Raw genomic sequence first — 141,260 nt, forward strand, 5'->3', positions numbered from 1 at the left:
CAAATGAATTCCAATTCAGCAGTTTCTCGCTGGAGTCTGGATTTGAAGTTTTTTTGTTTTAAGATAGCGACCTTCATGTCTGTGATTGCGTGACCAGAGAGATTGAAGTGTTCTCCGACTGGTTTATGAATGTTATAATTCTTGACATCTGATTTGTGTCCATTTATTCTTTTACGTAGAGACTGTCCAGTTTGACCAATGTACATGGCAGAGGGGCATTGCTGGCACATGATGGCATATATCACATTGGTGGATGTGCAGGTATACGAGCCTCTGATAGTGTGGCTGATGTTATTAGGCCCTGTGATGGTGTCCCCTGAATAGATATGTGGGCACAGTTGGCAACGGGCTTTGTTGCAAGGGTAAGTTCCTGGGTTAGTGGTTCTGTTGTGTGGTATGTGGTTGTTGGTGAGTATTTGCTTCAGGTTGCGGGGCTGTCTGTAGGCAAGGACTGGCCTGTCTCCCAAGATTTGTGAGAGTGTTGGGTCATCCTTTAGGATAGGTTGTAGATCCTTAATAATGCGTTGGAGGGGTTTTAGTTGGGGGCTGAAGGTGACGGCTAGTGGCGTTCTGTTATTTTCTTTGTTAGGCCTGTCCTGTAGTAGGTAACTTCTGGGAACTCTTCTGGCTCTATCAATCTGTTTCTTTACTTCAGCAAGTGGGTATTGTAGTTGTAAGAAAGCTTGACAGAGATCTTGTAGGTGTTTGTCTCTGTCTGAGGGGTTGGAGCAAATGCGGTTGTATCGCAGAGCTTGGCTGTAGACGATGGATCGTGTGGTGTGGTCAGGGTGAAAGCTGGAGGCATGTAGGTAGGAATAGCGGTCAGTAGGTTTCCGGTATAGGGTGGTGTTTATGTGACCACTGTTTATTAGCACTGTAGTGTCCAGGAAGTGGATCTCTTGTGTGGACTGGACTAGGCTGAGGTTGGTGGTGGGATGGAAATTGTTGAAATCCTGGTGGAATTCCTCAAGGGCTTCTTTTCCATGGGTCCAGATGATGAAGATGTCATCAATATAGCGCAAGTAGAGTAGGGGCTTTAGGGGACGAGAGCTGAGGAAGCGTTGTTCTAAATCAGCCATAAAAATGTTGGCATACTGTGGGGCCATGCGGGTACCCATAGCAGTGCCGCTGATCTGAAGGTATACATTGTCCCCAAATGTGAAATAGTTATGGGTAAGCACAAAGTCACAAAGTTCAGCCACCAGGTTAGCCGTGACATTATCGGGGATAGTGTTCCTGACGGCTTGTAGTCCATCTTTGTGTGGAATGTTGGTGTAGAGGGCTTCTACATCCATAGTGGCCAGGATGGTGTTATCAGGAAGATCACCGATGGAATGAAGTTTCCTTAGGAAGTCAGTGGTGTCTCGAAGGTAGCTGGGAGTGCTGGTAGCGTAGGGCCTGAGGAGGGAGTCTACATAGCCAGACAATCCTGCTGTCAGGGTGCCAATGCCTGAGATGATGGGGAGTCCAGGATTTCCAGGTTTATGGATCTTGGGTAGTAGATAGAATATCCCAGGTCGGGGTTCCAGGGGTGTGTCTGTGCGGATTTGATCTTGTGCTTTTTCAGGAAGTTTCTTGAGCAAATGCTGTAGTTGCTTTTGGTAACTCTCAGTGGGATCATAGGGTAATGGCTTGTAGAAACTCGTGTTGGAGAGCTGCCGAGCAGCCTCTTGTTCATATTCCGACCTATTCATGATGACAACAGCACCTCCTTTGTCAGCCTTTTTGATTATGATGTCAGAGTTGTTTCTGAGGCTGTGGATGGCATTGTGTTCTGCACGGCTGAGGTTATGGGGCAAGTGATGCTGCTTTTCCACAATTTCAGCCCGTGCACGTTGGCGGAAGCACTCTATGTAGAAGTCCAGTCTGCTGTTTCGACCTTCAGGAGGAGTCCACCTAGAATCCCTCTTTCTGTAGTGTTGGTAGGGAGGTCTCTGTGGATTAGTATGTTGTTCAGAGGTATTTTGGAAATATTCCTCGAGTCGGAGACGTCGAAAATAGGATTCTAGGTCACCACAGAACTGTATCATGTTCGTGGGGGTGGAGGGGCAGAAGGAAAGGCCCTGAGATAGAACAGCTGCTTCTGCTGGGCTGAGATTATAGTTGGATAGGTTAACAATATTGCTAGGTGGGTTGAGGGAACCATTGCTGTGGCCCCTTGTAGCATGTAGTAGTTTAGAAAGTTTAGTGTCCTTACAAGTACTCCTTTTCTTTTTATAACCACTGGCTCCCTTCCCAGCTGGCCCTGATAACTGAACAGGGCTAGCTGGCCCCTGGCCTTCTGGCCCATCAAGCTGCAGAGACCCCCCTGTTACCTGGCTCCCATGCTGGGGGCTCTGAGGCCCGGAGGGCGACCCCTTGGTGGCAGATATGGGGCCCCTCAGTGATGATTTATGTACATAGGGACCGGGGGGGGCTGCTGCCTGCCTAGGCTGGATTAAATCAACAAGGGTGTTGGGAACCAGTCACAGCTTCAGAGCGGTCCAGGGACGATGGCCAAAGCCATCAAGAGCGAAAAGCCGGGAGTCACAGAGGGCGAACTGGGTGCATTCTCCTGCCTGTGGGACACAGGAGGCCAGACTGGATGATCTAAAGCGCTCGTCTGGCCTCAAATGGGCTGCAAGCTACCGCACACCTGCCTCCCGGGCTGTCTTGTTTGCCGGTGCCGGGGCCCGGCGCAGCTAACAGGCTAGAACCAGTCCCAAGGCTTCCCTCTAGCCAGAGCTTTAGAGCTGGAGGGAAAAAATGTCATCTGAAACTTGGCTGTGGGGAAAAAATGCAGATCCCGAGATGCCAATTTCCTGTCAGTTTTGCCAGCTTGTTCTTGGCGGGCGGGCGGGGGGCGGGGAATCGAAACCATCGAAATGTTTTTGTTTTTTGGTTTGAAATTTCCTTCCGCTTTATTTGTTGGGTTTTTTTAATTGAAAATATAACCCCTTCCCCCCAAACTAGGGGAGCTGGAGCAGGGGGGCCCACATGGCCTCTCACACTTAACAGGCGGTAAGGGCGAGCGATGGAGGGAAGGGGTGGAGAGAAGCAAGTGAGGGGCGAGGTCTTGAGGGGAAGAGATGGGGCAGGGTCTCAGGGGAAAGGGGCGGTATGAGGTTCGGGGAGAAGGGGCAACACTCTGCTGCCCCCTCGACTAGACCAAGGTGCCCCCCTCTGATTGCTCTTTCTTGGGTGGCCAACAGTCCCTTACTACATCTCCGTACAACAAGATCGGGAGTTCCCAAGTGCTGCAAAAAGCAGCAAGAAATACCCCTGGCTAGTGTAGGTGAGTCCTGCTTATTAATTATTATTCTTATTAATAGGAATGATATCGGGAGGAGAGGGGGCGGGGGCGCTAAGAAAACAGTCCCTTCTTTCTGAAATGCAATGTTGGCACCTAGGGTGGCCTGGTGCCTGATTTTCAACCGGACAGGGGACCTGACAGTGTCCAGTCAGATCTACGGACTGGACACCCAGAGTCCGTTTACTGTGAGTGGGGGAGGAGGGGAGGCACTGGGTCATCACCCTGCCAGTCCCTACTCAGCCAGGGCCACCTCCTACCTTCATCGGCTGGCCCCTCGTGTCTGCAGAGGTGCTGCCCAGAGACCCCAGGAGGCTGCCCAGTGCAGGGCGCTGATCCCCTGCTGGCAGTGCCCGCAAACATCCAAGGCAGCACATCCAGAAGCAACAGGTGGATGCTGCAGGGAGGAAGACACTGCTTTGCTCCCCTGCCATGGTCAATCTCCACCCGGAAGGCTGTCATGGCCCCGGAAAAATGCCCCGGTTGCAGCATGTGGCCCCAGTGACCACATGTGAGATGCACTGCACTAGATCATGATTCAGGCTCCGATTTAGTCATGGATATTTTTAGGAAAAGCCATGGAGAGGTCACGGGCAATAAACAAAAATTCACAGCCTGTCCATGATTTTTACTATAAATACCCCTGAGTAAACCTCCGCAGGCCCCCAGGGCGCTGCTGCTCTGGAGGGCCCGGAGTCAGCCGCACCGGCACCTGCAGCTGCGGAAGTCACGGGGGCCACGGAAATGTCACAGACTCCGGGACTTCAGCAACCCTGCATAACAGACCCGCAGCCTTAACTGGGATGGTCCCCGTGGGACCTTAAAGTCCATGCGTCATGACCCCCAGGGCACGAACCCAGCCCCACGACGTTCATAGGAGCACCCACCCACCAGCCCCACGAAGCCCAGCCCTGCCCGATTGGTGGAATCCCGTCTGACTGATACCAGCAGATGTTCTGGACGCTGTGTGAACAACTGGGCTCCACCCTGCTCCTTGATTTCCTGGCATCCGGAGCTGGCTTGACACTTGGCTTCTGACTTGTAGCTCCCAATATCCAGTTTTCCTCCTGCTTCCAACGTGCCAGTGCCCTGATTCGCGACTGTGGTCTCTGGCTCTGACGGTGATGGCTGGCCGCCCAGAACCCAGCCTGCCACGTGGAGTCTATGAGTTGACAAATTCTGTTTTGCTGTTGAGCCTCAAATGAATTTTTCCCCTGGATTTTTCAGACTAGCAGCCATTGAACCAATCAGTCCGTCAGTCTCCTGGCTCTAGTTAGAGCGAGGGTGGGAACTCTGCCCTCGGGGGCACAGACAGGACACAGACACAGATGCCTGCTAGCGTGTCTCCCGAAATTAGGTCTTCCTAAATACAGATGTGTGTTTAAGCCTCGTGTTCTTTTAAGATCCTTTTCTCTTATGTTCCCCCTAGGTACTAAATTCACTGCTATAGACATAGCTTAAGTTTCATAGTGTATACAGCCAGAAGGCACCCATTAAATCATCTAATCAGACCTCATGTATGGCCCAGGCCGCTACGGCCCGGAAACAGTTTTGCCTGATGAAGGAGGAGCTGTTACGTGACCATGGGGGTGAGTTTTTAGTTTTTGTGTTGCTGGGTGCTTGTTTGCTTGCCAGGTGCCTGCTTGAGATGAAATTCAGTGCAAAATGCAAAGTAATGCACACGGGAAAACATAATCCCAGCTCTACATACAAAATGAAGGGATCTAAATTGGCTGCTACCACCCAAGAAAGAGATCTTGGAGTCATTGTGGATAGTTCTCCAAAAAAGCTAACAAATGGAAAGGAAAGGATAATAAGACAGTAAATATCATATTGCCACTAGATAAATCCATGGCACACCCGCACGTTGAATATTGCATGTAGTTCTGGTCACCTCATCTCGAAAAAGATATATTAGAATTGGAAACGGTGCAGAGATGGGCAACAAAGATGATTAAGGGGCTGGAACAGGTTCCACGAGCAGAGACATTAATAAGACTGGGACTTTTCAGCTCGGAAAAGAGATGACAAAGGGGGGATATGAGAGAGGTCTATAAAATCATGCCTGGGGTGGAGAAAATGAATAAGGACGTGTGATAAGAGAAGAAGCAGGGGTCACCCAATGCAATTACCAGGCAGCTGGTTTAAAACAAACAGAAGGAAATACTTCTTCACCCAACGAATTGTAAACCTGTGGAACTCATTGCCAAGGGAGACTGTGAAGGCCAAAAGTATCACTGGATTCAAAAAAGAACTAGATAAGTTCCTGGAGGACAGGTCCATCCATGTCTATTACCCAAGATGCTCAGAGACGCAACCCCATGCTCTGGGTGTCCCTAAACCTTGAACTTGCTGAATCTGGGACTGGACAACTGGGGATGGATCATGTGATAATCACCCTGTTCTGTTCATTTCCTTTGAAGCATTTGGCATCAACCACTGCCGGAAGACAGGATACTGGGCTAGATGGACCATTATTCTGAGCTAGGATAGTTATGTTCTAAATTACATCACATCCATTAAAGTAACCACTTGTCCAAAGACAGTCAATGAGTAAGTTGCAGAGCTGGGAAATGAATGCTGGCTCCCCAAGTCTGCAGCCAGTGCCTTAACCACAAGCCTTCCCTTCCATCCCTCGGGTCTGGGAAGAGCCTCCCAGGCTCTGCCCCCACTCCGGGAAGAGGTGAGTGGGATTAAATCCAGCTGCACTCGGGACTTTGCCAGAAGAGGGGAGCATGCTCTCAAGGACATCTGGGTCTCCTAGGACCGGTCCGAGCCACACTCAGATCAAAGGAGCTTGCTAGCAGAACGGAGATGAGTCTTGATATTAAGGCCCTGGCCTGGAATGCCGATGACTCATTTTCCCCTTGTGTCTCTGCCATTGGGCATGTCCCTTCAGCCCAGATCCCAGGGTCACCAGCCAGGGACCAGGACCCCAGTGTGCCAGGCACTGTACATTTCCATTGCTTTCACAGCTCACGAGGGGATATTGACCCCAGCTCGAGAAATCACAGCCCCTGCAGCTCAGCTCCCCTGCTGTGAAAGGGAGATTTCCACGCGCCCTTTCCCGCACCTGGCCTGGTTAGGCTGGAAGAGCTTGTCTGCAGGTGGAAGGCATGAGGGAGGGAGGGAATTTAAAGTGCTGGAGCTATTCTGAGATAAGTGTGTCCCGGGTGGGGAGGGGTGACTATTTCGGAATAGCTGGTCTAGGCAGGGCCTCAGCGCCCTCCTCTGGGGGTGGCCAAGGGTGCTAAATTGATCAGTATCCTTAAAATGCCTTGTGAGACCATAAGAACGGCTGTACTGGATCAGACCAAAGGTCCATCGAGCCCAGTGTCCTGTCTTCCCACGGTGGCCAGTGCCAGCTGCCCCAGAGGGAGTGAACAGAACAGGTCAACATCAAGTGATCCGTCCCCTGTCACCGGTGGTGTAAGTGGAAATCATTCCTTGCTGGTACTGCACTCGTGGGAGGGACACGGGGAGGGGACGGCACGTGACCTCCCCATGTGACCCTGCCTGTGACTCCTCCCCGTCCCCATCCCCCAGCCTGGGGCCCCCACGCTCTCCCCATCCCCTCCAACACCCCCCTTTGTATTTATAGACATCAACATGCTTAACTGCTCACTTTCCCCCCAAGTATGTAGTATTCAATCTGTTTATATGCATTTATGGGAGTTGGGTGAGGAGCCATTTCGGCATATGTCTGACTTATTAAAAGACAAATTTTAAGTAGAACTGTATCCTAAACTGCATTATGGTATTGTACCCAAACACTGCATTTCAATGGGAGATTCAATTTCCTTTATAAGAACCGAACAGACTCCTGAAACTCTTACCAGTCCACAGAAGTGGTCCATACTCATGCAAAGAATCCCATTGTTTTCAGTGGGATTGATCAAATGATTGAGGGTTTACAGGATTAGATTCCAAGTTTGTAAATTGTTCTCAATGCCTGAGCAGTCAGATCAGAAGGAGCGTCATTCGAATAAAGGTGGGCAGATGTGTGATAAGTCTTAGCACTGTTGCTAAGATGAGAAACATATTTTCAGCCAAGTTCTTGGCAGATTCCTGAGGCAGCTGGTTTAAGGCTGTCAGTGTTCAGCATTATAATCTTCACTTATAGTTCTCTCACCCACAAAGCTGGAAAAGGAGGCATCTGCTTTCTTTGTTTTGCTGCTCCAGTTCCAGTTAACAAAATGTAGGTTAGATTAGTGTGGCTGTAAAGAAGAATTCTGTCTACACTGGGGACCACACATGATTGTCGTTAGGTTGCAGAACTGGGCTCACATCAGAAACCAAACATCCCCTGGCCAGTGCAAGCAGAGGCATTCCTCTACTGATTTGCACTTGATGACCAATGGGGAGAAACAGAATCAAAAACACTCCTTAAACACCTTCCACACACACCCCCATCCCTCCCCTCTTGAGGGCTCCTGACCAAACAGCACAATACATGTGCTAACAAACTTAAACAAAGCCTTTGTTTAAGTTTGTTAGCATATGTATTGTGCTGTTAAAGCCATTTAAAGAATGAATGTCCTCCCTAGCCACGTTCTGCTCCTTTAAGGAGCAGAGCGCAGCCCCACCCCCACCCCCTGCAGAGGGCGGGTGGGCTAGCCCCAAGTCTTTCCGGTACTCCATACCTGCTAAAAAATTTCCTGATGGTACTGCACACTTGCACTCCTGCGTGTCACCCATTCCCAGCTTCTGGCAAAGAGAGGATAGGGCAGGGGTGGGCAAACTGTTTGGCCCGGGGGCCACATCTGGGTATGGAAATTGTATGGCGGGCCATGAATGCTCACAAAATTGGGGGCTGGGGTGCGGGAGCGGGTGAGGGCTCTGCCTGGGGGTGTGGGCTCTGGAGTGGGGCCAGATATGTGGAGTTCAGGACGCGGGAAGGGGCTCCGGGCTGGGGCAGGGGATTCAGATGCAGGAGGGGGTGAGGGCTCTGGCTGAGGGTGCGGGCTCTGCAGTGGGGACAGGGATGAGGGGTTCAGAGTATGGGAGGGGGATCAGGGCTGGGGCAGGGGATTGAGGCTTGGGGGGGAGTGAGGGCTCCGACTGGGGGTGTGGGCTCTGGGGTGGGGCTGGGGATGAGGGGTTTGGGTTGCAGGAGGGTGGTCCAGGTTGGCATCGAGGGGTTTGGAGGGCAGGGGGGGAGATCAGGACTGGGACAAGGGGTTGGGGTGCAGGAGGGGGTCAAGGGTGCAGGCTCCGGTGGTGCTTACCTCTAGCAGCTCTCAGAAGCAGCAGCATGTCTCTCCTACGCGGCGGTGTGGCCAGGCAGCTCTGCGCACTGCCCCGTCCACAGGCACCCTCCCTGCAGCTCCCATTGGCCGCGGTTCCTGGCCAATGGGAGCTGCAGAGGCGGTGCTTGGGGCAGGGGCAGCGTGTGGAGCCCCCTTGCTGCCCCTATGTGTATGAGCCACAGAGGTGACATGCCACTGCTTCCGGGAGCTGCACGGAGCCACGGCACACGCAGAGCGGGTCAAGCCCCTGAACCTGCTCCCTGGTGGGAGCTTGAGGGCTGGATTAAAAGGTTTGATGGGCCGGATGCGGTCCACAGGCCATAGTTTTCCCACCCCTGGGACTAGGGACACTTCAGAGCATGGTTTTGCATCCCTGCTCATTTTAGCTAATAGGTACTGATGGACCTATCCTCCATGAACTTATGTAGTTCTTTATGGAACCCTGTTATAGTCTTGGCCTTCACAACATCCTCTGGCAAGGAGTTCCACAGTTGACTGTGTGTTGAGTAAATAAACACATCCTTTTGTTTGATTTAATTAATTTCATCTGGCGATCCCTAGTTCCTGTGTTATGAGAAGGAGTAAACAACATTTCCTTGTTTATGTTCTCCATGCTGGTTATGGTTTTAAAGACCTCAGTCATATCCCCCTTAGTCATCTCTTTTCCAAGCTGAAAGGTCCTAGTCTTATTAATCATTCCTCATATTGAAGCTGTTCCATACCCTTCATCATTTTTGTTGCCCTCTTCTGTAACTTTCCAATTCCAATACAGATGCTCCCTGGGTTATGCAAGACCTGACTTACGCAAATTTGAACTTACAGAAAAAATTCCATAAGCCAGAAATAGGATTTTTGAGTTGCGGAAATTTTTGCATATTGTATGGAAATGTAACCCTTCCGCCCGTCAGAGTTGGCAGCAACAAGGGCCCGGTTCAATATCTAGGGGACCCATTCCAATAACACAATGCAAACCGGCTCGAGCCCCCACCCAGTGACCTGGGACAAATCTATACCACCCTCGCTGGGCGCCTCCAAGAGGCAATACTTCCCCTCTCGCAAGCACATAGTCTGAGTGTAGCAAAAAGCCTTTTAATAACAGAGAGAAACAATGTGGCATTATGTTGGGGAAACACCACCAACAGGATTCATAACACAACCCATGAGCAAAACCCCACCCCAAGCAAATTTGGGGCATGCCCTTTCCCTTTGGTTCTTGAGCCCAGCAACCCCAAATCACCCAAAGTCCCAAAAGTCCAATGACCCAAAAGTCTCTGTCCCTGGTCAGGGCAGCCCCAGAGTTCGAAAGTTTATCTGCAGAGCTTTACCTCCCAACCTGGGTGGAGATGGGGGGGCGGGGGGGGAGGGAAGAGCTAAGGGGCACCTTACAGGATCTGAAGCTGACCACCCCACAGCTCCATAGGCCTTCGCTCCGCTCCACTCCGCTCCACCAGCCGCCCCACGAACTGCTTTGCTCAACTCCGCTCTGCTCCCCACAAGCAGCTCCCGCCATCCTATGAACTGCTCCACCAGCCTGTCCACAAGGCACTCCAGCCGTCCCAGAAACTGCTCCACAATATATCTTCAGGCTCCCCCATTACTTAACATAACGCTCAGTGATTTCAGCTCTTAGGTGAATTCAGCTTGTAATCCCCCTTTTTCACTCAGGGGAGCCTCAGTGCTGGTCCACCATTAGCCCAACGTGAGCTCAGCAGCCTGTAACTAGGCGCCTAATGGAATCAAAATTAGCTCTGATATTCCACAGTGGAGAGAGGAAGAAGTGCAATCAGCATGTAAGGCCCTCACCAAGGGACCCATGCCACCAAGTATTAATACTTGTCCTCAGCCTCTCTCTATTCACAGTTTTGGAACCATGACCCTTGCCTAGCGAGTGCTACTTAGTTGATGGTGAGTCCCTCCATCATAACAAAAGGCCCAGTACAGTTCCAAGCACAGTTCCCATAATCAGGGTAATAACAATTTATTCTTCCTGCCCCAATAACAGAGACACTGGGGATCCCACAGCAGCCAAAGTGACCATTTGGGCAGCTATGGTCTCATTCTAGGCGTGGTGGGTGTGCCTATGCACATGAGATCGGCCCCTGAAGTTCTTTTTCACAACTTGCCACACCTCACCACCAGATGTCAGGGTGGAGCTCATTATGACACTGCTTACAGGTATATGTTTCTGACTTACACAAAATTTGAGTTACACAAGGCTTTACAGAACAGAACAATTGCATAAGTCGGGGGGGCATCTGTATATCTTTTTTAGAGATGGGGCGACCAGAACTGCATGCAGTATTCAAGATGGGGGCATACCATGGATTTATATAGAGGCATTATGATATTTACTGTCTTATTATCTATCCCTTTCCTAATGATTTCCAACATTCTGTTCACTATTTTGACGGCCGCTGCACACTGAGTGGAGGTTTTCAGAGAACTATCCACAATGACTCCAAGATCTGCATAGACACACCCCTAGAACCCCAAGCAGGGATATTCTATCTGCTACCCAAGATCCATAAACCTGGAAATCCTGGGCGCCCCATCATCTCAGGCATTGGAGCCCTGACAGCAGGATTGTCTGGCTACGTGGACTCTCTCCTCAGGCCCTACGCTACCAGCACTCCCAGCTACCTTCGAGACACCACTGGCTTTCTGAGGAAACTACAATCCATCAGTGATCTTCCAGAAAACACCATCCTGGCCACTATGGATGTAGAAGCCCTCTACACCAACATTCCACACAAAGATGGACTACAAGCCGTCAGGAACACTATCCCCGATAATGTCACGGCGAACCTGGTGGCTGAACTTTGTGACTCTATCCTCACCCATAACTATTTCACATTTGGGGACAATGTATACCTTCAAATCAGCGGCACTGCTATGGGTACCCGCATGGGCCCACTGTATGCCAACATTTTTATGGCTGACTTAGAACAACGCTTCCTCAGCTCTCGTCCCCTAACACCCCGACTCTACTTGCGCTATATTGATGACATCTTCATCATCAGGACCCATGGGAAGGAGGCCTTTGAGGAATTCCACCAGGATTTCAACAATTTCCACCCCACCGTCAACCTCAGCCTGGACCAGTCCACACAATACACTACAGTGCTAATAAGCAACGGTCACATAAACACCACCCTATACCGGAAACCTACTGACTGCTATACTTACCTACATGCCTCCAGCTTCTATCCTGACCACATCACATGATCCATTGTCTACAGCCAAGCTCTAAGATACAACCACATTTGCTCCAATCCCTCAGACAGAGACAAATGCCTACAAGATCTCTATCAAGCATTCTTAAAACTACAATACCCACCTCCTGAAGTGAAGAAACAGATTGACAGAGCAAGAAGAGTACCCAGAAGTCACCTACTCCAGGACAGGCCCAAGAAAGAAAGTAACAGAACGCCACTAGCCGTCACCTTCAGCCCCTAACTAAAACCTCTCCAGAACATCATCAAGGATCTACAACTTATTCTGAAGGATGATCCCTCACTCTCACAGATCTTGGGAGACAGGCCAGTCCTCGCTTACAGACAGCCCCCCAACCTGAAGCAAATACTCACCAGCAACCACACATCACACAACAGAACCAATAACCCAGGAACCTATCCTTGCAACAAAGCCTATTGCCAACTGTGTCCACATATCTATTCAAGGGACACCATCATAGGACCTAATCACATCAGCCACACCATAAGAGGCTCGTTCACCTGCACATCTACCAATGTGATATATGCCATCATGTGCCAACAATGCCCCTCTGCCATGTAATTGGCCAGACTGGACAATCTCTAGGCAAAAGAATAAATGGACACAAATCAGACCTCAAGAATTATAACATTCAAAAACCAGTCGGAGAACACTTCAGTCTCCCTGGTCACTCAATTTCAGACCTAAAAGTCGCAATTCTCCAACAAAAAAATTCAAAAACGGACTCCAACGAGAAACTGCAGAATTGGAATAAATTTGCAATCTGGACACCATTGAATTAGGCCTGAATAAAGACTTGGAGTGGATGGGTCATGACACAAAATAAAAACTATTTCCCCATGTTATTTTTTCCCCCTACTGTTACTCACCTTCTTGTCAACTGTTTGAAATGGGCCATCCGGATTATCACTACAAAAGTTTTTTTCTCCTACTGATAATAGCTCACCTTAATTGATTAATTGGGCCAAAAGGAATCTGATGAGGTTCAATAAGGATAAGTGCAGGGTCCTGCACTTAGGACGGAAGAACCCAATGCACAGCTACATACTAGGGACCGAATGGCTAGGCAGCAGTTCTGCGGAAAAGGACCTAGGGGTGACAGTGGACGAGAAGCTGGATATGAGTCAGCAGTGTGCCCTTGTTGCCAAGAAGGCCAATGGCATTTTGGGATGTATAAGTAGGGGCATAGCGAGCAGATCGAGGGACGTGATCGTTCCCCTCTATTCGACATTGGTGAGGCCTCATCTGGAGTACTGTGTCCAGTTTTGGGCCCCACACTTCAAGAAGGATGTGGATAAATTGGAGAGAGTCCAGCGAAGGGCAACAAAAATTATTAGGGGACTGGAACACATGAGTTATGAGGAGAGGCTGAGGGAGCTGGGATTGTTTAGCCTGCAGAAGAGAAGAATGAGGGGGGATTTGATAGCTGCTTTCAACTACCTGAAAGGGGGTTCCAAAGAGGATGGCTCTAGACTGTTCTCAATGGTAGCAGATGACAGAACGAGGAGTAATGGTCTCAAGTTGCAGTGGGGGAGGTTTAGATTGGATATTAGGAAAAACTTTTTCACTAAGAGGGTGGTGAAACACTGGAATGTGTTACCTAGGGAGGTGGTAGAATCTCCTTCCTTAGAGGTTTTTAAGGTCAGGCTTGACAAAGCCCTGGCTGGGATGATTTAACTGGGAATTGGTCCTGCTTTGAGCAGGGGGTTGGACTAGATGACCTTCTGGGGTCCCTTCCAACCCTGATATTCTATGATTCTATGATTGGTTTGGTCTCGTTACAGTTGGTGTGGCAACACCCATTTTTTCATGTTCTCTGTGTATATATATCTTCCTACTGTATTTTCCACTGCAGCATCTGATGAAGTGGGTTTTAGCCCACGAAAGCTTATGCTCAGATAAATTTGTTAGTCTCTAAGGTGCCACAAGGACTCCTCGTTGTTAGGGCTAAGACAGACTAACACAGCTACCCCTCTGAAACCTATTACCTCACTGGTTACTCAGAAGTCCAAACAACACAGTTCCCTTAAAGCGATCCAGACTCAGGCCTCCACCCAGACACACATGCCAGATATGATGATGATTGCTGAAAATCTTATCTCATCATATAAAAGAAAAGGTTCTTCCAACCCCAAAGGATCAGCCACACACCCAGGTCCAATTATAACTTAGATCTTACTCAAAATACACGCTTATGGTCAATTCTTGTTAAGTAAACTAAAATTTATTAAAAACAAAAAGAGAGAGATAAACAGATTCGCATTCAATTCTTGAAGTTCAGATACATAGCAGAGATGAGTTGTAGTTGCCAAAAACTCCAGTCAGTGACTGGGGATCTCAATCCTTATGGCTAAAGGAGATCTGAGATGAAGAAGGATCGTGTCCCAGGGTTTTTAATCCATTTCCAGCAGCCTTTTGGCCTGAGAAAACAATAGGCTTAACTTTCCTCCTCCTAAACATCATGGCAATTAGCATAGGGTAATTTATCCATTAACAGTTCAGACACCGGTTACCACAACCTTCAAAGAGACACATAGCCCAGAGGTGGGCAAACTATGGCCTGCGGACCACATCCGGCCTGCGGGACCCTCCTGCCCGGCCCCTGAGCTGCTGGCCGGGCGGCTAGCTCCCGGCCCCTCCCCTGCTGTTCCCCCTTCCCCCGCAGCCTCAGCTCACTGCACTGCTGTTGCAACGCTCTGGGTGGGGAGGCTGCGAGCTCCTGGGGCAGGGCAGCTGCAGTGCCCGGCCTGACCCGGTGCTCTGTGCTGCATGGTGGCGCAGCAGGGAGCGGGGGGGTTGGATAGAGGGCAGGGGAGTTCAGGGGGGTGGTCAGGGGGCGGGGATGTGGATAGGGGTTGGGGCGGTCAGAGGGCGGGGAACAGGGGGGTTGAATGGGGGCAGGGGTCCCGGGGTCCTGGGGAGCCAGTCAGGAATGGGGAGGGGGTTGGATGGGGCGGCGGGGAACAGTCAGGGGCAGGGGTTCTGGAGGCAGTCAGGGGACAGGGAGAAGGGGTGGTTGGATGGGCAGGGGTCCTGGGGGGGCCAGTCAGGAAGGAGAGGATGGGTTGGATAGGGCAGTCAGGGGCAGGGGTTCTGGGGGGAGTCAGGGGACAGGGAAAAGGGGTTGTTTGCTGGGGCAGGGATCCCGGGGGTGGGGGGGCAGTCAGAAATGAGAGGAGGGGTTGGATGGGGCAGCAGGGGGCAGTCAGGGGTGGGGATTCCGGGGGCGGTCAGGGGACAGGGAGTAGGTTGGGTGGATGGGGCAGGGTCCTGGGGGGCCATCTGGGAACAGAGGGGGTTGGATGGGGCAGGAGTCCCGGGGGGGGGGGTCACGGGGCGAGAAGCAGGGCCAGGGGGTGAATGAGGGGGGCATGCCTCACTGTTTGGGGAGGCACTGCCTCCCATAACTGGCCCTCCATACGATTTCCTAAACCTGATGCAGACCTCAAGCCAAAAAGTTTGCCCGCCCCTGATATAGTCAATAATACTCTTTCACTCAAGTATCTTCCTATATATTAATACCCCTTTTTTGATCTTTGAATCAAAGCTATAGCCATAGACGAGACTTGTTTGCTGACATCACAAGACCTGAGCAAACATCTCCCCTTCCATCTCTAACAATGCAGGCTGGCATTTCAAAGCTCTATTCATTTACAGATCTTCCTAACAAGTCTTTAAAGTTTGGCCATGGGTCATGCCAGTCTGTGAGTTAATTAACTCTTTCTGGCCCTATGTCACCTTTCAATGAGATATTATATTACACTTGTCAAGGTTCCTTCCCCACTTTGAACTCTAGGGTACAGATGTGGGGACCTGCATGAAAACCTCCTAAGCTTATTTTTACCAGCTTAGGTTAAAACCTCCCCAAGGTACAAACTATTTTCCTTTTTCCCTCGGACTTTATCGCTGCCACCACCAAGTGTCTAACAGATATATAACCGGGAAAGAGCCCACTTGGAAACATCTTTCCCCCCAAAATCCTCCCCAAACCCTACACCCCCTTTCCTGGGGAAGGCTTGATAAAAATCCTCACCAATTCGCATAGGTGAACACAGATCCAAACCCTTGGATCTTAAGAACAATGAAAAAACAATCAGGTTCTTAAAAGGAGAATTTTAATAGAAGAAAAAGTAAAAGAATCACCTCTGTAAAATCAGGATGGTAAATACCTTACAGGGTAATCAGATTCAAAACATAGAGAATCCCTCTAGGCAAAACCTTAAGTTACAAAAAGACACAAAAACAGGAATTTACATTCCATTCAGCACAGCTTATTTTCTCAGCCATTTAAAGAAAACAGAATCTAACACATCTCTAGCTAGATTACTTACTAAGTTCTAAGACTCCATTCCTGTTCTGTCCCCAGCAAAAGCATCACACAGACAAAGAGAGAGTTTGTTTCCCCCCCCCTCCAGTTTTGAAAGTATCTTGTCTCCTCATTGGTCATTTTTGGTCAGGTGCCAGCGAGGTTACCTTTAGCTTCTTAACCCTTTACAGGTGAAAGGGTTTTTCCTCTGGCCAGGAGGGATTTTAAAGGTGTTTACCCTTCCCTTTATATTTATGACAACACTATGATAATATCACAGCATACTTTGCTTAACAGCCTTTGGTAAGCAACCTTGTCAATGGCTTTCTGAAAATCTAAGTACACTATATCCACTGGTCCCCCTTGTCCACATGCTTGTTGACTCCCTCAGAGAATTCTAGTAGATTGGTGAGGCATGATTTCCCTTTATAAAAAGCCATGTTGACTCTTCCCTAACAAATTGTGTTCATCTATGTGTCTAATAATTCTTTTCTTTACTATAGTTTCAACCAGTCTGCCCAGGACTGAAGACAGGCTTGCCAGACTGCAATTGCTGGGATCACCTCTGGAGCCCTTTTTAAAAATTGCAGTCACATTAGCTATCTTCCAGTCATCTGGTACAGAAGCTGATTTAAATGATTGGTTACAGACGACAGTTAGTAGTCCTGCAATTTCACATTTGACTTCCTTCAGAACTCTTGGGCGAATCCCACATGGTCCTGGTGACTTATTACTGTTTCATTTACCAATTTGTTCCCAAACCTCCTCAATCTGGGACAGCTCCTCAGATTTGTCACCTGAAAAGAATGGCTCAGGTGTGGGAATCTCCCTCACATCCTCAGCCGTGAAGACCGATGCACAGGATTCTCTGCAATCTTGTCTTCCCTGAGTGCTTCTTTGCCATCTCGATCATCCCACTGGTTGTTTAGCAGCCTTCCTGCTTCTGATGTACTTAAAATTGTTTTGCTGTTACTTTTTGAGTCCTTGGCTAGCTGTTCTTCACATTCTTTTCTGGCCTTCCTAATTATATGTTTACACTTCACTTGCCAGAGTTTATGCTGCTTTGTGTTTTCCTCACTAGGATTTAGCTTCTACTTTTTAAAGGACGCCATTTTGCCTCTCGCTGCTTCTTTTACTTTGTTGTTTAGCCACGGTGGCTCTTTTTTGGTCTTCTTACTATGGTTTTTTTAATTTGGGGTATAAATACATTTGGGGTGTTCGCCTCTATTACGGTGTCTTTAAAAAGTTTCCACGCAGCTTGCAGGGATTTCACTTTTGGCGCTGTACTTTTTCATTTCTGTTTAAGTAATGTCCTCGTTTTTGTGCAGTTTCCCTTTCTGAAATTAAATGCTACTCTGCTGGGCTGCTGTGGTGTTTTCCCCACCACAGGGACGTTAAATTTTATTATGTTATGGTTACTATTACCAACTATATTCACCTCTTGGACAGGATCCTGTGCTCCACTTAGGACTAAATCAAGAATTTCCTCTCCTCTGGTGAGTTCCAGGACTCCAAGAAGCAGTCATTAATGGTGTCTAGAAATTTTATCTCAGCATCCTGTCCTGGGGTGACATGTGCCCGGTCAGTATGGTGATAATTGAAATCCACCATTAATAATGAGTTTTTTATTTTTATAGCCTCTCTAATCTCCCTGAGCATTTCAGTCACTATCACCGTCCCGGTCAGGTGGTCGGTAATATATCCCTACTGCTATTCTTATGATTAGAGCATGGAATTACTATCCATAGAGATTCTTTGGTACAGTTTGGTTCATTTAAGATTTTCACTTCATTTGATTCTCCGCTTTCTTTCACATACAATGCCACTCCCCCACCAGCACGACCTGTTCTGTCCTTCCGGTATATTTTGTACCCTGATATCACTGTGTCCCATTAATTTTCCTCATTCCATCAAGTTTCTGTGATACCTATTATACCAATATCTTCATTTAAGGCGGGGCACTCTAGTTTGCCCATCTTATTATTTAGACGTCTAGCATTTGTATATAAGCACTTGTCACTTTTAAGCAGAGTGGATACAAATCAATGATTTTTTTTTATCGGATTTTTTTTACTTAAATCAGATTTTTTTTATAAAATGTTTTTTGAGGAAAAAAACCCATCTAAAGATAGTTTTAATTTTGATGATGATGGGTGATCACTCATTACTGGGTATGATCAACTTCCATGGGAGTTATGGTTCCTCAGGTGGCTAATAAGGCCAATCCTTGAACCACAAGTTCTATTACAATGAGGGGAGATGTTTTCAGACTCAGCAGGAGGCTGTTGACAATGACTAGAGACCAGTCTCTCCTTCCTGCTGCGCCTCTTGTCCTCTTCGGCTTGTCGGCGAGCAAGTTCAAAATGCAGAGGACCCTCATGTAGGACTTCACTCCATTTTAAGCGATCTTAGGCAAGTGTCTCCCAAGTGTCAATGTTGATATTACATTTTTTTTAGGTTGTCCTTCAGCAAGCCCTTATAAAGCTTCCATTGTCCACCCACGTTACGGTACCCTTCTTTCAGCTGAGAGAACAGGACCAGTTTTGGGAGGTGATGGTCTGGCAGCCGGACAACATGACCAGTCCAGCGGAATTGCAAACGGAGGATCGTTGCCTCGTACTGGTGGTCTTTGCCTTTCCCAGTACACTGATATTGGTGCCCCTTCCTTCCCATTTGATCTTCCGAATCTTAAAAAGGCAGCGTTGATGGTGCCTCCAAGGACTTTCAAGTGGAGTCTACAGATTGTCCAAGTTTTGGACCCATACAGCAGTGTTGGGAGAATGACGGCTTGATAAACAAGAAGCTTGGTGTCTGTTCGAATGGCGTGATCTTCAAAGACACTGTGTCACAAACGGGAAAAAACGACCCTGGCACACCTCCGGCGATGTTGAATTTCTGCATCAACATCTGCCTTGGATGAAAGGTGTCTTCCAAGGTAGAGGAAACGATCGGCATTCTCCAGTGCCACGCCATTGATTCTGATAGATGGGGCATGCAATACCTCCTTTGGAGAGGGCTGATAGAGCACTTTAGTCTTCTTGATATGAAGTGTGAGACCAAGATATGCATAAGCATCGGCAAACACATTCAAGATAGTTTGAAGATCTGTCTCAGAGTGGGCAAAGACTGCGTTGTCATCAGCATACTGGAGTGCCACAAGAGATGGTGTGGAAGTCTTACTCTTGGCTTTCAGCCGGCTAAATCTGAACAGCTTTCCATCCATTCTGCAAGTGATTTCAACGCCAGCTGAAAACTTCCCAGCAATTAGGTGAAGAATGATAGCAATAAAATATGGTTGGAGTGACGATACAGCCCTCTTTGACTCCTGTTTGTACTTTGAAAGGTTCACTCTGGGAGCCAGTGCTGCTCAGAACAGTCGCTTTCATGTTATCATGAAGCAATTTTAGGACATTGACATATTTATCAGGACATCCAATCTTTGAAAGTACAGTCCGGAGGGCACGGTGACTCACTGAGTCAAAGGCTTTAGTTAGATCAATAAAAGCCATGTACCGTGGTTGGTTTTGCTCCCGACACATTTCTTGCAGCTGCCATGCTGTGAAGATCATATCCGCAGTTCCACGACATGGTCAGAAACTACTCTGTGACTCCGGTAAAATTTCTTCTGACAGGGGCAGAAGGCAGGTTGCAAGGATCCGCACCAGAACTTTGCCTGCAGTGGCTAGGAGGGAGATACCATGATAATTTCCACAATCCACTTTATCCCCTTTCTTGAAGAGGGTGACAATCAAGGCATCCTTCGTTTCACTGGGTATCTCCTCCTTTATCCAGATTTTAAGGATAAGCAGGTAAAGCTGCTGAATTAGCTCTGGTTCACCGTTTTTGAAGATTTCAGCAGGGATCCCATCTAGACCTGCTGCCTTGTTGTTCTTCATCTGCATGGTGGCATTGTGTACCTCATACAAATTGGGAGGGTCTCCGAGCTCTTCCCTAAATGGTCGTTGAGGGATTTGCTCAAGAACTTCATCTACAACCACAGAATTATGGTTAAGGAGATCTTCAAAATGTTCTTTCCAGAGATAATTGATAGCTTCGTTGTCCTTCAGAAATGTGGTTCCGTAATTAAGATACATTATAGCTCAAAGATGTCTCATCATGGAATAGGGATTATAAATTCTGATTCTATAGTATGAGACAATATATTCATGTAATGTTTAAGAAGAGTTTTGTAAAGGAGTTCCAATAATTCATGGATTAGGGACCCAATCTTATGGGGTTCCACAGGCTTCTGTATAGATTATTTAGGTTAATCTTTCTATCTACCCAATGGGACTCAGTGCTCCGTCTAGAAGATACCATCAGAGATGCTTAGTTTTGTAGTTCTCAAACTGTGGGGTTCTGTCTCCAGAGATAACATGCTTGTTAACAGCAAAAATGTTTTAAAATAAATAAATAATATATAGAGGTGAGAAATAACAGACCTCAACCCTATTGTCCCTCTGCAAATTTGTGTACACAGGGTCAACCCCTTACCTCTCTCTAAAAGTGCAAAGTTTCAAAAAGTTCAACGAATAGAAGATTGTTGGGGGCGGAATAGATCTGGACAAGGAGAAGAAGTCTGGAAATAAATGTGAGAAATGAGGGACATATGCTTGTTTTGTTAAAATATTATATGTTTTCTGTTGAGGAAAAAAATCCAGAATACTTAATGTTGTTGTTTTAGTTAAATAAGACAGTTTAAATGTCTGTCTGGTGAGATTCTCCTCCTAATACAGCCTGGCAAGAAAATCCTCCAAATATTAATGATTAACCTGTTGAATTGGAGATAGTTGCCCTCCCAGTGACTTCATAAATATCTGCTTCAATTACCTTTGGTAAATGAAATAACCAAACCATCGTTCATTTTCTGATATAACTGTAAAACTCATCTGAAAAGTTTTCAAAATAAATCACTTTAAAAATGCACCTTCTAAAAATGAAACCTACATCTGAGTTGTGAAGAATATGTATTAAGCTTATAACCAACAAGAATGCACTTTTATGTAGAAATCCATGATTAAATCGAGTTTCCTGACTCGTGATTTAAATCACATCCACCCTGCTTTTTAGCTGTCTCCCATTACACGATGTAATTAAATGGGCCTCTTTTTCATTTGACTGTTTCTCATCAGATCCTATCCCAGTATTTTATCGTCTTCCAGCCTCTCCTCCTTACTAGGACATAGAGAATCTCCATTAATAAATCCTCCCCTAGGGGATGTAGCTGTATCAACCACGTGCTTCTCTGCATCGTTGGCTTTCCCCAAGTCCTTACTTTTAAAACTGTTTCTGCAAACTTTTTAATTGTACGTGCCAGCAACCTGGTTCCATTTTGGTTGAGGTGGAGCCCATCTTTTCTGCATAGGCTCCCCCTTTCCCAAAAGGTTCCCCCAGTTCCTAATAAATCTAAACCCCTCCTCCCAACACCACTGTCTCCTCCAGGCATTGAGACCCTGCAGTTCTGCCTGTCTAATCGGCCCTGCGCGAGGACCTGGGAGCATTTCAGTGAATGCTCCCATGGAGGTCCTGGACTTCAATCTCTTACATGGGCAGTGGGGCGCTCGAGACAATCCTCTTCAAATCAAAAGAGCAGCAGATGCTCTCATGTGAGGGCTGGGTGCAAAGGGGCTGATGACAGGCTGAAGGGGAAGCATATCCTGCCATTGCAAGGGCTGCTGGTGGGTTAAATTTAGGGCAGCATCAAAAGCAGGAATGTTCCCAGGGTTTTGTTTCTTTCTCGCTTTGTTTTCCTTTTTTCCCACTCAGAACAGGTTAGTTGTTTTTTTTCCCTCCCTCCTTCCCTCCTTTATGGGAATTCACTTTCCTCCTTGCTGCAGCTGGAATGGCAAACATCTGGCCGGCTCGGGAAAGTGGTGAACGAACGGGATGTCAAGCAGCCGGTTTTCATCATCCCCCCAAGGGAGGAGTGGATCTTCCTCTCCAGCGCAGTGGATTTATGCACCACTTAACCTGAGAAGGAAATCCGTATTATCGTTCCGGGCTCTGCACAGACCCCAACCATGAGCAGGGCCAGGGGAGGTGCAGCCTTCCCAAAAGTGGGGGGCCAGGGGCCCTGCCCCCTCCATGGCCCGCTCCTGCCCCCTCCTCTTCCACCCAAAGCCCTGCCAAGCTGGAAGCTGGAGCAGGCCAGGAGCAGCAGACCCTCCACCTGCCCAGGGTGGAGGGGTCCGAGAGCAGCCCCCGGCCCTTGTCCCTGTCCTATGGGCCCCATGCCTTGGGCAGGCAGAGGGTTTTGCACTCCCCACAGCTGCCCACGCAGTTCTTACCTTGGAGCCGCAGCCTGGCCATGGTAAGAGCCACCCAAGCAGCTGCAGACCCTCCATTTTCCCGAGGGGGCCTGCAGGGCAGGAACATGAGCCTGGGGTTGCTCTCAGCCCCGCAACCTGGGCAGGTGGAAGGTCTGCGGCTCCCCACAGCTGCCCGGGCTCCCCGGCCAGGCTCCTGCTGCCGGCTGGGCCATGGGGGGGAGGGGGAAGAGGAGGAGTGGGGGCAGGGCCCATGGTGAAAAGTGGACAGGACAGGCCCATCCACTTTCAAAAAGTGGGAGGGCCATTGGCCCCCCCACCCTCTTCTGGGTCAGGGCCCCCATTGTGCCAGGGGACCCTGACCCAGATCAAGGCCCTGTGATGGGGTGTCCACCCCACACAGGGCTGGAAGGGGTTAAGATGGCCAGGCCAACCGATTAGCTCCAGGGGCTGCACCTGGAGGAGAAGCCAGGGAGCAGGGACCTAATTGGAAGCAGGCTCAGCTGGGCAGGAACAAGGGGGGGCCTGTATAAAGCCAGGTAGCTGGACCGCGGCTGCAGGGAAGTAGGCTGCAGTCACTCCCTGGGAGGAGGGAGTGGGGAGGCTGGCAAACCCAGAGAGGGGGGAAGCCAGGAAAGGAGGGGAAGGCTCAGGGGAATAGCAGTGCAGACCCTGAGCTGGAACCCGGAGGAGAGGGCGGCCCTGGGTGCCCCTACCAGCCACTGGGGACGTGGCACGAACCAGGCAGAGGACAGCAGACTGCCTAGGAGGCCCGGAAAGGGGGAGTACGTTGGGTGACCTGGCCGGAGGGCCGAGCCATGAAGAGGAGGCTGGGGTAAGAGGGGTCCACAGAGTGGGAGAGATCCTGCCGGAGGGGTGGGGGCGCAATGGCTGGCCAGGGCTAATCCCCAGGGTGGCCAGTAGCAGGGAGTGCACCCTGAGGCCAGGGCACCGTGCTCCCACCCGAGACCAAGGGGCCCCAGCTGTACTGGGCACGGGGCTCCCGCTGACCCAGGATGTGAGACAGTCCCGGCCCCAAAGAGCTTCCAGTCCAAGTAAGCAGGCAAGACAGAAATACTATCCCCATTTCACCGCTGGGTGAACTGACGCCCGGAGAAGGGGAGGGACGTGCCGGGGCCTCACAAGGCATTCGTGGTAGAGGTCAGCCTTGAACCTACGGCTCCTGAGCACCAGCCTTGGGGCTTCCAGGCCCCATGGGACGGCACTGCCTCTTGTCGCTCCTTCCACCTGGCGCAGCTGCTCCATAGATGGGGTCAGTGAGTGTGGGGCAGGTGATCACTCGGGGGCTGATTCTAATGCCCCTGTGGTTGGCCCCCGGGGGGAGAGGGGGGCTGGTGAGGCCAGGAGTAAAGAGGGCACGTGCAGTGATGGGCTGCCAAAATCTGAAGAACCGGTGCCTTCAGTCGCTCCAGGTCTTCGGCGGCACTGAGGGACCTGCTGCCGAAGACCCGAAGCGCCGCCGGGTGAGTGAAAAGGGATTTGGGGGGAGGGATAGCTCAGTGGTTTGAGCATTGGCCTGCTAAACCCAGGGTTGTGAGTTCAATCCTTGAGGGGGCAATTTAGGGATCTGGGGCAAAAATTGGGGATTAGTCCTGCTTTGAGCAGGGGGTTGGACTAGATGACCTCCTGAGGTCCCTTCCAACCCTGATATTCTATGATTCTGTAATTCTCAAGGGGAGCCTCCCCAGCCGGGAGCTCAGGCGGGCCAGACAGGACGGTCCTGCGGGCCAGATGTGGCCTGCGGGCCGGAGTTTGCCCAACCCTTTGACAACCAGTTCTAAACTGGCTTCCAAATTTAACAATTTCATGCAAACCGGCTCCAGCTCACCCCTGGGCATGTGTGAAAGGGACCCACTCAGGTCAGGAGCAGGCAAGTTCCTCTCCTCAGCTGCTGGCCATAGGGCTTCGGCTTTAACACGGGATTCTTTTTTAGCCCAGCTGCGTCCCGTTAAGGCCAGGGTCTGTGCCAGCAACGCCGCCCCAAGCCACCCGGCTCTCTGTCTCCTGCAGCCAGACGCTGCCTCTGGATTTACTCCCAGCACCTCCGACAGCAGAGCTGAGTCACTCCAGCGTCAGTGAAAGGTCTGGAGTTGGCGAGCCTGTCCTCGCCTGGGAGCAGACGAACCGAGCCAGGAGGTCTGGATCTCATCTGGCGCAGCTTGTGCATCTCTAGTAACTTCAAGGAAATCACTCCGATGCCTTCAGTGGGTTCCTACTAGTTTGTACGTGTGTATTTTATTAAATAACCGAGGATCAGAGCAGTAATGCTGTGGTGTCTAGCGGTTAGAGCAAAGAATTGCTTTTCCTGTTCCCAGTTTTGGGCCAGAAGGGGAGTGGGGTGGAGTGGTTTAGAGTGCGGGAGAAGGCTGGGAATCAGGACTCCTGGGTTCTATTCCTGGCTTGCTTTGTGGCCATGGCCGAGTCATTTCCCCACCTGTAAAGCCACGCTAACGGTCTTGCCCCTCTGTTTTCAAGCGTGTCACATCCTCGCCAGCCAGCAGCAGTCAGGGAACATGCTGCACGCGCTTTGCCACGTCTGCTACAAGCCTGGGGGAAGCCCTGCTCCTAATCCACCACTAAGCCCCATTCCTGGGAACCAAATTCCCAGCTCCCACATGCAGCCGGGGCTACAGCAGGGCTGCTCCTCAAGGCACTCAGATGCAATAGCCCATGTGCGGGAGCCACATATGAAGACCTCTTCGGTTCTCAGGAATTGGCTTCTGTCAGTTACGAATGTCCTTTCACTTTCATGTGCTGAGGGTGCCTCTGGCACTGATGCATTTAGGGTCATAATTTTCTAAAAGGGCTCCTGATTTCGGGGGCCCAACCGAAGACCCCCTTAAAGGGGCCTGATTTTTAGATATTCGGAATAACCCCTAGCTCTCGGAATCGGCTCATCTCGAGGAGGGAGAGATTTAGAAATGCCGTGGAGAGAAGGGCAAGTTAGCTCTCATGGGGGAGAACCTGGAGCACGAACGGGATGACTTCGCGGTCCCAGCTCCGGGCATAGGCGCCAACTTTGTGGGTGCTCCAGGGCATGGAAAAAAATTAATGAGTGCTGAGCACCCACCAGCAGGCCCTTCCTCCCCTACCTGAGAGAGCCCGGCGGGGGAGGTGACTCCCGCTTCCTGCCCAGGCTCGGGTGCTGGGGTCCACGGTGGCCCAGCCAGACGGGGAGCAGAAGCCACCTCCTCCCCAGCCAGGCTCGCCCAGGCAGCTCCTGGCGAACAGGGAGATCAGCAGAACATGCTGGGACGGCAGGCGCAGCGGGAGGACAAAGCGTCCGTCCCCGTCCCCTCTGTCATTCAGTCCCAGCTTCTGGCAGTCAGCGGTTTAGGGACACCCAGAGCATGGGGTTGAGTCCCTGAGCATCTTGGCCAATAGCCACTGATGAACCTGTCCTCCAGGAACTTACCCAGTTCTTTTTTGAACCCAGTGATACTTTTGGCCTTCACAGCATCCCTTGGCAAGGAGTTCCACAGGGGGACTGTGCGCTGGGTGAAGAAATAGTTCCGTTTGGTTTAAACCTGCTGCCTATTAATTTCATTGGCTGACCTCTGGTTCTGGTGTTATGCGAAGGGATAAATAACGCTTCCCCAGTTACTTTCTCCACTCCGGCCCCAATTCTGTAGGCCTCTGGCCTACCCCCTTTGTCATCTTTTTTCCAAGCTGAACAGTGCCAGGCTTTTAAATCTCTCTGCTTATGGAAGCTGTTCCCTACCCATCTGCAAAAATAACCCTTCATACTATAGTGCTACTATAACTTAGCTGGTCCGCTCTTTTGGGACATCTTTCTGCTCTGTCTTTGTACAGCACCTGGCACAATGTGGGCTAGGCCATGACTGAGGCTTCTCGGTGCTATCCCAAAATTAAGAATAAGCATCAGGAAAAGGAATATATCCCAGATGTCCTGAACACCTGTCCTCTCCTCTAACCTCTAGTCTCCATTCCCTTCCAGCCCCAGGATGGGAACCCAGGCGTCCTGCGTGCCAGCCGCCTCCTCTCATTGCTTGTTCTCGCCTGTTGAGTCCCTTCTTGCTGCCCAGCTCCAGGCTGGCCGGCCATCCAGCCGAGCGACCAGGCTGCAGCGTTTCCTGATGGCTTCACGCGCCCCAGGGACAGAGCGAGTGGGAAAGCGTGACCGGCTGAGCCTGGTTTGTAGCTTGCCTGTGATCTCAACCTGCTGACAGACCCATGGCGGTATCTCTGTGTGTGCGTCCCTCACAAAGGCGAGGTCGAAATGGTTCAGCCAACCTCATTCATAGACCTAAGGGGCTTTGATAAGCTCGGGGGACTTCCTAGCTTAATGACCTCCTAATCAAAGCCTGGGCAAATGGCTAAAAGCCAAGGAAACCTACAGAAAACTGACCCCGAAGAGTTCGTTAGACTGAGCCGTGGCTGCTAGGGGTTAAGAGGCAGCGGGACTGCACTGAGAATTCGAAGTGGGCTGAAAATACCCATCCACCCACCCACCCAGAAGGCGGTCAACAGAAACAAATATTTTTTGAACAAGCTTCTCAGACTCCCCAAATGTTCTTTTTGCGGCAGCCAAAAGCCGACATTTTTTCAGTGTAAAACAGATACCGAAAACTCAGCTCTGTTCAATAATACTATGAAGAAACTGAGGGGGGGGGGGGGGAGTGGCTTGCCCAAGGTCAGCCGATGGCAGACCCTGGACTAGAACCCTGGGTTCTTGAGTCTCAGGCCACTAGGCCACACTGCCTCTAAAACAGCATGTGATAAAGACGGCTCCCGATGATGCACACAAGGGGGGACAGCATTAAGGTTATGGGGACATCCTTAAACCTGGTGCTTGGTAACAGCTGCGTGCTTGTCTTTGCAAGCTCCATAAGGTTCTTTTAGTGTCACTTTTGGGGGATGTGATTAACTACAACAAAAGGAAAGGAGGGGAGGGACTAAGACTCCCCCACCTGCCAAGCAGGAGATACCCAAGAGGCAGGTTAGTGGGTAAGGTGGCCATATTTGTTCTGGGCATGGGGTTCTGAAGCCAGGAGCTAGGTGGGGAGAAGGTTCAAGGCTAAGACAGCCATGTTTTTTGTGGGCGAGGGGTTCTGAAGCCAGGAGCCAGCTGTTTTCCAAAGCAGATATGCTGAGGAACTAAAGGCAAAGGCCATTTTCATGGCAGCACCAGAGTATGGATCTGGGGGACCAGGCCACTGAGTCTAGAGCTGGGCAAGCAGATTTTTTTTCAGCCCACTGGCAATTTCAAAAAGTCAGGGGGCGGGGACAGAATCATTTGGAGTCAAATCAAAAATGAAAATTTGCGACCAATTGAAAAGTTGGGGAGAAAACGAGGGTTGGGTCAAATGCCCCGTTTCACGACATTTACATTTTTCACAAAACGTACTTTTCGCCAAAATTTTTGGCCAGCTCTGACCAGGTCCCCATTGCACGGAGCCCAGCTAGAGTCTCTTCAGAGGTGCCTTTGCATCCTGTTCTGTTGTCTCCAAGCCCCTTCGCCAACACGAATGCCAGCAGCAGTTGTGTGATCAGTAGCTGGCTGATGATATCCAGGGCAGGGACGGGGTGTCAGCTCTGGGCTGAACCGCAAGCCCGCCCCCAGCAAGGAAAAAGCTCCATCACCCATTCCCCTGATCCACCCAGTCTCTTTCATAGCAGCTGATTACGAGCCCTTAGCACCATCACCCCACGGCTCCTCCAGTGCAGGGCTTGAGGAGACAGAGGAGGTGAGCGTTGACTCGAGGGAGACACACAAGGTTCATGCACTTTGCTGTGAAGGAACTGATGCACCAGCTGACAGTATCACACCAACTCCTTCCCGGGGAAACCTCTTGCAGCAGGGTGGAAACTGAACGCCCAGCGTGAAGGGAGATGATCTCTGACCACCACACGGTTGACCAGTGACTCTTGATTCCAAAGCTGCAGCATCCTGTTCCAGCAGGTCACAGGGTCCCCGGGATCCTCTGGGACACTCAGCAGGTTGAAATATTTGGAGAAGGGGAAGCAGCAGGGGATGGAGCGCTCTGGGATGCACGCAGGAGGAATACAGAGCACGAGTGGCTTCTGCCCATGGTGAGTGACAGGGGTTGGGAGGGAACGCCGGGTCCCCGACCGCCAGCGGAGCAGGATTATTGTAACCAGGCGCCCGCAGCCAACCTGACACTTCTCCATGCGCTTTCTGCAGCCTGGGACAGGCCGGATGGGCCCACTGCGCTGGCGGGCATTGAGTCATGGGAAGGCAGGACACCTGGGTTCTATAGCCCTGGATAAGCGATCTAAGGGCTTGGGGAAGAGTCCTTCTGCTCGAGCTCCACAGATCAATTTCCCTGTGTAGACGGGGGGGCTTTGGCAGCCCAGGCCTGTCCCACTCGGCGGTGGAGGGGGGAGGACTTGGCAAGGTCTGAGAAGCACTCGAGAGGCCCTCGGGGATGGGACAAAGTGTTAGCTCAAGGAGCAGATGGAAGCAGCACCATGCAATGCTTGAACACAGCACTGGGACCCAGGCGACCTGCGTTCCTGTCCCAGCTCTGCCTCTGCGTGGGAGGCCATAGGCGCGCTCCTTTCCCGTCTCTGTGCCTCGGTTTCTCTTGCTGTAAAAGAGAGAGGAGGCTGCCCCGAGGTCTACGGCTGGCAAACACAAAGCACGGTTCATAAGGCTCGGTGACAGAGCAGGCTAAAGGCTGAGCTGATGCTTCAGATCCATCTGTGGTGGGGGACGACAGAGCTGGCAGGAACACAGGAGGGGGAGCTTTGGCCCCTCGGGGCAAGCGATCTGCTGGGGGGCAGGAGGAGGGGGGCAGGCCCGGGACACAGGAGTGGCCAGCGAGCCCGCAAGGCTTATAATAATTACTTTATTTTAACATCTTTAATTACAGACAGTAAAATAGCTCGAGAGGTGGTGGTGGAGGGCGGGCTCCTGGATGCGGTGGTGTGCACGGAGACACCCAGGGGCATTGGAGGCATCTGCTGTTGGCTTGCGCACATGGCACAAAAGGCTCTACCTCAAGGAGGTGCCCGACGCTCCCCAGGCTGAGAGAAGGGGGCAACGGTGGGGGGGAGGGGCAAGTGGGGTAAAGCACCCCAAGAAATCCAGTCTGCTGCCCCCCCCCACTGCCCCTGCCACACACACATCCTCCCCACCCCCACTCCTGGCATGAGTTGGAGGCTGGGCCTCTGCCAGCCCAACACCCACACACCTATTGCTTATTTGTAAGGCTAAGATTAGGCTGCGGATTCCAGCACTTCCCAAGACGTCCGTGACATTTTCCGCTTCAGCCCTTGGGCGGTGGGACTTCAGCTGTCAGCCAGCAGGGGGCCCCCCGGGAGCGCCAAGCCGCCATGGGGGGTCCCACATCTCCCAGCCGCCGTGGACCTCCCCGCTTACCTTCCCCGCAGCAGGGCTCGGGCTCTCATCATCCATCCCCCCCTGCCCCTCCCCCCCGGTCAGCCCCATTTTGTCACATTTTGTCAGGGACGGGGCACTGGCTTCTGTGAATTTCTGTTTATTGCCTGTGACCCGTCCCTGGCTTTTACTGAACAAACCATGACAAAATCTTAACCCTACTTCTTTGTTTGTGGACCGGCTGGAGGCAGACGCCCGGGGAGGCAGCATGTCTCATGGGGAGGGAGGGGCGTATGCTGCCCCTGTCCTCTGCAGCAGGGAGCTACAAGCTCACAGGGGATCTAGAAGAGGGGCACCCCAGGGTGAGAGAGCTCCTGTGAGACGGATAGCTGGGGATCCTGGGACCCAGATCCCAGCAGCCAGGGATCCCAGGCCCAGATTCCAGCAGCCAGGGGTCCTGGGAGACAGATCCCAATATTTGAGAGCTCCCAACAGACTGGCAGGCAGAGGTCCCAGGGCCCAGATCCCAGCAGCCAGGGGTCCCAGGGCCCAGATCCCAGTATTAGAGAGGTCCTGTGCGACTGGTAGCCAGGGGTCCCAGGGCCCAGATCCCAGTATTAGAGAGGTCCTGTGCGACTGGTAGCCAGGGGTCCCAGGGCCCAGATCCCAGTATTAGAGAGGTCCTGTGCAACTGGTAGCCAGGGGTCCCGGGTCCCAGATCCCAGCAGCCAGGGGTCCCGAGGCCCAGATCCCAGCAGCCAGGGGTCCCGAGGCCCAGGTCTCAGTATTAGAGACCTCGTCAGACTGGCAGCTGGGGATCCCAGGCTCAGATCCATTGACCATAGAATGCCTCCAGGGATGTGATCAGGGATCCCTACTGGGCCGAGCTCTCACCCCACCTCTCTGAGCTGTGCCAGCGAGTGCCTCCAAAGCTGGTGAAAGCAGAGCCCTGCCTGCCCACCCTGGGTTTCTGATGCAGAGGAAGAGGACAACTAGGGATGGGACCCACCCCCCGCCTGACACCTTGCTTCTGCTTGTGACCTGATCCTAACCTCTGACCCCACCTAGCCCCCTCGCCGCTCCTGAAACCCCCAAGCCCAGAGACCACTGTCGGAGACACGCCTCAAAGCCAGAGCACTTGGGGAAGGGAGGGGAGGCCTCCACGCTCCACCCTGCAAGCCAATACCGTCTGCTGGGAGAGATCGGGCCGGGGACAGAGCCGGCTTGGGCCCAGCGGCCTCTCTGCTCCAGGCCGGAGTCTGAGCGAGGCCTGGGAATAAATACAATCTTTCCAATATATTAAAAAAAAAAAATACTCCTTGCTAATGCTCTGCCTCTCAGCTGTGCAGCACCAGCTCACGGCAACACTACAAATGGGCTCAGTGTGGGGGGGCGGGGGGGAAGAGAACCACGGCAACACCCCCCCTCCCCCGGCCCTCGTGATGGACGCTCCGGCGCCTGGCCAGCCCGGGCTGATGGCGGAAGAAAGTAAAAAGGCCGAGGGGCCGTCTCTGCCTAGCATGGGGGGCCTCCAGGTGGGGGCGGCGGTGACAGGGGAGGTTACATCATCCCCAGCTGGAGGAGGGTGTTGGCGTAGGCCATCGGTTTGACGTTCGGGTGAGGCTGAAAGAGAAGAGGTGGCCAGGTTAGGGCCCGGCGGGGCTCTGGGGGCAGCACTGTACTCCCTCCCATGGTATCTGCAGAGCCCCCTGCCCACTCGGGGGGCAGAATCACACACCAAGAGGCTGTGGGGAGACTGCGACGGTAACCAAGGTGCTGGCTAGGGGGCGCTGTCCTCTCTCAAGCAATGTCCCAGGGCGGCAGTAAGGGGCACCACACTGCAGGGAGCAGGGTGGGGGACGCTCTCCCCCGGCAGTCAGTGCTGGCCCCAATCCCCCAGAGCAGCAGTAGGGGGCGCTGTGCTACAGGGAGTGTTTTTTGGGGGTAATAGGTAACATCAAGGTCTTGATTGCTTGTGGTTGTCAGAGGTGAAATGGGATCTCCCCTCCACCCACGAGCTAGGGCATTTGCCTCTTCCCAGATAAATTCCAGTTGGATAAATACGCTCTGCGTCCTTGTGTCAGGCCCACAGTTTCTGTTCACTTCCAGCCCTGAACGGGTGTGGTTTGGCTGACAGCTGTTGGCAAACTTCTGCGCTTTTACCTCAACACAGCTGTGCTTCTGCGCTGGGGGAAGTGACGGACGCATGCTGAGCGCCTAAGCACTTTGGGATCTCAGACGCTCCAGATGGCTGGTAAATTAACTATTACAGGGGCTCACATGCAGAGCAAGGGGGGCTGGGCAGATCCCAATGCCCAGGCCGGGTGTCAGGAGGTACTGGGGGGGGGGAAGGATTGCCCACACAGCTGGTAAAAATGTAACATGGGGCGCCACCATAGACACGTGGCTCACGACTCTCGACTGGGGATTAGAGCCAGGTGACAAATTGATTTTCCCGGTCAGCGGCTGAACCAAAAAAATCCCAAACCACTTCGGTTCAGGTTGACCAAAACCAAAAAAAAACGGGGGGGGGGGGGAATTCCACATTGGGTGGAATTAAAGGACCCGTTTTCGACTGGGTTAATGGGTGTTTTCACTCTGCGTTTCTAAACTATTCCATTGTGTTGTTATTTTTTCCGGACGAAGTTATTAGCCAAATTTGACCTCAATTCGCACACAGTTTCGCTCCACCTGAAATGGTCGTTTTCAGCAAATGAACTTCTCCCCCGCCCTAGAACTGCCCATCTCTATGGCTCCTGCCCCTTCTCGAAATCAGACCCTTTGGGAGTCTCAAATTGGGCCTTGAATCACTAGGCACCTTGGCAAACATAACCCCTAAGGGCCTGTTCCCCCCACAGTTACAGGGCACTTGTCTCTCCCCTTGCCCTTTGACGGGGCAGAGGCTGCCCAGCTGTTCTGAGAATCAGGCCCTGTCCCTTTAAGATTCCTCAGACTCCACTGCCCCACAGGAGGGGTTTAATAGCTTCCCAGCCTTTGTATCCCATGGTTCATTCCCCTCAGGAGCCTTGTTGCCAATGGCTGACTCCCCGTTCAACACGTGACTGTAGGCCTCCAGCCAGCAGGGCTGGAAAACCCCCTCAAGCCCAGAGGTCCTGTGGCTGAGATAAGGGGACCCCACCCCAATGCAGATGACTTCACTGCATCTAGGCAGTGAGGAGCAGAGACAGGCAAAGGGTAAACATCCCCTCACAGCCAAGGCCTGATGAAACTTCAGTGAAATTCCTTCTCCCAGGGAGGAGGATTAACACTGCAGCTCCCAAGCAGCTGGTGCCCGGCTGCTGATCAGCCTGTGGCCAAAGCATCCGAGGGAGGCTGACTCCGTCAGCTGGGAGATTTGGAGGGGCACACGGTGGACACGTTTTTCCAGGATCCCGCCTCGTTCCAGTGGCATTGGGCCCCATTCCCAGCTCCCCTGTCCCTGTCATTGGGGAGAGGGACAGGGGATGGCTTTAAGCCCCCTCTGCGCTCCCCATATTCTGGGACCCTGGTGTAAGAACAGCCTTGAAGCTGCTGTAATTAACTCACGTTCTCTGCCCCATGGTCCCTGGGGGGCAGAAAATAGTCACAGCATAGTGTGCTCTAAGCACAAGCCTGATCTTTCTCTTCCACACTCCACACCTGCTGGGGAGGCCCCTTGTGCGGGGGATGTGGTGGGCGTTTCTGCCCCCCTCAAAGGCCTCTTCATGTTGCCAGAGTGGCCTATAGGGCCCCTTTATCTGCACACAGGAGCACAGGGCAGGATGGTGCGGGACAGGACAAGCACCTCCCAGAGCCCAGGACAAGCTCAGAGATTTCACAACTGGCCCGCCCAGGTCTGGTTACCCGATGCTTGGAGCTGGGTTTGGACGGGCAGGGAACCCCAAGAGGCAGGCGGAAAGAGCAGGGGAAGGACTGGGATTGTCTGCCTAGCCATGGAAACAGGCCGTGCCAACGAAACCGCACCCCTAGGCAGTGCGAAAGCCAGAGGGGGTTGCCCCAGGCGGGCAGGCCCACAGGGGCAGGTGCAGTCAGCGCCCAGAGGCCCCAACGGGACAATCAAATCACTCACCACAGCTGTGAACTGATGGAATTCGGGGCGTAGGTCTGACCCCCGCAGGTGGATGTATGAACCTTTATTCCCCATCTGGTCGCTGGGGAGAGAATGCATGGGGGGTGGTTACGTCCAGCAAAGGAAGGGGATTCCCATCCCCCGTCCACAGAGACCTCCATGACTTTTACCCAGTGGGCCCGGACCGCCCCTGACTATACTGCTGCATGGGAGAAAACAACCAGACCTGTCTGCTGCACGTGCTTCAGGGAGGCAGCTCCAAGGAGGAGGGCGAGCAGCGCTCAGTACTTCCACTGAAACCTCAGACGCTTCACCAGCAGGGCTGGGACCCCATTTCACAGATGGGGAAACCGAGGCACAGAGCAGTAACGCGCCCAAGACTTGCTGAGTTGGGGATAGAACCCCTGAGTCTGACTCCCAGCCTCCTCCCCTGATCTAACCACTAGACCCCACAGCCCCCTCAGCTCTAACCACTAGTCAACGCTATCTTTTACAACATGTGCACACAGCCTGTTAGCTGCTTGCCAGCCACACTGCGTCCCTTTCCCAGGCAATCCGCCCTCCCCGGTGGTGGAGGCAGGAAATGTAGATGCTAACCAAGCTGGCTTTGCTCCTGCCCAGAAAAGACCAGCCTGGAGCCCTGTGCTGTCATCCCACTCAATCTCACCCGCGAAGATGGGCTAGGTCAGTACTGTACCATGACTTGAGACCTCCTGGAGAAACCCAGAAACTGTCGGGAGCGGGACAGAAGGCTCAGCAGGGGGCACTCTCCCCTGGCAGTCAGTGCTGGCCCCGATGCCTCTGTGCAGCACTAGGGGGCACTGTGATTCAGGGGGGCAGGGACTCAGCAGGGGTCTCCCCTCGCACTCAGTGCTGGCCACAATGCCCCAGCACGGTGCTAGAGGGCACCGTGCTGCAGGAAGCAGGGTAGGGGCTCAGCAGGGGGCGCTCTCCCGTGGCAATCAGCGCTGGCCCCAATGCCCCAGCGCAGTGCTAGGGGTGTAGGAAGCGTGGACAAGATTTAAGCCTGAGATCCTGACCTCCTGGGGGTTGTTAAGAATCGACAGCTCTTCTCACAGGAGGAGCACGAAGCTCGGCTTCCTGGGAACATCTAGCGAATTCCCCCTGGCCGCAGGATTCTTGATTTCCTGCCCTAACCTTGTAACCAACTAACCAACTGCCACGCCCCAGAAGTGGCTGCATCTCAGCAGCAGGTGAGCCATCCCAGTACAAGCAGTGGCCATGTTCCACCTCAGAGGTGGCTGCATCTCAGTGGAGTGGGGGAGGGAGGAAGGGTGCAGTGATCCCTGGGGTTGAGATTTCATGATCTGAATGCAGCAGGCTGGAAAAGCAGCAGGGGCCCCTACAGGCCAGGCCCTGGAAAAAACAGAGACACTCCCAGCTTGTTGCATGGCATGGCCACCCAGGGGGCCCCAGGGTACGGCCCGGAGCACTCACCAGTAGTTGGGTGCCGAGAAGACGGTGATGCACTTGCCCTCATGTGTCACCTCATAGCCTTCGGACTTGACTTCGTGGCTCCGGATGATGTAATCTAGCTGGTTCCGCTCCAGGAAGCTTTTGGTGACATCAGGCCCGAACTGACAGCTCACACCACGCTTGCTGACCGACCGGCCGTTCTGGAAAGGTGGGGCGAGGGGATCCCGATGGAGTTACTGAACATGTCCTGACAGGGCTGAGTGGGGTGAGGGGTCTGCACGTGGTGGGGGGAGCAGAGATCCCACAGACCAAGGCTCACAATGCAGTGTGGACGCCCCTGCCGACTCTTTTGTGATGTCCCAGATGCAGCTTTCCTCCCTCCTGCCTGCCAGACCTTTGGGCTGGCGCCAGGTGCTACAGACAGCCCTGGGCAATCTCCACCCCCGATAAACCTCTAGGAGGCGATGGGGATTCAGTCTCCATGGCCCAACAGTCCCTCAGCCTCACAGCAAACGAGCTTGTGCCAGCAGAGACGGGAAAGCCCCTGCCAAGCATCTGAGCTGAGCCCAAACTTACCCCACCCCAGCCACTGTCTGAGGGTGGGGCTGACTCTGGGCTAGCACCAAGCAGAGCAGCAGATGGTCCCTCCCTCCCCCCCCCCAGCAGTGAGCTGTCAGCTGGGGTGGAGAACCAGCATCAGCTGCCAGGCAGTGGGGGGATGCCCACAGCTCCCAGGATGCCCCACCCCGGTGAGAGCCAGCAGAGGCCGCTCTGAGTCAGCCCACCCACATCCTCTACCATGAGCAGTGACCCACTCGGCCTGTGATCGGCGCTTCTGTGCAGAAGTGGGGGTGGAGGACAACAGCCCGGCGCACAGCCCGCACCGGGAGCAGAACTAGTCGCGTGCGCACGATGTGGGGGATTTCACCGGCACACTCACCTGAGGCTGCGGGTCGGACCACAGCAAGTCGCACATGGGACCTGCCAAGGAGGAGAGAGCACATGTCACTCCACGCGGGGTGTGCTGGGGGAGCGCCACCCTCGCGGCCAATCCTACGCCAGCTATGGGCTGTGACTGAGTGAGCCTTCCTCCCCCCACCCTCTCCGGCTCAGTCCCCTGGGCCCCTCCAGCCCAGAGCTGACCCCCACCCTCCCCAGCTCAGTCATAGATTCATAGATATTAAGGTCAGAAGGGACCATTATGGTCATCTAGTCTGACCTCCTGCACAACGCAGGCCACAGAATCTCACCCACCCACTCCTGCGATAAACCTCTCACCTATGGCTGCACTACTGAAGTCCTCAAATCATGGTTCAAAGACTTCAAGGAGCAGAGAATCCTCCAGCAAGTGACCCGGGCCCCATGCTACAGAGGAAGGCGAAAAACCTCCAGGGCCTCTTCCAATCTGCCCTGGAGGAAAATTCCTTCCCGACCCCAAATCTGGCGATCAGCTAAACGCTGAGCATATGGGCAAGATTCACCAATCAGATACCCAGGAAAGAATTCTCTGTAGTAACTCAGATCCCACCCCATCTAATATCCCATCACAGGCTATTGGGCCTATTTACCATGAATATTTAATTACCAAAACCATGTTATCCCATCATACCATCTGCTTCATAAACTTATCGAGTTTAATCTTAAAGCCAGATAGATCTTTTGCCCCCACTGCTTCCCTTGGAAGGCTTTTCCAAAACTTCACTCCTCTGATGGTTAGAAACCTTCGTCTAATTTCAAGTCTCAACTTCCTGGTGGCCAGTTTATATACATTTGTTCTTGTGTCCACATTGGTACTGAGCTTAAATAATTCCTCTCCCTCTCCGGTATTTATCCCTCTGATATATTTATAGAGAGCAATCATATCTCCCCTCAACCTTCTTTTGGTTAGGCTAAACAAGCCAAGCTCCTTGAGTCTCCTTTCATAAGACAGGTTTTTCATTCCTCGGATCATCCTAGTAGCCCTTCTCTGTACCTGTTCCTGTTTGAATTCATCCTTCTTAAACATGGGAGACCAGAACTGCACACAGTATTCCAGATGAGATCTCACCAGTGCCTTGTACAACAGTACTAAAACCTCCTTATCTCTACTGGAAATACCTCGCCTCATGCATCCCAAGACCGCATTAGCTTTTTTCACAGCCATATCACATTGGCGGCTCATAGTCATCCTGTGATCAACCAATACTCCAAGGTCCTTCTCCTCCTCCGTTACTTCTAATTGATGCGTCCCCAGCTTATAACTAACATTCTTGTTATTAATCCCTAAATGCATGACCTTACACTTCTCACTATTAAATTTCATCCTATTACTATTACTCCAGTTTACAAGGTCATCCAGATCCTCCTGTATGATATCCCGGTCCTTCTCTAAATTGGCAATACCTCCCAGCTTTGTATCATCCGCAAACTTTATTAGCACACTCCCACTTTTTGTGCCGAGGTCAGTAATAAAAAGATTAAATAAGATTGGTCCAAAAACCGATCCTTGAGGAACTCCACTGGTAACCTCCCTCCAGCCTGACAGTTCACCTTTCAGTAGGACCCCTTGTAGTCTCCCCTTTAACCAATTCTTTATCCACCTTTCAATTTTCCTATTGATCCCCATCTTACCCAATTTAACTAATAATTCCCCATGTGGCATGGTATCAAACACCTTACTGAAATCTAGGTAAATTAGATCCACTGTGTTTCCTTTGTCTAAAAAATCTGTTACTTTCTCAAAGAAGATCAGGTTGGTTTGGCACGATCTACCTTTTGTAAAACCATGTTGTATTTTGTCCCATTTACCATTGACCTCAATGTCCTTAACTACTTTCTCCTTCAAAATTTTTTCCAAGACCTTGCATACTACATATGTCAAACTAACAGGCCTGTAGTTACCCGGATCACTTTTTTCCCCCTTTCTTAAAAATAGGAACTATGTTAGCAATTCTCCAATCATACGGTACAACCCCTGAGTTTACAGATTCATTAAAAATTCTTGCTAATGGGCTTGCAATTTCATGTGCCAATTCCTTTAATATTCTTGGATGAAGATTATCTGGGCCCCCTGATTTAGTCCCATTAAGCTGTTCGAGTTTCGCTTCTACCTCAGATATGGTAATATCACCTCCAGATCCTCATTCCCATTTGTCATGCTACCATTACCCCTAAGATCCTCTTTAGCCTTATTAAAGGCTGAGGCAAAGTATTTGTTTAGATATTGGCCCATTCCTAGATTATCCTTAACCTCCACTCCATCCTCAGTGTTTAGCGGTCCCACTTCTTCTTTCTTTGTTTTTTTCTTATTTATATGGCTATAGAACCTTTTACTATTGGTTTTAATTCCCTTTGCAAGGTCCAACTCTACTTGACTTTTAGTCTGTCTCACTTTATCCCTAGATGTTCTGACCTCAATAAGGTAGCTTTCCTTGCTGATCTCTACCATCTTCCACTCCCTGTATGCTTTCCCCTGGTCCCCTCCAGCCCGGACCCTCCCCGGCTCAGTCCCCTGGGCCCCTCCAGCCCGGACCCTCCAGCATCCTCCCCAGCTCAGTCCCCTGGGCCCCTCCAGCCCAGACCCTCCCTCTACCCTCCCCAGCTCAGTCCCCTGGGCCCCTCCAGCCCCCTCCCCTAGGGGAGGATTTATTAAAGTGGACACTCTAGATCAATGGTTCTCAACCTTTCCATACTGCTGTACCCCCTTCAGGAGTCTGGTTTGTCTGGCGTGCCCCAAGTTTCACCTCACTTACAAACTACTTGCTTACAAAATCGGACATCAAAACACAAAGGTGTCACAGCCACACAGTTACTGAACAATTGCAGACTCTCTCATTTTTACTATCTAATTATAAACGAAGGCGATTGAACTATGAATGCGCTATTTTCATTTCAGTGTGATACCCGAGCCCTGGTTTCCACTTGTGAGCCTGTTCACGCCAGGAGGCGGTGGAGCGACACCAACAATTCGGTTTTTCTCCACACCGAGTCTCTTATTCCTGTTCTTTGGCTGGCTTGCAGTCTTAGCAGAACATGAGACTTCCCAGAGATGTTAACCCAGCAAAGCCTGGTTCCCAAGGTTAGCATCCTCTCTCTGTACTAAACACCACAACTGGGCTGCTGCGGAGTCATTAAACGCCATTCGCAGACCCCGGTCTGAGGATAGCTCAAGAAGATTTTCTTTCCGGCTGGCAGAGAGCTAACATCTGACAAAACGAATGGGTTTTTTTACCAACTTGAGTGGAGTTGTGTTAAACGTTGGGGAAATTACTTGAACTCAGATGTCAAGCGGGCCAAATGATCTACTGTTATTTCTTTAATTTTGCTCTGCTCAAATTTCCCCTGTGCAGACATCAGTGATGTATGCAGGAAGCAGCGGAAAACAGGTACAGCCTCTGTCTCTGCATCTGGACTTTCAGAATTCCTTGGTAAATGCATTTTGCCATAGAGATTCTGAATGTTAGTGTCATGGCCTAGCGTGGAAAAATTTAGATCATTCAGCTTGCTAAATATATCTGCGAGGCTGGCAAGTTGAGCTAACCACACGTTGTCAAACACAGAAGCAAGAGGGGATGAATGATCAGAAAGAAACGTGAGCTTCCGTGCCTAATTCAAACACTCTGGTAAGTACTTTCCCTCTTGAAAGCCAGTAAACCTCTGTGTGAAGCAACAGTTGCTGATGTTCAGACTCCACCTCTTTGCAAAGAACGGGAAACAGGCGAGCATCGAGTGGCCTAGACAGGAGAAAGTTGACAGTTTTGGCAGACTCATTTAAAACTTCATACAGCTCAGAACGCATCTCTTTTGAGGCAAGTAGATAGCACAGTGCAGGTGCTGCAAGGAAGGGTTTTCTGTCCTGATCATAACTATAAGTCTGTTCACTCTCCGGGTCATTGCAGCAGCCCCGTCAGGGCAGATGAAGTCAATTAAACAGGTCCTCTCCAGTTGAGCTGGCCATGGGAGGCGTGTGAACTCCCCCACTTTTGGGGAGGCTAGCCCCCCAGCCTTGCCCCTTTTGCCTAAGGCCCCGCTCCCCCTCGCCTGCCGAAGCCCCAAGTCCCTCCTCCCCATGGCTGGAGGAGCCTGGCCAGCAGGCCTGAGCACTGGGCTGACTGCTGGCCAGCCCAACCAACCCCTAGCAGCTCTGGGCCGCCAGCCGGCCTGAGCCCTGAGCTCCAGGTTGCTGGCTGGAGCTGAGCCCCCGCCGGCTTCAGGGGAGAGGGGGAGCATGGGCGGGGCCTTGGGGCAGAGCGTGGGTGGGACCACAGCCTGGGTTAGAGGAGGCTTAGCTTCCCCTGGCCTCTGACACCCACCGCCGCCCATGGAGTTGGCCTTTATCCTTTTGGAAAACACTATGTGTTCATTGATATCAGTGGCTTTGGGTATCGACTGTAAGCAGCTGAGCTTCTCCACTGACATCAGCGGACTCATCAAACTGAAGAGCAAATGTTTTTGCCATTTTAAGTTTCCCTATAAGCTGAGAGACAGTATCCTCAGCCATTTCTTCACTTCTACAGCACACGCTGTCAATTCATCAGGGTACTTCCGGGTGCGTATCAGCTACATTTTTTATCAAGCAGGCGCCACAGAGGCAAGCAGAATCAGATTTCCTGCAATTGTGTGCATCTTCTTTGATTCTGCTACAAGAAGGGAGACCGCAGATGAAGCTTTGAGTGCATCTGTAGAAGCAGTCGACGCTTTTTTCATTTTAAGCTGGTAAGTCTGGACCTCAGAAAGCTTTCTTTGAAAAAATTCTACTGGCTTACCCGCACGCACAGGGTATATCTTCACGTCATTGCAAATGCACTGGCTTCATACGGCTATTCGATAGTTTCTCCGCAAAGGAAACACAAAGCTTGAGGTGGATCGTTCTGTGTAGATGTGCATCCAAAAGCAATACACGCCTTGCAGATCTGACGATGAGGCTTTCCCAGTCATTTTCAATTTCCTGCCATTTTCACCATGGCCACTTCCAGCTCCTCGTATTAAAAAAATCTATCCCCTTTTACGTCAAGGCCACATACACACCATGACAACTTCAACCTCATTAGCATGCCTGAATGCTTCAGTGATATCGAACGCATATCTAATACAGTGTGTCTACGCACGCTATGTCACCGCATAATAGTATAAAGAGCAGTATAAACAAATCATTGTCTGTATGAAGTTTTAGTTTGCACTGCCTTTGCTAGGGCTTTTTTTGTAGCCTGTTGGAAAACTAGGCAAATATCTACAGGAGTTTACGTAAGCCCTGGAAGACCCCCTACATACCCCCAGGGGTACATGTAGCCCTGGTTGAGGCTACATGCTCTGAATCCTAATAAAGAGGAGAGGGTAGAAGTTGGTAAAGTACTGGTAAGAGAAACAATAGAACAATCAAATGAAAGAGTTCCATTCAATTACATCAGAAGAAGGCAGACAATTATATACTGACAAACTGTATACCTGTGCTAGAAGTCTAAACACTAAGATGGGTGAACTAGAGTGCCTGGCATTAAATGAGGATATTGCTATAATGGGCACCACAGAAACTTGGTGGAACAATGATAACCAATGGGACACAGGCACAGCAGGGTACAAAATACAGAGGAATGACAAAGTAAGTCGCGCTGGTGGATGAGTGGCACTGTGTGGGAAAGGAAGCAGAGTCCAACATAGTAAAAATCTTCAATGAATCAGACTGTGCCACAGAATTTCTACAGACAGAAATTCCATGCTTGAACAATAAGAACATAGCTGCAGGAATATACACCGAGCACCCGACCAGGATGGTGATGGTGTTTGTGAAATGCTCAGGTAGATTAGAGAAGCTACAAAAAAAACAAATAAGGGGGGATTCCAATAATCCCCATACAGACTGGGTACATGTCACTTCAGGACAAGATGCTGAGATAAAATATCTAGACGCTGTTAATAACGGCTTCTTGGAGCACCTAGTCCTGGAACCCACAAGGGGAGAGGCAATTCCTGATTTAGTCCTAAACAGAGCACAAGATCCAAAAGATTAGCGGAACCATCCAGCCACAGCAACCATAAAATTATTATATAAACATCCTTCTGGAGGGAAATACCAAAAAACCCCACATCTCAGTAGCATTCAATTTCAAAGAGGGGAACTAAACAAAAATGAGAAAGTTAGTTAAATGGAAATTGAGAGAGAGAAATGCCAGCAAGTTGCAAGGAAACTATTTAAAAACACCATAATAGAGGCTCAAACTAAATGTAAACCCCAAATAAATAAATAAAAACAGTAAATGGAGCAAAAAAAGGCCACCATGGCTAACCAGAGAAGTAAAACGGGCCATTAGAAGCAAAAGGGCATCATGTTTGGAAGTCAAATCCTAGTGAGAAAAATAGAAAGGAGCATAAACTCTGGCAAGTCAAGTGTAATTAGGCAGGCCAAGAAAGAATTTGAAGAGCAAATAGCAAAAGGCACAAAAACTAGCAGCAAGTTTTAAGTACATCAGAAGCAGGAAGTGGGCCGATCAGTGCGGCCACTGGACAATTAAGATGCTAAAGGAGCACTCATGGAAGAGGAGGCCGTTGCGGAGAAGCTAGATGGATCCTTGGCATCGGTCTTCACCGCAGAAGATTTGAGGGAGATTCCTACACCTGAGACATTCTTTTTAGGTGACAAATCTGAGGAACTGTCCCAGATGGAGGTGTCGATAGAGGAGGTTTTGGAACCAATGGATAAATTAAGCAGTAATAAGTCATCAGGACCAGGTGATTTTTACCCAAGAGTTCTGAAGGAACTCAAATATGAAATGGCAGAACTATTAGCTGTGGTATTTAACCTATCGCTTATATCAGCCTCTGGATCAGATGACCGGAGGGGAGCTAATGTAATGCCAATTTTTTAACAAGGCTCCAGAAACAATCCTGGCAATTACAGGCCAGTAAGCCTGACTACAAGACCAATTTCCTAATTTTTCTGGCAAATTGGTTGAAACTATAGTAAAGGGCAGAATTATCAGACACACGGATGAACATGATATGTTAGGAAGAGTCAACATGGCTTTCGCAAAGGGAAATCATGCTTCAATCTAGGAGAATTCTTTGAGGGTGTTAACAAGCATATGGACAAGGGTGATAGAGTGAATATAATGTACTTAGACTTTCAGAAAGCCTTTGACAAGGTCTCTCCCCAGAGGTTCTTCAGCAAAGTAAGCAGTCATGGGATAAGAGGGAAGGGCCTTTCATGGATCAGTAACTGGTTAAAAGACAGGAAACAAAGAGTAGGACTAAATGGTCAGTTTTTCACAGAGAAGTGAGGTAAACAGCCAGGTCCCCCAAAGATCTGTATGGGACCAGTGCTGTTCAATATGTTCACACATGATCTGGAAAAGGGGATAAATATTGAGGTGGGAAAGTTTGCAGATGATACTAAGTTACTCAAGACAGTCAAGTCCAAAGCAGGCCATGAAGAGTTACAAAGGGATCTGGGTGACCAGGCACAAAATGGCAGATGAAATGCAATGTTGATAAATGCCAAGTAATGAACATTGAGAAAAAATAATCCCAACTATACATACAAAATGATGTGGTCTAAATTAACTGTTATCACGTAAGGAGAGAGATCTTGGAATCACCGTGATTAGTTCTCGGAAAACATCTGCTCAACACGCAGCTGCAGTCAAAAAAGCGAACAGAATGTTAAGAACCATTAGGAAAGGATAGATAAGAAGACAGTAAATAATATCATAACGCCACCATATAAATCCATGGTACACCCACACCCTGAATACTGCGGGCATTTCTGGTCACCCCACCTCAAAAAAGATTTATTAGACCTGGCAAAGGTACAGAGAAGGGCAACAAAAATGATGAGGGGGGATGGACCAGCTTCCAAATGAGGAGAGATTAAAAAACCTGGGACCGTCCAGCTTAGAAAAGAGACGACTGAGGAGGGGTGGATATGAGAGTGGTCTATAAAATCATGACTGGGGTGGAAAAAATTAATAAGGACGTGTGATTTACCCCCTCACATAACATAAGAACCCGGGGTCACTCAATGAAATGAATAGGCAGCTGGTTTAAAACAAACATAAGGAGGTACTTTACATAGAGCACAGTCAACCTGTGAAACTCACTGCCAGGGGAGGTTGTGAGGGCCAAATGTATAACTGGGTTCAAAAAAGAATGAGATAAGTTCCTGGGGGACAGGTCCATCAATGGCTATTAGCCAAGATGGCCAGGGACGCAGCCCCATGCTCTGGGTGTCCCTAAACTTCTGATTGCTAGAAGCTGGGACTGGATGACAGGGGATGGAACGCTCAATAATTGCCCTGGTTGTGTTCATCTGGCACCAGCTACTATTGGAAGACAGGGTACTGGGCTGGACAGACCACTGGTCTGCCCCAATATCACCACTCTTATGTTCAGTCCCCCCCAAAAATATTGGGATTTCATCAAAAAGACAAAAGCTTTTTGGTTTCCCAATGAAGAACAGAAGATTTCCCAAGTCACTTCACCTCTCCTGGTACATAAGAATGGCCACAGTGGGTCAGACCAATGGTCCATTCAGCCCAGTGTCCCGTCTTCTGGGGTGTCTATAAAGAACTGGACAGCTGGAGTGATGCACCCCGTCTACCCCCTCCCACCCTCCGGCAGCTGGCAGTCAGAGGTTTAGGGTTTTGCTCCTGACCATCTTGGTGGAGAGGAAGGAGGGCCCAGTGGTTAGAGCACTAACCCAGTACTTGGGCTACGTGGCCAATTCATTGTCTACGCACCTTATCACCATCTGTAAAACCGGATTACAGCACTGCCCTGCCTCTCTGGAGGGTTATGAGGATAAATATAGTAAATATTGTGTGGTGATGAGAGCCAGACAAAAACCTGAACGAGGCAAAGTGACTCCCTGGTACTTAGGATCACAGAGAGTTGTAGTGCTTTCGAGACACGCCTGAGCATTGAGGCCTTTTCAGGCAGTGAAACTACAGGAGGGAGAAGGATCCAAGTGGGCCCCCAAACATGCTTTTAAAGCGTGATGCCACTGGAAGGAAAAGTTAACAAAAAGAAACAAAGCTTTGGGGGGGGGGGGGCGCGGTGGCATGGGACACCAGGCACAGGGAGCATGTTCTAAGCACACCCAGCCACCGGGGGATATAGGGTGACCAGATGTCCTGATTTTATAGGGACAGTCCCGATATTTGGGGCACCGATTACCCCCCACCCCCCGTCCCGATTTTTCACATTTGCCATCTGGTCAGCCAAGGGGGATACGAACAGCTAAGGATCTGTCACTCAGCACGGGGAGGGGGCGGGGGGAGCGACTGTGTAACCGAGCACTGGAACAGTGGAGCTAATTGAAACCGCTGGTGGAACTGTTACCAGAGCTGGATCTGAGCCAGGACACCCCCGGTTACAGAGGCCGGTCTGGGAAAAGCAGGCAGTGACCGGCTAGTTTGGTCCTTCAAACAGCATTTCCTGCAGGACGGCCCCCCCCAGGGCACTGCTCCCATACTGATTTACAGGGGCAGCCCCCTAGCACCCAGCCCCACTTCCTGCAGCACGGCACCCCCTAGGGCACTGCTCCTGTATTGACTTACAGGGAAGGTTACCTACCACCAGCCCCACTTCCTGTTTCCAGCAGGGGTCCCCTTCCCTGGTCTCCCATCCAAGCACTGGCATGTCCTGGCTCTCCTCAGCTGGGGGTGGGGTGAAATCAGATTGCAGCATGTGGCATAAATCCACACTGCCGGCTCCCTGACACTTTGCTCTGACGTTTCTATCCAACTGAAATTGTACAGCCCTCTGGACTCCCACGCAGGGCGTGTCACAAGCACCGTGGCCTGGAGGCAGCCACGGGCGACTTTACCGAAGCCGGTGGGTTGACAGCAGCAATCGATTTGGCCCGGTGCGTGACTACAGAGCTGAACATTAACTCACTCCAGTTTCCAAAGGAAAACACTCCACTCTGCAAGCCAAGCAGTCCCTCGTGGAAATGAGCAATGGAAAGTCCGCATCATAGATGATCACTTTCCTTTCAGGGCAGAGTCATTCCCTAGCCTGTGTTTTCAAATATGTTATTTAGCCTTGTTTCAAAGACCCCAGCTGCCAGGTTTTCTTCAGCCCCCTTGGAAGGGGGCCAGGTTATCTGGCCAAAACTTAATTCCTTTACATTCCTCAACATTCCTCAGTCCTGCCTCTTTAAACAGCACATGTTACTTCCTCCAGATTTATACCCTTCGACTGGCTTCCAGGTAACTGATCCAGGGGATCCCTCAGTGGTTTCCACACCATGCTGCAGAGCCTGACACCAGCACGCCGCGGATAGGCCCAGTCCCATAGGGCGTAAAACGCAGCAAGGAAGGAGGATCTGGTGTGAGCTGGCCAAGCTGGGGACAGGGGTGCGGTCATGCCCAGCCCCAGAGCGTTATGCGGGCCAGCTCCCCACTGATGTAAACCAGCACAGAGCCGTTGTAGTCACTAGGGCGACACGGATTAGCACCAGCAGAGGTGCCCACAGAATACAGGGACCGGTGCTTCACAAAAGCGGGCAGCTGCCGACGACTCCGCTGTACAGTATGATCCAAGGAAACCAAAAGGGCTCTCCCTGTCTCTCTCCGTGGGCCAGGATCGGTGCACCCAGGGGACTGTCCCACCCCACCAGTGCAATCCCTTGCAGCGGGAAAGGCCCGACCAGATACAACACCCCACCCTATGCAGGGCGCGCCTTCCTGTCCTGACCTGAATCCGGAGGCTGCCGATTCCTCTCAATCTTCCGGATGTCGTCCAACGTGACCCCATCTTCGCTGAAGAGCCCGCCGTGCATTATCTGGCAGGAGCACAGCACAGGTCATGGTGGGGAGAGGGCGCTCAGATAGGTCAGGCCATAGCAACGAGCTGGCCTTAGGCTTCCGCTCCCCCGCTCCCCCCATGGGAGGCAGGCAGGAACAGCTGGGAAGGGGAGTACATGGCAAGGGGAAATGTCGGACCCCTGCTCTGACTGGGGTTTAACACACACAGTGCCCTCCCAGACCAGCTCCGAGGGAGGTAACAGTCAGGCTAGAGGTAGATCCAAGCCATGGAGATGCTCAGGATTACACACCGGGCCTTGGCCTACTCTCCATGCCCACTGCCGGTCCGGATGCGTGTCCCCCCGCCACCCCGCAGTGCTGTATTCCGCTCTCACCAATACTTTGCCATTGATGCATTGCGCCAGGGGAAGCCACTCAAAGACCTCGCTGAAAAGTGCAAACATCTGGGCTGTGTATTTGGCTTTCACCTCCCCCTCGAACCCGTAGATCTGGTTCATGTTGTCCGTCTCGTGATTCCCTGGGGGCCAAAGAGGTGCGGGGAAAAAACATCAACCAACCAATGGGGGTCCAGCTGGAGAGAGGAGAGCTGCCCAGCTCTGGCCAACAGACGGCCAAGACTGGCTGTCGTCCCTTCCCCAGGGCAGAGGGAGGGATGGGGTTGAGCAATTCACTGCAGCACAGAGCCACCAGAATAGTAGCGAAAGGTTTAATGCATTCATAAAGGTCAGTGTGGCTGCTCCCCAAGGAAGCCCCCATCTTTGGGCTGATTTGACAGCCAGCATTAACAAGGGGGATGGGGGGAGTTTTACTGCTTTAGAGATTCACTGATTCCAAGGCCAGAAGAGAGCATCTAGTCTGACTCCTGTATAGCACAGGCCAGAGAACTGCCCCCAAACAATTCCTAAGGCAGATCTAGGATAGTTTAGCCATTTCATCTGGGCTCACTGGCTGGACAGCCCTTTGGGTTAGCGCTGTCCACACGGAGCAGAACGGGGCGGGGCTCACCTCATTAACCCTGAGCTACCTGGCTCCCTCATGCATTTCTGAGCAAAATTCAAGCAGTGGCTTTTAACTTGAAGTTAAACCTGGCCTCCCTCACTCTGGTATCTGAGCATCTCCTAATCCTTAATGCATTTATCCTCCCAGCTCTGCGATGAGGCAAGGCAGGACTAATATCCCCATTCAAAAAATGGGGAAATGGAGGCGCAGAAAGACTAGGGAACTTGCCCCAGGTCACACAGGGAGTCTGTTGCAGAGCTGGGACTTAAACCCAAGTCTGCCAACAGTTAGGCTTGTGCCCTAACCACTGGTCCATCCTTCCTTCCTCCCTCTCTGGAGGCTCTACTGAGCCCCAACTGGCTTGTGAGCTGGGATGCTTTCCTGTGTTCATACCGTGATCAACCAGGATTGGAAAGCATGCCTGACAGGGATCAGCTCCCACACCTCCACCTGTTTAGCTGAAAGAGAAGGTGAAGGGGTAACTTGATCACAATCTGGAAGTAACCCCATCGGGAACAAATATGGGATCACGGGCTCTTAGATCTGACAAAAGTCTAACAAGAGCCAATGGCTGGGAGATGAAGCGAGACAAATTCCGACCAAAAATAAGGTGCTAATTTTTAACAGTGAAGAGAATCAGCCAATTGCACCAGTTCATCAAGGGCTGTGGTGGATTCTCCATCAGTGGCCACTTTAAAATCAAGACTGATGGTTTTTCTAAGATACCGGCTCCAACAGGAATTGCTTCAGGGCAGCTTTCTGGCCCATGCTATACAGGGGGGCAGACCAGATCATCGCAGTGGGCCCTTCTGGCCTTGCAGGAAGTGATCAATGAAACAAAGCACTCTGGGACTGACAGGCCTTAAATGTGGATCTCACGGCTGCTGCTCACTGGAGGGCCTCCAGGTGGGGTAACCGCTCCCCTCACAAGAGTCATCCAGAGCCTGGGCTGGTTGGCAAAGCTCAGCTTCTCAAGCATGCGGAAGGCTGTGAATGGTGGCACCTTTCTCTCCTTCCTGGCAGGGAAGAGGTTAATATTGCTGCCAAGCGGGAGTGGTGATAGCTGCTATACAGGAGCAATCGCCCTGAGCAACTTGGTTCTTTTGTGGATGGGGGCATCACTTTCGGTGGGTTTAACTCATTCCCCATGGTGGGCACGCAGACTCTGTGATAGGGCTGGTGAATTTTCATGCCCGCTTGGTTCGGCTGAGTTAGCTTTAGGGGAGGGATGCACCCAGGTCTTTTCAGACGCTCAGGCGAGATATAACCATAAAATATCAATGACTTGGAGACTGTGACCCACCCAGAGACCAACTGAAAAGGCATGAGAGAGCTGGGAAAGGGGAGGAAAGGAGCAAAAGCCAGAGCATCCAGGGAATTCCACATTTCCATGATGATCCCCATGATCCTCTGCAGCTGGGGAATCTCAGAGACAGCAGGTGGATTTGGAGAAGCCAGCTTTGCTAAGAAGGAGAACTCCAGCTCTGGGTCTCTGCTGCAGCTTGGGGAAGCACCAGGAAAACAGCCAGCGAAGGGGACAGTTTGGGGAGCTCTTGCCCCGACTTGAGTACAAAGCAGAGCTCTCCAGTGGCTTATTCCCGCTGCCCCCCCCCCCACCCCCACCCCAAGGTGGGATGGGACTGCACTTACCACGGAGTAAGTGGAAATGATCCGGATACAGCAGCTTAAAACCGAACAGCGTTAATATCACTTCCACGGAGAAGGAGCCGCGGTCAACGAAATCCCCGTTGAATATCTGCCGAGGGGGCTGCGCTCAGGAAAACGGGCCCAGGCGTCACTCTGGGATGAAGAACACTGTGATCCACCTTAGGTACTTGTATGGCCCCCCCGACACCACCACAGTACTGGAGCAAGCAACCCTGGGATTTGCCATTTTACAGAACCAAAGCACAGAGAAGCTAATGGATTGGCTCAAGACCACACAGGGACTGCAGCCCTAGCCACTGGGCCAGCCTTCCTTCCCTCCCTTTCAGCACCTTTCCTCTCCCCAACGCCACTTTCCCAGTCCCACCCAAAGGCCTGACAGATGGAGTGTGACCCCCCGCCGGCTTCTCTCCCCGGAAAGCATCTTAGAGACCCCCCTAGGACACCCCAGCTCCAGTGTTCCCTCTAATTTTTCCCACACATGTGAGGAACGAATTTTGTTACGTGCACCAATATGGAGGTGATGTGTGACACATCACCTCCAAACTGGTGCACATAACAAAATTCATGTGGAGGGGGTTTGGCGTGTGGGAGGGGGCTCGGGCAGAGGGCTGGGGTGCTGAGGACTCCGGCTGGGGGTGCGGGCTCTGGGGTGGGACTAGGGATGAGGGTTTGGGGTGCAGGCTCCCCCAGGGCTACAGTGGGGAGAGAGGACTCCCCCTCAGCAACACCTGGGCTGCGTGGGGAGAGGTGCTTCTCCCCTGGCCGCGGCAGGTCCAGGCCAGGGTTGGGTTGGGGGTCAGTGGAAGGGCTCCTCTCCCCACAGCCACAGCAGGTCTGGGGCCGGGGCTGGGTTGAGGCACCTCTCCCGCTGGCCGCGGCAGGTCCAGGGCTGGGCTGGGGTCAGGGCGCCTCTCCCCCAGCCGTGGCAGGTCCGGGGCTGGGCTGCGGCCAGCAGGGAGAGGCGCCTCTCCCCACCACAGCAGGGCTGGGGGAGAAGCATCTCTCCCCACCGCAGCCCTGAGCGCCTGCATGGCACTGCTGAGCAGCTGGGCAGCTTAGAGAGAATTTAGCCCAGCACCACCAAGGTGTAGCTTTAACTCATTCCCCAAGCCCTCCGACTCAGGACTCATGCTCTGCTGTCAGGCTCAACAAAGCACGGCAGTCAGGAACAGGTCACTATGGGAGTATAATCTCTATGCCAGGGCTGGCAAACTTTTTGGTCTGAGGGCCGCATCGGGTTTTGGAAATTGTATGGAGGGCCGGCGGGGGGGGGGGGGGGGGGCTGTGCCTCCCCAAACAGCTAGGCATGGCCCGGCCTCCCGCCCCCTATTCCCCCCCACACACACTTCTCGCCCCCTGACTGTCCTCCCGGGGATTCCTGCCCCATCCAACCCCCTCTGTTCCCTGTTGGCCCCCCTGGGACCCTTGCCCCCATTCAACCCCCCTGTTCCCCGCCCTCTGACCGCCCCAACCCCTATCCACACTTCCGCCCCCTGACCACCACCCCAAACTCCCCTGCCCTCTATTCAACCCCCGCTGCTCCCTGCCCCCTTACCGTGCTGCCTGGAGCATCGGTGGCTGGCGGCATTACCGCCGTGCCACCCAGCTGGAGCCAGCCACGCCACCACGCAGCACAGAGCACCGGGTCAGGCCGGGCACTGCAGATGCCCTGCCCCAGGAGCCTGCAACCCCACCGCCCAGAGCACTGCACCAGCTGAGGCTGCTGCGGAAGGGGGAACAGCAGGGGAGGGCCAGGGGCTAGCCTCCCGGGCCAGGAGCTCAGGGGCCGGGCAGGAGGGTCCTGCGGACCGGATGGGGCCTGCGGGCCATAGTTTGCCCACCTCTGCTCTATGCCGAGGTCTCAATGGCAGTCAGGACCATTTCCCGCACAGTACAAATGGGGAAACCAAGGCACGGGGAGGGGAAACAATACATCCGAGCGCTGGAACAGAACCCAGGTCTGTCTCCTAGCCCTGTCACCTCCTGTTCCTAGAGAGCACACATCACATGCTAGATCAAAGGGGGAACCAGCAAAGGATACATATGGGTTCGTTTCAGACGGCAGCCCGTTCAGTTCAAATATATTCAGCAAGTCGTAATACTGCCCGTGGGTGTCTCCACACACGGTGACCTTCTCTGTCTGGGAGAGGCCGAAAGAGGAGAAGAGAAAAAGGAGAAGGAGACAGAAGAAAAGTAAAACCCAAGCCAGACAGAGCACCTCTCCCCATGCAGGATCCCAAAGCACTTTGCAAGAGTGGCTTCAGCCCACTGTGGATACACAGCCACCTCTGAGGTGGGACATGGCATCTGTTTATACTGGGATCCCTCACCCAGCACAGAAACTCAGCCACGTCTGGGGTGGAGCGTGGCAGCTGTTCATACAGTGATCATTTCCCCACACACGTCTGGAGGGGGCATGCCAGGTGTTTAAACAGGGACTGCTCACTGGTCTAATAATTGGGCCTACACATTTACCCTAATTGCAAGCTTAACTTTAAAAAGTGAGTATACGTTTAATAAACTATAACAACTGCTGATGGGAAAATGTGCCAAAGGGAGACAAAAGGACTGAATCGGTCTAAACCAAAATGCCTACTGATATAATTCAACAATTGTGTTAAGATCGTGCCTGGTAAACAAGTGTGGGACTGGAAATCAACAAACCAAAATTGGTGTGTCAGAAAACAGGCTGAATTGGATAAAATGATGAGAGGACAGACTATCCCACCCATCAAGCCCTTCCAGGGTCCTCCAAAAGAGACTTCGGGGGAGGAGAAAGCTGGCAGCATGGGAACAATTTACCAAGGGTCATGGTGGATTCTCCATCACCAAGTTTTAAATCCAGAGCGGCTGGTTTCTCAAAGGATCTGCTCAAGGAATGACTGTGGGGAAGTTCACTGGTGTGGGTTATGCAAGAGGTCGGACTAGATGATCAAAATGGTCCCTTCTGGCCCTGGAATCTATGAAACCGTGAGGCTGGCTGACTCAGACACATGCTTCACCATCATGGCTGCTACACCCACCATCTCCTTGGACCCTGGACTGTCTTCATCCCAATCCTGAGACATATCCTGAGCAGACCAGACCAGACGGAGGGAGCCAGATGATATCGTCACCTCCAGTAGCTCCAGCTAAATTCTGAATACTACCTGGGACATGAGACTTTGTCTCCTTCCTCCAATGTGCCCTTTTCCTTCCCTACCTTATTTCTTCTCTTTCCTGTCTCTCTCCATTTTCCTTCGGTCTAATAAGAGTCTGGCTTAGCTGGCCAACACTGTTGTAAGCCTGGGACCAGAAGGAGGCAGCCCAGAGGAAGGCCCTAAACAGCCCGATGCTGGTACAAGTTTGCCAGGTCTCAGAGTGGCTGATCAGACCGGGGGCTGGGCCTGAGTTTTTCCAGCAGTGAGGCTGCAAGTAAAAGTCAACCACAGACAGAAGCTGCCTTTTCTGTCTTTCCTCTTGTGGCTGTTTGTCTGGTCTCCTCTCATCTTTCAGACTTTAATAGCAGCCGCTCAAGCGCATTTCAACTAACTTTGTCTCTCTTCCCCCAAACGTATAGTAACTACCATCTTTAGTGCCAGTCTTTTAGATGTCAGAGACGGGGAGTTTCTTTCTAAAATCCGTCCAGCTAAAGGGAAAGGGAACAAGTGAGGCTGTTAAAATGAAAGCCTGACTTAATATTTTACATTTCAACCTCTTTTTCCTTATTTTCTGTATCCTGAATAAAAGACTAAAATGACGTTTAACAATGCACTTGCCATGGTGCTAAGCAGGCTGAGGTCCCCACAAGTTGTTTAACTCTGTTTAATGTTGGACAGCTGCAGGGCCAGGTTAATGCTTTTGACTCATTGGGCTCATATGTTCCATCTAAATTAATACATCCGTGGTGAAATGCAACCACCTCTGGGGTTGGACATGGCAGCTGATTAACAGGGCACAGTAACACTGCTCGCACTGAGGACACAAGGAGAATACTGGGTCCATTTTGACCAGCAGGAATTTAGGGAGACTGGATGGCTGAGGTAATAATCTTTTATTGGACCCCCTCATCTCTCGAATATCCTGGGACCAACACGGCTAGAACTACACTGAATCCAGGAATTTAGGGAGGCAGGTTGGAATTGCATGCCTGAATCTGTCCCAGACAACAACGATAACGACCCTAACTCTGGTGAAAAGGATCATGGGATCCCTCATCACGAGCCCAGCACATCACCATGCTGGGACAAGGAGGGAAGTATGTAACTCAAGGGGAAGAAAACGGCCTATTTCAAGCAACCCGGCCCCTTTGAGGGCTCTGACTCTGGTTACGACAGCAATGGGTGGATCAAAGAACAGACATGTCAGAGCCTCCCACTCCAATCCCAAAAGCCGTTGGACAGCTGCAAATGCTCTCAGATAAGGGCTGGACACGCAGTAAGGGATTCCCCCTCCCACTCCACTGCCTCATGCTGCAACAAGAGGCCATCCCAGCGGCTTAGCCAGCCAGGGATGGATCTCCGCTGGTCCAGAGCCCCATACAGGTTAGCTTGGCAAGCCCCAAGTTAGGTGAGGTCAGAGGTGGGAGGAGACATGGCATGGATTGAACAGCTGCTCATAGGCAGTGCTGGCATGCCATGGTTCGAATTACACCACAGACTGTTTTGGCCCCCAAGCAGCCTGAGGGGGGAGGGGAGATATGAAGCCACCGGAGCTTCTGCTCACCCAGTACTGCGGGTTTGGGATCCCAGGACCTGCCACCCCAAGGCTGCAGAGAAGGATACCCACCTCTTTTAACGTGGTTTCTACTAGAGTGGGGAGTTTGACGAGCACCTCCTTCACCTGCACCAAGATCTGCCCAAGGGGGAAAAGGAAGAGTTAGCAAAGGCAGGATGGGGCGGGAAATGAAGGACACAGCCCTATCTCCAGATGCAACAGGTCCCCGCCCTTTGCCAGCATCTTGCTGGCAAGTCCCTGGCCTTGCAAACAGCGGCCCCCCAACACACAGGGTGGAGAGTTCAGCTCCCAGCATGCAATGTGCCATCTTGATGACACGGAAGCACTGCAAGCTGGGACATGTAGTCTTTATGGCTCCCTCTATGTTACAAAGTGACACTGGCTGCAAGCCGGCTCCATTTTACACCCTGGACTCCTGTCGACCTGCCGCAGCAGTCTTTGCCACCCACAGCCGGGAAAGAGGATGCCAGCTCCTTCCGAAGAAAGGGCGAAGGATTCCACACATAAGCCTCCCGCCCTATAGCAGGGCAGGCAGGCAATTACCTGATAGGCACATTTTCTGTGGAGTTTCTTTTGATCCTTGTACCATTGCATTAACTCCTTCATGAACGCTAGCGTCACCTTCCCGTTGTCCAGCTTGGGGCCGCTGTACTCGTCCTCGATGGCTGACAGAAGCCGAGATGGGAGGAGAGCAGAAGCACTCGTTAGCAACAGGACGGCACCCAATAATCCAGAGCCCTGCGGGCACTGCCCACCCGCCTCCGCTGCTTACATGGGCTGCCCGCTTCCACCCAGCTGCACCCTACACATCCACAGCTGTACATGAATCCTCTCCTTCGTGCATGAGCTCCAAGTGCTTGGAGCCAAGACGTCCAAAGGCAGTGTCGTTAGGGCCTGATCCTGCCAGAGGCAGAGTCCCCTTGATTCACACTCCAGGGGGTGCTTGACACATCACGGGATGAAGCCCAATCGGCTCAAACAGGCCCTGGAACCAAAGACATTCATCTGACAGAGGGACAAGCCACTGACCAAAAAACCTCCATGAATTGTCCAGGGAAGCCTGGCAGAGGAGACTGAGCTGGGACAGGCAGAGAAGTGGATTAGGTGCGTGTTTTGGGCACTGGCGCTGCTCTCAGGTAGGAAGAACCGCAAGCACGAAGTTCTGCTGAGCTGAAATCAATACGTGGGCAGATGGGCCTGTAGCCATTTGCTTGGTAACGGCCGGCACATGGAATTTGTAAGCACTCCTCTCCCCTTTTCCCAAACGTTGAACAGCAGGGGGAATTAACCACTGGAACCAACTCCTGAGAGAAGGGGTGGATTCTCCATCTCGCAATAGCTTCAGGTCAAGACCGGATGCCTCTCCAGAAGGGTCGCTTAGCCTATCACAGGTTAAGGGGCTCAGCACAGGGGTAGTGGGATGGATGCTATACAGTAGATCAGACTAGATGCCCTAACAATCCCTCCTGGCAATAAAATCGAGGAATCTGTGCACCCAAATGGTCGGAATTTCAAGAGATCTCAGCACCCAGTAGTATGAGCTCTTCAGAAAATCTGGTTTAGGTGATGTTTTGCTACGATTCTTGAGTCATAAAATCATGTTTCCGTGCAATTTTTCAGCTGGAGAGCTATTTATAGACGCCCTGGAATCATTGCTTTAACAGCTCATCTTTTCCGAACGGCTGCCTCCTAGCTACTTATTGGCCTTTCCCCATGTTATTATTTGTCCGACTGTAGCACCTTGGAACCTCCTCCATTCACTCACTACAACAAGACAGGAATGCCGGTCCGATTCCAAACAGCATGTGCTGGATTTAAGCAAGCAGTGACTTTTTATTGTCCCGCATGACAATGTTCATTTATGGGTGAGGGATGTTAACCGCAGTTTGTGGAGTCAGCTGTGACTCAGAGAACCAAAAAGTCAACAGGCCAAGAGCCCCAATAAACCAGAGCTAATCCAGTGGCTCCTGGCCAGGAACAGCCGCCAGCAATACACGACAACACATCTAGTATCTACCGCAGACACCCTTAAAAGCAAAGAAGTGAAAAGGGGTGAAACCATCAGCTGCGTCCGGCCCCTTTATGCAGAAGAGCCAAGGTGGTGTAAAGGGGCCTAAACCCCCCCCCAGATCCAGCCAGGCCAGGATTCTCCCTGGTGCAGGCACTGTGGAAGACAGCTGTAAGGCTGTCCGCAGAGGACCCTCTCACAAGCACTGGCATAAGGGGTGTGTTGGGGTCAGGACACGACCTATAGTGCTGTGACTTAGGCCCCCAGGACTATCTAAGATATGCTGGTGGGGCCTCTCCAGCCCCTGGAGCACCCCAAGATCGGGAGAGCAAAATGTGGCTTAAAGCCACCTTAGCGTCCCCCTACTCTCAGCTGTACCCTAGCGCTCAGCAGACCCCCACAAAGGCACCCCGAGTTTGTATCTTCTACTCCTCCAGCCAGACACCACCCACCACAGCCAATACACCACAGCCTTCGCGGTCATGTCTCACCCTCATCCCCCCAAACGCACCCTGTGAAGGACACAGTCAAGTCACGGATTGTAGAAATCTGGCGCACTCTGGTTGGAAGAGGACACACATTCCCCTCTTGCCATGCCGACTGACTGGGTTGACACAGGGCCAGGTTGACAAATCTAAGACCCTAGAATGTCTGTAAATAGCCTGGAAGCCAGGAGGCTACGAGGAAAAATGATTTGAGGGATTCATCAGAAAAAAGGGAAGAGCAAAGCCTAGCCACCTCACCTGCGTGGTGTGTGAAATAGATAGCTTTGATCCTAGAGCCTGGTTCCCCGAGCCACCAGGCTACCTGGGACTCTTCCTGAGACATCTGAAACATCAAGGGGAAGAGGGAGCCTTTTGCTCTTATAAATGAAGCAAATTTGATCTAAGTCGCTGACGGAAAACAGCCCACAATGCTCTTCTGACAGAACCCCTTTTTAAAAGCCTGGCATGGCACAGACTCCAAGGGGCTAACCAGCTTCCATCAGAGTTGGGAAGCCTGCATCCCTGCCACAGATGACGCAGGCCCCTCTGATACTAGCAGGAGAACGGGGAAGCGGGTTACAGCCCCCTGACTGGGACTTGGCAGAGCTGAGTTTAGTTCCTGCCTCCGCCACAAACTCGCCATGTAGTCTGAGGCAAGAATTTTCAGAAGTGACTAAGCAGGTTTTGATTAAATCAATAGGAGCTGGGTGGCTGGGTCCCTTAGGGCTGGGTTTTCAAAGATGTTTAGGAGCCTAAAGATGCAGCTAGGTGCTTAACAAAGGTGGGATTTTCCACAGTGCCTGGGCAGGTGAGGTGCCAAAACCCCCACTGATTTCACCTGCTTAGGTGCCTCTGAAAATCCCACTAGGTGCCAATCTGCCTCTTTAGGTGCTTAAATCCCTTTGAAAACCCACCCTAAGGGCTGAGGCTCTCGAGTCTCGATGACTTTGGATCTTTTAAAAATGGGATTATGGGGCTTTTGAAAGATTTATCCCTAATCTTTCTGGGCCTCAGCTCTTCATCTGTAAAACAAGGATAGCAATCCTTCCTTTTCCCCCACCTTATTTATTCAGATTGCAAGCTCTGGGAGGCAGGGACTGACTCACTGTGTACGTGCACTGCCTGGCAGAATGGGGGCGCTGATCCCCGACACATGTTACTGTATAGATAGATTCAAAAACAACCAGGATCTCCCAGCTTCCAATCCTGGGTTTTAGTCATGAATCAGCACCCTTTGTGGTCAGGATAACACCACCCCAGGACAAACCTGCCCCAATCCTCTACCAGGATGCCAGAAGCACAGGGGAGAGCTCGGCTTTGTCGGAATCACACACACATATTCCTCTCCAGCAATGTCCTCGTAGTCTCATGCTGATCACATACACAAGGTGTGTCGCGTGAGATCATAGATTAAAACTACACAGAGCAGACAGGACACAGAAGCCAACTAGCTATTATACTAGGCCCAGAGCCCCACCTTTTGGTAGCTGTGTTCATGAGACGTGCATCATTGCATGAGGCAGTTATAGCAAGATATCCATGCAATAGGAAGCACGACCAGACCATAGTCTCCTCTGACCTCTTGTACACCACAGGCCAGAGTACTTCCCCCGTACTGAGCCTAATCACTTGCGTGTGACTGAGGCGTCTTCCAGCAAGGCATCTGGGCTGGACTGGGAGACATCAAGGGCTGGAGAACCCACCACTTCCCTGAGCTGATTGTTCCAGCGGTTAATCACCCGCACTGGTAAGCACTTGGCTCTGACTTCCAGCTGGAATTTCTCCGGCTTCCCCTGCCAGCCATCGGTCCCTGTTCTGCCTTTCTCCGCAGACATCTGAGCCCTTCATTTCGCTGGGATGTTCTCCCCTGGAAGGAGCTTAGAGACTGTAATCAAGTCACCTCTCAATCTTCTCTTGGATCAGCTACCCAGATCAAGCTCTGTCAGTCCCTGTCAGGCATTTCTCCAGCCCTCAGATTGGTTTCCTGACTCTTTTCTGCACCCTTGACAATTCTGCAAAGTCCTTTTTAAAATGCAGGCCCCAGAGCTGGACGCAGGATCCAGCGTCGGCTCGCCAAGGCCGGGTACAGAGGGAAAAGCACCTCCCCACCCCCACTCACTATCCCCATTTCAACATGCAAGGGTCCCATTAGCCCTCTGGGCCCCAGCGCTGCTCTGGGAGCTCGTGGTCACTGCCCCTCCCTCGAGCTAGCCAGTTCTCCCCCAGCACCCCTGGGGGATCCATGTGACCAGAGAAGCCAGGCCCAGAGCCCCGCAGCCCAACTCACTCATGCTCTCTATGTCCAGGGAGTCAACCACGGAGCGTTTGTGCTCATCACTGGCGATGGCGCGCTCGAACGCCTTCTGCTTCACAATCTTGTTGCACTCCTGATACTTCATCTTGGCATCTTTGTCATTTGGCTTCACCTTCACCACCTGGAAGGGAGAGAGCAGAGCACAGAGCCCATCACAGGCCAGTGTCAGGCAGGAAGGAGAAACGGAGGGAAAGGAAGACAAAAGGGCATGACAAGGAGAGGCCCGGGGAAGTGCGAGACTTGGCATTAGGCTGGGAGGCAGGACTCCTGGGTCCTATCCCCAGCTCTGGGAGGGGAGTGGGGCCTAATGCTTAGAGCAGGGCAGGCTGGGAGTCAGGACTCCTGGGTTCCCCTAGCTCTGTAATGCTGGGCACATCACTTAGTCTCCCCCATTGAAAACACAGTGACCTTAATAGGCACCGTCATTACTGTTTGAGGGAGGTGGGGTCTGTGCCCTACCTAGTGGCACTATAAAGCTACTGGATGGGGTCATGGAGGGATCTCCATCAGAGTAAGCCCGGTGCCCATTCTGTGAAGGAGAAGCAGAGATCCATGGTATTTAGGAAGCACCAGGCACACGCTACCAATGCCCACAGGGTACAGTTAGCCAAGCCCTCACTATGTGGTAATCCTGCTCCCGCCATGGGCCACCGGCCCAACATCCCTCCGGGAGATTTCACAGACACCCGGGAGCCCACGTCTCCTGCATGGCAATGCAGCCAGTGCCAGGATCTGTTGCATCCTTTCTAAACCAGCCCCCAGACACAGTACGGCAGGAGCGGGTCCCCTGACAAAGTCCACAGCTATTCGGGCTGTCCCAGTGGAGCCTGGGCTCAGGGTGTCATTGATCTAGAGCTTTGAAAGCACAGCAATAATGGGACTGAAATGAACCGTAATGGCTTGGACAGGAATTTACATCCCACGATGGCTGATTCCAGATTCCCAACTCCGGTCGCCAAAGGGAGAGGGGGAAAATGCGATTCCAGCCAGCTGGACGGGAGCATCATAGCGGTGTCTTACTGCAGCCCACCGCCCTGCAGTGAGCAGGGCTGGCTGAGAGCGCTGCAGGTGGTGAAAAACAGCCCCAAGCTCCACATTATGCAGCACCAAGCCCAGCCAGAAGCTAAGACAGGGAGCGTGGCCGTGGGCACAGCATGCTACGCGGGGCCCTGCTTTCAGCTGCATGGGCTGGCAGGGGTGAAACTTGAGTAGGTGGAACCTGGACACACATGGGTCGGAAGCTAGGGGGCTGTTTTTATGGATATCACCACACCTTTGTGTCCCAAACGATGGGATCTCTACTTTTCCCCAGGAAGACAGTTCTACAGTCTAGCCGGCCTGACCGATGTGAAACATTCCCCAGGACAGGAGCTAAAGATCCCTTTGTTCAGTTCATCCTAGTCCTACCTGTCTCCTGCCCTGTTTCGACCCATCACCCTCCTGGGTGCAGACGCCCTCTGCTCTCAGCTGCACCCAGGTGAGCTCACCAACCAAATGTTGGCAAAGGCAGAACTCAAGCCAGAGTGTTGCAAAGCCGGAGAGGACCATGGCGCTGCCGCTGGATTCCCCGCAGAGTGTCCCGCTCGCACTCACCGTCTCGTAGTCGCGCAGGGCGGCCTTGAACTTGCCCAGGGCCATGTTGCTGGTAGCCCGCCGGTAGTAGCCTTTGATGTACTTCTTGTCCAGCTCGATGGCCTTGGTGGCGTCGGCCAGTGCGTAGCCATAGCACTCTGTCCGCAGGTAGGCCAGGCTGCGGTTGCCATAGTAGATGGCATTGGCAGGGTTCAGGTCGATGGCCTCGCTGTAATATTTCACAGCATTCTCGTAGTTCTTGCCTGGGGGAAGCAGAGCAGAGATGGGAGGTCAGCAGGCTCCGGGATGTCCAGGACCGAGCAGCACCGGGGGACCCAGGAGCATTTTGAGGGGGTAACAGATGCATTCGGGGCAGCAACAGCAGCAGGAGGCAGCCTACAGCTCTGGGCTGTTCCCGAGCTCTCTCTGACGCGCCAGTCAGGATCGAGGGCACGAGTCAGCAGAACTGAGGTTCCCCTCACCTCCCCCAGCTTAGCAGTGACAGTGCAGGGCACTCTCCCCCTACTCTCCACAGGGCACTGCCAGCTACCTCCCCAGCAGTGCCAGCCAGGCCTTCCAGAGGGGGTGAGCCTGCCCCAGCCATGGTAAGCCAGCAGGGCCCCTTTCCCACTCCTGCAGCGCCTCCCCATGTGGCACCTAGGGGTCCAACGTAAGCCCCAGCGCACATGACAGCCCTCAGGCACCATGGGCTCCCCTGCACCTCTACAGAGCTCAAGCTGTCCCCCTAGAGGCTGGTCCCCAACCTCCAGCAATTTTGCCAGAATGTGGCCAGGGGCCTCTCCCCGCCTTGAAGCGGAGCCGCACTCAGCAGCAGGTTGGGATTGGCCTAGCCCCACAGTGCTACATCAAAGGCCCAGAGAGGAAGGCAGAGCCTATAAAGCCTTCATCCGCCCCCAGCCCCCTCAGAGAGGCGTTCTGAGGTACAGTGGAGTAGAGAGAGAGAGCCTGGAGCACGGGGCCTGGGGCAAGACCTAAGGCATGAACCACAGTCAGCAAAGCCAGGCCGTGCTAGAAGCCAAAGGCAGAACCTGTTATAGAGCAAACGCTTGCTTACAAGTTCACCGTCCGGTACCTGAACTTGGCAAAGGCACAGCTAGCATGGCTGAGAGCCAGGTGCTCCTGAGTACTAGGCCCTGGGTGTTCGTGTAAACACATCCCAGAAGGCCCTAGCCCAGGTCCACCCCAATGGAGCATAAGATAAGATGGTTTAACAGAAGCAATGAATAGGGATGTTTTGTCCGAGACATCAGCAGCAAGGTACAAGGGGAGGTAACAAACAGATGTCAGGAAGCAAGGAAGGTGGTATGGAAGAAATGGTTTGTTTTCCGTACAAATATCAATGTACCAACCCCGGATTCTGTGTGCTGGCTTAGGGGACAACTTGACGTTGAATGTGCTGGTACCTTGTCACGAGCATACAAGCAGTGCACCCAGAGAACAACTGGGTTTTAGTAATTCCACAGCAACGACGACATTTATTGGTGAGCTGGATATGTGACTCTCTTGTAGGGGGACACCCCAAGTTAGAATCATAGAATATCAGGGTTGGAAGGGACCTCAGGAGGTCATCTAGTACAACCCCCTGCTCAAAGCAGGACCAATCCCCAATTAAATCATCCCAGCCAGGGCTTTGTCAAGCCTGACCTTAAAAACTTCTAAGGAAGGAGATTCTACCACCTCCCTAGGTAAAGCAGTCCAGTGTTTCACCACCCTCCTAGTGAAAAAGTTTTTCCTAATATCCAACCTAAACCTCCCCCACTGCAACTTGAGACCATTACTCCTTGTCCTGTCCTCTTCTACCCCTGAGAATAGTCTAGAATCATCCTCTCTGGAACCACCTCTCAGGTAGTTGAAAGCAGCTATCAAATCCCCCCTCATTCTTCTCTTCTGCAGACTAAACAATCCCAGTTCCCTCAGCCTCTCCTCATAAGTCATGTGTTCCAGACCCCTAATCATTTTTGTTGCCCTTCGCTGGACTCTTTCCAATTTATCCACATCCTTCTTGTAGTGTGGGGCCCAAAACTGGACACAATACTCCAGATGAGGCCCCACCAATGTCAAATAGAGGGGAACGATCACGTCCCTCGATCTGCTCGCTATGCCCCTACTTATACATCCCAAAATGCCATTGGCCTTCTTGGCAACAAGGGCACACTGCTGACTCATATCCAGCTTCTCGTCCACTGTCACCCCTAGGTCCTTTTCCGCAGAACTGCTGCCTAGCCATTCGGTCCCTAGTCTGTAGCTGTGCATTGGGTTCTTCCATCCTAAGTGCAGGACCCTGCACTTATCCTTATTGAACCTCATCAGATTTCTTTTGGCCCAATCCTCCAATTTGTCTAGGTCCCTCTGTATCCTATCCCTGCCCTCCAGCGTATCTACCACTCCTCCTAGTTTAGTATCATCCGCAAATTTGCTGAGAGTGCAATCCACACCATCCTCCAGATCATTTATGAAGATATTGAACAAAACCGGCCCCAGGACCGACCCCTGGGGCACTCCACTTGACACCGGCTGCCAACAAGACATGGAGCCATTGATCACTACCCGATGAGCCCGACAATCTAGCCAACTTTCTACCCACCTTATAGTGCATTCATCCAGCCCATACTTCTTTAACTTGCTGACAAGAATACTGTGGGAGACCGTGTCAAAAGATTTGCTAAAGTCAAGAAACAATACATCCACTGCTTTCCCTTCATCCACAGAACCAGTAATCTCATCATAGAAGGTGATTAGTCAGGCATGACCTTCCCTTGGTGAATCCATGCTGACTGTTCCTGATCACTTTCCTCTCATGTAAGTGCTTCAGGATTGATTCTTGGAGGATCGGCTCCATGGTTTTTCCGGTGACTGAAGTGAGGCTGACTGGCCTGTAGTTCCCAGGATCCTCCTTCTTCCCTTTTTTAAAGATTGGCACTACATTAGCCTTTTTCCAGTCATCCGGGACTTCCCCCGTTCGCCAAGAGTTTTCAAAGATAATGGCCAATGGCTCTGCAATCACAGCTGCCAATTCCTTTAGCACTCTCGGATGCAACTCGTCCGGCCCTATGGACCTGTGCACGTCCAGCTTTTCTAAATAGTCCCTAACCACCTCTTTCTCCACAGAGGGCTGGCCATCTATTCCCCATGTTGTGATGCCCAGCGCAGCAGTCTGGGAGCTGACCTTGTTAGTGAAGACAGAGGCAAAAAAAGCATTGAGTACATTAGCTTTTTCCACATCCTCTGTCACTAGGTTGCCTCCCTCATTCATTAAGGGGTCCACACTTTCCTTGGCTTTCTTCTTGTTGCCAACATACCTGAAGAAACCCTTCTTGTTACTCTTGACATCTCTCGCTAGCTGCAGCTCCAGGTGCGATTTGGCCCTCCTGATTTCATTCCTACATTCCTACAAGTTAGAAGAAGCTATAGAAAAACTTTAAAAGGTAGGCTGGTGGCCAAGGATAAGGGAAGACATGAAAATGCACACACACCACTGCTTAAACATGTGCAAAACAAGATCCTGCACAACGAAAAAGAAGAGGTGAGCTAATGCATCAGGCTTCGAAAGGGCTGTTCCAAAGCCTGCAGGTGAATTTTGTAGGGCCACTGCCTATAACGTCTAGGAAGAACTGATTTTGTTTATCATTGTGGATAGTTTCAGTTAGTGGGCGGAGGCATTCCCCGCAAGAAAGGAAGGTAGCCATGTCACTGCAAAGCCTTAATGAGAGAAGTATTTCCTAGATGGGGTTTACCTCACTGACTATTCTATATAATTCTAATAATGGGCCAGCATTTATTGGATATGTGTACCAAAGCATGGGCGCTCAGGCTGGTATTCCCTTACCATTGCATATCACCCTCAGGCCAGACGACAAGTAGAAAGAATGAATAAATCTCTTAAAATTGAGTTATCTAAGGTACGTAATGAACTAGGCACAAATTGGGATCCGGATTTCACATGGGTGCTCATGAGAATCTGTAGTCGTCCAAACCGTATGACTGGGCTTAGCCCACATAAAATACTGTTCGGAAGGCCTAGGCCTGGATGGGAAAATCTATTATATCCCCCAGATTGGGAAGCCATAGCAGCACTGGCCACAAAAACCTGGATAAATAGTCTTAAATATTGACTGGGCACGGTCCAGGGGTCAGCCACAAAAAGTGAATCAAGTCTTTGATGAAAGCAGTGGCAAACAGGGGATCAACTAATGGTTAAAACTGTCCCATCACCCAAAAAGAAATTGAATAGCACGGTCCACATCAGACTATAAATAAACTGGGACCATTGCCGTACCTGGTCGAAAGAGAGAACCAACCTTGGTAGAAATACGCCACGCAGATAAAGGAGTTCAGGGCCTAAACTGTATGTTACATCTCTTAGTCTGTAAAAAAAGCACATCTCAAAAGATAACTGTCTGTAAGTATAACGGAATCTTTTCAAATTGGCATGGAGTTTTATTAAATTTGGACATACGGGCCGTATCGGTTCCCCAGGCATTAACACAAGTAACCTGGAATCAAATGACAACCTTTGAATTAAGTAGGCCTTATCCTGTCAAACAGTTAACTGGAAAAGAATGAATACAATGGAAAATAGACAAGTACTAACTATTTGGTGAAACAATAGATACACATCAATATGGAAAATGGACCATAACAGGGTTCAAAAAAGAATTAGATAAAATTCATGGAGGATAGGTCCATCAATGGCTATTAGCCAGGATGGGCAGGGATGGTGACTCTAGCCTCTGTTTGCCAGAAGCTGGGAATGGGTGACAGGGGATGGATCACTTGATGATGACCTGTTCTGTTCATTCCCTCTGGGGCACCTGGCACTAGCCACTGTCGGAAGGCAGGATACTGGGCTAGATGGACCTTTGTTCTGACCCAGTAGGGACATTCTTATGTTCTTATGGAACAGGAAGGAAAGAAAATACTCTGGATGCTGGGCCCAAAGGTTCGATGGACAAGTGCGGGGCCTATAATCCAACCATATCCTAGATTTATTTTATTTTTTTTTAATTGAAAATCCCATGACAAAGGATGAAATTTTGTTTGAATTGGATGTGGACTGCTGGCAGGAGAATGGCCTTTGCAATAAAACCAGTGGTGCCCTTTCCAATGTACCTCAGTCAAATAAGGTTTACAATACATACAATTATGCTGCTTAAAAAAAACAACCCAAAAAGTGATTGTTTTTGTTTTCACAGGTCATGAAATTAATCTGGATACGAGGACTGCTGAGTGTAGTGGTAGTGATCCAATGTGCAGAGGGACTGGCTAACACCCAAAGACTAAACCAGACACGTTTTGTGACAAAAGGATTTGAATGGAAATTTCAAATAATCCCATTGTACTGGAAGCGGCCAGCCAAGCTCATCCTGCAGGAACTGTTCTAAATGTAGTATGTGAAACAGAAAGACGACTGTAGTCGGGCTACATCATCGAAGAGCGGCCGTGGGGACGGCAGCCAGGACCCCAAGCGCGGGGCTGGCAGCAGAGCCCCACACCCAGGCCAGCAGCCAAGTTCCGGGTGTGGGGCGGTAGCGGGGAGCCTGGGCCTGGGGTGGAAGCTGGGATGCCGGGCGTGGGTGGCAGTGGAGCCCCGCGTAAAACGTGGGGGTGCTGCAGCACCCCCCCCCGCATTCTTAATTCCCTGCCTCTGTGAACTCCTTAACAGTTAACGTTTAACCAAGAGAATTTTAATAGGTTCAACTGTTACTATTTTTAAACCCCATTTACATCCCTAGCCATTATCCGTACTTTAGCTCCCAACACTGACTCAGCTGTTACAGAAAACGCTGACACACCTGCAATTAATATCCCCATTGTACCTGAATCCCCACTAGCTAAGGAAAAGGAAGTAGGAATTCAGGAGAGGGAACAAGTCTCAGTTACAACACATCAAAGAGTGGAATGTTCGATTACAGAAAAAGTAGAGGATAACCTTACTTTGCCACATAATATTAAATCATACCCACATGAGAAGGCTGATGTAGCAGTTGATTGCTTTAAAGCAGTCAACCCAGTAACGAACCACGTGGAAGGAATCATTAAAACATACAGGGCCTTGGCAGACAGAGTAACTATTATCAACGTAGAGGATAAGTGTAGTGCATCCATTTGTATTAATTATCTCCAGGCTTTATACACAAGAACTTGGGCAACATCTCCAGGTATTAGCAAATGTATTTATCATGTGTGGCCATAACTGTGGTACCGTGGTACCAATCTTATCCCCGCAACTTAGCCTACCACTATCACTGCTCCATCAGTGGAAGGCCCACATTTGCAACCATGGCCAGAATCGGGCATCTTCCTACATCCTATCACTGAGTACCTGGTGGAAGATGCGGGATAGATGGATGTGCCACTCAAATTAAATTTCACCAGTATGGCTATGCACATGCAATGTCCCCACTAACATGACTGGTTTGATACAGAGATTAGGGTACAGTTACAATATTGGAAAGGTTTTCAAAATCCTTTAATGAAGCAACAAGGATGGGAAAAGAGAAGTGTCATGGACACAGTGTTGGGAGGCTCAAGCCTCGGCATGTCTGTATGGAATACAGGAGATACTGAAAACCTAAATCTAAAAGTGAACAGCATCATCAATGGGGTAGGAGGAAAGGCAGTAAAAACTGGGCGACATATTCGCCTATTGCCTAATCAACACGCAATAACCATTGATAACATACATTTGATTGCTCAAAGGTTTGAATACCTCAACACCACTATCCTTTCAATTACTTATTCCTGGGGGAATTCTGCACCAAAAAAATAAAAATTCTGCACACAATATTTTTAAATTCTGCATATTCTTTTTCAAATTAACGCAATATAATCAAGCTGGTTTCAATTATTTTGGTAATTTATTTAAACTATAGTACAATGGATGGAGAATGGGAGTGGGGAGCACTGGAAGAAATCTCCAAATCCCCTGTGTCTAACAGTAATATAGCTAGTATTGACCATTTACTTCTAGTTATTAGTCAACAAATACATGCAGCCATATGCTCAGTGTTACATCACAGGAAACTGAAGAGCAAGTGAGGGCTGGGGACTCAAACTCACCATTTATACTGGCTACTGACCATCTCCAAAAAGGTCAGTAGCAAACAGTTCACAGAGCACATTTTGATAGGAATTTTTTTCAGTCCAAAAATGTAGACCAGTTCTAATCAGTGAAGCACCACAAGCATTTAAAAGGCCATACTCTGGCAATGTAAAGAAGCCTTAAAATGTTTACACCTGTTTATACTCCTGGGGGAATTCACTAAGAACAATGGAAACAATTCACTAAACAGGCAGGCTGCTACATTCTGCTCTGCCTGAGAGAACAGAGCCTGCCTACCCCATGCTTACCTCTTCAGAACCACCCCCAAAGCCCTGCCGTTCCATGCCAAGCGTGCTGCAATAGCAAGCGAGAGGGACAGCATCTCTTTCTCTCTCTCACCCACGCATGACTGCCCAGCCTCCCCCCTCACCTGGTGGTGATTTACATTTCGACCAGCTGCTCTGGGTGCCCAAACCGACCTACCTGCACTGCCGGGGAGGGAGCACATGACCACTCTTGCAGCTTCCCTTTGCTTCCCCATCAGAAGTCATTTTTCTGCGGGGAAGCAAAGAAATCTTCAGGACCATGAATTCTGCATGCATGCAGTGACGCAAAATTCCCCCAGGAGTAAATGATCAATAGTTTGGAAAATAATTATGTTTCATTGGCAGTGGCTTGGGTAACCTATGGAGACAGTGTAATTGAAATAATCAAACATGGGTTGTTACATATAAGGCTACAAAAATGGCCCCGCTTATTAAATGGCACAGCTTTTATAAAACAGATACAGGAACAAGAAAAAGAATATTACCCCAGATTTCTTACAATTTGCTAAATCTGATCGGGTAGATTCCTAGACAGTCGTAAGAAGAGTAAAAATATTCAAATTATGATGGCTATTCCAAGGTGGACCCACGCTCCAGTAAAGGTACCTTACGCGAACAGTGTAGGAACCTTACTAAACAACACTTATGTGCAATCCTATCGTAGTGTGCCAGGGTGGATTTGATTTAAATCAAACTGATTTAAATTATGATTTAAATCACCAGTCAGAAAGACTCAATTTAATCATGCATTTCTACATACAAGTGCATTCTCGTTGGTTGTTATAACCTTAATACATATTCTTCACAGACAGGAACTTCATTAAAATATTCCCAGACTGGGTCTCTTTTACGGCCTGCTGCCATTATAGGTTTTCCCTTCTAGTGAGAGAATGGTATGGTAGATCTCAAATCAATGAAGGCTACACTCAGAAAGACCTCAAGACTTCTGGATTATGCTGCTCAAACAGTTTCATTTTCGTTTCTACTGCCTGTCCCTCCCTTCTCACATTTATCTCCAGACTTCTTCTCCTTGTCCAGATCTATTCCGCCCCCAACAATCTTCTATCCATTGAACTTTTTGAAACTTTGCACTTTTAGAGAGAGGTAAAGGATTGACTCTGTGTACATAAATCTGCAGAGAGACAATAGGGTTGAGGTCTGTTATTTCTCACCTCTATATTATTTATTTTATATCATTTTTGCTGTTAACAAGCATGTTATCTGTGGAGACGCAACCCCACAGTTTGAGAACAGCAAAACTAAGCATCTCTGATGGTAGCTTGAGAAGCACTGATCTAGAAGATATCTGATGTGGAGGACTGGCAATTTTTTTTTTCCAATGTGCGCGCAGACCAGCAGCCGATGGCTCGCAGACCAGCACCAGTCCGCGAACCACCACTTTGAGTAACACTGTTCTAGACGGAGCACTGAGTCCCATTGGGTAGATAGAAAGATTAATCTAAATAATCTATACAGAAGCCCCTGAAACCCCAGAAGATTGGGTCCCTAATCCATGAACTATTGGAACTCATATACAAAACTTTTCTTAAACATTACATGAATATATTGTCTCATGCTACAGAATTAGAATTTATAATCCCTATTCCATGATGAGACATCTTTGGGCTATAATATATCTTAATTAAAACTATTTTTAGATAGGTTTTTTCCTCAAAAAGCATTTTATCAAAAAAAATCCAATTTAAATAAAAAAAATCTGATTTTTTTATTTTTTTAAATAATTGATTTTTATCCACCCAGGTGTGCACCTGGTGACAGAAATAGATTCTGAAATCAACCAGGCTGGCTGCACAAAGCTGGAGGTAGCTGTGTGAATGCTACACGACTATTGACATTAACAGTACAAAAAATGGCTGGCCTTAACTGGCACAGAAAGAATTGGTCAAGGATTTGGTTTGTGCATTGGGAGTCTAATTTCACAATGTATGAACAAACCTGTCCTGGATTCTGCGTAAAGGTCACAAACACAATCCAAATCGGAATTCATTCTTTCTGGCCAACCAGTGGCATGAACACCATCACTGAACTCATCACTCTTCCCAATAACATAAATGATCTAGCAACCAGGTTATTTCCCACCACTATGCAATTACATTTAAATATACAGGACTCAGAAGCACAAACCAAGGAAGCTTTGGTACCCATAGCTAATCTAATTCAACAACAATTAGAGGAGATAGGGTACAAGAGGAGGTGGAAACACCTTGGTGGGCCCTGCCACGTCCCTTCACATCCTATAGTCAGAACACGGCCTAAATCTTATGATTGTGCAGGCAGTAGCACTAATTGCCCTAATTGGACTGTGCTATTGTATCCGTTACCAAATGAAAAAGGCAAAATTACAGCAGCAGATTGGAAAAGGATTGGCTTGGCTTGGCTATTAAAGTCATGGTAATGGATGAGGGTTAGATACTTATAATCACACAACCATGGAGGATTACTAGGTATCCTTATGTTATTCAATATGTTATTTTATAATCAACTATGAGCATTATATGCGGTGTTACTTATTTCAGAGCAACAGCCGTGTTAGTCTGTATTCGCAAAAAGAAAAGGAGGACTTGTGGCACCTTCGAGAATAAATTGGTTAGTCTCTAAGGTGTTACTTATATCACACATAAATTACGCATATATTATTTATATATAAACTATTTTTTTAGGTACAGGAACTCCTCACTTAACGTTGTAGTTATGTTCCTGAAAAATGCGACTTTAAGTGAAACGATGTTAAGCGAATCCAATTTCCCCATAAGAATTAATGTAAATGCGAGGGGGGAAGGAGGAGGTTCCAGGGAAATTTTTTTCACCAGACAAAAGACTATATTATATTACACACACACACACACACAGTATAAGTTTTAAACAAACAATTTAATACTGGTACACAGCAGTGATGATTGTGAAGCTTGGTTGAGCTGGTGAAGTCAGAGGGTGGGATATTTCCCAGGGAATGCCTTACTGCAAAATGGTGAACTAGCCCTCAAGGGTTAACTCGGTGTTAATGTAGCCTGGCACTCTACAAGGTAGAAGGAATGAAGGGAGGGGAGATAGCATAGCAGACAGAGACACACACAGTGCGTGTGTGTGAGAGAGATGTGCATTTCCCCTTTAACTATGTTGATCCCTGTCTTAAGTACACTGCCTTGTTAATTAGATCAGCAAGCTGAGACCCACCTCAGCTGCTGCATCCATCATGTGTCCCCCTGCTCTATGGCAGATGGGGTAAGCGGGGTGCAGGAGCAGGGGGTAGGGAGACACCCTGACATTAGCCCCCTCTTCCTCCCCTGTGCCCCCCTCACCCCCCGCACAGCAAGCAGGAGGCTGCACAGCAACAGGAGGCTCAGGGAGCAGCTCCAAGGCAGAGGGCAGGAGCAGCACATGACAGTGGGGGAGGGACAGCTGAATTTCTGGCAATTGATAGCCTGTTGGGCAGCAGCTGCACAGGAAACTTAGGGAGCGGGGAGCTGATAGGGGGAGCTGCTACAGGGGCTGCTGGTCCACCCTAGTTCCAAGCCCCGCACCAGTTAGCTCCACCGGGCTGCTCTTCCTGCAAGCAGTGGACAAAGCAGGTGGCTGCCAAACAAGTTAGAAGGGAGCATTGCACAACTTTGAACGAGCATGTTCCCTAATTGATCAGCAACTTAACAAGGAAACAACCTTAACCGGGACGACTTTAAGTGAAAAAAGAAAAGGAGGACTTGTGGCACCTTAGAGACTAACCAATTTATTTGAGCATAAGCTTTCATGAGCTACAGCTCACTTCATCAGATGCAAGCAGTAGAAAATACAGTGGGGAGATTTTATATATGCAGATACAGACTAATACGGCTACTACTTTGAAACCTGACTTTAAGTGAGGAGTTTCTGTACATGGAAGCATCTCCCAAAGCTCAATCATAAAACTACAGCCTTCAATCAAAGTCCCAGACCTAACATTCCCAGGCCCACCATAAGGGACTAAGAAAAAATTGGAAACGAAAAATCTGTCTACCAGTTGTATGTGGGAATGTGCAGACCAAAGGACAGATGGGACATGAATATGTGGATGGGAACGTAAGGTATAGCCATATAACAGTGTTTAGCCCACTGGCTCATCTTCAGTCCACGCATTATGCTTTTCTGGGATGACGAGTACACATCCTCCCCATAGAAAGACAAAAAGCAGGGGAATGTAATAGAGAGAGCCTGGAGCATGGGGCCTGGGGCAAGACCTAAGGCATGAACCACAGTCAGCAAAGCCAGGCCATGCTAGGAGCCAAAGTCAGGCCCTGTCATCACAGAGACACTTGCTTACAAGTTCACCATTTGGCACATGAACTTGGCAAAGGCACAGCTAGCGTGGCTAAGACACAGGCACTCCTAAGAACTAGGCACTGGATGTTCATGTACACACATCCCAGAAGTGAAGACTCACTCAGGTCCGCCCCAACCGAGCACAAGATAAGATGGTTTGACAGAAGTGATGAATAGGGATGTTTTGTCCGAGGCATCAGCAGCAATGTACAAGGGGAGGTAACAAACTGATGTGAGGAAGAATGGAAGGTGGTATGTAAGAAGTTGTTTGTTTCATCACAAAGATCGAGGTACCACCCCTTGATTCTTTGTACTGGCTTAAGGGATGACTTGACGTTGAATGTGCTGGTACCTTGTCACAAGCATACATGCAGTGCACCCGTGCAGCGTATGGGATGCTGATAACATGCTTTAAGACAATAAACTTAGCCGAGTCTTTCTGCCACTGACACGAGCCTGCGGTCTTTCAGGGTACCACTGTTGAGGTCTGCTGAATCAATTATCTACGCAGGGCTGGGACAGCCTATGGAGAAAACTCACATGTTCACCAACTGACAACAAAAAGAGCCCCTCACATGCTGACCGCTTCGGCCCAGAGAGATCAGGCTGAAGTCACTGAACAGGCCCCCCAAAATACTCTGCAGAGCCTGGACAGCCCAGAGTTGGACTCAAAGCCTGGAGATTGTCCCCCTTGCTGAGGACTAGGCACCCAGCTCCTTCTCCCCCAATAGAGCCCTGGCTGACTGCTGCTTTCCCACAGGACACAGCAGCTGCTGTATTTGGAACATTCGCTCACTGGCTGGCACCATGTTCTACATGGAGCAATCCAGCATGGACAGATCCCCCGCCTCCACACCCATCACCTTTTAAATGAGGTCACTGATCAACATAGAAGTCACTGAAATCAGGGAAGGGCACAAGCTGCTAGATCCCACTGAATCCAGCACAGAGCTCCGGCCCAGACTGTCCCTTCACTACGGTGATTCCCCCAGGGCTTTGTCCAGTCCTGATATAATTTCCTAGCCTTCCTGGGGTTGAGATCCAGGAAACTTCTCCCTGATATTCACCCCTTGCTTTGCTTCATCCCCTTGTATTGTAGTAACGTTCTCTGCAACTGATGCGACTAGGTCATTATGTATCGCCCCCCACCTGTCGTCATTTGGCCAAACTAGGCAAGTTTCTCTCTCTTGGCCTTTCCCTATAAATCCGTTCCCTTCAGCCCTTGACCATTTGTTTGCTTTTCTCTGAAATCACTGCAATCTTATTGACACCCTCTTAGCACTGACGCCCCCAGAAATTAATACCGTATATTTTAAAGGGCTGTGAAGGAAGCCCCCTAGTGGCTGATTCATTGCAAGTCACAAACTGGAAGTTTTATCAAACCAAAAATAGGAACCTGGATAAGATGCTATATCCCTTCAGGACTAAAAATAAATTACCTCATTACATTTTAAACATAAAATGAATTATTCCCCCCCCCCGCCCAAAACAGTACTTGAAACACTAGACAATACAGCCGTCACTTGGAAGGCTAGGGCTCTGATCTTCTCAGCATTTGTGATATAGCTTGACTTATATATAATATATATATATATATATATATATATATATATATATATATATATATATCTTGACTTTAGCAAAGCTTTTGATATGGTCTCCTACAGTATTCTTGCCAGCAAGTTAAAGAAGTATGGATTGGATGAATGGACTATAAGGTGGATAGAAAGCTGGCTAGATTGTCGGGCTCAATGGGTAGTGATCATTGGCTCGATGTCTAGCTGGCAGCTGGTATGAAGAGGAGTGCCCCAGGGGTCGGTCCTGGGGCCGGTTTTGTTCAACATCTTTATTAATCTTGGATGATGGGATGTATTGCACCCTCAGCAAGTTTGCAGATGACACTAAGATGGGAGAGAGGTAGGTAAGCTGGAGGGTAGGAATAGGGTCCAGAGTGACTGAGACAAATTGGAGGATTGGGCCAAAAGAAATAGGATGAGGTTCAACAAGGACAAGTGCAGAGTCCTGAACTTAGGAAGAATCCCAGGCACCGCTACAGGCTGGGGACCGACTGGCTAAGCAGCAGTTCTGCAGAAAAGGACCTGGGGATTACAGTGGATGAGAAGCTGGATATGAGTCAGCAGTGTGCCCTTGTTGCCAAGGTCAACGGCATATTGGGCTATATTAGTAGTAGCATTGCCAACAGATGGAGGGAAGTGATTATTCCCCCTATTCAGCACTGGGGAGGCCACACCTGGAGTATTGTGTCCAGTTTTGTTCCCCCCACTACAGAAGGGATGTGGACAAATTGGAGAGAGTCCAGCAGAGGGCAATGAAAATGATTAGGGGGCTGGGGCACACAATTTATGAGGAGAGGCTGAGGGAACTGGGGTGATTTAGTCTGCAGAAGAGTGAGGGGGGATTTGATAGCAGCCTTCAACTACCTGAAGGGGGGCTCCAAAGGGGATGGCGCAAGCCTGTGCTAAGTGGTGGCAGATGACAGAACGAGGAGCAATAGTCTCAAGTTGCAGTGGAGGAGGTCCACGTTGGATATTAGGAAACACTATTTCACTAGGAGGGTGGTGAAGCACTGGAATGGGTTACCTACGGAAGTGGTGGAATCTCCAACCTCCGAAGTTTTTAAGGCCTGGCTTGACAAAGCCCTGGCTGGGATGATTTAGTTGGGGTTGGTCCTGCTTTGAGCAGGGGGTTGGACTCCTGCGGTCTCTTCCAATCCTAATATTCTAGGATTCTATAATACCTCTCTCTTGCACAGCACTTTTTATCCCTAGATCTCAAAGCGCTTCCCTCCTTAGCGTACATACTCCCACCACACCCCAATGAGGCACAGAAGTGCTGTTATCCCCACTGGCCCAGAGAGGCATAGTGACTTTCCAAGGTTACACAGGAAGTCTGTGGCAGCGCAGGGAAGTAGGCCTGCATCTCTACAGTCCTAAACTAGAGTGTCATGATCACTGGGCCATCCTTCCTCTACAGATGTTTAACTTCAACGATTAGAGCAACTCCATGGAACTCAAGGGGGCCAGTCACACCGCGTGGAACTTTGTGTGCGCAGTACAGGGGCTTCAACGCTAGTAAAGAGTTACCTGATCACGTGATCTCACCAGACGCTAAGCCAGGTGACACCTTCTAGATAGATATACTTCCCTATTTCTGCTCTCCTTACTTTGATTAGACACAAGTCAATGCATTTTTAGAAGTGCTATCAGCAAGAGCCAATCACTGACTGATGGGGAAGAACCTTCGGCTCTGATCAGGTAATTCCACCATTGCACCTTCCTCTGGTGCTGAGCACTGGGTAAAGATGGGAAACTGGAACTATCCCCCATCAGGTCTAATCCAGTTTGGCACGTCCTAGAGTCGGTGACAGGGTTTGTTTAAGTCCCAGGACAGGAAGTGCAGACTTCCTCATAGTCCTCCATCCTGTCCCGGAGGGATCATATCTAGAGGTAAGAGTGGTACCTGGGGTTGGGGACATGACTTCCAGCCTCCCCTGAAGGGCTGCCTGCAGAGAGGAGGGTTAAAGTAATAAAGAAATGATTGACAAAGAGCAAGGAAGAAAGGAGGCTATCTCCTGGTGGAAAGCTCTCAAACCTGGGGAGATGGGGTCTCTTTAGGACAAGGCCCAGCCAGACACTTCCATGGACAGAAATTCAGGCCTAAGAACAAGCGGCCTTAACGAGCTCGCACACATGGCCTCTTCCAAGAGAGCCATGTTTGCTCTCGGACCGGACATTAACCCCTCATAATATGGAAGGAGGGAAGTTAAGCAAAGCAACAATCCAGTTAAAGTATTTCTTCAGGTGGCTCCCGGCTGGCAGTCTCTCCCTGTTTATGCCAAAGAAACAGGCCAGGCTGCTGCTGAAGCATTCAGAAGCTAGCCACAAGGTGGGAACCTATGGGAACCACTGCCCTATTTGCGATGCCCATCCGCAATGTCTTCCCTCTCCTGCCAATCGCTTGCTCCAATCATTTATTTCATCTCACTATTAAGCTCGGCTCCACAAATCCTCCCCTGAGGGAATATGCCCTCTGTTGCATCAGACAGTCCTTCCCTCACCTCAGGACTTGTCTACACATGAAAGTCACTCTGGAATTAGGTAGGGTGTGAATTTAAAGCAGAACATCCATTCAGGAATAACTCCATGTGTGCACACACTTATCCAAGAACAAGAGGGCCTTGCTCTGGTTTGGCTTAATTTGGAAAAAGGAACTCTTATTCCAGAATAAGAACCTGTCTACACAAGATACTTCGGAATAAGGTAGGACATGAATTTAAAACAGAATAGCTACTCCAGAATAACGGTGCGTGTGGATGGTCTTATTCTGGAATAAGGATTTATCTATACAAAAATGTTGCACTGGTTTAATTTATATCGGATTTTAAGCCAATTTAGTTAAACCAGTGCATGCTGCCGTGTGGATGTTTGATTTAAGAGGGGCTTACTTCTGGTTAATTTAAACTGATTCTTAACCAATTTAAGATCAACTGAAGTAAGCCTGGTTTAAATGGAAATAAGAGTATCCACACATGGGTTTTTCACTGGTTTTATTTTAAACTGATTCAGCCATGGAGTTATTCCAGAATAGCACCATATGTAGACAAACCCCCTGACACATCACCGTCTCCTCTAACACTAACCCCATTAACAGATCAGATTATGCTAGTCACTTCAACTGAACACCTTCTCCCCCTCACCCCCACACATCCTGAGGCCCTTTGCTAGCTCAGCCTCTCTTACTCTGATTTAATACTCCAGTGATGGGCATCAGGGAACATCTATACCTCAAACTGAATCAGTAAGTGTACCAGCACAGTTACAGCAGTACAACCCTATTGTGTGGACACGCAGCAGTATAAATGTGCTTAGACCAGTATAGTTTATTACCCTAAGTGATCCCCGTGTAACTGCCTCTACATTAGGGCTTGTACTGGTGTAACTATTTCAGTTTAAAAAAAATCACTTCCTGAGTCACAATAATTAAACCCATAAAACTTTCACGTGTAGAGCAGGCCTCAGCAGCTAGAAAAGGGAACTTGGAGCCAGAACTCCTGGGTTCTACTCTCAGCTCTGCTACAGACTGCCTGGGTGACCCTGAACAAGTCACCTCCCCTGCCCTATGATTCAGTTTCCCCAGCTGTGAAATTAGGATGCCCAGGGGGATGTAGTGGCAAATTAACAAATCCTTGCAAACTGCTTGGAGATCGTGGATAAAGAGCAACAGAAGGGGAAAGCATTCACTCTGAAACCATAAGGCCCTTCTGTTGGCACCCCTGCAAACGGAGCTGAGTGTGTAGGGCAGCGTGCTTCCACTGCTGGCATGAGGCCTTTGCCCTGAACGTAACAAATAATAGCGATGGTGATAATCCTGAGCTCTTCTCCAGCACTTTTCAGCAGTAGTTCTCAGCACACTATACAGAACAGATCAATACCATTATCTCCATTTTACAGATAGGGAAACCGAGACTCTAAGCAGGACGCATCCCTGAGCAGCTCCCACCCCTGTGCCTGCTCCTGTGTGACCGGGTTGCTCACCACACACGTCACTGGCAGAGCCAGGAACACAAACCAGGAGTCAGTCCCCTGCTCTAATGACTAGACCCCATAACCCTCCCACGTCCATCCATCCCACATAAGGCATACATTTTTAACGGTGAGAGTAACCCACCTTTGGAACAAGTTACCATGGGTCATGGTGGATTCTCCGTCACCAACCATGTTTAAATCAAAATGGGATGGGTTTAGGTAAGAATGGCCACACGGGGTCAGACCAAAGGTCCATCTAGGCCAGTAGCCTGTCTTCTGACAGCGGCCAATACCACGTTTCTAAGAGATCTGTTCTGGGAATTATTTGGGGCAGTTCTCTGGCCTGTGCTCTACGAGAGATCAGACTAGATGACCTGGTCCCTGCTGGCCTTGGAATCCATGACTAGAAGGCAGGAGCCCCCACTCCCACTCCCCTGCTCTAGCCACTAGACTAGGCTGCCTCTGGCGCCCTACCACCGTCTCTGCTCCCCACCTAGGACTCACTCTCTGGTAGCCCCTCCCCGCTGGCAGGACCCTCACACCATCATCCCTCCCACACTCGCCCCCTGGTTCCCCATCTAGCTGCCCCTTCCCTACCCCCTCCCTACAACAGCCCCCTGTGTGCCAGCCCACTATGGCTCCCCATCTGGCAGCTCCTTCCCCCCCCCCCCGAATCCCCTTCAGGCTCCATATCTCGCAGCCCCTCCCCCCTCGATTTCCCCCACTAGCTCCATATCTCGCAGCCCCTCCCCCCTCCACTTCCCCCAGCAGCTCCATATCTGGCAGCCCCTCCCCCCAGCAGCTCCATATCTCGCAGCGCTTTCCCCCCTACTTCCCCCCGCGGCTCCATATCTGGCCGCCCCGCCCGGCTTCCCCCTTTGGCTCCATATCTGGCCGCCCCCCCCCCGCTACCTTTGAAGTACTCGTTGGCCTGGCTCTTGAGGGCCTCCGCCCTCTCCAGCGCCCCCGCCTCCCCCACCAGGGGGGGCCGCCCGAGGCCGCCGCTCTGCTCCGTCCGCTCGCCCTCCGCCATCGCCGGGCCGTAAAGCGACCCTAGCAACCGCGCGCACCCAACCGCCCCGCCGAGCGCTGCCGCAAACAGCAAGGGGGAGGGGTCGCGAGGAGGTCGCAAACGCGCGCACGCGCGCTGAGGCGCCGGGCCCCTCTGGCAGCGAGGGGGCGGGGCTCGGGGCTCAGCCATAGAGAGGCGGGGGAGCGAGGGAAGGGCGACTGCGCATCATAGAGTCCGGGGAAGGGGGGCTAGAGTGGCCATGCCCCGAGGCTTCATTGGGCAGTGCCCGGTGGGACCTGATTGGGCATCACCTGGTCTGAGGGGAGGAGGCGGGATTGGATGGCATCATGGGGGCACGTGATTGGATGGCATCAAGGTGGAGGCACGGGATTGGGCAGCATTGGGGGACTAGGCCAGGACCTGCCATGGTTATGACTGGGCGGCACCAAGGGAGAATCTCTGGGCCCACATGTGGGGTGCCCACGCTCCCAGAGTCCTGCCCTGGGGCGCGTGGCCATGGGGCCACGGGACCTCAGCAGATGCAGAGAGATCCGGCGAGCGGCCCCATCCCAAAGCACCTGGCTTTGATGAGTGCCCTGGGCTCTGAGCCGACGCAGCGTGGGGGCTTGGGGCTGTCGTCCCCGCAATGAGCCCCCCAACCTGAGAGCTGCGGTGAGGACGTGTGGCTCCAGGCCATGCTAGGCCACGCTGCTAGATATCACTGGAGCTGCCCCTGGGCCTCTGGGAGGTCACCTAGCCGCAGACGTTAGGCTCTTTCCATGATCATCTAGACCCAATTGTTGGGTGCTCAGCATGATGAAGTGAGCTGTAGCTCACGAAAGCTCATGCTCAAATAAATTGGTTAGTCTCTAAGGTGCCACAAGTCCTCCTTTTCTTTTCGCGAATACAGACTAACACGGCTGCTACTCTGAAACCAGAATAAACATGCATCTTTACCCACCTCCCCAGGAAGTTCTCCAAGGGCAGCGTTTTCAGCAGCTTGGGTCATTTGGGAACCATCTAGGGAGCTGGTGGTTAGCCACGGTCATGTTGTGTGGGGACTCAAGAGAGAGATGCAGGGTCTGTGCAATGGGTGCAGGGTAAGCAGGTCTGGCAGCTGCTCTTAATAGCTTCTCTGTGGCTCATGCATCCTGAAAACAGTGCACAGAGCAAGGGTCCTTTATGCTCATTTGAGGGTAGCAGGATTTACAGAGGTCTGGTCTACACCACAGAGTTAGGTCAATGACCTAACTATGGAAGTGTCTATACTAAAATTTTGCTCCCTCCGATGTTACTACCCCACCACGCCGACTTAATAACTCCACGGGTGATGTAACGAGAGGTCGATGCAGTGTCAGTATAAAGGGAAAGCGAAGAGGGGGACGGAGTGGAGAGGAGCAAGCAGGGGGCAGGGCTTTGGGGGAACGGGCGGCATGAGGGTGGGGCTCAGGGAGAAGGGGTGGGGCCTTGGGAGAAGGGGCAGTGCAGGGGGTGAGGCCACAGTTCGGGCACCGGTGGCCCCTCACTTTTAGGAAGTTTCCACCACTCCTGGTACAGCTGTGTCATGGTAGCCCTTCAGTGTAGACACTACCTACACCAATGTTCTCCCAATCAGCATAGATAATCCATCTCCCCGAGAGGTGGTAGCTAGGTTGATGGAAGAATTCTTCTGTCAATGTAGTGCTGCCTGCTCCAGGGGGTTCGGTTGGCATAGCTGCATCTCTTGAGTGTGGATTTTTCACCCCACGAGAGACATAGCTAGTCCGAGATACATTTCTAGTGTAGACGGGGCCAGATTCCCAGCTACATTGCTGTTAAGGGAACACAAAGCATTTCTGGGGAGAAGCTGATAAGCATGGTTTCTTTCACAGTGCGAACATACCGAATCTGAAAATGATGTGTGCCACATTGAATGGAAACCGCAAATTGGCTACCATTTGGAAAATGAACAGCAAGTGAAGGGGAGGTACTCAGTGTGGAACAGGTTCCCGAGTTGGAATGCTGCACTATCAGAAAGCACAGGGAGTGGTCTCTGTTGAAGATCATTCTCACGTCTTTCTCTTCCTGCCTGATTGGCCACACCACCCGACTGGCCACAAGCGGCCAGCAGGCTGGCTCTTAAGCCAGTAGCCGCAGCAGCCTCTTGGTGGCTTCTCAGTGCTCCTGCCCACCCCTGTGCCTGCTCCTGTGTGACCGGGTTGCTCCTGCCCCGGCCTTGCGTCCAGCCTGGCCTCTGTCCTGCCCCTGCCTTGAACCCGTCGTTGCCTGTTACCCTGCTCGCTCCAGTTCCTGCCCTCTGGTTCGACCCGTTGATCTGGCTCTGGGATAGTGACTCTGGCTCTGGCCTCAACCCCAGAGAAAGAGAATTCAGTGCTGGGGCTGGGCAGGGCCCCGGGGGATTCTGGGTAACTGGGAATGGGGCACTGGGGACAGGCAGGGCCCCAGGGGATTCTGGATAACAGGGAATGGGGCACAGGGGCTGGGCAGGGCTCCGGAGGATTCTGGGTAATGGGGCCCTGGGAATAAGCAGAACACCAGGAGATTCTGGGTAACCAGGAATGGGGCACTGAGGATGCATAAGTTCCTGGGGAATGGGAGATGGGCACTGGGGATGGGCAGGGCCCCGAGGGATTCTGGGTAACAGGGAATGGGGTGCAGGGGCTGGGCAGGGCCCCAGGGGTTTCTGGGTAATCGGGAATGGGGCGCTGGGGACGGGCAGAACACCAGGGGATTCTGGGTAACAGGGAACGGGGCACAGGGGCTGGGCAGGGTCCCAGGGGATTCTGGGTAACAGGGAATGGGGCGCTGGGCCTTGGCAGGGGTGGGACCTAGCATGAGTCTGTCTCAGAGCTGTGATTGGAACCCAGGAGTTCGGGTGCTCGCACCACTGCCCTGTGCTTTCCTGATGCTGCCCACAGACTCCTCTGCAGACCGTGCGGGCTCTACTCTGCCCAGGGGCCCCATCGTTGTCCCCAGTATCCTCAACACAACGCCCCCACCCCGGGCCAGGCGGGCACCTCTGCCCTGTGACGGGATGTCAGCGTGGTGTCCCGCCTGTCCTGGCCCCACAGCATTCTGGCACGGCCCAGAACCAGGGCCTGGGGACAGGTGTGTTTGTACGAACCCACTTGGAGAAGCCAGCGCTAAGGGGGTGAAAGGGAAGAAGTGGTACAGGGAGAGAGATGTGGGGCGGGAGGAGAGGCATTTTCAGCAGCTGTTGCTGGATGTGAACACTAGGTGCCGCTAAGTGTCCGCCAGCCAGGGCTCAGGGTTTCCTTAGGGTCCAGTAGAAGCCACTTCCGCCAGAGGGCGTCTGTGCCCGGGGTGGGCAGGGCACAGCTGGGCCCAGGGGGTGCTGGCTGCGCTGGGCGTGGGGTGGGGGCATGACCAGTGGCACATGTGTGTGATAAGGCATATGTGACTGCGCGTGATAAGAGCATGTGTATCTGTCATAGTGTGAGCATGGGCATGATGGAGTGTGAATGTGATCGTGTGTGTGTGAGAGTGTGCGCGGGATTGTGCATGAAAGAGCATGTGATTGCGTGTGAGAGTTTGTGTGTCTGTGCGATGGAGTGTGATTGTGGGTGTGAGATACAGCAGGCGCGTGATCGAGCGTGTGCTTGTGTGTGAGAGCGTGTGGGTGTGATTGCATGTGACAGTTTGTGTGTCTGTGCGATGGAGTGTGATTGTGGGTGTGAGATACAGCAGGAGCGTGATCGAGTGTGTGCGTGTGTGACTGTGCGTGAAAGAGCATGGGTGTGATTGTGTGTGACAGTTTGTGTGTGTATGTGATGGAGTGTGATTGTGTGTGTGAGATACAGCTGGAGCGTGATCGAGCGTGTGCGTGTGTGCTTGTGCGTGAGAGAGCATGGGTGTGATTGTGTGTGACAGTTTGTGTGTCTATGTGATGGAGTCTGATCTTGTATGTGTGTGATACACCAGATGTGTGATCAAGCGTGTGCTTGTGTGTGAGAGCGTGTGGGTGTGATTGCGTGTGACAGTTTGTGTGTCTGTGCGATGGAGTGTGATTGTGGGTGTGAGATACAGCAGGAGCGTGATCGAGCGTGTGCGTGTGTGCGTGAGAGAGCATGGGTGTGATTGTGTGTGACAGTTTGTGTGTCTGTGTGATGGAGTGTGATTGTGGGTGTGAGATACAGCTGGAGCGTGATCGAGCGTGTGTGATTGTGCGTTATAGAGCATGGGTGCGTGAGCATGTGTGGCAGAGCACATGTATGTGACCATGGGTATGTGTCTACAACAGACCACGTCAGGTGTCTGTAGTGATGTGGCTAAACAAAATGTGACTGACTTGCACCTTCACGTGCACCCTCCCAGAGCAGCTCTTGGGCACTGGCTGGGGGGGCGAGGACGCATCCCTAGATATCTGTATAGCTCTGTGTGTGTGTGTGTGTATCCATGTGTGTCGAGATATCCATGTCTGTGTGTATCTTAGTGTGTAGATCTAGATATTTTTGTAGCCCTGTCTGTGTGTATCCCTATCTGTGTGTATCTCTGTGTGTCTAGAGATCTGTGTGTATCTCTGTGTGCGTATCTCTGTATTTGTGTCTAGAGATCTGTGTAGCTCTGTCTGTATCACTGTGTCTGTGTGTATCTCTGTGCGGCTCACTAGACATCTGTGTCGCTGTGTCTTTGTGTATCTGTGTGTGTGTCACTAGACATCTGGGGTCTGTGTGTGTCGGTGGGGGGGTGTCTGTGTGTATGTCCCTGTGTGTATCTGGGTGTGTGTGGGGGGGGTGTCCCTGTGTTTATCTGGGTGTGGGAGGGGGTCGGGAGGGTCCCTGTGTGTATCTGGGTGGGTGGGTGTCCCTGTATGTGTGGGGGGGTCTGGGTGAGTGTGTTCCTGTGTGTATCTGGGGGGGAGGTCTGGGTGGGGTTCCTGTGTGTATCTGGGTGTGTGTGGGGGGGTCTGGGTGTGTGTGTCCCTGTGTGTATCTGGGGGGGAGGTCTGGGTGGGGTTCCTGTGTGTATCTGGGTGTGGGGGGCGTCTGTGTGTGTGTGTCCCTGTGTGTATTTGGGGGGAGGTCTGGGTGGGGTCCCTGTGTGTATCTGGGTGTGGGGGGGTCTGGGTGTGTGTGTCCCTGTGTGTATCTGGGGGGGGAGGTCTGGGGGGGGGTCCCTGTGTGTATCTGGGGGGGTGTGGTGGGGTCTGGGTGTGTGTGTCCCTGTGTGTATCTGGGGGGGAGGTCTGGGTGGGGTCCCTGTGTGTATCTGGGTGGGGAGGGGTCTGGGTGTGTGTGTCCCTGTGTGTATCTGGGGGGGAGGTCTGGGTGGGGTCCCTGTGTGTATCTGGGTGGGGAGGGGTGGGGTCTGGGGGGGGGGGTGGGCTGGCACCACATGGCAACTAGGCCAGTGTTATGGGAAAGCCCAAGGAATGCTTTGTAGCTGAACCAGCAGGGGGCGCGCTCCCCTTGCTGGCGCCAATGCCCCACTGCAGCACTAGGGGGCGCTGTGCTGCAAGGAGCGGGGCTGGGGGTCAGTAGCCGGCGCTCTCCTCTCACTCTCCCAATGCAGTTCTGGGGGTGATTCAGCAGGGGGTGCCTGTCACTCGGTTCAGCACCGGGACTCTGGGGCAAGCCCCGCTCCGCCCTGCAGACATAGCTCCTAGGGACCTGCTGAGCAGGTGCCGGGACCGGGACCAGGACCCCCCCGGACCCCACCTGCCCCCGTGCAGAGCTCGAATGCCCTCTAGTGGCCGAGAGGTTGATGGGATGGCTCCAGCTGGCTCTTGCAGCGCCCGGTGCCCCGATCTCGGTCACTGTGTGTCTGGGCAGCGCCCGGCCCGACGGGGCCCCGATCTCGGTCACCGTGTGTCTGGGCAGCGCCCGGCGCGACGGGGCCCCGATCTCGGTCACCGTGTGTCTGGGCAGCGCCCGGCCCGACGGGGCCCCGATCTCGGTCACTGTGTGTCTGGGCAGCGCCCGGCCCGACGGGGCCCCGATCTCGGTCACCGTGTGTCTGGGCAGCGCCCGGCGCGACGGGGCCCCGATCTCGGTCACCGTGTGTCTGGGCAGCGCCCGGCGCGACGGGGCCCCGATCTCGGTCACTGCGTGTCTGGGCAGCGCCCGGCCCGACGGGGCCCCGATCTCGGTCACCGTGTGTCTGGGCAGCGCCCAGCCCGACGGGGCCCCGATCTCGGTCACTGCGTGTCTGGGCAGCGCCCAGCGCGACGGGGCCCCGATCTCGGTCACTGTGGGTGCGGCGGGGCCCTGATCTCAGTTAGCATGTCATTCTGCCCTCCTCCAGCAGGGGGCACGACAGCCCAGGTCCCAGTACCGTGAGGTCCTGTGCTCACCTCCAACCCAATACACCAACCCCATGGTGGGGTTTTCAGTGGCTTCCTAGGCTGTTGAGTTGGGACAATGACCAGGGAGCTGCCAAAGGCCCCGGCTGGCACATGTCCTGGCCCAACGCTCCCCTACGCCCAGACAGGCCCAGTGCCCTGCTACGGGGCAAGGGTCTTGCCCACTGCCCTGGCTGGGCAGGAAATGGGCACAATATCTTATGCCTCACCATGCCATGATCCGGGGGGCACTGGAGCCTGCCCCACCAGCACAGCAGACCCCTAGCCGGGGGGTGGGGTGGGGCTCTGCTTGGCTGGCCCTTCACCACACCTCCCCGCAGTGCCCCCTATCAGCACCGTGTCCCTCGCCCCTGGGGTAAGACTGCACCAGTGCATCTCCGGCCCCCTGGGACACCGCCTTGGCCCCGGAGCCCATGGCATTCAAGGGGGCTCTATGTTAAGGGGCGGGGACCCTCTGGGAGAAGCAGGGATTTGACCCCTGCCGGCAGCACTTTGGCAGGCAAAGGCAGCCAGCTCCAGGTTCCCCCCTGGGCCCCCTGGGTACGCCCCCGCAGTGCACCAGACGCTCAGCGAGGGCATTCACCCAGAGACCGCACAGCTGCCTCCCCAGGCCAGCGAAGCAGCTTCCCACCCTCCTCCCAGGAGGCAGGTCAGATGTACCCAGGGCATTGGGCAGGTGTGGGGGGGAAACTGAGGCACTGAGAGGGGAGGAGACCAACTGCAGGTCACACAGCAGGACAGTGACAGAGCTCCCCAGTGCCTTAGCTCTGGTCCCAAGACCATGCCCCCAACCCCTCACCCCCGAGGGGCTCTTTGTCCAGACCGCGACTTCTGTCAGAATGTTGGTGAGTTAGAGCAGGGGGGCTGGGAGTCAGGACTCCTGGGTTCTCTCCCCAGCACTGGGAGGACAGTGGGGTCTAGTGGTTAGAGCAGGGTTTGGGGATGAGGGCCTGGAGGCTAGGATTCCTGGGTTCTATCCCCAGTTCTGGAAGGGGAGTGGAGTCGAGTGGTTAGAGCCAGAGAAATGAGCCACCTCCAGGTGCCAAGTTCTCACCGGACTGATTTTGTCAGAAAGCCAACCCAGCACACAGAGGCGTCTGGCAGCCTCAGAGCGTAGGCTCCTAGAGCTCTCCTTTTCTGGTGGGCTTGGCCCAGGGGGGGTTCTTCTCATCCCCAGGTCACAGACCCCCCCTACCCCCTCCCAGCTTGGTCCCCGCAGCCAATGACAAGGTGAGCCAAGGTTTGTTACCAGACGTGTTTATGTCCAGAGGGTGCCGGAAGAGAGTCCGGCCCCGAAAGAAACCGGACGCACACGGGGAGAGGAGACAATAGAAAAAATACACATGCCCCAAAGCCTGGCACCAACCCACCCCACCTGGCTGCCCCCCTCACCTCCTTCGCCAGAAATCCCTCTTCTGGGGGACCCGATCCTGATCTTCCAGCAGGGCCAGGTGGCTTCACCCCACTGGAGTCACTCCTGATTAACACCCATAGACTTCAGTGAGGTCTCTCCTGATTCCCAGGGTGTCAGCAAGGCCAGAATCAGGCCCCTCCAGACCTTACCCCCGCTCCAGGGTGTTAGATCCTGGGCTTCCTGGCCCGGGAGGGGGGACAAAGGTTGGGGGGGGGGGCTGCAAGGAGCCAAGATACACAAGGCCAAGAGTCCCTCCCCTGCAAATTGCTCTGCTCAAATGCAAAACAATGGGGGAGGCTCCAAGTTCTACTGGAGTATCCCCCCTGCTCCACCATCTCCCACAGATTCCCCCCCGCCCCATATTACAGGCAGGAAAGAGAGAATCCAAGTATATCCAACTCACAGTGTTTCTAACCCCCCCCCTCATTAAAAACAGGGTGCTCCTAAAAGAGGGTTGCCCCGGTGTGAAGTAGCTGCCATGGGGTAGGGTAAACACCCCAGGGATTTGGGGGGGCTAACTTGGATCCCCATTGCCATGTACCAGGCAGGTTGCTAATGCGGGAGCAATCGGAGGGTCCACACCGCATCGGAAGAGATGTGGGTGGGAAAGGGGCATCAGACACTCCCAATGGTGGGGCTGGCTCGGGGGGGGGGGGGGGGGCGCCAGGCTTTGGGGGGGGGGCGTGTGCGCGTAACAACCCGACAACAAGGAAAACGCTAACCCTACAATAATAACGACGACAAGAAGAAAAAAAGAGCAGCACACTCTCAGAAAGTGAAATCAACAAAACAAAACCAAGAACGCCGGGAGGGCGGGGCAGGGCCGCGGCCAGAGAAAGGGGCGCGGCGGCCCTGCCCCCCCAACCCTGGGCGCGGCCTTCTCCAGGCTGGGAGAAGGCCGTCGGTCTGTGCGTGTGGCCATGTGCGGCTCTGAACAGCTGCCTGGAGGGGCGGTGCCCGTCTACAGATTGTGCGCGTGTGTGGGTGGGTGTGTTGCATTCGCAATGCAATTAACAGTCGGCGTTGAAACACGGCGCTCCACGCGGAGCTCAGCTCAGCCCCCTCTCTCCCCTCCCTCACCCCACTTCCCGCTAGGGTTGCCCACCGCCTGGGATGGTCCTGGGGTCTCCAGGAATTCAAGATGAATCTTTCATTAAAGATTATGTCACGTGATCAAACCTCCAGAAACACGTCCCATCAAAATTGGCAACCCTACTTCCCGGCAACTGGCATGGGGGAAGATAACGCCGGGGGCCAAGCTCCGCAGGGAAATACGGTAGGAAGGGGGAGGTAGAGGAGGCGGGTCCATCATTGCTTAAAGGGAACATCTAGGGGAAAAGAAAAAGAAAACCCACTGGCAGTAAGGAGAAAAAAAAAACGGGGCTTGAATCGCACCTCGTGCAACCATCGACCCCCGTGCCCAGCGAGCGTGACACACCCCCGTGCCCAGCTGGGAGCGTAGGCTCTGCACAAGAGCAAGTGATGGCGCAAGGAACCGGGGCGGAAGCGTCGTCCCCTGTCCCACCCCTGCCACCATTCCTGTAAGTCCGATTTAACACCAAACGAGAGATTTTCCCACTGCAGCAAGTCCCCACATCTTGGTTTGGTAAAGAAAAAAAACCCAACAAACCCCCCACCCCCAACTTTCGTTCAAAGAATTCAAATCACGGTGAAACTTTCCCGCTAAGGGGATCAGTGAAAAAAGGGATTTTAAAAATCCATCGAGTTCAATTTTCCTCCCATGGCGAGCCAAGGGCTGGAGAAGTGGAACGGATTAGGTGGGAAAACAGAGGTTTATGTCACACAATAATTGCTCTGCCTTAACTGCACCGGGGTAATTCATGCAGTACAACACCCCCTAGGGGGGACTCAATTGTCCTGGGATAAAGGGGCTTATCCTGGGATAGCTTATTCCTGTATAGGAAGGGGAATATGCAACATGGGTCTAACTTAATCCAAGTGTAATTGCATCCACACTCGAGATTGTACTAGTAGAAGGCTACCAGTAAAAACACAACAGACTCTAAGAACATTTCGAATGGAGGTGCAGGCCCCTCTGGGAATCAGGCTGTGGACCCCAAGGGGCGTGCAGCCCATGGGTTGAAAACCACCGCTCTAGACCGATCAATTAAGCCCTGTTTGAACGAGAGCAGAGCCTTTAGGAAAACATCCAATCGTGACTGAACAATTGTTCAAAGCGGGCAGGGGAGAAAGGTCTTGTCCCGGCCAAGTGGAAGGAAAGCTGGGGTAGAGGAAGGAAAGAAACACGGTGGGAAGGGGGTCCAGAGCGGGTTTGAAACCCTGCTGTGGGATTTCACCGGGATCGGGACAGGATAATTTCCCCTGCCTACATCCCTCATCTCTCAATGTACTCTACTTTGTGGACCCGATCCTGCAGCCCCTCGCCCCGTCGCGCCCGGTTCACCATCACCCACCCCGCTCATGCAGAGCCCAGTGCCGAGCGGCTGGGAGAATGAGCCATCGTGAGCTGGCAGCTTGCGGTGCCGGGGGACGGGAAGCTGGCACTGCTCCGGGGCGCGTGGTATCTGCAGGGTGGGGGCGCTCGACTGGCGCTGCTCCCCCTTCCAGCCTCAGCGTGAGCAGAATTGGACCCGAGGCTGGACTCTGACGCTAGAGGGCGGCGGGAGATTCCCTTGCTCCCAAACCAACCAGAAACAAAGCTTAAAAATAACCCATTTTAAAAGGGAATTCTCTGCCCCCCTATGAAATGACACCCCCGCCCCTTGCCAGAACATCCTGGAAAGCCAAAGAAACCCACAGGGTGCACGATGGATCGTCCCCATTCCAGGATCTCCCTGGAAAATGGGGTCCCCTCTTAGGCAGAGCGAGGGGGCCGTGGCTACAGACTGTTGGAGCTGCCAGCTGGAAAAGGACCGTTTGGGGCCACGAGGCTCAGACGGGGCAACTGATTTGGAAACACAATCCCGAGTGGCTGAAGGACCGGGGGGCGGGGGGTGTCCCTGCTTAATTGGCCTCTGCAGCATTTGCACTGCGGCTACCAAAGCCACCATTTTGGCCACAAAAAAAATGGAGAGATTTGGGGTCCTAGGGCCAAATTCTGCCAGGGGGAAATAGCTGCCAGTTGGCAATTGATGGGGTGTCATCCCTCGGCCCCCACACTGTGCTTTCTCTCCCCCCCGGGGGGCAAGAGGAGATGGCACTGCTGAGGTAAATGTGGCAAGAGGCACCAGGAGGATTCTGGGTAAGGACCGGGGGTTGGAGGGGGGTGGGGGAGTATGAGCAACCCCAACCCCGCAGGGTGGTCCCAGCAAGGACAGGGAAAGATGGGAGGGTCCGGTGGGGTGGGGTGAGCGGAACATAGGGAGAGCCAATCCCGACCCCCCGACCACATTGGGGGAAGGGACCCCACCCTGCACCGGAAGGACGAGGGAGACTGTCCGTACCCCATCACCAGCCCCGCCAACATCCCCCAGCTATCAGGATCCGCCCCAATTGGGGCCAAGATCCAGCCAGCACGACAGCCTGGCTCTCTGATCCAGACATGGCTCCAGAGCACGGGGCAAGGGGGGGAATTGGGGGACTGCCCCCTGCCCCATTTGGTTGGCTTCTATTGCAATCCCCAGTGTCACCCCTAGGGGGCAGATTTCCCCCAGCACCATTAAGGGGTGGACAGCATGAAAGGGAGATTCGCCCCTCCCCACACCCCAGGGCAGGGCTGGTCAACTCCCCTCCCTCATGCACCCCAATATTTTTTGGAGGGGAAGAGGCTTAAGGAACAGAAGGCCCGGTCTGGGGGGCAGGGCTGAGGTAGGTAGCATTCTCTGGGCCCCGGAGGGGAAGGCGAGCAGGTGAGTGTTGCTGGTGTGGGGGATGGCGGGGAGAGGCAGGTTCCTCCCCCCGGAACGGGCTGGGGTTGGGTTTGGTTCTGTTTGTCCCATCTATGGAGTGGGAGCGTCGGGTGGGGGCCCGACCCATCAGGTGGCCTGGTCCAGCTCCCCCAGGAGCTCTTCGCCCGGCTGGAAGTGCCCGCCACTCTGCTCCAAGACCTCATCCTCACCGTCGTACAGGGCCAGCTGGGAGAGCGCTGGACCATCCACCACGAAGGGCAGCATGTCGCCCAGCAGGGCTGAAGGGGGTGGGATGCAGGGTGTGAAAGGTAATGGGATGGGGGGTGGTTAGGAGAGGACAGAAAAAAAAGAGGGGGTGGGGATTAATCTCATGTGGCAGGGAGTTCCACTGGTTAACAAGGCAGGCAAAACAAAGAGTCACAGCCAAAGCGTGCAAGGAGCTAGCCAGTAAGTGTGCTGCTGCCATCTGCTGGATGCAGCCAGAACTGCTCGATTGTGCATGCCCTGCACAATCGTTACGGTTGATTCTCCCATAGCCCCAGAGGCAGGGGGCCAGGCTGGTCCCCCATGGGAGCAGCATCTGCCATGACTTTAGCTAGGGCAGCAGGTCCCTACCCTCCCGCATCGGGGCAGCAGTGGCTCCCCGGTGGGGGTTCAGGAAGGAAATCCATCCTGGGGGAGAATCTGCAGCGAGGTGCCTCCTGGGGGGGACAAGATGGGCTGTGGGTGGTCGGATCTGCTTCCCTGCCCCCCGGGGATGCCCCAGCCTCCCCCACTATGACTCAGACTGAGCCCCACCCCCACGCCGTGCGGCACTCACCCATTGGTTCCTCCAGGGCCAGCAGTTTCCGCCCTAGCACCATGCTGCCCCGGGGGCCCCCGGCGTTCAGCCCCTCCTCCACACTCAGCAGGAAACCCTGGGGGGTGGAGGGGTGCATCTGAGAGGATAGGAGATCACCCATCCCCATCCCCCCAATTCCCATAGGTTGCCCCCCACCCAGCCTAATCCCAATCTACTCCCTCCCATCCCATTCCCCCACCCGGCCCCCTTCCCAAGCACTCCAACCTGACCCCTTACTCCACCCTTTCCCTGATACCCCTGGCCTGCCCCCCACCCACTCTGCCCCATGTCCCTGAATCTCTCAGGCCAGTTGTTGTCCCCCACCCCAGTGCCAGGGCACCAGACGTACCAGGTTAAGGGAAGGCAGCAGGAAGCTGTCGGGCTCGGAGCCATGGGCACGTTTTAGGGGCGCCGCCTCCAGGAAGTCAGCCCCTTCCTCCTCCAGGTTTAGCTCCAAGGCCCTGGAATGTGTGGGGGGAAAGTGGGGCATGTAAGAAGTTGGCTGGCACTGAGCTGGCTGGATGGACCCTTCCTGCTCACCTCACTCCTGGTGCAGGAATAAGGGCAGGGCAGCTACAAGGAGACAAGCCTCACAGGGACCAAAGGAAGCAAAGAATTTACCTGTGGGACTCCTTGCTGCAGGAATTTACTATAGTTAAAATATGGATGGGGGGGTGCCAGGCTACATGGGCGCATGGGTCTGATCTGGGGTGGCAGAGATGGGGAGATACCAGGTTCATGGCCCCTGTGGTTCATTCCCCACCCCATCCCCTTTGCCCCACCCTCTCACCTCTTCCTAGCCCCCAGGTGTGAGGCTGGGTGATCCCTGTGGTTGCCCCCTAGGGGCGCTGTCGGTGGCGACGCAGGCCCTTCCAGCTCCATGGGCTCCTCCTCTGGGGGCTGGAGGGACCGGGGCTGGCTCAGGCTGGTCTCGCTGCCCCAGCGGGGCAGGCCAGGCAGGTCGGGTTCGCGAGCAGACACCCCATGGAAGCTGCTGGAGCGAGGACGCAATGGGGGCGAGGCAGGTTGTGGCGGGGGACCTGTTCCCCTGGATGCGGCAGGATCACCCCGTTTCTCGGCCAGCCATGGGGGCTGGTCGGTGCTGCTGAGCTGGAAATCGTCGTCCATCGAGATGTACGGAGCCAGCATCTCCAGGTCGAACCCTTCGTAATCCTGCAGGGGGAGTGTGGCATTAGCAGCCCAGCGCCAAGATGCAGCCACCTCTGGGGTGAGGGCATATCAGCTGTTTATAAAGGGATCCTCCGCCCAGCACCAAGATGCAGCCACCTCTAGGCCAAGGCACAGGGGCTGCTTATATAAGGACTGGGGTGGGATCACGTGAGGATGCAGGAGTCAGTAAAGGTTTGAATCTCAGGGGTGACTCCCTGGCTGTGTCCAGCGGGGCAACCGTCTGCCTGGGGGGCAGGGGAGCGGGGCCTGGGAGCCCCAGGGGGACAAAGTCCCTGGCAATAGGGGTGGCTGCCCCCTTCCTGCCCCCAGTACCTGCAGTGCCGTCTCCACGGCCTCCTGGGTGGAGGCGAAGAGCTTCTGCACGTTCTCCACGTCAAAGAGCAGCTCGGCCTTGGGGGAGAAGGGGAACAGGGCTGGAGGGCGGGGAGCCAACTGGGAGCCCCCTCTTCATGGCACCTGGCCCCCGTTCGTGCCACCCCGGTCCTTGTCCCGCACTCCCCCAGCCCCATTCCCTTTCCTGCAGCCCTCTCAGCCCTTCCCCCTACAGACACAGCCCCCCAGCTCCCCAGCGGTGCAGCCCCACCCCCACTCCACTCCCCTGATAGACCCCCTGCAGCCCCCATGGACACAGCTCCCTGCCCCCCATTTCCCCCCGGACGCAGCCCCCCCCCACTTCCCCTGCTACTCCCCCACTGACAGAGTCCCCCTACAGCCCCCTTTGCCCCTTGCTGTCCCCGTCACCCCCCATTCCTGCAAACTCCACCCCCATCACCCCTGCTGCCCCCTAGAAGCACAGCCAGCCCCCCATTCCCTCACTAACCCCAGACACATCCTCTGCCCCCCCAAATGTGATGCAGCCCTTCCCCCCATTCATAAGCCCCCCCCCTTTTCTCCCCTACTAGCCCAGCCCCCTTGTTGCCCCACAGCAGGCTTCTTACCGGGGCGGCACTCTTGGCAGAGTCCTGGGGCGGCAAGCCGGCCTCGGGCGGGCGGGGGGAGGACCGTGCCCGCGGGGCCCCCTCCCCGTTGGCGCGGGCTCCAGGCGGGTCGAAGATGGGCCCCAGCAGCCGGTGCAAGTCGGGGCTGCAGAACCGGCGCGGGTCACGCTGCAGCTCCCCCTCGCTCACGTGGGCCGGGCGCAGGAAGGCCAGGAGCCGGGGGCCGTGCCGCTCTGGGGGGAGCGGAGGGTCACGGGGGCGACTGGCACCCGGCTCTCTGAGCAGTGCCCCTCACACCCCCCGGCCCCCCCAAACCGCGCCCCACCTGTCACCCCGCCCTCGACACCCTACCCCTCGCCCCACCTCTGCCGGCCCTCCCACCCCCCCACTTGCCCAGCACCCAGAGACCCCCAAATACCACGCACCACCTCTGCCAGCCCTCCTGCCCCCGCAGCCCCCTTCATTTTGCCCCGGCACCCGGAGCCCCCCAAACACTGCGCACAGCACCCCACCTCTGCCACCCTACATGCCACTACCCCGACACCATGCCCCACCCCTACTAAATCCCGATACCCTGCCCACCTCTGATGCCCCACCCCCACCACTCCAACACCCCACCCTGCCCCACTACCCTAGACACCCTGCCCCGTGCCCCACCTCTGCCAGCCCTGGCCCCCTCCTTCCTACCCCAGAACCCGGAGACCCCCAAACACTACACCCCATCTGTCACCCCGCATCCCACCGCCCTCAACACAATGCCCTGCGCCCCACATACCCCCTGCCCCGGAGACCCCCAAACACCCCGCCCTGCCCCTACTACCCCTGATGCCCTGCCCCGTGCCCCACCTCTGCCCCCCTGCTCCCCACCTCTGCTGCCCGACCCCCACTACTGCCCCAATGCCCTGTCTCATGCCCCATCTCTGCCGCCCGCCCTCCACCTTCAACATCCCACTCCCCACCGCCCCGAAACCTCGCCCTGCACCCCATCTCTGCTGCTACAATCCCCACTGACACCCCATCCCATACCCGACCAACCCCCCGCCCCCACCCCCACCCCCAGCACTCCACCTGGCTCACTCCCCCGGCCTCCTGGAGAACCAGCACACCCACCCCATACCCCACTCCCCTCAGGAATTAACTGGAGCGCGATGGGCTCCCCTTTCCCATGCTCTGTACCGAAGCTGAGGTTGAGGATGGTCTCCCCAGTGTCTGGCTCTGGTTCCTCGGGGCTCCCGTTGGCCTGGCGGGCAAGGTCGGGCTCCGGGGGCAGGCGCCGCCCCTCACCCTGGCGTTCGGTCTGCTCCAGCGACAGAACCACGCCCGTCTCCTCCACCTGGCTGTAAGGGAAACAGAGTGGCGGGGGGGAGGCAAAGGGCGCTGTTTCCATAGGTGTCAGGGGCCAGCAGCTCACACCAGCGCTGCAGGATGCAGTCGGGGGCACTCTGCTGTGTCTCATGGCCCCTATACTGCCGGAAGCTGATGGGGATTCTCTTTCAGCTCCGCTGGCGCAAGGCAATCTGGGTTCTGTCTGGGGGAGGCCAAGTGGCCAGAAAGTACCCAACCGCAGGAGGGCCAGGAAGCTGCTGGTTTGCTACAGCTCAGCTCCTACCAGCACAAGTAGGGGATATGGACCGAGCTGGGCCCAGTGTCACCTTCATCCCAGCTGAGTCGAGCATCCCCCTACCCTGAGCTGGCTCCTGCATCACCCTCCCCGGCTGAGCTCCCACTGAGGCAAGTCCAGCTGGTCCTTGGAGTCAGCCCCCAAGCCCCTCCATCCCAGCATCAGCCCACCCATCTCAGCTGGTCCCAATATCGCCCCCGACCCTGGGCTGAGCCAGCGGGGGCCATACTGAGCAAGAGTGGCCAGGTGCTGGGTGGTCCATGACCCCGCTCTCCTCAGAGCTGCTGCACGTCTCTGGGGGGCCTCGGGACACGACTCCACCCGCATCCAACAGACGGGCCCCTTTCCCCCCCGGCCCAACATCCCGGCCCCTCCCACCTGAGGACGAAGTGGACGCAGACGACACTCTCGGGCTGGGAGTTCTTGCTGTTGGAGATAACAGTGGCCTGCGTCTGGGCCCACAGGTAGCCCCCGCTCTTGGCCAGGAAGCGGTACTGGCCTGTCACCACCTGCCCTTTGCTCAGCACTGCGGGGAGGAGCGGAGGGGTCAGAGCCGCCCGCGGGGAGGGACTGGACAGAGAGACAGACGGAGAGAGAGACGGGACAGGAGGGGATGGGACAGGACAGAGAAATGGGATGAGACAGGAGAGAGACTGACTGGGACAAGGCAGGACAGGATGGGAGACACAGGCGGAATGGGACGGGGCAGGATGGGACAGAATAAGACGGGAGAGACAGGACAGGACATGGGACGGGACAGGACAGGACAGGACTGGGAGTGAGAGAGAGAGACAGGACGGGACGAACACAGAGAGAGAGAGGATGGACAGACAGATTGAGAGAGACGGCATGGACGGACGGATGGCGAGAGATGGGGGGCTGCAGGGAAGGAGGCTCTTGCACTGACGGGGGGGACGAATACCAGGCTGGATGGGCCATGGTCTGACTGAGGGGTGTGTGCCCCAAGCTAGATGGGCCCATTGGTCGGATCTGGCACACCATCTCCCATATAATAGAACGCACTGGCTCTTTCGCCCCCTGCTGGATGCATTGGGAACTGCTCAGCCGTGCATCATAGCCCCAGGACTGCTCACAGCTAATGGGGAGTCTCCTTTAGCTGCAGCGGAGGAGGGGGGCATTTGGAGCAGGAGGCTCCGGGGCTCTCTCTGCCATTACAGGGGCCGCAGAGGACGGGGGCGGGGGGAGGCTGGAGGTCACTTACGGGTGTGGATGCTCTTGCTGACGGCATCGGAGTCCAGGGCGTGGATGTACTCATAGATGGAGCAGCCCAGTAACTCGTCGGGCGTGTACCCCGCCACCTCCGCGATCCTGCCCGGGAGACCGGGGTGTGTGTGTGTGTGTGTTTCCAATCAGCAAGACACCCCTCCCCCCATCCCGGCTGGATCCCACGTAGCTCTGCGTAATCCCCCGCCCCCAACCCAAAGCAACATCAGGCCAGGGGTTCCCCCGGCACGGGGTGGTGCCCCAGTACCCCAGAACAGTTGCCACCCGCAGAGCCATTGTAGCATCAGAGTGCTGGGGGAGGGGGGACTTCAAGTGGGGGGCTGCGAGAGGGAGAAAGGTGGGGGAGAGGATGGACAGAGAGGAGCAGAGGGGACCCTTGGGTGGGCCAAAGAGCAGCATGAGGGTGAAGAGAGGGGACCCCAAGAAAGAACCCCCTCCCTCCAGGAGAGCAAGGTTGGGGAGGGGGAAGCAGTGGGGGTGGATCAGGGCCTCCCAAGGCCAGAGTTGTGTCCTCGTGGGGGTGGGGAAGGAGCCTCCTGTGGGGTCAAGGTGGGGAAAGGAAGGGGTCCCTGGGGCAGGGCTGAGCCCTCAGAGGTGGGGATGGGGAGGGGGAAAGGTGGGGGAGGAGAAAGCATGGGGGGAGGGAGGGGCCCCTCATGGGGATGGGAACCCCTATGGGGCAAGGATGGGGGCAGGACCTCTCATGGGGGCAAGGATGGGATGGGACCGCGTGAGAGCCGGCTCCCTCGTGGGGCGGGGGAGGGAAGTGTGAAGGCAGAGCCCCCAGGAGGGGCGGGGCCCCCGGCAGCCACGCCCCCTCACCTCTCGTCACAGTAGGTGAATTTCATGTCCATGCTGTGCTGGCTGAGGAAGGTGCTGCTGTCCAAGGGGGTTTCGATGTTGGCGGGGTGGGGGATGGCCTCGCAGATCAGCACCAGGCAGCGCAGGGGGGGCTCCGCGTACCCCTCCTCTCCCTCCTCCGGGCCCTCCCGCACCGGGGTGTAGGACCGCAAGTGGCCAGCACAATGCAGCACCTGGGGGGAAGGATGGGGGGGTGGCCAATCAGAGCCCTCTTGCTCCAAGCTCCACCCCCAACACTCACAAGGCTCCGCCTTGGGACACCAAGCTGGGGGGGGGGGTCTAGAATCCTGTCTCCATGGCGATCCGCCCACCGCTGTTCCAAAACCACCATCCCCCAGTAACTCTCCTGCCGCTGCTCTAGAACTCTGTTGTCGTAGCAACCCCCGGTTTCTCTTCTAGAACCCTGTTTCCATAGTGACCCACCTGCAGTTGCTCCGGAAACCTGTATCCATGCCAACTTCCTCCACCCTATTCTAGAACTCCGTTTCCGCATTCCTCTGCTGATCTAGAACCCTGTGTTCATTGCAGCCGGTCTACTACTGTTCTAGAACCCCATTTATACAGTAGTTCCTGCCGCTCTAGAACCCTGTTTCCATAGAAGCCCACCTACAACTGTTCCAGAAGTCCGTATCCACATCAACAGCCCCCACCCCATTTCAGAACTACCTTCCCATAGTGCCCCCAGCAAGTTCTCTAGAAACCTGTTTCTGCAGTGGCCCATCCCCCACTGCTCCAGAAACCTGTATCCATGCCCACCTCCTCGGCCCCCATTCTCATCTCACCCAGTGTGGCTCTAGAACCCCGTTTCTACAGCTCTAGGCCGGTCGCTGTTCTGGAACCCTGTTTCCACAGTGACCAACCACTGTCCCAGAACCATATATCCATGCCGACCCCCCCACCCCTGTTCTAGAACCCCATTTCCATAAGACCCTGGTACTGTCCTAGAACCCTGTTCTCACAGCTGCTTCAATACTGTTTCCATAGCAACCCTTCCACTACTGTTCTAGAGCTGATTTCCATGGACCCATGGAATGCTCCAGAACCCAATTCCATCCCCCAGCTGTTCTAGATCCCCCCTGCATCCCTCACCTTCCAGGTGGCCGACTTGAGGTTGACAGTGCGCCCCCTGCTGGTCAGGGTGCTCTTCATGCGCAGGGAGAAGCTGCGCTCGGTCTTCACGTCCTTCTTCTTAGAGAAGCCTGCGGCAGGGGAGAGGGCAGGGCAGTGTTAGGCGGTGGCGGAGGCTGGTGCCCGGGGGGGGAGCAACTGGGGGGCAGGGACGGGCAGTGGAGGCTGTGGGACTGGGGGTAATCACAAGAGTGGGGTGAGTGTGGGGGCGGTTACAGGGGCCGTGTGTGACAGTGGGGGTGAGAGGTCAGGTGTTGGTGACTGGGGCTCCAGGATGGGGAGGGGGCAACTACAAAGGGGAGCTGATTGGACAGGGTGCATATGGGATAGTGGGGGGCTGGGGGGGAGCACTCACCCTGCCGGGGGCTCAGCACATCCTGCAGCTCCTCCTGGTCACAGGGGTGGATGAAATCGAAGACGCTGTGTCCAATCAGCTCCAGCTGGGGGGGGGGGGGGTCAGGGGAAAATCACAGCCAGTGTTGGAAGGGCGGAGGTGGGGGGGGTCACCCTATGCCAGACCTGCCCCCTGGCCCCGGCTACACACTCAGCGCCTCCCCCGCGGGCCCCTGCATACCCAAGCAGGGCGATGGATTAACACGCCCCCCGCCCCCACCCCCCTTTCCCACCCCATCCCCAGCGGCCGCGAAGGGGATCCCAGAGCGGGGATGGGGATGGAGCCCCCAGCCCTGCTCCCTGCCGATGGCGGGCGGTGCCGGCTCCCACCCACCCACCCACGCTCACCTGGGTCAGCCCCAGGTGCTTGCTGACGTTCTCCGACAGGTAAGCCATGTCGCCCTCCTCCGTCAGCACCATGACGAAACCGTCCAGGGCCTTCAGGTAACAGGCGTCCACCTGCTCCGGCTGCCCTCGCCACTCCTCTGCCGGCCGCAAGCACAGGGGTCAGGGCGGGCCCCCCGCCCCGGGGCAGCCGGGGGGGCAGGGCTCTCACGGGGGGAAGGGCAGGTTCCAGTCTGCCCCACAACGCTCCCCCAGTGATAAGAGGCCCCTGCTGCCCTACATCAGGGGCCCATCCAGCCTGGTATCTCTCTCCATCCCCGGACCCCTGGGCCCCTCCAGCCCATGCCCAGTAATGGCCAATCCCGGACACCTCCGCACCAGCCGAGTCTCCCCCACGATGCCCGGAGGGGACGGGATCCCCTTCCTGACCCCGACCCCACCGGCGCCCTGAAGCCTGCGATCCCATCGAGCCCACCCGGCTGCTGGGAGCGGGCAGAGCTGGTGCCACCCCTCGCCTGTCCGCTGAGCCGGGACCGTCCTGGCACCCAAAGGTGGGGAGGGGGCCTCACCCGAGGTGATGAGCTTGTGCATCCGCAGGTAGCTGATGGTGAGGCGCATGATGGAGGCCTTGTCCAGGTGGGCACTGACCCCCCGGGCGAAGGGCAGGGTGTGGGCGAGTTGGTAGAACACCTCGGTCTCCTTGCTCCTCCGGCATCGCGCCGCGTCCCGCGACTTCTCCTTGCGCAGCTCCGTCGTAGACCGGCTGCCGAGGAGGGTGGGGGACGACAGGCCGCCAGGTCAGGGCGCCTGCTCCGTGGGGATGCACGTCCCCGTCCCCCCCGCACACACCACCCACATGCAGTACACACACCCCCCAGGCCCCAGAGCGAAGCAGGACGCCTGGGTTCTATCCCCGGCTCTGGGAGGGGAGTGGGGTCCAGTGGTTAGAGCAGAGGGCTGGGCACCAGGACTCCTGGGTTCTATTTCCAGCTGTAGGGCTGACTGGTTTGACTTTGGGAGGGGCAGGAAGGCGCCATGCTCTGATCCCACTAGCCGCCCCCCAACCCCCACGCCAGACGCAGCTCCCCTCACCCATGATTGTACTCAGCCAAACAGGGTCACCCAAAACCCCATTCACCCAGCTCCTCCCAGGGCCCCTCGGAATATCCTTGTGGGAGAGGGGGGACAGAGCGGGGGGACAGGGCAGCCCTCAGCACAGAGACACCCCCCAGAGCCCCTGCAACCAGGAAGCCCCCAACACACACCACCCCCCAGCAGCTGCAGGGTTGCTCAGAACCAGGTCCCGCATGGGGTTAATATTAGGAGTGGGGATCAGAGGAGGGGGCAAAGGGAGATGTGGGGGAACCTCGAGGGGAGGGGGGCAGTGTGTGGGGAGGAGAGGGGAGGGGAGGGGAGTCTAAGCCAACTATGCATAGGAAAGAGACTAGGACCATTCCCCCCCACCACACACACACACAATATCCCAATGCCCCTGCCCACTCCCCACACTGTGCCCACCCAAATATCCCACCACCCCCTTCCCACTCCTAACCTGAGCGCCCCCAATATTCCACAGCCCCATTCTTACTCCCCACCCCAGCACCTCCCAATATCCCAGTGCCCCCTGCCCACTCCCTATCCTGTGCCCCCCAATATCCCACCACCCCTTCCCACTCCCAACCCCAGCATCCCCAATATTCCACAGCCCCTTCCTACTCCCCACCCCAGTGCCCCCCAATATCCTAGTGCCCCCCCCGCCCACTCCCCACCTCTGTACCCCCAATATCCCAGTGCCCCCGCCCACGCCTCACCCCAGCACCCCCAATATCCCACAGCCCCCTTCCCACGCCCAACCCCAGCACCCCCCCAATAGCCCATAGCCCCCTTCCCACGCCCAACCCCAGCACCCCCCCAATAGCCCACAGCCCCCTTCCTGTTCCCCACCCCAGCACCCCCCCAATAGCCCACAGCCCCCTTCCCACGCCCAACCCCAGCACCCCCGCAATATCCCACAGCCCCCTTCCCACGCCCAACCCCAGCACCCCCCCAATAGCCCACAGCCCCTTCCCACGCCCAACCCCAGCACCCCCTGCAATATCCCACAGCCCCTTCCCACGCCCAACCCCAGCACCCCCCCAATAGCCCACAGCCCCCTTCCCACGCCCAACCCCAGCACCCCCCCAATAGCCCACAGCCCCCTTCCCACGCCCAACCCCAGCACCCCCCCAATAGCCCACAGCCCCCTTCCCGTTCCCCACCCCATATTCCCAAATATCATGGTACCTGCTGCCCACCCCTATATCCCAGTACCAGTCCACTCTCCCCAGCTCCTACCCAAACCATCCCCCGTCTCTGTGCCCCCGGCATCATTGATGCAACTCCAGCCTGGCACCCCCTCCTGCCTGGCACCCCCTCCTCTGGCCGGACCCTCCCACAATCCCCGGACCCTCCCACAATCCAAGGGGCCCAGCTGCCGAGCCCGCCCCCTCTCCCTCGGCCCGTGAGAGAACAGCCTGTTCTGCCTCTGTCCTTGGCCCTTTGCCCACTTCCCACCCCACCCTGGGAGCCGGGCGCCCGGGGAGAATGCAGGGCTTTGCCAGAGGTATCAGCATCTTAGCCGCCAGCGACGTGCCACAGGGTGGGGGGGAGTGGGGGGACACGTTCGGGGCCTGGCTCGGAGCCAGCTGTGGGCACAGGTGGGAACCTGGTACAAGGGGGCGGCACAAGCTAGCCCCCCAGCTGGGGATGCTCCAGTGGGGAAAGGTCTAAGCCACGGAAGGGGGCTAGAATCTGGGGGGGGCAGTGTGGGGCAGGAGGGCACTGAGCCCTGCCATCGGGGGGAGCCGCTCACTCATGCCCCGAGTTGCAGAGTTCTCTGTCCGACGGGTACCGCGGGGCCCTGGGAGGGCAGTTGCAGGAGTGGGGGCTCATCGGGGAGGGAGGCATGGCTGCAAGCTTCCTCACAGCAGTGCCCTGATGCCTGTCCCAGAGCAATCGTGTGCGGGGGGGGGGGGGGGAATTGAGATGTGTGGCTGTGAGCTTCCCCACAGCAGTGCCCTGACACCTGCCCCAGATGAAGCTTGTGTGAGGGAGGGAGCATTCCACCCAGCCCATGTTATGTTCTGGCAGCTGTGAGTTACCGCACTGGGCACGTGACAGCAGGTGGCCCAGCCCCAGGAACACACAGCTCAGAGGCCGGGACACTCGCCCTCAAATGTGTGTGCCCCTCGATTTCACACCCTCACTGCAGGCCAGGGCTCAGCAGGGAGCTTTGCTTCTCAGCATGGGCTCAATGCTGGAGCTGTGAGCTTCCCCGGAGCAGTGCCCTGCCCAGCACCCAGTGTGGGACCCCAGAGCTATGAGCCTCCCCAGAGCAGTGCCCTGTCCGGCACCCAGTGTGGGAAAAGTCCTTGGGTGGGTTAACCCACTTCTCCACCATTTGCCCATGAAATACAGCACCTCTGCCCCACGCCTCCCCCCACGGGTCCTTCACTCCCCATAAAAGGGCACCTGCCCCCCCCCAGAGGGTACCCCAGATTTCAAAATCACACACATCCCCTCAAGTCACGCCTCTCCCTTCTGCCTCATAGCACAGACCCCCGCCAATCACAGCTCCTCCCGTCCCCCCATGGCAGAGACCCCCCCCATCACACCTCCCCGCAACACAGACTCCCTAAATCACAGCTCCCCTCCCTCCACAGCAGAGCTCCCCTCCCCTCCCCCGCGTGCCGTCCGCACGTGCACTTGGCAGCCTGTCCAGGACACCGTGTTCTGCACACCGGGCTGGGTGCCAGGCCTGGCTGCCTGGAGCTGCGGGAAGGGCAGGGGGGTGGGGGGGAGCTGTCAGCCTCCAGCCCAACCACTCTGCTAACCAACCCTCCCCCACAACCCCAGCAGGTCCCTTCCAACCAGCTCCACCCTCTTGGGCAGGATCACCCCCCACTCCGGGGCAAAATCGTCCCCTCCCCTTACAGTCTACAGCCACCCCCTGGGTGGGGGATCGGCCCCTACAGCCTATTCCCCAGCCCCCCTCCTCAAACAATATAGCCCTGGGCAGGGGTCTTTTATGTTGATCAACCCCCTCCCACCTCCCCCAGCCTGCTTGGCCTCTTAGACCCTCTCCAGGACCCCCTTTCACCTGCTCCCCCCCATCTACCCCTGAGCGAGCAAAAAGCCAGAGCCCCCGGCCACTCTGGGCTGGGAGCGTTCTGTCCCCGCTGCCCCACCCGAGGGGGCACAGTGCAGTGTGGGGGAGGGGGCCCTGTACCTGAGGCCTCCCAAGGGCTAAGGGGTGTGAAGCCCCACTGCCCCCCTCATCCAGCAAGGGCTGGCACCACCCCCTTCCCTGCCCTCAATCACCCTCAGCACCTGCCCAGCCCCCTCCCCTCCTGGGGGCAGCAGAGAAGGGTGGGGAGATACCTCCCCCTCCACCGGCACAGGAGGAAGGTGGTGCCCTGGCCAGTGAGAGAGCCAGCAGGAGGGGGAGGAGGAAGCCCCGCCCGCCCTGGCAAAGGGCACATCAACTCCAGCCACAGCAGGAGACGGACCCTTTTCCCCTGCTCCAAACGAGAACGGAGAATCCCCATTAGCTGGGAGCAGTACAGGACCTATGACACACGGCTGTGCAGCGGCACGCACACACACGTACAGCATTTTAAGGACTGGTTGGTACAGTGATTCCTCACCCAACACTGAAATGCAGCCACCTCTGGGCTGGGGCTTGACAGCTGTAACCTCACAGCAAGAGGAAGAGACCGTGCTGGGGCACTGGGGCCAGCACTGACTGGGAGGGGAGAGCATCCCCTACTGAATGACCGATACCACGTCACACAGCCGACAGAGCATCTGTCCTGGGTTTCCCATCCAATCCCGTGCCACGCCCAGCCCCATGCAGCCCGTGCCCGGGTGCCAAGCCAACAGCACGAGCCGAGATGGCCACGGGCCACGTTGCTGCATCCCGGCAGTGCCGGAAGCGGGAGGGACGGCTGACCGACACTGGCAGGCAACACAACCTTTCCTCGGCCCAATTCCACGGCCCAGCCGACGGAGCCAAGAACACTGCGTGGGAATGAATGACACTGAGCCAGCACCAAACTGGGTCAGAACCAGACCCAGCTTAAAACAAGCTCCAAGTCAAAGCAGAATCGGATCCGAACCAGACCCAGATCAAAACCAGATCCAAGCCAAACGAGAACGAGAACCGAGCCGCACCCAGAACCAGAGTCAGCGCCTTCTGGATCCCAAACCCAGCTCCCGGCCCCCTGGATACGTTATCCAGCGATGGGGTGGGGAAAGGAGCACTGGCTGTTATTTTCGTTTAAGGGCAGCTCGGCTTGGAATTTGCCACCCAACCATTCACCATTCAGGGCACCCAGTGCGGCTGGGCTGCCCCACCTCTGTCTCAGATAAGGCAGGAGCGAGGTCTAGTGGTTATAGCCAGGAGGGGGCTGGGAGTCAGGACTCCTGGGTTCTCTCCCAGCTCTGGGAGAGAAGTGAGATCTCGTAATGGGGGGAGGGGTAATTAAGAATCCTGGGTTCTTTCTGCTCTGTGACCTTGGGAAAGTCCCGTCCGTCCCCCCCAAGTCCCAGCTCCCCCCATAGTCGGGGGGTGCCCTGTACCCACGGGAAGCCCTCCGCTAGGGAAATGTGGCTGGGCAGAACTGGGATAATCCTGGGAAGGGTGGGGGGGTCTATGGGGGGGGTTAGCCTCTTCTCTGGAGGGGCAGGGGTCTGGCCCTCCACAGACAGCACCGGTGCCGGTGGGGGGGCGGGAGGGGGCTGAAGAAGTCCTGACCCCTGCTTGCCCGGCCCTTGGCAGGCAGCCCAGAGGCCCCTCTCCCGGCTGGGCCTACGTGAGCCGGGCGAGGGGAGGGGCGGGGGAGGCAGCGGCCAGGCCAGGGCCTTTTCCTGTTTGCTGCTCCCAGGGCCCAACTAATTTTGGCTGGGGAACAGGGTGGTCCCATAGGGCGTCCCGGCCGGGCCTGAGCCCCCCATACCCCCCCCCGCCCCCCGCCAGCAGGGACCAGACAGGGTGAGGGAGTTTGCCCATCTGGGGGGGGGTCAAGCCCCTTTGCTGAGCTGGAGGGACCCCCCCCACACCTCCTCCCTGCTGGGTTATGGGGCACACATTGAGCAGGGGGAGGGGACCCGGTGTGGGACATAGAGGACAGGGGACAGGGTGGGGGCTGAGACATGGGACAGAAGCGTGGGGGGAGACAAACTGGCAGGAAAGTAACAGGGGACAGAACTGGGGGGGAGTGGGAACCATTTACCCTCCCAGAGACACCCCACCCCAAGTGACTTCCTCCACCCCTTGCTGGGCTCCAGGGTCAGAACTGGGGGGGCAGTGGCAAGGGGAGCAGGAGTCCAGACCACTGCCCCCCCCACAAGTGACCTGCCCACCCTCCTCCGCTGTTCCCATCTGCCAACCTCACTGACCCTCACCGAGCTCCCTGCCCCCAGGCCCAGCTCTGCCCAGCGGGAGCTGGGCCCGGCCAACTGGCTTGGATGCCAGGCCTCGGGCGCCATGCTGGAAGCTGGAGGCGTTGGTTCATGGAAACGTCGCCAGCCCTCCGGCTGTGGGATTGGAGAGGGGGGTCAACAGAGGACCCGACTGCCCCACAATCGTAGACGCACCCCACCGGACATGGAGATTCATGCGGAAAAGGGACCCAGAACCACGGGCATTTCTTAGTGCCCATTACACCAAGGTCTCCAGCTTTCTGGGCTCAGGACTGCAGGGACGGCCTTGGCAATAAATACAGGTCTAGGAGACCGGACTTCTGGGCTCTATCCCCAGATCAGGGAAGGGAGTGGGGGCTCGTGGCTGGAATAGGCGGGCTGGGCATCAGGACTCCTGGGTTCTAACCCCAGATAAGAGAGTAGGGTCTAATGGTTAGAGTAGAGGACGCTGGGAGACCAGACTTCTGGGCTCTATCCCTGGATCAGGGAAGGGAGTGGGGTCTTGTGGCTGGAATAGGAGGGCTGGGCACCAGGACTCCTGGGTTCTATCCCTCACTGGGCGATCTCAGGTGTGTCCCTGGGAGTGATGACACTGAATCAGGAAAAGCACCTTCCATCAGAGGGTCACAAAGAGCTGGATGGAAAAGATACACCCCCCCACCGTCCCACCGCCACCACCACCCCCACCCCCCGGCAGATGGACACCAGCCGATCCTGGGGCGACTCCCTGCAATTTCCTCTTATATTTTAAGGACAGAAGCAGCCACCAGGGGGCTGAGCAGCTGGTCCAAGCGGCAGTACCTCCACCCCCAATCCTGCCCCCTGCTGGTCACTCCCGCAGACAGAGCCCGGCACACCCACAGCAACGCGATCCCGTTAACCTTTCCACTAGGAGGTTCTGCAGAGTTGGGAACAGTGGCACAGACAGGGGATGGGAACTGGCCCAAACGTACACGGCTGCAGAGCTGGAAATAGAACTCAGATCCCCCCCCGCTCTAACCACTAGACCCCACTTCCCTCCCAGAGCTGGGGAGAGAACCCAAGAGTCCTGACAGCCAGTTCCCCTTGCTCTAACCACTCGACCACACTCACCCACCTACCCTGCCAGCCAGAGAAAAGACCCAGAAAAATAACGTGCCTCTCGAATTACACGCCACCCGGATGGCTTCCCAGGCTGGTGCTGGGCACAGCCACAGGTGTGGGGGTGGGGGTGGGGGTGGGGGGAGCAGGATCTCATGCAGAGTGCCCCTAGCTCAGTCTGCAGCGCCCCAGAAGTGTGCCAGGGGGGCAGGGGGAGATCACCCCTCTGAACTTGCTTCTTGATCATCCTTGCTACGTGGCTCCCCGCTTCCCGCCAGATCACACCCTGCCCCCTCCCAGCCACCCCCCGGGCCGAGCTGAGCTCAGAGAACGCCACCGGCTTCGGTCCAGTGGCACAAGCCCAGCTCTGGTGGCAGAGAGATGCCCGGCGACGCCGGGGTGGGACCCAGCTCAACAGCAACGCTGGGGGCCTCCAGCGGACAGTGAGTGGGGTAGGGCGGACAGGAGAGAGCGTGGGGGGGGGCGAGAGAGCGCGTGAGCGAAGCAGAGCGTACAGAGGAGAAAAGGCAGGGGATGGGTGGGAAAAGGAAGACAGGAGAGAGGAGAAGGAAGGAAGATGCTGGTGAGATAGGCGAGGGGTGCTGGCGATGCCACAGTGACTCACCCCACAGGTGCCACTTCCGCGCCAACATCCTACCGAGTCGCCCCGTGGGCCCCGAATGCCAACGCCTGCCGCCAATCCCCTCCACTAGCCCCGGATCAGCACCGCCCCGATCAGCAGGACTTGGCTTCTCCGTATGGCACCAGAGGGCGCAGCTCCTCCCCCCCTCCCCCCCCACGTCACGGCTTGGCACCGGGCTGGAACATGTGATGTACACACACACACGTGGCGCGCTCCCCCACCCCGCGGGCAGCCGGACAGCCACCTTACGCGGGGGAGGAACCCAGGAGGGAAGGAGTCAGCTGCTTGGGGTGCGATGCAGGGGCTGGACCAGGCTTGGTGCCAGGCGGGGGCATCCAGCAAGGGGAGGAGGAAGCTGTGCCCCAGAGGATATACACCCAGTTCTGTGAGTGCCACAGCGACCCAGGAGAGCACGGCGGGCAAGGAGCACCCCCTGTGCCAACCACTCGGCGGGGGGGCAGGGAGGGGCAGGAGAACAGGGCACCGAGGAAATATCTCCCAGCTCCGTGCCCGCCGTGAGGGGGCACCATGCAGAGACGGAGGGGGAAGCATCCCGGGGGCAGACAAGGGTGCCAGCCGCAGGAGCAGGGGGTGGGATAGCCAAGTGCAGCTTGGGCACAGTGTGCCACCCTGACCTTCGATCCCAGGGGTGGGAAATCCCCACCCCAGCCAAGAGGGGGCAGCACAGAGGAGGTTGGCACTCGGGGCTTCCGGATTTCTGCTGCAGTCCAACCCCAGGGGTCTCAGCCACAGCCATCCCCCGCACCGGGCGGGGCAGTGGTTCCTTGCATGCCCCGCACCCTAGCTTGGCAAGGGTTACAGAGACACCAGCAGGATTTCAGAAGGGGCCAGATCCCCAGCTGGTATTGACTGGCCCTGCTCCATTGCCATGAATGCCCCTTTTCCCCAGCGGTCCAGGAAAAACTTTGATGGCGACCTCCGATCCCAAAGAAACAACAACCTGACACACCCACCTGGCACGCAGCCCACTCCCAGCACAGCCCAGCACCTCCAGCCCGACAGCCGCCCTCGGATAACTTTGTTCCTTAAAGGTCGGGGCGGCTGGAAGGCAAACTTCGGGGCTGGCCGCCCCCCACTCAAGCCCCGGACCCGCTCTCATCTCCGTAAGCTGCAGAGACAGTCCCGGGACGCAATCCCCGCACCAGAGACTCAGGGAAAGCTCTGATCCTCACACCAACCTCACACCCTCCAGCCCGTTCCTATAATGGAGAGGAAACCGGACACCCAGCCCCTGAGACCCAACCCACCCGCCCCACCCCCAGCGGTTCTGATCCAAGTGCTCAGACGGGACAGCGATGGGGGGGGGTATGAAGCCGGGTAGAGTAAAGCTCCCCTAGCCATCGCCTGGTTGGGATCAACCCCAAGGAGGTTAGCCGCACCTTTGCTCAAGGGAGTGGCCATTCAAGGCCAAACTGCTCACCTAACCCCTTCCAGCACCAGCTTCCCCGCCCCCGGAGATCTAGGGAAAGTTCTGATCTGGGTCCAAACCCCCCCTTCTCTGAAGGAATCGGAGGCCAAGTGCAGCTCAGGTAGATTTCAGCCGCAGCCCCCAAAGCACTGCCTGGAAATCAGCAGGGTTTAAAACTCCAGCAAAACTCAGTCCCAGGTTCAGCGCAAGCCTGTCTAGACCCAGCCCCCGCCCCGCACTACCTTGGCCCCGCAAGCGTGTCTAGACACAGCCCCCGCCCCGCACTACCCTGGCACCAGAGAGGTCCCTGCTGGGATCAGACACCTGTCCCCAAGGCTCTCAGGGAGGGCGGAGCGGACTGCATCTCTCTTCTCCCCCAGCTCTCCGCGCACAGCACCCCAAACCCCGATTACCCCAAGGGGGGCGGCTCATGGAGAGGCTCAGGGCAAGACTGCAAACAAGGAGAGTGTGTGGTTGGGGGGTTGGTTTTTTTGCGGGGGGGGGAAGGGGGGGATCTGCTCACACCCACTCCCTCCTCATGCCCTGGCTACAGAAGCTGGTGAGCTTGGCCCTGGAGATGAGATGGGGGGGGTCTTCCAGCCCATTCCCCCCCCCCCATATTAGCCGATCAGACGTGGCACATCTGTAGCTTCTGCTCAGCTGGGTGCATCCCTGCCGCCCCCCCCTCCACAAACGATAACCCCCCCAAACCCCTCCCCCCCACACATACACTCCCCTCGGGTGAAATTCACCCGCTGACGTCACAAGGAGCCAAACTTTGGCATTATCAAGTCATCGCCCCTCCCCCACCCGCAATCGACCTCGTCTGCAAAGACTCGCCCCCCCAACCCCCCCCAAACACCCAGAGATCTCAATGCAAGCCGGGGGAGGGGGCGCGCTGTGACTACTGCCCCACTCCAAGTAGAACTGGGGGGGGGGGGAAGAGGGGAGCGTCTCTCGCCAGCCCCCAGGACCAGCACTGCAAAAAAGCGGGGTGCGATTTCAGACAATTTCCGGGGGGGGGGAGTTGTGTGCAGCCTCAAGAACATTATAGGTGATTATCTTATCTCCTGCATAGCCGGGGAGGGGGGAAGCATAGAGACCTATGAAAAATCCGGGGGGACTGCCCCCCATAGTAAAAAAAATCCCCTCTCCCCCCCCCACTGCACTGCGCCCCCTGCTTGGGATCTTGCTGACTCGGCAGTTCCCAAGACCCCCAGGGCTGGGGGGCAGGGGCTGTATCGAGCCGAGCCAGCCCGGCTGCAGCCCGTGCAGCCCCCACTAGGCCCCGGGCCCCCAGATCGCCCCGCCTCCGGCGCCTCACGGGTTAACCCCGGCGTGCCTGGGCAGGGGGTGCCCCCCAGTACCTTGCACACTGGAGGCTGCTGCTCTCCATGGCTCGGCTCCGCAGCGCTTCCCTTTGCACCGCTCCGTCCTCCCCCACCAACTCCGGGGAAACCCACTCCCCTGCAAGCTACTCCCCCTCCGCCGCCCCTCCCCCAGCCGTGCCATTGGCTCCCCCTTCCCCCCCGGCCCGGGGCCCCCTCCCCGCCATGCAGCCCTGGCACACTCGCAGGGCCTTTGTGCTGCTGCGCGAGGGGATTGGGCGGCGGGGGTGTCACTCCGGGGCCACCCGCTCCCCCCCCCAGCTGCTGGCAGATGGCTGGCCACTGGAACCCCTCCGCGGCCGCCGCCGGGAGCTGCGGGCCACGAACCGGCCCCGGGCCAATCCGGAGTGACCCCCGGCTGCAATGGGGGCAGGGCCGGATCCTGCTCTCAGCTTTCCTAGGGTCAATCCGGAGTCACCCCCCAACTGCAGTGGGGGCGGGGCCAGATTCTGATCTCACACCCCCTCCCCGCCTGCCTCCCCTAGTGTCAATCCGGAGTCACACCCTGATTGCAATGGAGTCAGGTCAGACTCTGATCTCAGCCCCCTCCCAATTAATCCGGAGTCACCCCGCAACTGCAATGCGGGGGCAGGGCCAGATTCTGATCTCACCTCCCCCGTGTCAATCCGGAGCCACCCCCTGACTGCAATGGAGTCAGGTCGGACTCTGCTCTCAGTCCCCACCGGGTTAATCCACAGTCACCCTGCAACTGCAGTGGGGGCAGGGCCAGATTCTGATCTCAGCTCCCCTGGGAAACGGGTCAATCCGGAGTTACCCCGTGACTGCAACGGGGTCAGGCCAGACTCTGATCTCAGCTCTCCCAGAGGAAATCTGGAGTCCTCCCCAGGCTGCAGTTAGGGTTTGTCTACACTTAAAAATTAATTCAGATTAAGGTAGGGTGTGAATTTAAAGGGGAATAGGTATTCCTGAATAACTCCATATGTGGATGCTCTTATTCCAGATGAGGGGTGCCCTTTTCTGGTTTAGCTGAATCCACTTCCAGAACAAGGCAGGAACAAGATTCTACACACAGAGTGGCTCTGGATTAGCTCCCTGGGTAGACAACCCTTCATTATAATTATTATTAATCATGTTTATTGTAGCAGTGCCTTGGGACCAGCCAAGATCAGGGCCCCAGACACACTCAGGACCAGATTCTGATCTGTTACATTGGGTTAAATTCAGCAAAGAGGAGGGAGTTATGGCCCAATTTGGATTCTCAGTTACACCATCTGGCCTCCCTGCAGTAGAATTAGGGCTTAATCCTGATCTGTTTCCCTGGCCATAGACCAGTGCAATTCAGAATCAGTTCTGACCCAACTGGGAAATGCAGTGTGATCTCATTAACATCAGTGGAGCTGGAGCCTGATCCTGCTCTCAGTGACCCAGCCATAAATCTAGTGGGAGTCACTCTGGATTTATAACAGTGTAAACTGAGACCAGATTGACCCAGGAAGTTCCTGGCTACAGTAGAATCCTTTCCAGGTCCAGGGAAACTGGGTCAAGTAAAATCCCCTGAAGGTATCTTTAAAATGTGATCCACACAGCCAAGGCTAACCACATCCTGGGAAGTATGTGTGGGCCCATGGTCCCTGACACAGTCCCCAGGCACTTCAGTGTCATCCTACCTAAGAGACAGAGAGGTGTCGGGGATGTGTCCCCCAAGTTGACACACGTAGACCCCAAAACCACAGCACTACGACAAGTGTGTGTCATCCCCAACATGGTTGAACCATGCAACGCAGAGAAGACCGACACATGTTGTAAACATGTTCCCATGATGTGTGCATACATGGTGACCCCAACATGGCTCGGCCCTGCAGTGGGGATAGGGATGGAGCCTGGGTCTAACCCTGTTCCCGTTTTGTCATTGCACCAAAGCCACATTCCCCTCCCAGAGCCGGGGATGGAACCCAGGAGTCCGGGCTCCCAGACTCCCTGCTCTACTCACCCGACCCACTCCTCTCCCAGAGCTGGGGGGCAGCTCTAGAGTTGGATGGAAATTTTTCATGGAAAGGTTTTTTTTCTATTAAAAAAATGCCATTTTTGTTAACATGGAAACTTTTCTAAAAACATGGCACTGCCAATTAAATGTCGGGGACGTGCAACTGGGAATAACGCCCCCCGCAGCCCATCGGTCAGTCACAACCGGGAGGGCTATGCGGCTCATGATGGGGAAGGGACGTATCTCCCAAGTCAGGACCAGCACAGGATGCTGAGCCGGGCAGGTGCTAAGCCACAGAGTGCTGCAGCTACCAAACTCTCAGGGTTGCACCCAGAACCCCCAGGAATCCGCGACCCCCCAAGTCACAGCATCAGCTCTGTGCATGGCCTATTGGAGTTGCATTGGGAAAGTGACACAAAGGCTGAAATCCTGGCCCCCATTAAAGACAATTTTGGGATCTAGTGATGAGATCCGAGGGGGGGGGCGACTGGGAGTCAGGACTCCTGGGTTCTCTCCCCAGCTCGCAGAGGGCAGTAGGACCAAGGAACAGAGCCGTTGACACCTAAGCCACTAACTCTCTAGATGACTTTAGGACAAGCCACTTCCCTGTCCCATGCCTCAGTTTCCCTCCCTGAGGGCTCCCCTCCCTGTGGTTGTTTAGGTCTTTAAGGGACCCCATCCTACTCCTATGACTACAGCAGTAATTGAGAGACAGATCATCCCGTTGTGCCCAGCAGGGGGCAGCGCCTTTACTCTGAGGAAAGGGGGTGGTCGAGAGAAGCCCCGATTGAGCAGGGAGTGGACCGAGCTGCCAGGGGCTGGAGGTGGGGGTTGAGCCGTCATCCCCCTGGGGATACCGGGGTGAGGCAAACACCCCCGGCACACACTGGCAGCATGTCCACACTGTTCCCCCGCTTTACTGGGGGACCCCAGAGTGGGGCAGGGGGCCAAGGCATTTCCCCTCCTCCCCCTGCCCAAGACCTTGGGGCTGGCTCATCCTGGCTCTGGGGCAGCTACCGGCTCTTGCTCCTCGGCAGGGCCTGACCAGTGGGAGCCAGGCACACCCTGAGACCGGAGAACCAGACCCTGACTTCAGGGTGGGGGGAGTCCGGCCTGGGGGGCTGAGGTCTTTGCTGGAGGGGGCCAAGTTGTCTGCAAAGCCCTTAAAGCTCATCCCTCCTGCTGGGTTTGTGCAAGAGGCGCCCTGGGCCTTCACCCCATGCCTGGGGATCGAATCGGGGTCTCCAGCTCTGAACTCATAAGCTGCTCTGCTTGAGCTAAAGAGCAAGCCCTCCCAGCTGCCAGGGGCTCTGTATGCCCCCCTCATTCCCACTCTCTCTGCCAGGGGCTCTGTGTGCCCCCCTTCCCCCATGCCAGGGGCTCTGTGTACCCCCCATACCCCCTCCCTGTACCCGGGGCTCTGTGTGCCTCCCCTTCCCAGTCCCCCTGCCAGGGGCTCCGTGTGCCCCCAATCCCCCTCCCCCTGCCAGAGGCTCTGTGTGGCCCCCCCTGCCAGGAGCTCTGTGTATCCCCCTTTCCCCCTGCCAGGGGCTCTGTGTGCCCCCCATTCCTCTTCCCCCCATGCCAGGGGCTCTATGTGCCCCCATTACCCCTCCCCCTGGCAGGGGCTCTGTGTGCCCCCCCTTCCCCTTCCCCCCTGCCAGGGGCTCCTTGTGCCCCCATTCCCCCTCCCCCTCCCAGGGGCTCTGTGTGCCCCCATTACCCCTCCCCCTGCCAGGGGCTCTGTGTGCCCCCCCTTCCCCCTCCCCCCTGCCAGGGGCTCTGTGTGCCCCCCCATGCCCCCTCCCCCTCCCAGGGGTTCTGTGTACCCCCCATTCTCCCTTCTTTTGTCTTTCAGCATGTCCACACTGTTAAACTCCATTGGGAGGGAGAGCAGCGCTGTGGGGTCAGATTGTTGAAGGGGAAGGTGTTGATGGCTGCACAGTTGCAGAGCTGGTTGAAGCTGCTACCTCTGCTAGCCAGATGGTGGGGCCCCAGGGGGCCTTTTTTTGCCCCCTTCCCTGATTTTCCCCCAAATCAAAAGGGCTTATAGATTCCAAGGCCAGCAGGACCTGTCTGGTCATCTAATCTGACCTGCCAGATAACCCAGGCCAGAGACCTGCCCCGACGTAATCCCTAGAGCAGATCATTTAGTTAAGACTGTTCTGTAAAGGGAAATCATGCATCACCCATCTATTAGAATGCTTTGTGGGAGTCAATGAGCATGTGGACAAAGGTGACCCAGTGGAGATTGTGTACTTGGACTTTCAGAAACTTTTGACAAGGTCCCTCACCAAAGGCTCTTAAGCAAAGTAATCCGTCATGGGATAAGAGGGAAGGTTCTCTCCGGGATCAGTAACTGGTTAAAAGACGGGAAACAAAAGGTAGGAAGAAATGGTCAGTTTTCACAGTGGAGAGAGGTAGACAGTGGGTTCCCCAAGGTGGGACCAGGGTTGTTCAACATATTCAGAAATGACGTGGAAAAGGGGGTAAACAGTGAGGTGGAAAAGTTGGTAAATGATGCAAAATTACTCAAGAGAGTTAAGTCTAAAGCAGACTGCGAAGAGCTACAAAGGGAGCTCACAAAACTGCGTGACTGGGCAACAAGATGGCAGATGAAATTCACAGTTGATAAATGCAAAGTGATGGACATTGGAAACCATAATTCCAACTCTACATACAGAATGATGGGGTCTAAATTAGCTGTGACCACTCAAGAAAGCGATCTTAGTGTCATCTGGATAGTTCTTTAACAACATCTGCTCAGTGTGCAGCGGCAGTCAAAAAAAAGAAAATAAACGAACACACTGTTAAGGAGCCGTTAGGAAAGGGACAGATAATAAGACAGTAAATATCATAATGCCTCTATATAAATCATGCACACCCACACCGTGAATACTAACTAGAGTTCTGGTTGCCCCACCTCAAAAAAGAGATATTAGAATTGGCAAAGTGCAGAGGAGGGCAGCAAAAATGACGAGGGGTTGAGACCAGCTTCTGTATGAGGAAAGATTAAAAAGACTGGCACTCTTCAGTTTTGGAAAGAGACAACTATGGAAGGATATGAAAGAGGTCTATAAAATCATGACGGGTATGGGGAAAGAGAAAGTGGGAAGTGTTATTTACCCCTTTACATAACACAAGAGCCAGGGATCACCCAACCAAATTAACAGGCAGCTTGTTAAAGCAAACATAAGGAAGTATTTCTTCACCCAACGCACTGTCAACCTGTGGAACTCCTTGCCAGGGAATGTTGTGAAGAACAATAGGTCCATCAGTGGCTGTTAGCCAAGATGGTCAGGGACTCAACCCCATGCTCTGGGTGTCCCTAAACCTCTGACTGCCAGAAGCTGGGACTGGATGACAGGGGATGGATCACTCAGTAATTGCCCTCTTCTGCTGATTCCCCCTGAAGCAGCTGGCACCAGCCACTGTCAGAAGACAGGACACCGGGCTAGATGGACCATTGGTCTGACCCAGTCTGGCCGCTCTTATGTTCTTATGAAAACATCCCATTTTGATTTAAACAAGGTCAGTGACGGAGAATCCACTACAGCCCTGCGTAACGTGTTCTAACGGTTAATGACTTCAACTTCCCGCCACTGGATCATGTTAGTCCTGTCTCCGCTAGACTGAAGAGCCTGAATATGATTCAATACTTATTCCCCGTGTGTACTGATAGACCCTGTACCTGCAGCACTGGGACAGCTGCTCTCTGGAAAACCCTGTAGCCAGGGTTGGCTGCGGACAGCTGGCCTCTGTCCAGCCCTGATGGCTTGGGGGGGCCTGGGCCCAGCGCGAAGGGAAGGGAGGTGGCAGGGCAGCCGGTGGGAGCGGGGGGGTGGGAGGGCACAAGGGCTCGTAACCACAACAAATGCTGGAGGGAAATGAAGCCAGCATGGGGAGGGGTTGGGGTGGGCAGGCTGGAGGGCTCAGCTGTGAGGCTGCTGAGAGACAGGGCAAGGGAGGGCAGGAGGCAGTGGCAGGCACGGGGGTGCCAGGGGGCAGGGCAGGGGTGTCAGCAGCAGGGGATGCACCAGGCAGGCTATGGGGAGGGAGGGGAGATGGGAGTTTGGCAGGGGTGGGCAGGGATAGGGGGAGGGGGCAGGAGGGATTGGAGCGATTGGGGAGGGGCAGGTGGCTATGGGGGCAGGGATAGGGAAAGGAGGGGGGATGGGAGTGACTGGGAAGGCCAGGGGGCTATGGGGGCAAGGGATGGAGCAGGGGAGATGGAATGGATTGTGGGGGAGGGGGGGCAGAACGGGGGACTATGAGGGAGCAGAGATGGAGGTAGGAAGTAGAGGAGTGGAGGGGGAGAGCTGGGGATGGGAAGGATTGGTGAGGAGCAGGGGCTCTGGGAGGGGGGAAGGGTGAAGGGTGAGGGCAATGGGGTCAGGGATGAGGGAGGATAGGGGAAGAGGAGGGGGGCTATGGGCATGGGGAAGGAGAGGGGTTAGGGGGCTATGGGGGGCAGGGATGGGGATGGGAGAGGGAGGGGTTAGGGGCCTATTGGGGCAGGGTTAGGGTTAGGGGGAAGGGATAGGGAGGGTGTAGGGGGCTGTGGGGGCAGAGATGGGGGTTTGGGGGAGGGGGCTATGGGGGACGGTGTAGTAGTAGGATTTTATGTTTGTATTTGGTATACTTTCTAATCAAAAATAAAGAATAATAAAATAATAACGTAGCATGTATTAAATGTACTGGCATACGATTTGATCCTACCCTGCCAGCCACCCTTTCCGAATGGCAGAGAGGAGTGGCCGAACGGGCCATTTGGTAAAGATGCATCAGCCAGAATCTGTGTCTGTGGTGATTTCAAAGGCAGTGACAGACCGTCGAGGGCCACCGCTGTGCTGGAGGTTTAGCATTTTAAAATCAGTGAAAAGAAGCCGGGCGTGGGTTTTCTTTTGCCCTTGCAATTTAAGGTTCCCGTTCCAAATGTTCTGTGTAAATTAATTTTGTTTTGTGTGTAAATGAGGCGTGTGTGTGTGTTAAAAAAATAAGTGTAAAGGCCGCCGCTGAGCCAAATGCACAAAAAAACCCAACCTGGCAAGGGCGCCCGGAGCCTGCGACACGCCCCTGTTAAAATGTCAAAAAAAGGGCAAAGTAACAATGCGAAAAATAAAACAGGCACCTCGCAATGGGAACAAAGTAGCTGTAATAAAAAATAAAAAACCAAAACAATGTCAGAAAACAAAGCCCTCGTCAAACAACACCTAATCACAGCATGGCAGTGCAAACCTCAGTGGTCCCAATGAAGACAAATCATGAGAGAACCAGGGGGCCCGGCCACGAACCTTTGGGTTCGTCCTGCCACGACTTCCCCGGAGCCTCGTGTCGCGACTGGCGGAACCCGGCTCCTCCCGACCCGTGATCAGCCCCACCGAGCTGGCTGCTAGGTTGATCCGGACTCTAAACTGGTAACTGTAACATCGACTGGCGGGACAGTGTGTGTGTGTGTGTAATGTAATTAAATGCCTATGCTAATGGTTGTATCTTCAATAAACACGGCGCTTTGCCTTTTCCCCTAAAAAAAATCCCGTGTGCTTCTTATAAGCATAACAAAGGGAGAGGGATTGGGGGCTATGGGGAAAGGGGGAGGGGATGGGAAAGGGGGAGAGGTTAGGGGGCTCTGGGGACAGGGAGGGGATGGGGAGGGGTTGGGGGCTTTGGGGGGCAGGGATGGGGGAAGAGGAAGGGGCTAGGAGGGCAGGGATGGAGGATGGGGGAGGGGCTATGAGGGCAGGGATGGGGGCAAGGGGAGGAGGCTCTGGGGGCAGGGATGGGGAAAGGGAGGGTTAAGGGGCTCTGGGGGCAGGGATGAAGGAAGGGGGAGGGGTTGGGGGCTCTGGGGGCTAGGATGGGGGATAGGGGGAGGTGCTATGAGGGCAGGGATGGAGGACGGGCTCTGGGGACAGAGATGGGGAAGGGGGATGGGCTAGGGGGCTCTGGGGGCAGGGATGGGGAAGGGGCAGCGGCTAGGGGGCTATGAGGGCAGGGATGGGGGACGGGCTCTGGGGACAGAGATGGGGAAGGGGGAGGGGCTAGGGGGCTCTGGGGGCAGGGATGGGGAAGGGGCAGCGGCTAGGGGGCTATGAGGGCAGGGATGGGGGACGGGCTCTGGGGACAGAGATGGGGAAGGGGGAGGAGCTAGGGGGCTCTATGAGGGCAGGGTTGGGGGCAGGAGGAGGAGGTTCTGGGGGCAGGGATGGGGAAGGGGGAGGGGCTAGGGGGCTCTGGGGGCAGGGATGAGGAAGGGGAGGATTAGGGGGCTCTGGGGGCAGGGATGAAGGAAGGGGGAGGGGTTTGGGGCTGGGATGGGCGATGGGTGAGGGGCTATGAGGGCAGGGATGGGGGACGGGCTCTGGGGACAGAGATGGGGAAGGGGGAGGGGCTAGGGGGCTCTGGGGGCAGGGATGGGGAAGGGGCAGCGGCTAGGGGGCTATGAGGGCAGGGATGGGGGACAGGCTCTGGGGACAGAGATGGGGAAGGGGGAGGGGCTAGGAGGCTCTGGGGGCAGGGATGGGGAAGGGGCAGCGGCTAGGGGGCTATGAGGGCAGGGATGGGGGACAGGCTCTGGGGACAGAGATGGGGAAGGGGGAGGGGCTAGGAGGCTCTGGGGGCAGGGATGGGGAAGGGGCAGCGGCTAGGGGGCTATGAGGGCAGGGATGGGGGACGGGCTCTGGGGACAGAGATGGGGAAGGGGGAGGGGCTAGGGGGCTCTGGGGGCAGGGATGGGGAAGGGGAGGATTAGGGGGCTCTGGGGGCAGGGATGAAGGAAGGGGGAGGGGTTTGGGGCTGGGATGGGCGATGGGTGAGGGGCTATGAGGGCAGGGATGGGGGACGGGCTCTGGGGACAGAGATGGGGAAGGGGGAGGAGCTAGGGGGCTCTATGAGGGCAGGGTTGGGGGCAGGAGGAGGAGGTTCTGGGGGCAGGGATGGGGAAGGGGGAGGGGCTAGGGGGCTCTGGGGGCAGGGATGAGGAAGGGGAGGATTAGGGGGCTCTGGGGGCAGGGATGAAGGAAGGGGGAGGGGTTTGGGGCTGGGATGGGCGATGGGGGAGGGGCTATGAGGGCAGGGATGGGGGACGGGCTCTGGGGACAGAGATGGGGAAGGGGGAGGGGCTAGGGGGCTCTGGGGGCAGGGATGGGGAAGGGGCAGCGGCTAGGGGGCTATGAGGGCAGGGATGGGGGACAGGCTCTGGGGACAGAGATGGGGAAGGGGGAGGGGCTAGGAGGCTCTGGGGGCAGGGATGGGGAAGGGGCAGCGGCTAGGGGGCTATGAGGGCAGGGATGGGGGACAGGCTCTGGGGACAGAGATGGGGAAGGGGGAGGGGCTAGGAGGCTCTGGGGGCAGGGATGGGGAAGGGGCAGCGGCTAGGGGGCTATGAGGGCAGGGATGGGGGACAGGCTCTGGGGACAGAGATGGGGAAGGGGGAGGGGCTAGGAGGCTCTGGGGGCAGGGATGGGGAAGGGGCAGCGGCTAGGGGGCTATGAGGGCAGGGATGGGGGACAGGCTCTGGGGACAGAGATGGGGAAGGGGGAGGGGCTAGGAGGCTCTGGGGGCAGGGATGGGGAAGGGGCAGCGGCTAGGGGGCTATGAGGGCAGGGATGGGGGACGGGCTCTGGGGACAGAGATGGGGAAGGGGGAGGGGCTAGGGGGCTCTGGGGGCAGGGATGGGGAAGAGGAGGATTAGGGGGCTCTGGGGGCAGGGATGAAGGAAGGGGGAGGGGTTTGGGGCTGGGATGGGCGATGGGTGAGGGGCTATGAGGGCAGGGATGGGGGACGGGCTCTGGGGACAGAGATGGGGAAGGGGGAGGAGCTAGGGGGCTCTATGAGGGCAGGGTTGGGGGCAGGAGGAGGAGGTTCTGGGGGCAGGGATGGGGAAGGGGGAGGGGCTAGGGGGCTCTGGGGGCAGGGATGAAGGAAGGGGGAGGGGTTTGGGGCTGGGATGGGCGATGGGGGAGGGGCTATGAGGGCAGGGATGGGGGACGGGCTCTGGGGACAGAGATGGGGAAGGGGGAGGAGCTAGGGGGCTCTATGAGGGCAGGGTTGGGGGCAGGAGGAGGAGGTTCTGGGGGCAGGGATGGGGAAGGGGGAGGGGCTAGGGGGCTCTGGGGGCAGGGATGAGGAAGGGGAGGATTAGGGGGCTCTGGGGGCAGGGATGAAGGAAGGGGGAGGGGTTTGGGGCTGGGATGGGCGATGGGGGAGGGGCTATGAGGGCAGTGATGGGGGACGGGCTCTGGGGACAGAGATGGGGAAGGGGGAGGGGCTAGGAGGCTCTGGGGGCAGGGATGGGGAAGGGGCAGCGGCTAGGGGGCTATGAGGGCAGGGATGGGGGACGGGCTCTGGGGACAGAGATGGGGAAGGGGGAGGAGCTAGGGGGCTCTATGAGGGCAGGGTTGGGGGCAGGAGGAGGAGGCTCTGGGGGCAGGGATGGGGAAGGGGCAGCGGCTAGGGGGCTATGAGGGCAGGGATGGAGGACGGGCTCTGGGGACAGAGATGGGGAAGGGGGAGGGGCTAGGAGGCTCTGGGGGCAGGGATGGGGAAGGGGCAGCGGCTAGGGGGCTATGAGGGCAGGGATGGAGGACGGGCTCTGGGGACAGAGATGGGGAAGGGGGAGGAGCTAGGGGGCTCTATGAGGGCAGGGTTGGGGGCAGGAGGAGGAGGTTCTGGGGGCAGGGATGGGGAAGGGGGAGGGGCTAGGGGGCTCTGGGGGCAGGGATGAAGGAAGGGGGAGGGGTTTGGGGCTGGGATGGGCGATGGGGGAGGGGCTATGAGGGCAGGGATGGGGGACGGGCTCTGGGGACAGAGATGGGGAAGGGGGAGGGGCTAGGAGGCTCTGGGGGCAGGGATGGGGAAGGGGCAGCGGCTAGGGGGCTATGAGGGCAGGGATGGGGGACGGGCTCTGGGGACAGAGATGGGGAAGGGGGAGGAGCTAGGGGGCTCTATGAGGGCAGGGTTGGGGGCAGGAGGAGGAGGTTCTGGGGGCAGGGATGGGGAAGGGGGAGGGGCTAGGGGGCTCTGGGGGCAGGGATGAGGAAGGGGAGGATTAGGGGGCTCTAGGGGCAGGGATGAAGGAAGGGGGAGGGGTTTGGGGCTGGGATGGGCGATGGGGGAGGGGCTCTGAGGGCAGTGATGGGGTACGGGCTCTGGGGACAGAGATGGGGAAGGGGGAGGGGCTAGGAGGTTCTGGGGGCAGGGATGGGGAAGGGGGAGGAGCTAGGGGGCTATGAGGGCAGGGATGGGGGACGGGCTCTGGGGACAGAGATGGGGAAGGGGGAGGAGCTAGGGGGCTCTATGAGGGCAGGGTTGGGGGCAGGAGGAGGAGGTTCTGGGGGCAGGGATGGGGAAGGGGGAGGGGCTAGGAGGCTCTGGGGGCAGGGATGGGGAAGGGGCAGCGGCTAGGGGGCTATGAGGGCAGGGATGGGGGACGGGCTCTGGGGACAGAGATGGGGAAGGGGGAGGGGCTAGGGGGCTCTGGGGGCAGGGATGGGGAAGGGGCAGCGGCTAGGGGGCTATGAGGGCAGGGATGGGGGACGGGCTCTGGGGACAGAGATGGGGAAGGGGGAGGGGCTAGGGGGCTCTGGGGGCAGGGATGGGGAAGGGGCAGCGGCTAGGGGGCTATGAGGGCAGGGATGGAGGCCGGGGAGGAGGTCCTGGAGCCACATTCAGAGGTTAAGAGGCGGCTCCGTGTCTAGGCACCGACTCCGGGGCTGGAGCTACACCTGTCAACTTCCCAGTGGGCCGGGGGGGGGGGGCTCCCTGCTCCGCCCCGGGCTCTGCCACAGGCCCTGCCCCCACTGCACCCCTTCCCGCCCCCTCCCCTGAGCCAGCCGTGCCCTCGCTCCTCGCCCTGCACCCCAGAGCCTGCTGCACGCCCCGAACCAGCTGATCGGGAGGTGCAGGGAGGGAGGGGGAGGCGCTGGGAGTGGGGCGGGGGAGCTGGCGGGGGGCTGCTGACATGTTACTGTGGCTTTTTGGCAATGCACACGGGTAAATTCTGTCTCCTTCTCAGGCTCAGGTTGGCCACCCCTGCTCTGGGGGCACGGATTGAGGAAGGGGGCGGGGTTGGGGTCTCTGGGGGGAAGGGGATGGGCGAAGATGGAGGGGACTTTGAGGGCAATGAAGGGCAGGGCTCAGCCCTTGTCTACGCACAAGTGTATCCGGCTTCAGCTCCCCCAGGCAGATGGGTGCTGTTGCCAGAGCGAGCGCAGGGATCTGGGATCCAGGCGCTGGCCCGGGGGAGCTGTCTGTCCCCTTCCCCACGTGGGAGAACCGCTCCATGTGCTTCCCCCCAGGCACCCCCATGTCCCTGCACCCTGTCCGGCTGCACACGCTAGGCATGCAGCACACGCTGGACACCCACCAGACACTATATAACACACACATTGCACACGCTGTAAATGCACCACACAGCATGCACTATATACAGTAACTCACACGATCCACACATGCTGTGTGCAGTCCACACACACACACACAATACACACGTGCAATGTGCAAAACAATATACGCACACAAACAATACACATGTGGTGTGTGCAGTGCAGATACACACAATGCAAATGCTGTGTGCAGTACACAGACACAATACACAGGCTGTGTGCAACGTGCACACACAATCCACACTGCATACGACCCAAGGCACCATACAGAACACAGTCTATACCAAACACATTGCACACACTATATAAACAACACAAGACCCACTGTTCACAGCACATACAATACACAGTAACTCACAAGGTACACAATTCACATTACACAATACACACATGCTGTGTGCAATACACACAAACAGTACACACATAAATTGTTCTTGGTAAGCACACAAACCACAAAGCACACACTGACCACAATACCCACAAACAACGTGCTAGGTAGAAACAAACCCAGAGCGGTAAAGAGAGTTAGTGTGTGTTACTCCTGCGGGAAATCTGCGCCACTGCACAATGCAGAATTTTGCGGAAATTAACATTGTGTGCGCAGAATTTCCTTCCCCCCACAGAAATGGGCTGCAATGCTGCTAGCCACCAATAGGGGTCACTGGACCCAGCAGAACCCAGCTCGCACATAGATGACACTGCCAGCAGGGGTGGGGAGAGAGTGCGGGGGCAGGCGAGCGAGCTAGAGGGTTCCTGGCAGCTGCAGTTCCCAGCATGCCCTGAGGGAAGGAGAGGGTGGGGCGGCAGGCAGGAAACTCTGTGCAAACCTGGGATCAAGCATACGCTGTTTCTCCCTCTGAATCCCTGGGCTCAGGGGGTAGGGGGATGGGACGACATGAATGTCTGGGCAAGGGGGGGCCCCGCAGCTGGGCTCGGGCATGGGGGGAATGGGGTGCGGGTATCTGGGCTGGGGTTGCCCCATGGCTGGGCTCGCCCCATGGCTGGGCTCTGGGAGGAAGGGGGTTAGGGTGCATTGGCTGGGAGCAGCCCCACAGGTGGGCTCTAGCGGGAGGGCTTGTGGGTGTCTGGCCCCCCAGCTGGTCTCTGGGGAGGGGAAGGGGGCAGAGAAACAGGAATTGGTTGGTCATAAGGGTTTCTTTAACTCTCTTCTCCTGGGCGAATTTTTGTGTGTCTGTGTTATTACAGACATACTTGCTGACAGGTATTTTGAAATAAATTACCAAAAGAATTGAAACTGGCTTGATTATGTAGTGTTATTTTGACAAATAACATTTTCAGAATTTTAAGATACCTTGCGCAGAATTGTTAATTTTTTGGAGCAGAATTTTTTTATTTTGGGGGGGCAGAATGCTCCCAGTGGTAAGTGTGTGTATTTGTGGCATATTTTTGTGTCTGTGTAAACTGTGTGTACATTGTGTATATTTCGAAGGCCTGTGAAGAGTAGGCATGTGTGTGTCCCCGCACCTTACACAAATGTGCACACACAGGGACGTGCACACAAGGAGAGAGCAACTATATTTGTGTATGTGACACACACCCCCTATAATCTCCCCTTTCTGTCCACACTGCTATAAACAGCAACACGCACAAAGCACTAGCATGGGACTATGGACATTATTTCATAGGTACCTTAAAGGGCCATTATTTGGTGCCATCAAGATCCAGTTCGGGGGCCCCTTTACCAGCAAGGGCCAGGCTTGTAAATTTACAGCAGCTAAAGAATTGTCTCAAGTTGCTTTTACAGGTCAAACGGAGCAACTACATGAAAACAGAAACAAGTTTCACTCAGAGAGAGAATGCCCCACCAGACTAGCTTAGAACGCACCCTTCTGACCATCCGTAGGGCTTGGTCACTTATCATGTGGATCTGAAAAACCAGTCCCCTTTATCTTGAGCAATCAGTTTGCATTTATTGTGTGTTGCTTTCTGTCTAAAAGCTAGGTATGCTTCTTCATTATTGTTGTTACCAAAGGGAAAGACAGTGCAAAATTAATCCTGAATTTCTTTCCAGCAATCTGCACATTTCTTTCTTCCTTTCTATGTCTTCTTCCCCCTAATGATCTGATCTTGTTGCCCACCAGAATCAAACTTTCAAATCATCCGAGAGACACAAGCTATTCCCAGGTCTTGTTTTCTGTGTATGCTTTTTGATGCCAAATGTATTTCCTTCGCAATTAAAAAATCTAGAAAAAGAGAGAACTTCTGAATTTCTCTCTGCTTTCAGCCTGCTTCTCGGATGGCAGATTTTGTTTAGTTTCTATTTTAGTTTCCTCTCCAAAAAAAAGAAAGCGTCATTCTACACAACCTGTGAGTTTCAAAAAATGACACGACAGAGATTTTAAAAAGACCCGATAGTTTACTTTTAAATGCAATTTGCAATGCAAGAGCCTTACCAACATGAAACCATTTGAAAGGGCTCCGTCATGTCGGTTTGTTATTAAGTCAACATACACATTAATAGCAGGGTAGGGCTGTAAATAGAGTGAAATCCTGGCCCCACTAAAGGCAATGGCAAAACGCCAACAACTTCAAGCCAGCAAAGATTTCCCTAAAATATAAAAACTGTGTGTTTGGGGCTGGGATCAATCCTGCTTTATTGAAATCAATTGGAGCAGTCATCAGGAGCTTAGTGTTTGATTCTGACCTTACTGCAGCTAATAAAGCCCGGGAATTGAAATGAACCCTTGAAAATAACGGGTGATTTCCGTATTTTTCAATGCCATAACGTCCTGTTTGTTTGTAAAGCGCCTTCTAATATGTGCAGAGCTGGGTAGTAGAGAGAACCTCTTTTATGATTATTATTTAAAAGCCTCCTTCACATATTTCGAAAAATCTCACATGGAAAGTCAGATCTCGAATGAAGGTCAAATGGTCAAAAACCAGCAGTTATCTATATCGAAAGGCACATGGGCCTCACTTTGCAGGGGCAGGGGGAAGGAACACTTTTATTTGATTTCCTTTTGAAAAATATTCATCCCAGAAACGCCCTGCCACTGACCCTCCGATCATCGGACAATTAAATCCAATCACACAGCGATTTCTGATGCCGAAGTTCTATTTCACAGCCATGTCTCAAATCCATACGAGATCTGAGTCAAATTACGGACAATTAATTATTCATTCTGTTTTAAGCAGAGTAGATTGTTGAACCAATATCTCCCATGTGACCTAGCCAGAAAAGTCTGCTGGAAGGGGGAATATATTTTATATTTGACATGGATCAGAAGGGTAAATCCAGCTCTGTTTTTTCTGATCGCGACTCTGTTCCTTGGGTTGGGTTGAGATTTCGCCTTAGGCCGACTGTGCTGATTTACGCAGATTGCACCTTATCCCCAGATGGTGTAAATCCGGAGGAACTCCACTGGAATCAGTGGGGCCGATTCACCTCTCAGTGCAAATCAGGTGTAACCCTATTGCACTGAGCAAGCTCGGGATCTACCCCAGCAGTCACCAGTCAGGCCAGGGCTAGCGATGTGAGAATCAGGCCCATTCTGCTGGTGAGGCTGGTTCAGGGGACAAGAGATGGGGGGGGCAGGGCTAGTCTAATCTGCCGGGTGCGATTGGCTCAGCGGCAAGCCAGCAAGCCTCCGGTTGGCTGGGCGGAGAGGGAGCCCGGGGTTATAATGACCAAGCGTCAAGGGAAAGTCTCCGGCTGAACGCTGGGCTGGCTGGATGGGCCCCTTGGCCACGGGGTGCTGCCGGGGACCCAGGAGGCCATCCCGCGGTGATGGAAGGGTTAACCGGAGCCAGCTTCACCCTGAAGTCTTCCTTCAGCATCACAAGCCTCCTCCAAGACGTGGCGCTGAGTGACAGGCTGGGGCAGCCTCCCGGAGGGGCCGCCGAGACGGATCCTGCCATGGCCAGCAGCCATGGGGGGGCCGGGGAAGACGGGAGTGCGGCAGCAGCAGCAGGAGGAGGCGGTGAGCCGGAGAAGGGAACGAGGGAGGTGCCGGGGAAGCGGCACGAGAAGCCCCCCTTCAGCTACAACGCCCTGATCATGATGGCCATCCGGCAGAGCCCCGGCCGGCGGCTGACGCTCAACGGCATCTATGAGTTCATCCTGCGCAACTTCCCCTACTACCGGGAGAACCGGCAGGGCTGGCAGAACTCCATCCGACACAACCTGAGCCTCAACAAGTGCTTCGTCAAGGTGCCGCGGCACTACGAGGACCCGGGCAAGGGCAGCTACTGGACGCTCCACCCGTCCAGCGAGGACGTCTTCATCGGCGGCGCCACGGGCAAGCTGCGGAGGCGGGCGCCCGTCGGGCGGGCCAAGGTGGCCTTTCGCCGAGGGGCCGGGGTGGCCTTCGCCAGCTCGTTCTACTGGCCCCTGCCTCCCTTCCTGGCCCTGCCCCAGCAGCCCGTCCCGCCCGCCGGCTACGGCTCCTACCCCGGCTCCTACTCCTCGGCCTTCTGCCCTGGGGCAGACGGGCTCTTTGGGGGAGGGGACGTCCCACACGGGGGGCATCGCCAGCAGGTCACCGCCGTCTCTTCCTTGTCCTGTGGCTTCTCGGCGCCCAGCACCCTCAACTCCTTCAATCTCCTGGCAGGACAGGCCAGCTACATCTTGGCCCAGAGACCACAGCCTGCCCCAGCCGGGGCCTCTCTGTTCCCAGGCTACTTGGCCTCTCTGAATCAGGGCTCCCCCTTTCACCCGGCTCTGCCCTGAATGCGCCCCCTGGTAGATCCAAGGCCTCGCAGGAGGCATTTGGCCCTGGTTTGCGTCTAAAGCACCCAACGGCGTTTGGCCACCAAAGGTCAGTTCTGGTGGATTCGTTTCTATCCCGCGCGGGGTCAATTTCCACCTGCGCTCCAGGGCACTTAGGAACCATCTGGGACAACAGCGCAAAACAGGGCCAGATCTTCCGTTGGTGTGACGCCAGTGAGCTGATTTCCACCAGCGGGAGATCTGGCCCCTAGATCCTCCTACTGCTTGCTAATATTTTGAATTAGCAGAGCCACATCCGTGTAAATCACCAGTGACATCAACAGAGCAATGCTGATTTACACCAGCTGAGGGTCAGGGGTAAAATTGTCAAAAGCCCCAAAAGCATTTAGGAGCCATTGGAAAATTCTCCCCCCGTTCCTGATTTTCCCCCTGGTCTTGTTGCTAGGAATGTTTTCAATCAGCAGCAATCAGCTAAGTTTTGCATGTTCCTTCCTGACTCTTGTAGTGGTTCGGTTGCTTTCATTTCTATATTACGCTTTGAATTTTCCAAACAAAGCCAGACTGCCTCAGGGCCAGATTCCTGAGCCTGGTGCAAATCAGACTTCAGTGAAGTGATGCCAGTTTACCCGAGGTGGGCATCTGGCCTTGTATCACCTTGTCTGTTTCATATCTAAGGGCTGCAGAAATAATGACCGTGGTATTGTTTAAAGGGAATACAATTCTTCGTATTATTGGATTTTGTTTTAAGATGAAATCCTGAGGTTGTGGCGGGGTTTTTTTGTGGAGGGGAGTGGCGGGGGGGGATATGCATGCACTTTTCTGAGGACACTTTTGGTAAAAGTATTTATTTAAAAGTGTTCAGTATTAAAGAGAAAACCACAGAAAGCCCCAGTCTTGCAGACACTTAACGCATATGAGAATGTCTCTGTGTGTCCCATTGAACTCAGTGAAATCGAGTTACCGCTGCAGGATTCAAAAAGTCAATTTTGCTTCATTTCTCAAGGGGAGTTTGGACAGTTTAATACTTTCCGGATCACTCTCCTAAATTATTACTATTTATGAACAATCACATTATTTATTATTAATATTCTTTAATTATCACCTGAATTATTATTACATATTCATGATCAGCCTTATTCCTGTCTGGTGACATGGTTGTTTAAAGCGATCACATCTATGCAGACTATCTATCTAATAAAACTAGATTCTCATCTCATTGGTGCTAGTGTGACTCCATCGCCCACACAGGGAGTCCTGATTTGTGAGTAACCAGGGAATCAGTCCCGCTGCTTTTACATATCCCTCCTCTTCTTCAGTGAAGGGATTAATCCGGCATTTAAAGCAGTGGGCGGTTTGCGGCTGAGAGCAGAATCAAGTCCGAGATGAGCATTCTTCTTTGGAGAAATGACCACGTTTGGGGGGGGATCTTAGTGACAAGGAGTCGGAAGCTTTGTGAAATTAACAAGGCAGGCTCGTTTTGAACCAGTTGGCTGTTGAGGGTTTTTGGGCTTCTTTGTAATCATTAAAGAATATAAAATTGATTCTGCAAACAAAGAAGGCAAAGCAATGGATCAAAATGGCATGAGAATCTAAATCGAACCAAATAGCTATGCATCCGATGAAGTGAGCTGTAGCTCACGAAAGTTTATGCTCAAATAAATCTGTTAGTCTCTAAGGTGCCACAAGTCCTCCTGTTCTTTTTGCAGATACAGACTAACACGGCTGCTACTCTGACACCTGTCAAATAGCTAATGCGATTCACTTTAAACAAAAAGATTTTTTTAGTCAAATACATTTTTTCCCAACTTTCAGGAAATGTGTTTATAGTTTAAAACAAATAACAAAAGGGCCAGACTCCCAGCTAGTGTAAATCAGTGTAGGGCCACTGAAGGAACTGGGCCTATCTAAAACAGCTGCGAATCTGGGCCAGAGACTTTAAAAGGTTTTACCGATTTGTAAAAGAAACTAGATTGAGATTAATGGAAAGGACAAGCGACCTCTCCTGCTAAAATTCTTACTTGTGTGAGTAAATTTGTTACCATGAAGAGGCTCATGGAGTTTAAGAGAGTTCCTCACATGCATAGTTTGTTTTCAGGATCGAGCCTTCTCTGCCTCTTGATTTTGCCGACGTTGAAAACCTAAACCAAAATGTTGTATTTTTTATTTAAAAAGAGACTTTTTCCTCAACCAAAATACTGTCCCCGCGGAGCAAAAAAAGTATTTTGTTATTTTTTTCTGCAGTGCATCCAAAATCTGTGTGTCACAGAGGGAAAGAAATTGTACATATTTTGTAACGGTCGCTTAACGTTTTGCTCCAGACTTAGAAAAGTGTTTTGCAAAATAACAACTTCAAAGCCCTTTCTTGTTAGAAGGGAGATTTGGAGGCAGAATCCAGACAGATCTGGAAAAGTTCAAATCCATTAAACTTCAGGGTTGTTTTTATTTTAAATATATAATGTAAAGCCCCGTTCCTTTAAGCATTGGAAGATCAGGGCTTGAGTCATGCATTGTTTTTAAATGCTAAGGTTCTGTTCTTGAGAATGCACCGAAGAAAATCTGGAGAATAATTTCTCAGGGGAAGATCAGATTGTTGTTTCTTACCTGGGAGGTTCGAAAAATGTGTCATCTTAGTGTCCTACCAGCATAAGATCATAATATAGGGTCCAATCTTGCTTTCCCCATTGACTCCAGACTGCCATTGAGCTCTGTGAGAATAGTGTTGTATCTGTAGGGACAGATCCCCAGATGGTGCAAATCACCCTCCTCCCTCAGAGGCGATGAAGCGACAGCCATTCACACAACCTGGCCCATTTAAACTCTTGTTCAAGCGGCAGAACTGGGTGTATTGGGGGAGGTTTTTGTTTTTAAATCTAATAAATGTTGTTACCCCCCCCCATATTTGGGGCCGGTCCCTCTCCCACTGAAATCAATGACACGAATAAGGACTATGGGCCCAATCCTGTGCCACTGAGATCTGTGGGAGCTTTCCCATTGCTGTTAGCGGAGCAAGATCTATCCTGCAAAGCCATATCCAGCACCACGTGCGGCCCCTTAGGGCCCCAATCATAGAGCAAGCTCTGTGCAGGAGGGTCCCGGCCCCCGCGTGGAACCCCTTGGGCCCAGGGGTCCAGTCGCAGGACGGGGGCTCCAAACACTTTGCCCACAAGGTGAAATCTTTTAAAACTCATGATTCTCCTCCCTCTGCAATTGCAAGATCTGTTCATGACTTCCCCTTTCCAGGGGTCCCGCAGGGCAATCCAGGGGGTTTAAAGGGAAAACCATGAGCTTGGGAATCTGGTCAGTTTCAGACACAGAAAGGTCGGGAGTGCCAGACAGGATCAGAGCCAGGGCCCATCTAGCCCGATATCACCTCTCCCACAGCAGCTGCTTCAGAAGACGGCATAAGCACCCTGCAGCAGCAGATGTGGAATAATCTGCCTGGGATGAAGGTCTCCTCCTGATCCCTAATGGTTAGAGATTGGCTTAAAACCCTGAAGCAGGAGGTTTTATCTCCTTTCTTAGTGCTGACTGTTCTAACGCTGGGTCTCTCAGGGAAACGTCCAGTCTCTCTGTGAATCTTTCAAAACGTTTGGCTTCCGCAACTTCTAGTGACCGTGAGTTCCCCAGGCCAATCACACGGTATGTGCGCAAATCTTTCCTTTGCTCTGATTTGAATTTTCAACCTTTCAATTAAGTGGAATGTCCCCCTTCTTGTGTTGCTGTAAGACAGGGAGAACAGAAGCTCCAGATCTCCCTTTCCGAGACCTTTCATTATCTTAAAGGCTTATTATATCCCTTCTCACTTGTCTCCTTTCTAAGGTAACAATCACAATCCACTGAATGCATCCGATGAAGTGAGCTGTAGCTCACGTAAGCTTATGCTCAAATAAATTTGTTAGTCTCTAAGGTCTCACAAGTCCTCCTTTTCTTTTTGCGATCTTTTTTAACTGTCCTCATAGCAGAGGGGTTTTTTTTCCCCCAGCTGCTGATCATTCTCAGGCAATGACTTAAATGTCATTCCAGGTCCTATTTCTGCCCCTTGCCCATTTTTGCAGGTTTAAAATAACATTTTCCCGGTTTGGGTTTGGTTTTATGTTTTGTTGCTGTACAAGACGCAAATGGGTGACACTGACTAGCTATGCAAGGTACGGGCGTGAATTGACAAGACAGACAAGGCGTGAAGCAAACAAACTGGAAAACAGGATATTTCCCCCCCCCCTTCTCTAATCAGTCAGAGATCTTGGCTCTCGTTTGTGACATTAGTAGCTAAACCTGCTCTGAAAAGGGGGGGGAAAAGCATGATTTTTTTAATGCAGTGGTGGCATCCTTTTAAAACTATACATTTTTGCTCTCAGTGTTACAGGGCAAAAAAGAAGAAAGAAAGAAAAAAAAAGCCTTGTGGCTCCTGTATTCTTGGTGTTGAGTTTGACGTGGTGTTTTAAAATATATATTTTTAAGATTTCAACCACAGGCGTACGCACTTTCTGGAAATGTTTTGCAGTGTCCCCTGAATACTAAAGTCCCTTTTGTGAACGTTTACCGCAATAAAACCGGAGAAAACCTTTCCGCTTCGCTTTCTTCTTGCAATCACAGCCACGGCCGCGGTCGATGGAAAACCATCGTATGGTGAAAATGTTTTTAAAAGAAATCTCTTTCTTGGGTCAGGTTCTAAACACACAGCAGTGTCCCCAGCTGGGGTAAATCAGCCATCACTCAGTTGGCAGCCGTGTGGGCCAGATCCCAAGCGGGTTTAAATAAACCCAGCTCAGTTGAAATCAATAGATCCCCAGTTGATGAAAACTGGTGTCGCTCCATTGGAGTGAATGGGATTGTGCTGATTTCCACCATCTCGGACTCTGGCCTTTTGGTTTTTATTTTTACAAATTTTGTCCCCAGATATTATTTGCTGGGTTGCAATCTGGCCCCAGCGTGGGGGGACTGGCTGGCGCAGGGGGACGGGGAATAGGACACAGGGCCTCTCCCCTTGGGTCAGGATCTAATTCTTAGCGCCCTCCACCCTATGTGGGAATAAACCCATCTTTAACCTGAATACAAACCAGAGCTCCTGATTTGGTTTAGGAGCGGTGATTTTTTATTGTGTTATTTATTATCCTTGATCCTTTCACAGTATCTGAGCAGTCTGGGACCAACCTGACAAATCATTTGTTAACAATGATCCCCTGGGGGGCTGCTCCCCATTTACCAAGATTAATTGCTCTTTGCAGCCTCTTTAAGAGTCTCTGATATCCGGTCCCGCCAGGAGACGGGAACCTGAGCCGCAGGGTTGGCATGTGAGCTGTCTGCCAGAGCTGTGAATGGAATGACAGGCCGGGTGGGACCTGTCAAAGTGAGATCCTGAGCTTGTTAATAAATAATAATTTCTCACGTTTCACCAGCGCGTTTAACTCCAAAGCACTTGACACACCGTGCCTGTGGGAATCGCTGAGATGCAGCCACATCTGGGGTGGACACGACAGCTGTTCATACAGGGATCACTCACCCAGGGCTGAGATGCAGCTGCCTCTGTGACGGGATGTGTCAACTGTTTAGACAGGGATCACTCACCCGGTGCCGAGATGCAGCCACATCTGGGCACAGCATGGCAGTTTATGCAAGGATCCCTTACCCAGTGCTGAGATACAGCCATCTCTGGGGTGGGGCGTGGCAACTATTTATACAGGGATCACTCACCCTACATTGAGATGCAGCCACCTCTGGGGTGGGGCACAGCAGCTGTTCACCTTGCTGACCTCTTCTTGCCTTCAGCAAACAGGCCTGTTGCCAGGTGCATGTAACAAAGGGACTGGAGGGATTTTCACAACTGCTGTTATTTTATTATTAGCTATTAACCATGTATACATAACCCATTATAAATGTGCAAGTGGGGCCAGGACGGGGCACGGTTCCAGGGAGAAGAAAGCCAGGAATCTCGCCTACAGATTGTATTCCTCCCCCCACCCCAACCCCGGCTGCAGGTTGTAAAGAATCCATTCTGTTTATTCAGAGGGCAGGGACGAGCCCAAGAAGAGGAGGAGTACTGGGAAATGGGACAGAGACTGTATTAAGTACCCAAGACCTTTATTAACAGAGGGCTAATGTGGCCCAGCCGGGCCACGTGACGTTTCAGGCTGTGAAGGGGTTAAACTTAAATCTGTGCAAACCTGGCCCAGCAAAGACCCAAGCCCACTGCCCCCACCCATGTAGCTGAGACTCCAGCCACAGGGTGAGCCCCAACGTTTGCCCTAATTTTTTCGGTATGGCTTCCCCAAAAGGGCCATGGGTGCGAGACACTGAGATCAAGCCCACTGGCTGAGATGAGTTAGGGGAGGATCCAAGGCAGGGTTTCAGCCCCAGGCAAAATAACATTATGAGAACTGTACAATTTTGCTGTTGTGGGGTTTTTTTTTAAGCGGGGGGGGCTGTATCTCGGGAACCCTTTGCTCAAGTGACCTCAAATTTGGACCAGTCGCCTTCCCCAGGGGCCCCCGTGACACACTGCAATTTTCTAGACAATCTGAGGCCACATGTGGATTTCAGAGCGAAAATCTGTCTCTCTCGCCGAGCGTCCCCTGGGCATGATGAGTTTGGTGGTCCCAGCCCAGTTCCAGCTGGCCATGTCAGAAAAAATAGCCACCAGCTCTAACTTGGGCTAACTGGTCCCCTCACTGGCAGTCAAGGCAGAGAGGCCATGGAGATTGGGCCCCTCCCTCCCCTAGGGGGGTGACAATGGGGCGTCCCCAGGGTTCTCAACTAAAAACAAAGGGGGACCCAGACTCAATCCATATCCCTGCTTCCTGATCCTGTACTCCTCCTCTTCCTCTCTCCATCTGGCCAGGGCTCGTGCCCAATCTTCAGCCATACTCTGGCAGCATGTGACCTCCAGAAGAAGAAAGGGGAGCATCCATGTACCAGCAATGCAGATACAGGTAAGCAACCGTTTTCATGTTCTCTCCACAGGTACTAAGGCGGAGAGTGGACTAGATGATACGTCTGAGGGAAGGGAGCAGAAGGAGACTCCGCCGATTGGAAGACATGAGATGCACTGTCCTAGGGATGGGGGTTCCATGACCACTGCTCCCAAGAAAAGGAGGTGGGTGGTGGTGGTTGGGGACTCTCTCGTCAGGGGGACTGAGTCATCTGTCTGCCGCCCCGACCGGGAAAACCAAGAAGTCTGCTGCTTGCCAGGAGCTAGGATTCACAATGTGACGGAGAGACTGCCGAGACTCATCAAGCTCTCAGATCGCTACCCCTTCCTGCTTCTCCACGTGGGCACCAATGATACTGCCAAGAATGACCTTGAGCGGATCACTGCGGACTACGTGGCTCTGGGAAGAAGGATAAAGGAGTTTGAGGTGCAAGTGATGTTCTCATCCATCTTCCCCGTGGAAGGAAAAGGCCTGGGTAGAAACCGTTGAATCGTGGAAGTCAACGAATGGCTACGCAGGTGGTGTCGGAGAGAAGGCTTTGGATTCTTTGACCATGGGATGGTGTTCCAAGAAGGAGGAGTGCTAGGCAGAGACAGGCTCCACCTAACGAAGAGAGGGAAGAGTATCTTCACAAGCAGGCTGGATAACCTAGTGAGGAGGGCTTTAAACTAGGTTCACCGGGGGAAGGAGACCAAAGCCCTGAGGTAAGTGGGGACGTGGGATACCGGGAGGAAGCACCAGCAGGAGAGCGCGAAAGGGGAGGGATCCTTCCTCATACTAAGAAAGCAGGACAAACAGCAAGTTATCTCAAGTGCCTATACACAAATGCAAGAAGCCTGGGAAACAAGCAGGGAGAACTGGAAGTCCTGGCACAGTCAAGGAATTATGATGTGATTGGAATAACAGAGACTTGGTGGGATAACTCACATGACTGGAGTACTGTCATGGATGGATATAAACTGTTCAGGAAGGACAGGCAGGGCAGAAAAGGTGGGGGAGTTGCACTGTATGTAAGGGAGCAGTATGACTGCTCAGAGCTCCGGTACGAAACTGCAGAAAAACCTGAGTGTCTCTGGATTAAGTTTAGAAGTGTGAGCAACAAGGGTGATGTCGTGGTGGGAGTCTGTTATAGACCACCAGACCAGGGGGATGAGGTGGACGAGGCTTTCTTCCGGCAACTCACAGAAGTTACTAGATCGCAGGCCCTGGTTCTCATGGGAAACTTCAATCACCCTGATATCTGCTGGTTTCAGAGTAACAGCCGTGTTAGTCTGTATTCGCAAAAAGAAAAGGAGTACTTGTGGCACCTTAGAGACTAACCAATTTATTTGAGCATGAGCTTTTGTGAGCTACAGCTCACTTCATCGGATATCTGCTGGGAGAGCAATACAGAGGTGCACAGACAACCCAGGAAGTTTTTGGAAAGTGTAGGGGACAATTTCCTGGTGCAAGTGCTGGAAGAACCAAGTAGGGGCAGAGCTCTTCTTGACCTGCTGCTCACAAACCGGGAAGAATTAGTAGGGGAAGCAAAAGTGGATGGGAACCTGGGAGGCAGTGACCATGAAATGGTCGAGTTCAGGATCCTGACACAGGGAAGAAAGGAGAGCAGCAGAATACGGACTCTGGACTTCTCACGTACGGAGGGACAGACAGACTCAGAGGGCAGCTGGCAGAGAGCTCTCCTCAGGCCTGAACCCTCTTGGGGCCCAATTCTCTGCTGATGCAAATCGCTGCCAATCCAGCGGCTGGGGCACAGTGCCGGAAATTGACAACACTGGAGGGGCTGGCCCCTTGCCGTGTGAGCAGCTGACTGAGAACAAGAAAAGAGACGTATGGAGCCCGACCCAGCCAGATACCGAGGGCACAAGACCCTCGCAGGGTCGGGCACCGGATCAGGTGGCTCGTCACCAGCTTTGGGGTCACAAAAGGGGCATTTTCACAAAGGAGAAACTTGGAAAGAGAAGTCAGACATTAACGGTGAGTTTTACTAGGTTTGTTAATAGCTAATCTAATCTATCTCCATGCACACCCATTTATCTATCTATCCATCTACCTATCCCCATACACACCCCCATCTATCTAATCTAATAATCTATCTACCTATCTATCTATCTGGCTCTTGTCCGAGTCCAAAGTGGGCAGTGGCAGGATGGGAGAAGCGAGTGGGAAATCTAAGCACACTTGGCCCTGGTGCCTGCCCCACTCCCTGCACCCGCCCAGTGCCCAGGGCACCAATCCAAACCACCCTGGAGCTGCTTGGGGTGCACAGGGAGCTGGATGGCCAGGCGAGACGGGCAGGCAGCTGGCTGTAACCGGAGGCCGCTGTTGATTAAACATAGACCCGGGCAGCTGCCTGCAGAGTTGCCTGTTGACATTTAGGAGCTTAAATGTGTTCTGTGAAGGTCCCAGATCTGCCAGGCCAGGGAGACCCCATGTCCTTGCCCCCCTACACACCAAAATGGGACAGGGGACCCCATAGGAGGAGAGAGAAAACATGAGGACAACCTCCCCAATCCCAGATCTATGGAGCTGGGCTGCTAGGGCCTGATCCTGTCCCCCATCCCCAGGCTATATGCCCACTGCAAGGCTATGGGGCTGGACTATCTGTCCACTGCAGGGCTATGGAGTTAGACCACCGGGGCCTGATCCTGCCCCTGATCCTGCATGGGATCCACATGGCTTAACCAGGTCCTGATCCTGCACAAGGTAGCCACATGGTTTGCATCAACATAGCCTGCTATTCAGCCTTCCCCTAGGCCAGCCCTGGCTTTGCCTTGCAGGTTAGCACTAGGTGCGACCCAGTCCCTTCAAATCATCCCCCCCATCGCCTGACACTGGCTACTCAATTTCCCAGTTTAATTTATTTTCAAATCACTGGTTACATAAGAACATGAGAACGGCCATATTAGGTCAGACCAAAGGTCCCTCTAGTCCAGTATCCTGTCTTCCCTCAGGTTTCAGAGTAACAGCCGTGTTAGTCTGTATTCGCAAAAAGAAAAGGAGTACTTGTGGCATGAGTAGCTCACGAAAGCTCATGCTCAAATAAATTGGTTAGTCTCTAAGGTGCCACAAGTACTCCTTTTCTTTTTGTCTTCCCTCAGTGGCCGGTGCCAGATGCTTCAGAGTTAATGACCAGAGCAGGGCAATTACCAAGTGATCCATCCCCTGTCGTCCACTCCCAGCTTCTGGCAGTCAGAGTTTTAGGGACACCCAGAGCATGGGGTTGTGTCCCTGAGCATCCTGACTAATAGCCATCGATGGACCTGTCCTCCAGGAACTTACTGAGTTCTTTTTTGAACCCTGTTATACTTTTGGCCTTCACCGCATCCCCTGGCAAGGAGTTCCACAGGTTGACTGTGCGTTGTGTGAAGAAATACTTCCTTCTGTTTGGTTTCAACCTGCTGCCTATTAATTTCAATGGGTGACCCCCTAATTCTTGTGTTACGAAGAGTAAATAACCCTTCCCGAGTCACGTTCTCCACCCCAGGCATGACGGTACAGACCTCCGCGATGTCCCCCCCCCCGTTAGCCGTCTCCTTTCCAAGCTCAACAGGCCCCGTCTCATTAATCTCTCCTCATAGGGCAGCCGTTCCAGCCCCCTAACCCCTTGTGGTGCCCTTCTCTGCACCTTCGCCAGGGCTCCTCTCTCCTGGCGGGGACGGGGCCGCGCCGTGGCTCGACAGAGCGGCGTCATGATACGTGCCGTCCAGGATCCACCCCGCTCCCCCCAGTTCCCCACGTTGGGCCGGGTGTCCGGCGGGGTGTCGGGGGGACCCCCAGGCTCTCCCTCAGGCGCGGTACCAGCTGGCTCAGACCCCGTCGCTTTGCAGGGGCAGCCGGGGTCCCGGGGCTGCCCCCTCGCCCCCCCCTTGCTGGGGCCAGCCTGGGTCACTTTGTCCCAGCTGCAAACTCCGCCCCTTGGGTTGAGGCCCCGCCCCTGGGGGGGTCTGGCCCCGCCCCGATTGAGTCTGGCCCCGCCCTCCCCTGCTTGCAGCCAGACGGAGCCCCAGGGTGGGCAGCGGCCCCTTCGCGTTCCGCGCTCTCTGGACCCTCCGGCCGCCTCGTAGCAGGAGGCTCGCGGCCGCTCGGAAGCCGGAAGTGCGGCCTCGGAGGCGCCGCTCCCCACCCCCCACGCCAGGCTGGGCAAGTGCGAACGCGCGCCGTCCCCCTCTCGCACCCGTGACCCGGAAGCGGAAAGTCCCGGCAGCGGCAGCGGCGCGAGATTCTCGGCGGCGCGTGTGTGAGAGCGGGAGCGGCGGCGTCATGTGAGGAGGCCAGAGGAGCGGGGGGAGTGGGGCAGAGGCGGGGGGCAGGGGAAGGGGGGAGAGGCTGGGGGGAAGTGGGGCAGAGGTTGGGGGCAGGGGAAGGGGGGGCAGAGGCTGGGGCAGGGGAAGGGAGGGAGCAGAGGCTGGGGGAATGGGGCAGAGGCTGGGGGCAGGGGAAGGGAGGGGGCAGGGGAAGGGGGGCAGAGGCTGGGAGGGAGTGGGGAAAAGGCTGGGGGCAGGGGAAGGGAGGGGGCAGGGGCTGGGGGGAGTGGGGCAGAGGCTGGGGGCAGGAGAAGGGAGGGGGCAGGGGCTGGGGGGGAGTGGGGCAGAGGTTGGGGCAGGGGAAGGGAGGGAGCAGAGGCTGGGGGAGTGGGGAAAAGGCTGGGGGCAGGAGAAGGGAGGGGGCAGGGGCTGGGGGCAGGGGAAGGGAGGGGGTAGATGGGGGGAATGGGGTAGAGGCTGGTGGGAAGGGGCAGCGGAAGTGAGGTGGCAGCTGCGGGGGGGGGGGGGGGGTAAGAGGGGTAGAGGTGAGGGGGCCTGGCTGAGGGGGGAGATGGAGGGAAACGGAGCAGACGCCATCCATTCCCCAGCACTCCCAGGACCCGAAGGGCGAGGGGATTGAGCGCCTGGGCCCCCTGAGCCCTAATCCTCCCACTCGTCTGATGGTAGTGATGGGGGAAGCCGCCTCCACCTTGTCCTGGGGATCAGGGTCGGGGAAGGTTCCCTGATCGCGTGTTCATCTCCCCTCCGTAGGGGGGCATTGGCCCAGAGGTCTCCCTGCCCAGGCTCTGGGGTGGGATGGCAGATTCCCTGCCCTGCCCTCAGAAGAGATGTTGCTGGGGATCCTGGGAAGGGAGAGTTGGGGTAACAAAGGGGAGGTTTGATTAACATCACTCCTGACTGGAAGATGAGAAAGCGTGGGGAAAGAGAGTTGAGCCTTTCTCCCCCTCCCCCATTTAGGCAGAAACACATGCCACCCGCTCTCGCTGAGACAGTTGAGGGGTCCCGGCCGAAGGGCAGTGTGGCACCCGCAGGGCAGATCCCAGGGCGGCAGTAGAGCTGATCCAGTCTAGGAATCTCTGTTCTGCGGGAAGTATTGACACTTTGAAATGTTCCAATTCCCAGCTGCAGCAAAACTGAACTTCTGAAATTTCAGGTGGAGTGAAATCGAGGCATTTTACTAGGACTTTGTTTGGTTTGTATCATTTATAACACGGGTTTTGAAAGGAAAACTCCAAACGTTCCGGGCAGGTTGAAATAGAGTGCTGGGTCTGATGGAAACACTTTGGTACATTTTGCTCTAAATGAAATTTCATCTAAATTGACACATTCTGGCCGGGCAGCTTTACAGCATATAGAGCAAGCCTTAGCATACCTCTCCACTGCAGCTGGGAGGTGTGATTCCCACTTGTCTAGCCGTACACATGCTAGCTCAGCTCGAAATGCCTAGCTGCACCAAGAACAAGCCTGTCGGAGACCCTAGGCAGATACTGGGACAGCTAGCCCGATCCACCACAGACACACTAGCTCAAGCAGACCCTATCGCATGTACATCCAGGCGAGCTGGGAATCACACCACGACTGCTGTGTAGAGGTACCTAGAGGTGGGTTATGGGGAAGCGAGGCCTGAACCCCCTAGCTGGTAGTGCCATGTCGTCGTGGGCTGTCAGGGACAAGGCAGTCCGAGAGATGGGCCCTTCGCCCTGCCAGGACACCCCAGATGAGGCGGCAGGAGGAGAAGGGTGTGGCAGAGGCTCCATGAATGCTGTGTCTTCCCCTTCTGCGCCTGCAGGAGCCTCTTAAACAAGCCCAAGAGCGAGATGACCCCCGAGGAGCTGCAGAAGCGGGAGGAGGAGGAGTTCAACACGGGGCCCCTGTCCGTCCTCACCCAGTCAGTCAAGAACAACACCCAGGTGCTGATCAACTGTCGCAACAACAAGAAGCTGCTGGGACGTGTCAAGGCCTTTGACAGGTGCGGTTTCCTCCTCCCATACATTTAAAATACCTCTGGGGCCCTTCCTTCCCAGCCTGCCCCCAGGGGGCTGCGGTTTATGTCTGTCCCGTTCCCCAGCAAGAGCAGAAGGGTCCCCCGCCCGTTGCGCAGTACAGAGCAGGTGGGATGCCGTCCAGAGGTCAGAGCAGGGGGGCTGGGAGCCGGCGTTGCTGGGTTCTATACCCTGCTGTGGGAGGGTGGCCTAGTGGTTAGTGGCATGGCGGGGGCACTGAGTGGCAGGACTGCTGGGATGTATTTCCAGGTCTGGGAGGGAGCATGGAGCGAGCTACAGTTTCTCCCCCACCACCTCCTTGCTAGAACCTGACTGCTGCACTAAGTAGTTGATTCCAGCAGGAATGAGCTCAGCGCAACAGGCTTAGCAGAGGGGATGCCAGGTCAGGCTGCAGTGAGCAGCTTCCTCTCTGGCCATGGGGTCTAGGTTGTCAGTGGTTCCTCCCAGCTCCACTGCTGTGTCCCTGATCCCCCGCTCTCTCCCTCCAGGCACTGTAACATGGTGCTGGAGAACGTCAAGGAGATGTGGACGGAGGTGCCCAAGAGCGGCAAGGGCAAAAAGAAATCGAAGCCCGTCAACAAGGATCGCTACATCTCCAAGATGTTCCTGCGGGGGGACTCCGTCATTGTGGTGCTGAGGAACCCCCTCATTGCCGGCAAATAGAGAACTGTCCCAAGGTCCCAGCCTCGCCCTGGCATGACCCAGAGCCAGGCTGAGCGGGGAACCTGCCTCAAGTCCCTCTGGATGAAGCCTGCTGGCTGCATCACTTGTGAAAACCATCCTGTTCAGAAACAACTCTGCTGAGCTCTCCCCAGGTGCCACCTGTACCTCCCTTATTAGCCCTCAGAGCGCCGAGGGCTGAGCACGGCTCCCCCCGCCCTCCCTGTTGCTACCTCCAGCTCCCACGTTCCCATTTGATTGGAAGGGGGTTTCTGGGAGCAGAACCAGTCAGG

General features: G+C 54.2%; 3 protein-coding genes across 6 annotated transcripts in view; 1 reads left to right on the forward strand and 2 right to left on the reverse strand.

Annotated features, from left to right (window-relative positions):
- Nucleotides 1-29,163: 29,163 nt before the first annotated feature.
- Nucleotides 29,164-79,030, reverse strand: PPP5C (protein phosphatase 5 catalytic subunit). Its single transcript, XM_084612410.1, has 13 exons — nt 78,860-79,030; nt 60,720-60,961; nt 59,100-59,247; nt 54,863-54,984; nt 54,371-54,436; nt 51,645-51,743; nt 49,586-49,691; nt 47,311-47,453; nt 46,866-46,953; nt 36,136-36,176; nt 35,217-35,395; nt 33,759-33,840; nt 29,164-31,312 (listed from the first exon to the last, which is right to left on the reverse strand). Exons 1-13 carry the CDS (start codon nt 78,978-78,980, stop codon nt 31,250-31,252), a joined length of 1,500 nt encoding a protein of 499 aa, XP_084468536.1. The 5' UTR covers nt 78,981-79,030; the 3' UTR covers nt 29,164-31,249.
- A 7,492-nt stretch (nt 79,031-86,522) lies between these two features.
- Nucleotides 86,523-110,186, reverse strand: HIF3A (hypoxia inducible factor 3 subunit alpha). Of its 2 annotated transcripts, none has more exons than XM_084612301.1 (15): nt 110,070-110,186; nt 99,658-99,851; nt 99,092-99,228; nt 98,706-98,790; nt 98,312-98,421; nt 97,184-97,395; nt 96,339-96,445; nt 95,495-95,642; nt 94,672-94,832; nt 93,496-93,728; nt 92,870-92,947; nt 92,157-92,539; nt 91,716-91,827; nt 91,346-91,442; nt 86,523-90,803 (listed from the first exon to the last, which is right to left on the reverse strand). In XM_084612301.1, the coding sequence occupies exons 1-15, from the start codon at nt 110,096-110,098 to the stop codon at nt 90,652-90,654; spliced, it is 2,238 nt and encodes a 745-aa protein (XP_084468427.1). In that variant the 5' UTR covers nt 110,099-110,186; the 3' UTR covers nt 86,523-90,651. The 2 variants fall into 2 exon arrangements, with proteins under 2 accessions (XP_084468427.1, XP_084468426.1); XM_084612300.1 differs by lacking the exon at nt 110,070-110,186 and adding an exon at nt 108,248-108,452.
- A 25,426-nt stretch (nt 110,187-135,612) lies between these two features.
- The window catches only part of SNRPD2 (small nuclear ribonucleoprotein D2 polypeptide), a 6,651-nt gene continuing 1,003 nt past the window's right edge, over nt 135,613-141,260 (forward strand). The window contains exons 1-3 of one of the 3 annotated variants that reach the window (XM_084612519.1): nt 135,613-136,013; nt 140,094-140,273; nt 140,796-141,260. The exon at nt 140,796-141,260 is cut by the window's right edge and continues 1,003 nt beyond it. In XM_084612519.1, the coding sequence (XP_084468645.1) occupies nt 140,122-140,273; nt 140,796-140,970 (327 nt within the window). In that variant the 5' untranslated portion in view covers nt 135,613-136,013; nt 140,094-140,121 and the 3' untranslated portion in view covers nt 140,971-141,260. Of the gene's footprint in view, nt 136,014-138,079; nt 138,302-138,838; nt 138,967-140,093; nt 140,274-140,795 lie in introns of those variants that run through there. The other 2 variants (XM_084612517.1, XM_084612518.1) reach the window with 2 other exon arrangements.

The sequence above is a fragment of the Lepidochelys olivacea genome (genome assembly GCF_965140295.1).
Source record: "Lepidochelys olivacea isolate rLepOli2 genome assembly, chromosome: 23".
Lineage (NCBI taxonomy): Eukaryota > Metazoa > Chordata > Testudines > Cheloniidae > Lepidochelys > Lepidochelys olivacea.

Excerpts from the sequence above, each read along its gene's own strand:
- PPP5C (XM_084612410.1), bottom strand. The coding sequence starts at position 78,980 with ATGGCGGAGGGCGAGCGGACGGAGCAGAGCGGCGGCCTCGGGCGGCCC. Across the intron at positions 60,962-78,859 it reads GGCCAACGAGTACTTCAAAG|GCAAGAACTACGAGAATGCT; the intron begins GTAGCGGGGGGG and ends TGCTTCCCCCAG. Across the intron at positions 59,248-60,719 it reads CCCTGCGCGACTACGAGACG|GTGGTGAAGGTGAAGCCAAA; the intron begins GTGAGTGCGAGC and ends TCTCCCTTCCAG.
- HIF3A (XM_084612300.1), bottom strand. The coding sequence starts at position 108,393 with ATGAGAGCGGGTCCGGGGCTTGAGTGGGGGGCGGCCAGCCCCGAAGTT. Across the intron at positions 98,791-99,091 it reads AGCACCTGGGGCTGACCCAG|CTGGAGCTGATTGGACACAG; the intron begins GTGAGCGTGGGT and ends CCCCCCCCCCAG. Across the intron at positions 98,422-98,705 it reads TGTGCTGAGCCCCCGGCAGG|GCTTCTCTAAGAAGAAGGAC; the intron begins GTGAGTGCTCCC and ends CCCCTGCCGCAG.